Source organism: Anabrus simplex, chromosome X, assembly GCF_040414725.1.
Source record: "Anabrus simplex isolate iqAnaSimp1 chromosome X, ASM4041472v1, whole genome shotgun sequence".
Classification (NCBI taxonomy): Eukaryota; Metazoa; Arthropoda; class Insecta; order Orthoptera; family Tettigoniidae; genus Anabrus; species Anabrus simplex.
In genome coordinates this window covers 75,933,363-76,077,541 of record NC_090279.1, presented here as the reverse complement: position 1 = coordinate 76,077,541, position 144,179 = coordinate 75,933,363, and the positions used below count along the sequence as shown (strand labels likewise).

The following is a 144,179-nucleotide window of genomic DNA, read 5'->3' as shown; positions in this document are numbered from 1 at the left end:
AAAATACGCCCCTGTTCACCAACCTTCTGAATGCGTTCCTGGCAGGAATTTCTTAGTCAGAAATACCAATCTGCCTGAGATCTTTTTCGCATTCCTGGAACAATCTCGGCCTTATTATTATTATTATTATTATTATTATTATTATTATTATTATTATTATTATTATTATTATTATTATTATTATTATTATTATTATTATTATTATTCCGGAAATATCGTGGATCACAGAGGTGTAAGAAGGTGCTGGGCTGAATGAATGGGCAAGGAATTGACAAGAGCATAATTTAATGATATAAATTGTGATTTTTTTTCCGTTCTTTCTTGTTTCTCTTATTTAAAATTAGGTGCACAGGTGATCAGAATGAACAATAACAATATAATAATGAACTCTTTAGCTCCACCAACAACGACTTATAGTCCAAAATCAGCTACAAAAGTAGAGAGAATCATCAGCATGATAATATACGAGGGATGAGTATTATAGCTCTGAAACTGGTACACTATTTTATAAGAGCAGGTTTTCTCCATTAACTTCCATTGCCGAAGAGTCTGAGCTCCAAACTCTAATACAGTCCAGCTTCTCAGCATAAAGTTCTTATAGTGCACAAGGATATACAATGGCAATCTTGAAATGAGGTATTTACAGTCACTTCTGTTCAATTATTTTCAATTTCTTTTCCGGAAATATAAAGAGGGCAATGAGTGCCCATACCAAATGGACATAATGCAAAAAGGAAAAGGTTGATAAATTTCGGGGGAAAACAAAATGCAGGGAGGCGAAAATACAGCACTCCTTCTAGAAATCTCTTGAAACTTCAAGTGGGATTATGGCAAAAAGATACAGAGGCTAGGTCTATTCCGCGTTGGGGCGACTAAATGATAAACATTAAATACCAAAAAACTTTTAACAATTTTAGAGGATTAGAAACATTAGCCATCTCATACCGAGTTGAATGGTAGTCAACAGAGGGTAATCATTCTTGTCCCCTTACATTACGTATTTCCAAGTAGGAAACAGAGCCCCTAGACTGGCGAAAATCTTACATTTAAACCACCAGGTTTAGAAATGTACACGAAATAAAAGAGCTATGAAACGTTCCCCTCAAGCTATCTCCGGGAGCTATCACATGTTACCAAAATTCTACCATTACCTTGAGCTGATGGGCCTTCCGAACGCCCATCTGCGACCTCTGTCACTTTGGTATACGCCGCACACTATAAACTGGAGCCATTACAATGAGAATACGGCCGTAAAGTGTCCAGCGTTTATAGCATCTCGAGGGGAAATTCCAGAACTCTTTACAGGTAGGCTGGATGCTTGTACACACCCCAAATTTTATTTGGCTGGAGAAATTAATATTCACATAATTTCTAGTTGATAGTACAGGATATTGAGATGGGGGGCAGAATTGTTGACAACTTTGAAACAAGTACAAAACAATATTCAAAACTTAAGTTGGCCACCTCTGAAAGTTAGCTTTTTCTGTAGCAATAATTTCCTTTAATCCCGCCAGAGGTGGCAATTAGGCCAATGGTAGAGATATCTCAGTCCAAGTGTCCTGCATAAAATTATTTCAAGTTCAATTACATAGGTGGCCTCATAGAAGGCACGCAGTTTATTTTTATTTTATGATGTTAGCTTTACGTCGCACCGACACAGGTAGGGCTTATGGTGACGATGGGACCAGAAAGCCTAGGAATGGTAACGAAGCAGCCGTGGCCTTAAGTAAGGTACAGCCCAAGCATTTGCGTAGTGTGTAAATGGGAAACAACGGAAAACAATCTTCAGGGCTGGCAACAGTGGAGTTCGAATCCACTACCTCCCGGATGTGAGCTCACAGCTGCGCACCCCTAACCGCATGGCGAACTCACACGGTACACGCAGTTTAACTGGAAGATTAACCCCCGATACAGCCCGACACCCCGTAAGGTTTTAACACCGTATGAACAGCTTTGACATCTTCAATCTTGCAATACATAATTTTTGAGAAAACATTTATAAGTCGGAGTAACACTTTATAGAGAGTCCTTTCTTATTTATTTGTTCGACTAAGGTAGTTTAGATAGTGTTTGCGAAGTAGTAGAAGTTCGGGCTGTTGCGCCCAGACACGATGGCAAGAGCGGCCGCCGCTAACGATGTCAGTATGGGGACGCCCGCACCTAAAAGGTACCCTGAGATGCCATCCTCCCGTCCATTGTCGGGAGCCAACCAAGGCGATGGTCCCAAAGTACCAAGTAGCATTAATCGGGCCAAGGATACAGTGGGCGTCCAGCATCCAAGCCACTCCCAAGGATGATAGTCCCAAACGAGACAGTTTAGACCGATTCTCGGCCGTAACAAGGCGGGTCCCTACCCCGTCCCGGCATCTCTCGCTGGTAGACACGACGTGGCCTCAGGTGAATGTAGGGCACCGCAACATTGAACATTGGGGCAACAGTAACTTACTCACAGACAGTGTTACATGTGGTGCAGATAAGGTTGGCGACTTTGGAGGACAAGTGCACGGAGTTTCTTATACAGGTTTGGAGGCGGGGTCGTTAATGGCAGAATGGTAATGAAATCATTGAATGGAAGGTCTTCAAAAAAAGGATTTAAACGTAAAATGAAAGTTAACTTACGATATAACGCAATTACATAAAATATTGCACAACCCACAGGGGCAGATGGCCTCCTTATTCAAACTTGCTTATATAAAACTTAAACAAATAAGATGCTAAGGTAATAAATATAATTAAATCAGCCACAACATCACTTGGTGACAAAATGAAAAATTAAAGGCCTTCACAAAGGTTTTACTTGACACAGGTGTACCCCTGAAATCCTTTCATATCCAGGGTTACTCACCAAAAGGGTGACAGGAGTAAGGAAATCAAGGATAATGCACGGTCTATGAAATCTGGGGGCAAGCTTGTCCGCGGGAACAAATTTTTATACCAATACCTGATCTCCAAAATTTTAAAGTGGTGGGTCTTTGTCCAAGGTCATACCTCATTTTTAATCTCTGATGAGAGGCCTTAAGATTATTTCTAGCTTTTATCCATAAATCCCGGATATTCTCTGGATCTATTGTCTCTGGAAAAAGTTCTTTTGTCGACTACAAATTTGACAAAGGAGAATTTGGGAAAAACATAAACATAAGAGAAATTGGAGAAAACTTGTGGGACTCATGTGGGGCTAATAGTCACCAGTGTAAGGAAGTGTCCCAACGAGAGTGATCTTTACTATTATTATTATTATTATTATTATTATTATTATTATTATTATTATTATTATTATTATTATTATTATTATTATTATGCCTTTGCTGGCAGGACGTAGTGTTTACGGTGCACTATGTCTTCTGGTATGGCCTAGAGCAATTTTGTTACTTTCATTGATCTGTCTCAGCTTTATCTTTGGCTTTGACAAGATGAAAGTGACTGAGGTATGAGCGATGCTAGTAATGCCATTCCTTATGCAGCCAGTCCCTGCTATGAATGGTATGAAAATGTTACTCATAGGGTCAGTTGGTGCATACATTTCAGTGGGCTTGGGAGACTGATATGTAATAGCAACTTCTGGCTCGGTGAGGAAAGCAACGTGAAACTACCTCACTCCTCATTTCCCTAGTACGCCTCTTCAGTGATGCCTAGGCCATTTATGACAGCTGATGGCGGAGCTGTTGAGGATCCAACCAGCCTTCGGGCTGAGGACTAAACATACATACATACATACATACATACATACATACATACATACATACATACATACATACATACATACATACATACATACATACACACATACATACATACATACATACATACATACATACATACATTATTACTATTCAGATTAACCCGCTCAGCTGTGGCAGTGGATGTGGGTGGTACGCAGACGTCGTGACATGTGAAATAGAGAGATCGAAACAGAACTTAGGAAATAAATTAGAGGGGAACGCCTTAGCGTTATAAGAAACAATATACTGAGAGGGTCCAAAAGATGACAGAAGAGCATTGAGAAAAGAAATAGTGGACTGAACACTGGCAAGCCTACTCGGGAAAAGCCATGAGAACAGTGTGAAACCATTCACACACGCACGAATGAATTTATTCCCATTCCTTTCATTTTGAGGTAAGATTCGACGTAATCGATGTATACTCGCGCCATAGGGCGAGATGCTTGGTGTGAGGACAATAGCCCTAAATAGGTAGACAACGAGGGCTTGCTAATCAAACAAGACTTTCATGCTTTGACCAGTTCCCTGATCTCAACATCCATACTCTTCGAGATAAAACTTTCCCCTTATCTTCTACCTTGGTCTAGCTATAGATGCCTAGATGTCCCCCTAATTCGGTCTCTTGGTAATACTTGAAAATCATACGTACTAGCACTGCTGGAACGGAAATTTTCATCTCCTGATCGTGCATCGAAGGGCAACAGAGAACTCCATTCCTCAAAACAAAAGGGACCACATATTCCCCAGAAGAAAGGGTTTCCATAATAGGAGCATGCACCGGATCTTCAAGTTGATATTTGGCTATATCGTGAAATTACAAAGATGCATCAATAAAAATGACATTTATGCTAGGTGGTTTGAAAATAGAAGGTCAACAGAATTAGAATCGCTGGAAAACTTTCGCCTTAAGGCACCTGCGACTACATTCTCGGACCCCCGAACGAGTCGCACGTCAAACTGAAAAGCTGAAATCCTAGTTGCCCATCGGGCGATGCGCCCGGTACGACGGGGCCTATGCAAAACCCAATTCAGAGTCTGTTTGTTGATGTCGAAATCAAATTTAACGCCCTCAAGGTAAGGACGGATTTTTTCTAAGGCAAATAGTACGGCCAGTCGTTTTAACTCGTATATACAGTACTTGGCCTATTGAGGTGACAAGGTTCTAGACGCATAGGCAATTTGCTACCTTCTGAGTTGATATTCCTGAAGAAGAACCGCCGCGACCGGAGATGAGGAGGCGTCTGTCTGTAAAATTAAATTCTTGGGGAAATTTGGCACTGCCAAGCCCGGGGCGTTATACAGAGCTAATTTCCGATCCTTAAACGCAGCTTGCTGCAACGCCCGCAATTCAAACCTGACACCTTTACTGCGGGGAAGGTTTAGGGCTGCCGTCCAACTAGCGAAGGTTGGAAATTCACCTTGCTGATGAATCTGGCAACCCCTTTAGCATCTTCGGAAGGCTTGAAGTTACGGATTGCGTGAGTTCTGGAATGATCGACCGAAGCTCCATCCGGTGACACAGTATACGCCAAGAAGGACATAGATGGTTTAGCAAAATGTACCTTTGAAAACTTGACCGTCAATCCAGCTTTACAAAGGTGTTTGAGAGCTTTCTCTAGATGAGCGAAGTGTTCTTCAGAGGTCTCGGTAAATTTAATATCATCCAGATAATGGTACAGGTATCCAAATTTAATATCTGAGAAGACACTAACAAGCAGCCTATTAAGGACCGCCGCGTCCGTAGGGAGCCAGAAAGGCACCTAATTGTATTCATACTGGTTCCATTCGGTAGCGAAGGAAGTCAGATATTTCGATTCTTCCGCCAGAGGTATCTGGTTAAGTTCTAAGTTGGTGAAGAACATAGCCTTACGAAACAAAGAAAAACTTGAATGCAAGTCGAGAAGGGACATTCATTATAGAACTATCTTATGATTTAACGTCCTCTAATCAATTACTGGTCTGAAGCCGCCTTGAGGTTTCGGAACCAGAAAAATGGGTGAGGAATACGCTTACATGGAGGGTGGAATGATAACATCCCTCAGCATTTGGTCTATGATTTCCTTGAGGGCTTTCATTTTAGGTGCAGATAGCCTGTATTGAGGAAATCTTACAGGGACGGAATCCGGAAACTCGGTCTTGTATTCAGTTAAGGGGAGTACGTACCTCAATTTTTGCAAAAATTTGCGAATTTCATTTTAATGTATTTTAGTATTCTTTGGTATGTGTATAATAGAGCACCGTTTTTATTTCAGTGAAATCGCATTACAAGTGCCCATAATTTGGATATTCCAATGGCCCCTCCCATTTACAAATGCCACGCAATCATCTGACTGTAGGCTGGGTTTTACTTTTTGATAACTTTCTAGTTCTAGGAAATAAAAGTCCATTAGTGAACCACATAGACTATGTTGGAGCTTCTCATCAGTCGAAATCGTATGAAGAAAAGTTGCCCAAAGCAACGAATATCCAAAATAGCACAAACGGCATCAGTACCGAAACTTGCCCAAGATTAGACAGGAAAAGAGAACAAACTAACATGAAGTTTTCCAAGACATAATTATACCGTATGATGTACAGATAATATCTAGGATCTGAATACGTTTAATCCACCTTCACAATTTTTTACAGGTAATCTCTTTAATCCAGCTTCAAGTTATAGCAATATTAGGCTAGATTTTTCTTCAAGGTTTTTATGTTAGCTTATTATTTCGGGTTACTGAGTTGCTTGTCGTGGTTCTTGGTGCACGTATAATAAAGACAAGGAAACCTACAAACTCCATGGACTTCCAGGAGGAGTGATGCTTCTGATTAAGCCCATTTATAAGGATCTTGCCCATCCCGATTTATTGAAGAAATGTTTGCATGGGAAAACTCAAAATGTAAACGAGTATTTTAACAGTGTTATTTGGAGCCGTGTACCGGTACCTAAAATATTTTTGTTGGATATAAAACCTTAAAATTAGGAGTACATGATGCTGTTTTATCATTTAATATGGGAAATTCAGGCAGAATTAAAGTTCTAGAACAGCTGGGGATCCAACCAGTGTGGAATTCGCTCAGTGCGTTTCAAGCTTTTGATATTCGTTGGACCAAAATGGAGGATAAAAAGCTGTTTATAGTTGAAGCCAAGATAAGTAAGTCAATGAGAGCAATGAAAAGGAGTCTGGAGGACAAGTAGAATGAGGAATATTTAGCAGGGGGTTTCTAGACTACACCTCAAATGAAATTTATATAAGCTAAACTTTAAAGTTAATTTTCTCTGCTTTTCTTTTTTCCCTTATATAGGTACGCTCAGTCAAAAAACTATAAAAGGTAGAAATCTGAAATAATTATCAGTGATACTTCAACACCGTCTCTCTGTAAAGCTAGCAGGTTATTTTTGATATGTTAATATATGAGACCAGAAAAAAATATTTTTACTCAAATTTTTCATGAAAATGTTTTAAATTTGGAAAAAATTCCCAAAAATAACCATGCATCTAATCCTAAAACTAAAGACAGCACATTAAAGAACAAAGTTCATACAATAACACTATAAAGTTTCAAATCTGTAGGACAAAGGACCTTTTACCTGAGCGTACCTAAAAATGGAGAAATTAACATTGTCAGCATAGGCAGTACGTACTCCCCTTAAGTCAGTAACACCGAGATGTTCCGAAAAAGGTCAGAAAATGGCTGACATAATTTACGAATCCAATTAGCCCCATCCTCAGGTAGATGGCTGAGGTCTAATGGCATCTCATTCTGGGTAAGCGAAATCACAGAAGTTGATAGAGAATTGCATTTTAAAAGAGGTGTATGGAAATTACTCCTAAATTTGAATGTGCAGGATTTACTTTGATGATCGAGCACACTACCGGAATGTGATATGAAATCTACCCCTAATATCACAGGAAATGACATTGTTTAGCAACAAATAACCTAAACTTCCGTGCCAATTTAGAAATATGAATTTTCGCCTGAATAAATCCTAAAATTTCTAGTGGAGAAGACTTAGCCGAAACATATCTTGCAGAGTAAGAAACATATTCAGGAAGTTTACAACAAAACTTTAATTTTGAATACCATTCTTTTGAAATCATGGAGTTAACACTTCCGGAATTTAAGAGGGCAGTAACATGTTCAATGTTTGTTTCAATTTTATGGAATGGAATAAAATCTGAAGTATCAGAGGCAATCTTGAGGCACACTTTGGGACCTTCAAAGATGGTCTTTTGTCGTCTTCCCTCCTTAGAACGTATGATTCCAGACTTAAACTGGGCTGAGCTTTGAGATGCAGATAGTGTCGAGCAGCTTGCACCTTGTCATTTTCTATTGCTCCGGTTAGCAGAGGTGAAACCTGAAGTCGGACAAGGAGGAGTACTCTTTGATTATTTAAAGTAATTAGCCAGGTGTGTGAATGGCCCGCATTTGATACATCCTTCAGAATAAGACGCTCCAATTTTAGGTCCGTTAGTTTTTAATTATTTCTTAGATGGTCGACCGACCCACACGCATAACATTTACGGGGAGAGAAGTTTCTAAGAGGTGGTGGCTGAGAGATATTAGAAGTGGGTGATGGATCTCGAGCGACTCACAGAGTATCTGCATATTTAACTCCTTCCGCCGACACTGACATGGCCTCAAGTTCCCTAAACGTTTGCGGACGGGAATCGAAACACAAGTATGATCTATAAGATGGTGACATCCCTTCGAAGATAGTTTGTATAATTTGGCCTTCAGAACAGTGAAATGCAAAATGTATAGTAAAACCTTAATATCCTGTATAAAGTCCGCTAGGTTTTCACTAGCCTCTGGACTCGGAAGAAGTATTTATGTATTAGGGAGGACAAGGCACTTGCAGGGAAAAAGTTTGCAAACAAGTGGGCATGGAGGGTTTCAATGGAACTCCTTTCCGACATCGCCTTAACAATATTATCTAATAGAACCCCAGCAGTGTAAGGGTAAATGATCTGTGAGATTTGTGAATGTGAGAGGGCAAACACCAAGGCTTGATCCTGAAATTCCACTACAAATCTTAAGAATGCTATTACGTCATTATTTGAGTTAACTGAAAATCTAGAAAATCGAGTAAATGCCTAAAGGATGGGGTAAGCCGCTAACAGCCGTAGATATAATCGCAGGGTAGCCGGATTTTGAGGAGGGTCAAATCTGTATTACTAATGAAAAATGGCGGATGATTTTGTGGATTGCCAACGAATTTGTTCGGGTGGGGCAGAAGGTTGTTGTTGCTCGACTGATTCCTTACTGTCTAAGGATTCGTTCGGATCCTCTGCCATATGGGGAAGCATAGTCACTCCTTCCACTCGCAGACCCAGACAACAATTGACTAACTTTATTAGACAGCTCAGATATACGTTGAGCTTAGTAGTTTGGTACAATTGAGTGTTCATCACTGATTTTAAGAGACAATAGATGCCCTACTCTATTATAGAAATTAAAGAGTCTAGGCTGAAAACGTTTAAGTTTGTTACGAGAGCGCTCACGTCCTTAAAATAAACTCAAAACAGAATCGAGGTCTGTAATGTTAGTGGTGATCGTGGATAAAGTGTCAGCAAATTCCTTCTCTCCGTACAGAAATACTAATAGGTAAATCCAAAAAATCTTTGCCTCTGTGACAACCGTGCCACTTGACTTAAACTTTCTGCCATTTAGTTCATAAACAAGTTCTTCCTTGCGCAAACACCAACGAGCCATAACCTCTCTAGGACGAGCCATGATGAAACAATTTTGCCAAAATTTAGAAAAATTGGAAAACCGAAAAATGTCTAGTGTTCAGTTTTAAATTTTAAGTAATTCCGTCAGAAGGGGCTTTGTCCGGGCCCATTAAACTACGCTCTGCTACCACTTGTTCCGGAAATATCATGGATCACAGAGGTGTACGAAGGTGCTGGACTGAATGGGCGGACACGGAATTGACCAGAGCATTTTTTAATGCACTAAATTTTGAAATAGCATTCCTTCCTTTCCCTCTCATTCAAAATTTGGTAAGTAGAAGATCTGAATGAACAATAACAATATAATAATGAGCTCGTTAGCTCCAACAACAACGACTTAAAGTCCAAAATCAGGTACAAAAGTAGCGAGAATTGTCAGCATGATGATGTATAAGGGATGAGTATCATAGAAACAGGTACACTATTTTACAAGAGCATGTATGCTTCACTAAATTTCATAGCCTAGAAATCTGAGCTCCAAAATTTAATACAGTCCAGTTTCTCAGAGGCATGAATTGCTTATAGCGCACAAGGTTAGACAACGGCAATCTTCAAATAAGGTATTTATAGTCACTTCTGCTCAACAGTTTTTCATTTTCCTTTCCGGAAATATAAAGAGGGACATTTAGTGCCCATACTAATGACCATAATATAAAATGAAAAAGATTGATAATGATCGACCTAAAACAAAATGCAGGGAGGCGATAAACCTCCGCTTCTTCTGGAAAACTCTTAAAATCCTAAATGGGCTTATGGCCCGACGATACAGAGGCAAAACCTATTCCACTCCAGGGCGACCAAATGATAATCTCTAAATACAAAAAACAGAGTTAATAATTTTAGAGTCACCCCATACTGATTTGAATGGTAATCAACAGAGGGTAATCACTCTTGTCTCCTTACATTACATATTTCTCAGTAGTAATAAAACAGATTCCTTAGACTGGCCGAAAATTTTACATTTAAACCACCGGGTTTAGAAATGTACACGAAATAAATGAGATTTGAAACATTCCTCTCAATCTATCTGCCGAAGCTATCACATTCTAAGGAAATTCTGCCATTACCTTGAGTTGCTGGGCCTTCCTGTCGCCGATCTGCGACCCCTGCCACTTTAGTACACGCCGCACACAATAAACTGGAGCCATTACAATGGCAATACGGCCTTAAAGCGCCCAGCGTTTATAGTATCTCAAAGGGATGTTTCCAAAGCTCTTTACAGACAGGCAATTTTAATTGGTTAGAGAAAATTGGTTGATAGATACAGGTGATTGAGGGGGCAGAATTGGTGGCAATCTTGACACAAGAAAAAAACAATCTTCAAAACTAAGGTTATCCACATTATTTCAAGTTCAATTTCATAGATGGCGTTATAGAAGGCACGCAGTTTAACAGGATGGTACAATTTTTATTGTTATTGTGTGTGTGTGATTACCTCAGTGGTTTAGCTGATGGCTTCCCACCTGGAAAAGCTGAGGATCGAATCCCCAGCGATAGTGGGTTGTGATTTTCATCTAAAAACTCAAGCGCCATAGAGCCCTGAACCCCCGGCCTTAATGGCTTCAGCGGCCTCAGCTATATCCGAGTTAAGCTGAAGAAATTGCATATTGTCAGTAATGTTTAAGTCTGAATCATTTACTCAAAAGGACACTTTCTTCTCCTTCACTTCTTCTTCCCCTTCTTGTTTGCTGGCCATCTTTGTGCCCGTAACGGACATTTCCACGCTGGCACTTCTGATCCTCAGAGAGCAGGTCGGTAGGCAAAATGGAAGGAAAGATACGCGGGCAAATGTCTTAAGGTCAAGGACAGCGATGGCTAAGTGTTATCCTTAGGGAATGGGCCCAGGAACTGTTGGTTTGAGTCATTGCAGAAAGATGAGCAGAGGGAAGATGGTGATCAGGGAAGTGTTGACATGATTGGGCAGGGCAAGAGGAAAGGGAATCATAAAGTAGTGGATAGGAGGCAGGAGAGGGAGGAAGAAGTGACCGGGAGAGGAGGGGATCTAAATATTGCGAGGTTGAGGCTCTAGTCAGGCACGTGGAAGAAAGGGAAGAAGAGTGGAGTTTTAAGGCAGATGTTGAGGAAAATGGAATTGCGGGAGGGGATAAAAAGACGGTGGTAGTTTTTAACCTAAGGCAAACAGGATGTTTGTGGGATCTGGTTGCTGCAGAGCGGAAAAATGTTCAGGAAGCGGAGACATTTATCATTGGGATATTGTGCAGGAGGGATAATGAATGGAGTATGATTTGGGATATATATGAGACTGTGGAGATGGTACGCGGGGAATGGGACGAGAAGTTTGGAGATCCTAATGGGTAGGTATGAGATGGGGGATTTTCGCTGACATGGCCGTCACTTGAATAGGAATGGAAGACCTACGTATAAATTAGTAGGGTTTGTTCAGGAGAGATATAGGGGTGTGCATTTAGGGAAACCGGTGGACCAGGTAGCGGTGATCAGAGGCGGATCCAGGATTCCATGAAGGGGAGCGGAACATATCTTTGAAATATATACATCAGACAAATATGAGTTTACATCGTGCAGTAAAGCGCACTAACATTTACAATGTTCATGAATATTAAAATATTTAAGCTTATGATTGTTGTAAGACGATCAACATTCCACTCAGGATTTACTGTTAAATATGTTCATACCAAGGAAAACGCTTCCAACAATTAGCGAGTTATTATTATATTATATAATTGGATTACTTAAACAAGGAGGGTGTACTAAGCATACAAAATCATGCAAGCCACCACTAGCAACCATGTATTGCCATGTTTGGGTCATGTGTGCATTTTATTCTGAATTAATTACAATAATAATGATGGTGATGATAATAACAATTCCAAGTTTTTCCGTGATCCGGAGAGGGAAGTAAACGTGAGGGCTAAATGGCTGAAAAAATCAGGAACCAAAGTTTAAATTTTGATAAGGTATGTTTACCGTTTTTTCTTTTCTTTACTGATGAAAAATATGTCGAGAAAATAACAAGAAGAGCAGTGATAGAGATTTAACAAGAGATAACAAACGGACAAGTTTAGAAGCTTAGTTAATTCGCATCCAAGGGAGAAAGGAATCCCATTTCACACAAGACTTTCATTCGACCTTCATTCTTTGGCATAAATTGTGAGATAATAGGCATTAAAAATAAAACCCCCAACAGAGGGAATATAGAAACTTACTTTCTTCAAAAAGGAAGACGCAGAGGTTTCTAGAACAATGTTACCAACAGTGGAATCGAACACTCAGATTCAAAGTCATATATCAGATGAGTCCCGTACCCTGATCCACAATTCACAGTTAATATTTTACAGTGTCGCAGTGGACCCCGAATTCACATGAGGTTAATGATTTCACGTCAGAACACTTCTAGTTACATTTAGCAGATTTCTTCTCTTAAATGCTGGAGAACTAGAAAATCAGCAGCCACACGGCCAAAAAGAGCTGAGAACCAAAATGAAATGGAGGCACTCCTAGTACAAGGCCCGGTCACACTAAGAAAAGGAAATTACGAGTCCGAAAAGAAGGGAAGAACATTTAGGATTTGAAAACTCAGTCACCGGACAATGAACTGGATAAGGGAAACGAGGTCACGCACTCTTGCGACCCTTTTAGGAGTTTTACATTAAGTCCGTAGCAAACTTACATTTTAAGTTCCAACACGTAGGGGAGAAACCATACATTTAATCTTGAGAAAACGCAGGTCGACCTAACGTTTACATGCTGAAGGGGAACGCTAGAATCTCCATTTTGCCATAAGTAGATATAGTTCACATAACTTAGTTAGGTGACTGTTCTACTTTACCTTACGCCAGTTTTACGCGTTCGGCTTCCGAGGAGATCTCCTCAGTTAACGTAGCACTCTGAAATTTCCGGATGAAGACTGACACTTTGAGATTCAAACTCACAGCTATATAAAGGGGGTAGAAAATGACGTAGTTAAACAGTCTGGTTGGTGAACATGACGTCACAAGGCAGATAGCAGATTAGTTGATAAACTCAACAACATCTTAGGGTGATCATGTTTATTACCGTTCAATCCACTAGGTGGCAATTAGAATCGAGAGTGGTGACATCTTGTGAAGATACACTAAACTTTGTTAACGTGGCGAGGTTCAAACAGACTGCGTTAAACTTCCGACAGCTGATGAGCGGCAATTCAAACTCAGGAAAGTGTCGCACTACTGGCACAATAATAATAGTAAAACATTGGTATTCATGCATGACACCTGACCAACTTTATTAATTATTCTGCTCATCACTAACTAACCGCTTAGTGGTAATTGGAAAGTTATTTATTAGTGAACTTAGCCCCTGTTTAATACTTGTTTCCCTGCGATAATCTCAACATTATTTGAGACGGTTGAAATGTAAGCTATTTCATCTCGAATGCTACGATGCCTTGTCGGTATTCCATCATCTGCAGATCCTTTGTCTTTTTCAACAGTAATCATGCCTGCGCCACTTGAAGAAGCCTTATCTTCAGAATTTTGACATATTTTATCTTCTGATTCATGTTTTGGCTTTTTAAAATACTATGAAATTGAAACACTAAAACAATTACGTTTGCTGCTGATCGCAAATAAATTAGTAAACCTTCAGCTAATATTCCAAATATTACTTGTGAGATAAAGTTACTGTGAGTGTTAATGCACGCTCCTTGTAACTTGCTGTGGAGCACTGTACCCTTGCGGTCGCAGCCTGTCGTTGCCTATTGTTGACAACAGCTAGGACAGGTCCAGCAGTTACAATTCAAAGGATGTTTGCTCATCCCTAGTGAACTTTGGTGTCAGTCGTATTTAATGTAGAAATAAAACCGTTAGCATTGCGTCACATCAGTAGTAGGGTGTTGTACGTTCTAAAACAATGGGTGTTGTGTCAGAATGTACCCACGACGTTTCTGGCTCCTACTAGTACGGGTAGGGGTAATGACCCGAGGTCATTGACCCCTACTTGAGTACTAGGATTATGGTTTTTTCAAGGATTTTGCGTGCGAGGGCAAGCCTAAACTCACAGTCGCCATCCTGGAGAGGACTAACCTCACAGGGCCATCCCTTACGGTCAGACGCCCTTCCGTCCTCACAGTCGCCTTCCTGGAGTGGTATAACTTCAGAGGGCCTAGTTTTACGGTCAGACGGCCATCCCTCCTCCTTATCTGGCCTAGTTGTAGGGCTAGATTCCCTTCCCCCTTACAGATGCCAATTTGATCACAAGTCCCAGTTTTATGGATAGATGCCCTTCCCTCCTTCTAGAGAGCAAGCCTGACCTCACAGTCGCCATTCTGGAGGATCATGGCCCAGTTTTCCACTCAGATGCCTTTCCCTCCTCATGTGCAATAGTTTTAGGGCTAGATGCCCTTCCCCTTACAAAGGTCATTTTACTCACAGGGCCCAGTTTTACGGACAGATGCCCTTCCCTCCTCCTAGAGAGCAAGCCTAACCTCACAGTCTCGTTTTGGGGGACAGGGCCCAGTATTAGAGCCAGATGCCCTTCCCTCCTCATCGGACATAGTTTTAGGGCAAGATGCCCTTCCTACCTCAGTATTTGCGTACGAGAGCAAGCCTAACGTTATACTGGAGGGACAGGGCCCAGTATTAATGTCAGATGCCTTTCCCCCCTCACAGACGCGATTTTGAGGGGCCTATCCGGCCTCCTCATCTGTCGTACTTTTACTGCTAGATGCCTTTCCCTCCTTACAGACGCCATTTTGCTTACAGGACCCAGTTATTAGGTCAGATGCCCTTCCCCCTCACAGACGGCACTTTGGAGGGCCTGAACTCACTACTCCTCCTGATCTGGCCAAGTTATACGGTTAGATACCCTCTCTCCTCCCCTGACTTCAGGGGGCGTTGTCACCAAGCAAATCACTAAGCCTTTTGTCATTTTCGATGTTATATAAAAAGTTTCATGAAAGTCATCATTATCTATAGAACGAATTAATGATCATTCTAGTGCTGCATTGAGCTTAAGTGCGGAATGCTTAGATAGCAAAGAAGATACTTTACCATTAAACACATCATAGCATGATATTGAAAACGAATTTGGATCTAAAATATTCATTGAATTTTTTGTATTACCACTTGTTGTACGTCATGAAGAACATGTAGTAATAGTTTCCCAATCAGAAGCCGTGGCCAAAAACCTTTGTTATTCCATAAAATTTTAAAATATGTAATATTGTAATTAATAATCAAATCATGCTATGATGGGATGTAATTTACGTGTTATATTAAACAATTACATATCGTTAAAACTAACAATGCTTCTATTGTTTTCTATACCACGTCATTGAAATTGTTCGTTGGTTCATATTTTAAAGATCTGAATCGAAAAATGCATTAAATCTATTTCGTAAAATCACTTTAAAATTCTGATATGTACATAAAATTCTCTCTCCAATTCTTGTAGATATTCTTTGAATTGAAATAACACTTAAAGCTTGTTCAACGGGAAGTTCGGAAAGTCTGCACGTTGGTTTTCCTGCGAAACGACCGAGGTTGTTAATTGCCCCCATTCTGTAAGAACATTTACAATTTGTACCGCGAGGTACACCCGCCCCATTCATTCAAATGAAGCGCCTTGAAGAATGCCATCTTCAGTATAAACTTGCAACATCTGGCGCAAAATGTTCGGACTTTGTTCTACAGATGTCTCTACTAAGAAAAACTTACGAAATTCCCTCTAGTGTGAAGAGGAACGATTAAGACTACAAAGTAATTTGTTATTTTAAGGTTTCCCAAACTGAGTTGATTTGTCTCTTTTTACATCAGAGTTGTCAACACTTTAATCTCTTTCCGCCAACTTCAAAATTGACCAATATGAAATTTTCAATGTGTATTTTTCCACCAATAATGTCCATCTTCTACTTCATTATCCGATAAAAATGGGGTATGTGTCAAGCCGTAGCCCAGATCAATCTAAAACCTTCCTCTCGTGTATAAAAGCTGGTACTTTTCTAGCCACCTTGTCTTATTGATCGTCCGCTTTACTGACTGTGAGCTAATAGAGGAAGCGGGGGCGTCTCGCCTTTCAGCGAGATTTACTGTAGATTAAGTTATTGGCAGCTAATTAATATCTATGTGATAGCCTCTTAAATCTAGCTCGAGTGGAACGTTACCTATCTTTATTAATGTAACCTTAAATTTCCTATCTCCTAAGATGTAAATTTCTACTGTAAATTTCAAACAGCCTAGAAGCACTTAGCTAAAATTCGGGAACAGAGAGTGTGACACCCTCTCGATTTCCCTATCAAGATGACTTCGAGGTGAATGGTTTTGTAACCCTTTCCAGCCTGTAACTTGATTTTTCTCCATCTAGTCACCTCAGTAGAATAGGATTAGCCTCTGTAACGTCGGTCAATGAGCCCAACTAGGGTTTTAAATTTCTAAGTGTAAGTTTCAAGGAGTGGAAGAGTCCGCCTACGCATCATTCGGCCAGTTACGTGAACCTGTGTTTTTTCCACAAAGGCTCGGTAGAGTGAATATTCGATACTCCTGTAAAATTCTATCATTTTTGTTAAGTCGTTGCTGTTGATTGTTTAAGACAGTGAATACGGTTTGAACTGTAAAATGTACGTTGTGCCTCGAGAGGCCTGGAAAGTGTTAATTTTATTGAGCAAAGGTGCTCTGGTTGTAAATGTAAAAGTTGAAGTTTGCCTTGAGAAGGCAGTAAGGGTATAAGGTTCGGAGCGCAGCATCCTAGGTATATTCATAGAGCATACGTGCTCTTTCTATTCTTGTAGAGGTGTTAGTGTAAATATTGAATGGTGCCTTTTGGAAGGCGGTAACGTTGTCGAGCAAAAGGTCCTCTCGGAAGATTGTACGTTGTGAGTACTCTGTAAATGAAATTGGGAGACCTGCCATAGAAAATGTACATTTTTTCATCATTTATTTCTGTTACGGGGAGACCGTGGTGGATAGAGGGGAAGGAAGGTGCGCGCATGAATTGGTCTGTCTATGACAATCAAAAGGTTAATTAAAAGCTTTAAAATTAGAGTTATATTAATTTCTTGGCTGTTTTTACGCTAAGTTTTAACAAAACAAGTCGCTCAGCAACAGAACAAGATTTCAGGTACAGAAATAGCTCGTTAGCTTAGGTACAAGATAGGAGAAATCAGAAAATCAACCAAATTTGCTAATTAACAATACGAGCTTAAAGCTCCCAATTTTACAAATGTTACTTGAGCACTGTTGCTCCATCCACTCAGTGGTCAAGGAGACAGGTCTCCCAATTTCACTCAAAACAATCTAAGGAAGTATGATTTAAATGGAGGGGGGAAAATATGTAGCTGGTCTCATACTGAAGAATTTTATAATAAATATTCAACCATTGTTCCCAGACTAGGCCCAGCATTAATAAAACAATGTATTTCACTTCCCCCTTTTCACCAATGAGAGGGTGTTTAGCTGTTCGGACTGAGTCATTCTGTTGCTAGTGGCATAAAGGTGCATGTTCATGTTCAATTTGATTCACTACCATCCTCTGAAACTATTTGAGCTGATTTGATTGAAAAATGTGACATAATATTTGACATCTTGAATTCCTCAAAATGTAGTATGACAAGCCCTAAGCAGTATAGAAAATACCTTTGCAGTAATTCTAATCATTTAGAAATATTGATAGAATTGAAAATATCTAAGCCAGATCATTGTGTTAAACAGAGGTGGTAACAGTAAACTCAACCCAATATGTTTGGTAGATAATATCACTGCTCTTAAGACTTTGTGGTCATAATTGATGGAGCAATGGATTTTCAATTTCTATTCACTAGAAAACTGATACAAGATTGTCTGGAAAATTCATTGGCCTTTGTCAGAGGTAAAGAGGGCAATAACACAGCTCCAGATGCACCTAACATTCACAGTGCAGTAAGAACTGTTAGACAAATAACTTACTATCCCTATCACAAGAGAGCAATTGTGAGGCTGATGCTGCAGTATTCCTAAACAAATAAAGTTATTTGAAAATGAGTTACGCTGTGAATGAAAGATTAAATATTAATGATAAGAGACCTAATTTTAATGAAAAAATGAGATCATGGACTCTAATGTGCAAACTACACAGGCAAATGCAGACAATTATGTTATTGGTTGGGCAATAACAAGACTGCCACACAATGAGTGTAAAAATGTTTCGATGTCCCTGGACCTTAATTCCCATGACCCTGAAATCTTCCTCTTACTAGTGAAGAAATATGAATCAAGTAACATGATTCTCCCCAATGATTGTTCTCACATATTGTGTTCTAAAATGTACAGTCTTTTTTAGAATAATCTAAATTAATTCATATATGAAAGCACTCAAGATGTAATTAAATAACAAGTTAGCGAAGACCTTAATGAATGAATATGTTAGTGTAGAAGGTATGTGTGACAGTTGTTATTCCTCGTTGGCCCATAAATACTTTGCAGTCCTCAATAAAGCTTTTGTAAATAAAACAAATGGTTTCTACACATCTCAGCAGAAAAATAAAACGCCAAATTACAGAAAGTAACACATATGTAATTTCATGTTAAAGTGCACTCAGATATACATAATATAGTATATATAATTGTGGTATGTGCATGGTTGTCAGTACATATAGTTGCCTGGCCTGTAGTTGTATGCAAATTGTTACAGAAATTTGTCATGACTAAACTTCAATTTGGGGAAAATAGCATGTGTATAGTAGAAAAATATACTTTTGAATGTATATGACATATGTGAAAATTGTGGACAGTAGGCTATCGCATGAAAAATCCAGTATTTTTGGTCTAGTTGTAGCCCTAAAATTGATGTTACTTTTCATGCCTTATTTCGTGACTAATAAAATGTTATAACCGCAGATCAAACATTTTGCACTTGAAAAGCTGTTTCATAATTCGTCTAAAACTTACAACCAATACATTTTCGTGTAAGGTGAAATTTCTAGACGTCTGCTTCAGGTATTATGTCATAGTAGCCACAAGGAGCAGTCGACAGCGAGCCGCTAGATTGTGGTAGTGTTTGCACTTTGGAGAGTGTTTCTGCTATTATCTTTATAACCTACTTGGTGTGGCCATGTAATGTGTACAGAGGGCACTTGGCATCACACCATCTGAAAACAGGCCACGTGCTCGGTCCTAGAAATACTGGCTTGATCGCCTTCAAGAAGACATGAGGGATGTTCATCTTGTTTCAAATGATGCTCTTATAGAACCAAGTGAAGTTTGGCTTACAAGAGATAGCAGACCCTGCTCCATTGCAGGAAAAAGCTAACAGGTATTACTTGCCTATGAAGAGCTCTGTAACAATCAGGATGTAACAATACAGTAAGCTGTACTCTGGTCCGACATCAGTACCGTTAACACGTAGTAATACGAGCTTGTATCATGAGCACGAATATCTTACTTATAGAGTTGGCAAGTAATGGAATTACTTGTAACGACTACTGTCTTAGTAACTTTTACTCTAAGTTACTTCGAAAATAAAATTGTAATCGATACATTGTAGTAATCGATCTACATCGCATCGAGAGCTTGGTAACTTTGGAGCCTCAACACTGGTTCATTTAGCCACAATTTGTTCAGATTTAGTTAGTCGTGAGACGGTGGTGGTGGTTATTGTTCTAAGACGAAGTACAACTGGATAACCATCCTCTATTAACACTAATCAGAGGGAAAATGGAGGATAAGTGAAGGTATCGGCAAGAGAGAGGGAGAACGCTCAAACCGTGGAGGAGCCTCATATCAGACTCACCTAGCGGAACCGTGGTCACCAAACGACACTCCCCAGTTGACAGTCCTTGGTCTCACTGAAAGTCGCCTCATACAGCCCCCACGTCGTGGAGAACTGAGCCGGAATAAACACGTGACAGTGAACGGGTTAAGGCACTTCCACTCCCCTATTTGAATAAGTTACCCTGAAAACTCGTAAGTAACACTCTAATTTCTCTCGGGAACTATCATTTTGAATGTCTGTTTAGTCTAACGCAGTGCTGATAGCCACTGAATGTCCTTGTACTAAAAGGTACAAAACAGACAAATGAACTTCCTTCTGGCATACCCATGTAAAAAACTCAGTGGTTCTCTGAAGACTCGCGTTCTACGATTATTGTAGCTTTACTGATTACATTCAGAAATTAATTTCTGCTCGGGTAACTAATTGAGCCCATCACTTTTATTTTGCACTTTTCCCATCACAGCTTAGTTACAGCATAACTCAAATGTTTCCACAGAGCTAGTGACCACATAACTGTTGGGAGCAAGTGGGATCGAACCCCACCTCAGCAAATCTGAATATTGATTTCTGTGGTTTCCAAATTGCACACCAGGCTAACTGAGGCCAGTGTAACTTCCTTCCCTGTCTCCTTGTCACCGTAAGACCTGTGCACGTCGGTTTGAGAAAATGCTGGGGGAACATCTAATAGTGAACCTGCCTCCTGGTGACTGCCCTGAATGCAGATCAGTGGCGACAGACTGAAGGTTGCACCCTCCTTTTCCGATACCACAGTTATTCAGAAACGCATCAAGGAATCAAATGCGGCATTTCTTGGAGGAATATTCGCAAAGGATTTGTTGGAAGTAAGAGTTAAAATGTTTAGATTGAAATGCATAATATCGCATAGTGCAACTAGTGACCCACTCAAGCTTCCTATGGGATCAATAGTTTCTTTGTAGCGACAGGCCTCTTATGTCATTGACCGGTCACCCCCTGTGCATAGCTCAGTATGACAGCCGTCAGCTCCCTCCTTTCAACCTGTGTTATGTTCAAACCCATTCTGCCATTTCAATGAAACTACGGCAGCATAACATTTAGCTTGGGTTCGATTCCAGTTAAGTGGTTAAAAAGTTATATGCGGCTCCATTGGCGAGTGCACCCGAAATTAGCTGCACTAATTCAGGGTGAGGACGCGAGTTTACTGAGCCAACAGCTTTTCAAACCAAATATTCAATGCAAAATATATTTTTATCGTCATAAGTTAATTGAGATTATTCATTATTATTTTGATCAATACTATGTAATTAATATCAAAATATGGTCTCCAATTTCAAGCCTGATTTTATACCCTGGTAAAATCACATTTCACGCACTGGGATAAGTGGATCATTAGTCTGCCATATTCTCCGCTGACACAGCCACTTGCATCGATTCTCACTTTCACCCCTGTTTAAAAGGTAATTCAAATACTTCTGCAGGGATCAATCCAGGAACTACTGAAAACATAAATGTAGTGGTGAGGAGTGAAAACATGAAAATTATAAGATGACTAATGTGCTTGTCATTTGTGTGATGGGAAATTTACGTACATTACTTCAAGTTTCCCATCTGTGCCACATCTGAAGGCCACCTACCTAAGTGAGATCAAGCTACATATTTCATGCCAGCGTCTTCAACGGTAACGTTCCTCGAGGTCACATACCTGGATGATCTATGGTGCTGACTATCCACACTGTCCTCAGCCTGTAGAGCGGCTTCAACCACTTAATTCGACGATACTGGTTATTACTCTACTCAACTCCCAATTAGAGAGCGGCATATGGTCTGCACCCCTCGGGAACAAACGAGGCAGAGAGCTGCTAATTTAATCACAAGGAAGATGGGGCTGAGGCCAGCACTAACTCATATTTAACAGTTTTATTACCTTGAAACAATTTATTTACATTGGTACAAGCCTTAGCATAGAATACAATTCGCTTCCAGGCAACGACACAACACAGAGTTCTTTGTTACCGGCAGGATCCCTCACTGTTGTAGCACTGAACCTCCTGAGAGGAGGAAGGGCTCCTCCTCACCTCCAAGGCGCATGTAAGGATCGTACTACGGATAGAGGGAGACACACTATATTACTGTTGTGTGTCCAAGTAACTTACTTATTCAATGAGTACTGCTCTAGGAAGCGTACCACCTCATGGTGCCTTCCCCCCTCCGTTTGGCAAGGGTCAGAGCTGTGCAACTATTAGTCTTAACATTGAGACTAGTGGGGTCTAGTGTGGTGAGGTACCTCACTATATCGAGGTGACCCCACTGAGCAGCTTGTACAAGAGTAGTACCCAGCAACTCCCCAATAACACCTACCTCTTCCACCAGGTACATCACCACATCCACGTGGCCCTGTACGGCTGACAAGGAAAGTGCAGGCACTCCTTGTCTGTGGGTACCAATGCTCATATCAATGACACTCATTCCAAAGGACATTCCTCTCGACCACGATTTTCTCCTTTCCTACCAGTGCCTCCACAACATGCAGCCGTCCCCTTCTTCAGCATGGTTCAAATCGGTACGTTTCAAGTCCACACAGGGATTTCTTGCAAGAAGGAAATTCACCACATTGATATACCCCTGATCAGCGGACCAATATAGAATTTGCTGAAGGATTTTGTGACCTGGTTCGTACTGGAAGAGCAGTTCCCGCCAGCGTGGACCTTTCTCTCTTTTCCGCCAATCCTCTCTCCCTGTGGAGAGGAGGTTTCTCTCTCATCTCGCAAGCCAGCTCTCTCTTCTCAACAACCTTTTCTCTGTCCTTACATGCTCTTTCCTTTTCCTCCTCTCACTTCTTACATGCTCTCCCCAACTCCTCTTCTCTCTCCTTACGTGCTTTCTCCACATCCTTTTCTTTCTTCTCAAGTGCCTCCTCCATCTGTTCTATCACCATCTCCCTCTTTTTCAGCACATCTTCCCATGAACTCTCGCTGTTCTCTGTCTACTTAGGGGTTCTCCCCAATTCTTCCACCACTCTGGTGTCATCTTTCAGCTGCAATTCCCAAATATCCACATGTTCCGCAAGTGATCCGTAGAGTGCCGCACAGAGTTCGCACCGACTCTGGAACACACAATAACATCACAAATTAACAGATAGTCCTCCTTAGAGCCGGTTTACATGGGATCATGTTAATGAAACTGGCCACCATGAGAATTACCTGAAAGGAAATTTATTAAGTTACGAAGTGCTGCAGACATGGCAACCCTATTATAATGTTCTAGAAACTTACTTCGTCAGCTGAGTGGCACTGTAGTCAGGTTGCCAACAAAGAAAGAAAGAGAGAATAAATTGCACGCTAAAAGGATGATTTAAACATTGAATTTATTTGCAATGTAGAGCCCTCACCTGCCAAACGTTTTATATTGAACTACCTGTATTTCTCAATGTTCACGGTTGAATATTTACTTCTAGGATTGCTGCGACCTGTCAATTATCTATGATGTAAATTTTTGGAGATGTCTTTTCTGTGAGAGTAAATGATATTATTCACTTTTTAATTTTAGTTTTAAAGTTATAATATTTTTAATTTAAAAATTCGATTCTTCTGTGTTAGGTTTTTTGGCAGCTCAGTTTGTCTACGGAATAGTTCATCCTTTCAAAGTAATAGCAACCCTCGATTCCCTATTCAAAGAAAGTTAAACAACTATAATTAATGCCACACTCAGCTTGAAGTACTCTAGCCGCTATTACCACGCTCGGAAGCTAAGAGCTCATAACACCCCTTTTTAGTCGTTCCTTACAGCAGTATTCCATCACCCTCCTACCTATGTTACATCACTCCACCGAGAGTCGCAAGTTAGGAAGGGCATCCGGTTGGGATGATAGAACCTCGAATTGGGGTAATACGTGAAAAAAGCCCTAGCACGGCCTCCGCCGGGTTAGTGCAATAAGAGCCCATGTACACGCGTGCTTCTACTTACTTGTGTTAGGCCACTCACTCTTATCTATCCTATCCGACCTTCTACGGTTAACTCTGGTTCTTTTCCGAGCCCCCAGGCTATTAGGTTTACGAGGGCTAAGGAGTCTTTAATTTCCACGCCTTTCGTAGCTCTTGTCTTTCTTTGGCAGATACCTTGCGCGGTCGCTCAACTCTCTAAGACCTAAGGTCGCTTTTCAGCGTTAAGCCTCAATGAATAAAGCACATTGTGTATTAAGACATACACCATCTCCCTGGTACCGTGTCAAGTCCTAGGAGGTTAATGCGTGGCCAGCGCGACGTTAGGCCTGCAGGAGCATCGAACGTGAAGTGTAGGTAGGGATTTTATTCTAACTTATATTCGGGAATGCTGATAATACGCGAAATCCTGCAGAGCTAAATTCCGGCACTACATTAATTTTTACCTGTTATATTGGGTATTCAGTACAAAGATAGTTTAGGTCTTCCTGCGTGATTGTACCTAAGTTGCGAACTTGTAGAAAAAATGAACTTTCTATTCCATGTGTCAACAAATACATCCAAACCAGTCAAATTGCACAAGCAGTTATTATTTTGCTGATATGTGCATCCTAGGTTCATCGTTTCTAGAATTTCCAAGATGCTTCCCAATATTACGCCCCGTATGAATAAACATTCGTATTACACCATATCCCTAGTCCTATGTGTAGCCATCAGCTTCCACAAATCTCAGCATCAAAGTCGAATCTCAAACTTGAGACTGTAACGCCCTTGTAAAGTTAAGCCTGGCGTCAAACGCATGGGTTAACCTAGCACTTTTGACCATAATCACGTCAGCAATTACGTCTTGAGATGTTAACGCATGGGTGAGGCGGGCTGGTGTACTGGTCATTCTCCTCTGTTGTATCCCCCGACCCCCAGAGTCTGTAGCTCCAGGACACTGCCCTTGAGGCGTTGGGGGTAGGATCCCTTGGTAAGTCCAATGGAAAAACCGACCCTGGGGGTAAGCAGATAAAGAAGCAGAATAAGAATAAGTAGAAGAAGGAATTAAGGAATTTCCTCTATAAGGCTCGGGGTATGACTATTTACCCCTATGTCCTAGCAGAGCTCTCCCCTGAGTTAGCCCTCCCTATTAGTCACCCTTACGACTGGCAGTACACCATTGATGCAATTCTACCCCTCCACATCACCTCATAAAAATGAGAATCTGAGTGGATTGACGTCATCATATAAGCAAGAGCTGTAGTGACGTCACCGCGAACAAGCTTTAACCTGTAGCTGAAGACTCCAAGTTCTCTCAAGTCAGGTGTCTTCGGTCATAACACACTGTCGCATTCCTTTACAACGCCAGATAGGAAAAGTACAACTTAGCTCGCAAAGTCATTTTTTCTGCTGACATGTAGACGTCTCCACATTTACTGTAGTCAGTACATCTTCATCGTACACATATTTCAATTAGGGTGAGGATATTTGAAATGCACTTAAGCTCTTTTAGTTTTTGAGTTTATGTCAACTCAACGTTCGAATCCTTAGGAGTGGCACTTACTCTGCTCACCTAGGGCTTAAGTGCCCCCTACAAGAGTTAGCCAAGGAGGTTAGATAGACGACAGCTTAGCACGCAACATGCCTAGACTCAGATACAGACCCCCGCGCTTTCGCCAATGCAGACACAACAACAGCACAGGTTGCTCGGCTCCTACCTAAGGCAAGGGTGCACCTGGAGGAGCTTTACTCTTATAGAACCCCACCATATCAGAATGAAGTGTCCTACAAGAGTTGGCCCAGGAGGTTAGATAGACAACAGCTTAGCACACAACCTGTCTAGACTCAACTAAATACCACTAGTTCACCAATGCAGACACAACAACGGCACAGGTTACTCGGCTCTTACTAAAGGCAAGGATGCCCCTGGAGTAGCTTTACTCTTTTAGAACCCCACCACATCAGAATAATGTGCCCTACAAGAGTTGGCCAAGGGGGGTTAGATACACAACAACTTAGAATACATCATGCCTAGACTCAGCTAAAACCCCCAGTTCGCTAACCCATGCTCTCTCAAGTCAGGCATCTCTTTTAGTAGCCTCTTTCGACAGTATTCCATAAGATAACGGCATCCTATTGTCTGAAGGTGTCAGAGGACGTAACGCGTGTCTAGTACCATAATCTCCAGAAATCCCTTCTACAGCTGTAGTATTGTATCCAAGGGACGATCTAAACGTTGGTAAAAAAGACTCCTACTTTCAGCTGGAAATATATCACAGGCAACGTGCTTCAATGTGGTAGCAAACACTTGTACTGAATTGTGGATTTGTGACAATTAGGCCTATATTCTACAGCGTCCTTGCGGTTACCCCGATAAGTCTTAAACTTATTACCATATTATAAGTGCAATATTAATAGTTCATGGTGTAGGTTACTGTAGTCACGTACTTCAACAGATAAGTGGTCCTGAGTTCGGGATACAAGTTGCTACAAAATAGGTGTGGCCACCTCAAGTACATGCTGAGTTGTAGCCCTCCCTGTTAAAAGCCACTGCAGTGAGCTCAGAGTTTGATGAACGGCATTCTGTGAGAAAGAATTCCCAGACCACACTATATTTTCATCGGTCTGTTTTCACATCAACTTTGCTGCATGGGAGTGAAAGCTGGGTGGATGTGGGGGTACATTATTTATGATATATAAGTAACAGACCTGAAAGTAGTGAGAATGACTGCTGGTACAATCAGGTGGAAACAATGGCAGGAAGATATTCGGAATGAGGGTAGTTCAATCCCAATTCGTACAGTATAGCTGCTGATTTAATGCGGCTTAGGTGGTGGAGTCATGTTTGGCGAGTGGCGAAGAATAATGTACACTGCAATTGTACCCTGATGAGATAGGCCCTAGTTTCATGATTTGATTTTGATATGAGAAATACAGATATATTGGAATATTAAATAAATACAGTGTCAGTTTTGTGTGGACGGGAGAATTTCAACATGATCGCGACAGTCCGGCGCCACAGTAAGCTTGTCATTAAGGGGAAGAAGGTTTCCTGGTCAAAAGATAAGAGGATTAAATCTTGAGCTCACAACAACAGAATAATTACTACAAGGAAGTGAAAGAGTATATATTTCGGACCAAGGCCGAGCAGGTGTATCACCGATACCGAGAATGTGACGTGCCAAATTTTCCACGCCCGAGGCATTTGGTGTGGCCACGTTTCACAGGGAGAGATTTCAAACTAACCAAAGCGGTGCTGACCAATGAGAAAATTTATCGTAAGCCCGCAGATAAACCAACATAAGAAAAACTCAGAGTGAACTCCAGTTAGCTTCTCCGATAACAATAATTAAATTATTCCAACCACATGATTGAATAGAGGGGATTTTTGTGATATCATTCCCATGTTGATTAATTGTAATCGTAATAAATTAAAGTATTGAATTCGTGGAAATGACCCACGCTATCTCGCCATTGGTCGAGATGGGCACGCCATCAGGGACGCCGAGTTAGCGCGCGAAAGGTGGAGGACAGAAATTAAGTGATATTTCCATGATCACCGAACGATAGGAGTTCAGAATACGACACATGAATGTGTATCGCCAATGTATTAAGTAGGATAAAGCAAGAGATCCAAATCCACCTGCATATGCCGATTTAGGAAACCAACCCCCCTCTCCAGGAAGTGACCGCGGATGACCCCGGCGGGAAAACATATCGTCCATAAAAGTCCAGTAGCGAACCTCACATCACTCAGTTCTTACCAGTCACCAGTCGTTATCGGTCACCAGTCGTGTAAGTCGTAATGAAGTAGTTGAGACTCTGACACGTTGACTCTGTAAGTCAGTACCTCGGGACGCATTCGAAGTCAGTTAGAGCTGAAAGTACGTGAATTATTAGGAGAATGTATACGAACAGTGAAATTATCCATAGTACCGAGTGTGTATAATCAGTACAATAGTATGTTGAATTTAATGAAGGTCATGTGTTTAAATAATAAATAACTAACGGAACGCCGATAGTACCTTTGGAAGGCAGTGTGCGGAGCCTGAAGTAAACACCTCAAGATAGACGGTGAATAACTATCCGAGAAGGGAATTATAGGAGCTAGGCGATGATCAAGACGGCTTGAAAATAAACCAGGAAGTGCCGGTTGAAGAAGCGATACGCGCCGGTTCAAATGAACGACATTTCGTCGTAATGTGTCACGACGTGTGTTTCGGGCGTATATGAAGAGTATATTGTGCGAGTGTCAGGGGTCTAGGAGCACCTATAAGTGTTTTTTTGTTATTAGTTTTTTTGTGTAAAATAGTGTAATAAGGTATTAATCATGGGTAGTCACCCAGAAGTGTTTTATTGTGTAAAATTTGTATTGTGCGACATGATGAACGAGTAAATCACCATGGGGCCGTAAAGCCTATATCTCCTCCGCTACGAGACAATGGAATTCTACATAGGAATGAGTACACAATTTTGATATTTAGGGGATGTTATCGCGACTAAACGGGGTTCAGTGTAAATTAATTATGGTTACTTAACATGGCCCGCTTCCCGAGTCCATGATTTTATTTTTTTGTTAGACGGACGAACTAAGTTATATTAACGTAATAATGGGTTAGATTAATTAATTTGAGTATTTGTTTGTTGTGTATAATGTAAATATGGGATATATTTCTTTCAATTAATGCATGCTGTTTGTAATACTTTGAATTAAGTTCATTTCAAGTGTTAAATTCTTTTTTGTGCTAACCCATTTATTTGAATTTCATTCACTGCGGTGATCATTTGTATTTTAATTAGGAATAATTTCTATTAGACAGCCAGATTATGAAAGAGCCAGAGTATGGAAGATTTGTGTTGCGTACGGAAGGTCATTAAAATACTAATAATAATAATGTTTGTGAGTTGACAAAGGAAAGTAAAGTAATAATAATAATAATATTTATGCGTTTGCGAGTTAAAGTCTAATAATAATAATGACAGTGCTTCGTGAGTTAGCCAGTGCAAATATAATAATCAAAGTGGAGATGACATGTAGCGTTAAAGACTTTCATTCGCGTAGTCAGTTTGATTTTACGTAAATTTTTGATTTTACGTTTTTGGACTTTAATTTAACCATTAAAATTTTGTTTAAAAGCGATATAGGCACGTGAATTAGAATGGTCACGATATGTTAAAAGCCCAGAATGATTTGAGCCCATATTTAGAGTTGGAAGTCAGGAGGGACGAATATCCGGCGTGAAATAAATTGAGCCGTATTGTTTGTAATGATGAAATAGATGAATCTCAAGGCCTAAGATGATATAAATGCATATGCCGGTGTTATTAGTGGTAGAATCCACGCACCGAGGATTATTTTATGAATTAAATGTTTGAAGAGTTCCGATGAAAGGAAATGGACTTCAAAGTTGAAGGAATAGTTTAGCAATCGCCGGCATTGGAGGTATTTGCCCAGCCGCGATGTGCCATAGGTTGTGAGATGTGTCTTGGGAGGACAGGTGTCCCCATATAAAATTAACGGCAGTACGAAGTTGAAGGTACGATCCCGAATACCGTGTTGTCCCGGCCAATATAAAGCAGATCTTAGTGGTTCATAACGGGATTTAACATATGTGACTAAATTCTAAAGAGTGGATATTAAAATATCATATTTCCATTTTTAATAATAATAATAACAATAATCATACTCCAAGTGAATCTTGTCTTAAATCGAGTGCTTAGTGCCAAGATAAATCGAAATTGGAAAAGGGGTTATGCGTTAAACATATTAAGAGTGAACTACCGTGTAACAGGCGAATTTAAGTTTTTTTAAAAATAATAATAATAATGATAAAAACTAAGCTACTTTTTTTAAGAATATTTTTTTTATATTTTGGACATAATAATGTTGGGAGATGAAATGAAAGATTTGAGATTTTTAACTAATAATAATAATAAATAAAATATTTGAAGAAGGAGAAGAAGAATAACCAATGAAGCTACTTGTTTTATTCTTATTTTTTTTTGATGAAAATAATAAGAGCGAGAAGTTGAAGTATTATAGAAAGGATGATTACGGGTTACGATAATCACGATTTCCACTATTAATAATAATAATAATAATAATAATAATAATAATAATAATAATGAAAAGTTGAAGGAGCAGAAGATAAAGAACTTGCAATAGTAATTTGAGAATAATAATTATGATGAACGGAAATTAAGATATTTAATGGGCGATGATTCATTGTTACGAATATCATAATAATAATAATAATAATAATAATAATAATAATAAAAATATTTATGAGGAAGCTGATCATTATATTGTGCGGATAAATTAGGAGGAAGAACGACCCTTCGTTTGGAACGTCGGCAAGGGTTGGCATATAATCATCCCGGATGACAAATGATAATAATCAAATACCGGATTATAATCGAAATTAATGATAATAATAAAATTAATTGATGGTAGTCAAAGTATATGCTAATGATCAGATAAAGAATAGTAATGATATTATCTAATAATAATAATAGGAGGATATGCTAGGGACAGTCATCCTGTGTCGAACTGCTCTGAACCAGATGTTGGGTTTTCACGGGGAGATAGCGGTAGATACGTAAATAACCCACGGACGGCACATGTTTGCAGGGTCAGAGCAGAGTAATGAACCTTTCCGTACGTCTTGTCGTATTGGCAAGTGTAAATATTAAAGTAGCTTTTGATTTAATGAACTCTACCTGGTGTGTTTGTGAATCTGGAAATAATAGGCTAGAGTTTGTCCGTACTATAAATTCCCGTTTTTTCGAGGCGATAACATTTTCTACGGTGGGTGTCCGGCTCACCAGAATGTACATACCGGAAGTGTCTCATGTCCAAACGGAACGAGGAGACGACAGTAAAAAGTTACTGTCGTGCCTTCGTCTCCGAAAGAATATCTCCAGCGGTGAAACGTCAAATCATACGGATGTGAATTCGATCCCCAGTAACCAATTGGGACGAATTCACCAGATGTTTTACACTACCAGAGTAGTGAGGTAAAATCCAAATATTATGTCATTTATTTTTCAGGATTAAAAGTGTCCCAATGTAAATTTGTCATCATGTGTAGTATGCAAAATAAGTGAATAAATTGCTCCTCATTGCAATTTCAATAGGAAACAGCTTCCATATCTTTTCATTGTAGTTAGTCCAGTATGCCCATGGAATTTAAGTTGTCACTTCCCAGTCCTATTGTGGAGTCAGAATTTTGTATCCATGAATGAGTCGTCCCCCGTAACCTTAAATTTTCATGCCCCGTTCATCCCTGTGTTCATTTGATGCGCCGATATATATAATTTTTTTGATATAAATTTTTTTAATTCGTTTTCGAACTGATCACCCCTGAGATAAATGCTAGTCTGGGACTCAGGAGGTGGGCGGGTGCATAATGGCGCCCAACGTACAAGGGCCTATTGCATCATGTTTGAGCAACGGGTGACTTTATAATTTTTTACGCAAAAAAAATCTGAACTTTTTGTTGTATTAGCGACGATATCATTAGCGACCAGCTCAGTGCCCGATTGCATTATAGATAGGCCCAGATGTTTAACTTCAATGTAAACCCAATCGGGATATTTAATTAAATTTTGACCGCATCACGGTTAAGTTAAATAGTGGTTTTTGATATGTCAAGTAGTAATTCCTGTTAAAGTAAGGTTAGTTTCGAACGGGGCTAGACTTGATAATTATACAAGAGTAGTTTATTGCTATAAAGACTCATTAAATTAATAAATCCCTATTCTATGAAATTAAAATTTATTGTGATTTAGTGAGACTCCACATAAATGTAACTATCCATGGGCAGGAATTTTATATAGGCAAAATTTATTAGGAATACTGTATTTGGTAAAAATGTGACTGAGAACCAGATTCAAGTATTAATAAAAAGATAATGGAACTGTGTAAGTTAAATGTAGATTATTTCAAGACAGGTGACTTCAAGGTTTTCGTCATGGTATTATCGATTGTTGTTGTTGTTGTCATAGTCGGGAGTGACTAATGATATGAATTTCAGGCATAATAAGCACGTGATGGCAATTAATATGCAAATTTGAATTACGTTATATTAATTATTCGCTATGTGAAAGCGAAAAAAATATTGTTTTGGTTTTGAATTTGGAAAGTTAAAATTTTAGAAAATATTAATGAGGATATAACCGTATGATAGGGCCTAGACCCACAATTGTCGTAATCGTGTGCGATAGGATGAGAGGCTGATCGGCCCTCTTTTCTCATTTTATATAATGTCAGACGAAGGTGGGGAGCGTCCCCAAGGTGAACAGTTAGGACAGGGAGAGGTGAAAGCTCTCACTTTGGAAGACTTAATGCGAGTTATGGTTTTAAATAAACAAGAACTCACGGAACTGACATCGATAGCTCATGCCGATAGTGTTTCTACTAAACAGGAACTGACATCTATAGTTCAGGCCGCGAGCGTATCACTAGAGCGTAAAATTGAAGCTAATAGACAGGAACTGACGGAACAAATACATGCCGCTAATAATTCGTTAGAAATTAAAGTGGACAAGGTGCAGGCCGCTAGTGTTTCTTTGGAAAATAAAGTCGATATGGTACAGGCCGCGTGTGAATTTAATAAAATAAAACTCACAGAACAAATAGCTGAGGTTCATGCCGCCAGTATATCACTAGGACAGGAATTACGGGACCGAATGACCCAAGTCCAGGAGGCGTGTCATTTCGCTAAGGACGAATTGAAAGGGCATATCGACTCTTGTATTATTAGTGTCAATGAAAAGGTTGACCGATTCAGGGATGAGGCGTTACTAGAACGTAATGAAATTAAGGAGAAATTAAAGGCCAGTATTCAGGAGATTTCAGCTCAGAGGTTGGTCGACCGCGAAGATTTAAAGGCGCACATCGAAGAGGTGAGGGGTGAATGTCGCAAGGAAAACGATATCATCCGAAGCCACGTGGAAAATAAAGGTGCACATACTGCAAATACTTTGGACAGGCACGAAAAGGGAATCGATGAGTTACGAGGTGAAACTGTTCGTACCCTAGTACTAGTAGCCGGTCTCAGAAATGAAATTCAGGATATAAAGACGAATTCGGAAGATCGTAGCCGTAGACTCACACAGTGTGAGGCAAATATAGCATTGTTCAGAAAAACTGATGGGTTGGCGGCACAAAGCCAAACGATCGCTGACACAGAGGTCACAATAGTGGAAGAATTTAAGGTTCACACGGGGCAGAATTCAGTGGCCAAGCAAATGTCAGACAGTAATACCGAAAGGCTGGATGAGATTAGAAAGGATCTGGAACAGGTCAAGGCCAGGTTAGAACAGCCAGGGTCATTTCAGGACTTCCATCTCCAGTACCGAGAGTTCGAGACCCCAGACAATCAGGGCTTTCATAAAAAGGAAGGCATGTCACAAGCCGATACGACCGGACTTAAGTTTGAAGTAGGCGACGGATCGTCATCATCATCAAATGCCCTTCCGACATCTGTGGTCCACGTCATCAAAATGTCGGATGATAAAACTCCCAGGTTAGAAGCCCGAGGACACATAAACCCGACAGGCTTCATCCGGGAGATCTCAAAATTTATCCTTGAAAACAAAATTCCGGCAGTACAGGCGGAGATTCTGCTGCGCCAGATAGGGAAGCCTACGCATCATTATAACCAGAGACACCCCAGGCATAGAGGACAACAAACTAATATAGTCGAGACGGCGACGGAAGAGACGACGACATGTGGTAGGGGTCAAAGGTCTACTGCAGATCCAGAACCCAGGAAGATTTACGATCCAGGACGCAAGCCCAGGCAAAGGATTCGACAAGTAACGAAACAAAGCAGAGGATGCACGAAACGAGGCAGAGGACGACCAAGAAGAAGACGAGGACGAAGGAGAGGATGATGAAGAAGAAGACGGAAGAGAAGCAGCAGTCCAGCTGATCCATAGGCAAATAGAAGCAAGACCATGCCCAGAATGCGGAGAGCTCGACAGTGATGTCCAAGATTTGTTAACAGGATCCACCTGATTCAACGAGAGAATGAAGAATTGAGACTCAATAACCAGAATCTGCGGGACGAGATCAGTCACCATCGAAAAAGAACGAAAGCAGTAATCAAATCATGATGAAAGTATGATGCGGATATATATAAAAAAATCTCATGATTATCACAAGATTTTTTTTACCGAGCAACAGGAAAATGTACCCTGATGAGATAGGCCCTAGTTTCATGATTTGATTTTGATATGAGAAATACAGATATATTGGAATATTAAATAAATACAGTGTCAGTTTTGTGTGGACGGGAGAATTTCAACATGATCGCGACAGTCCGGCGCCACAGTAAGCTTGTCATTAAGGGGAAGAAGGTTTCCTGGTCAAAAGATAAGAGGATTAAATCTTGAGCTCACAACAACAGAATAATTACTACAAGGAAGTGAAAGAGTATATATTTCGGACCAAGGCCGAGCAGGTGTATCACCGATACCGAGAATGTGACGTGCCAAATTTTCCACGCCCGAGGCATTTGGTGTGGCCACGTTTCACAGGGAGAGATTTCAAACTAACCAAAGCGGTGCTGACCAATGAGAAAATTTATCGTAAGCCCGCAGATAAACCAACATAAGAAAAACTCAGAGTGAACTCCAGTTAGCTTCTCCGATAACAATAATTAAATTATTCCAACCACATGATTGAATAGAGGGGATTTTTGTGATATCATTCCCATGTTGATTAATTGTAATCGTAATAAATTAAAGTATTGAATTCGTGGAAATGACCCACGCTATCTCGCCATTGGTCGAGATGGGCACGCCATCAGGGACGCCGAGTTAGCGCGCGAAAGGTGGAGGACAGAAATTAAGTGATATTTCCATGATCACCGAACGATAGGAGTTCAGAATACGACACATGAATGTGTATCGCCAATGTATTAAGTAGGATAAAGCAAGAGATCCAAATCCACCTGCATATGCCGATTTAGGAAACCAACCCCCCTCTCCAGGAAGTGACCGCGGATGACCCCGGCGGGAAAACATATCGTCCATAAAAGTCCAGTAGCGAACCTCACATCACTCAGTTCTTACCAGTCACCAGTCGTTATCGGTCACCAGTCGTGTAAGTCGTAATGAAGTAGTTGAGACTCTGACACGTTGACTCTGTAAGTCAGTACCTCGGGACGCATTCGAAGTCAGTTAGAGCTGAAAGTACGTGAATTATTAGGAGAATGTATACGAACAGTGAAATTATCCATAGTACCGAGTGTGTATAATCAGTACAATAGTATGTTGAATTTAATGAAGGTCATGTGTTTAAATAATAAATAACTAACGGAACGCCGATAGTACCTTTGGAAGGCAGTGTGCGGAGCCTGAAGTAAACACCTCAAGATAGACGGTGAATAACTATCCGAGAAGGGAATTATAGGAGCTAGGCGATGATCAAGACGGCTTGAAAATAAACCAGGAAGTGCCGGTTGAAGAAGCGATACGCGCCGGTTCAAATGAACGACATTTCGTCGTAATGTGTCACGACGTGTGTTTCGGGCGTATATGAAGAGTATATTGTGCGAGTGTCAGGGGTCTAGGAGCACCTATAAGTGTTTTTTTGTTATTAGTTTTTTTTGTGTAAAATAGTGTAATAAGGTATTAATCATGGGTAGTCACCCAGAAGTGTTTTATTGTGTAAAATTTGTATTGTGCGACATGATGAACGAGTAAATCACCATGGGGCCGTAAAGCCTATATCTCCTCCGCTACGAGACAATGGAATTCTACATAGGAATGAGTACACAATTTTGATATTTAGGGGATGTTATCGCGACTAAACGGGGTTCAGTGTAAATTAATTATGGTTACTTAACATGGCCCGCTTCCCGAGTCCATGATTTTATTTTTTTGTTAGACGGACGAACTAAGTTATATTAACGTAATAATGGGTTAGATTAATTAATTTGAGTATTTGTTTGTTGTATATAATGTAAATATGGGATATATTTCTTTCAATTAATGCATGCTGTTTGTAATACTTTGAATTAAGTTCATTTCAAGTGTTAAATTCTTTTTTTGTGCTAACCCATTTATTTGAATTTCATTCACTGCGGTGATCATTTGTATTTTAATTAGGAATAATTTCTATTAGACAGCCAGATTATGAAAGAGCCAGAGTATGGAAGATTTGTGTTGCGTACGGAAGGTCATTAAAATACTAATAATAATAATGTTTGTGAGTTGACAAAGGAAAGTAAAGTAATAATAATAATAATATTTATGCGTTTGCGAGTTAAAGTCTAATAATAATAATGACAGTGCTTCGTGAGTTAGCCAGTGCAAATATAATAATCAAAGTGGAGATGACATGTAGCGTTAAAGACTTTCATTCGCGTAGTCAGTTTGATTTTACGTAAAGTTTTGATTTTACGTTTTTGGACTTTAATTTAACCATTAAAATTTTGTTTAAAAGCGATATAGGCACGTGAATTAGAATGGTCACGATATGTTAAAAGCCCAGAATGATTTGAGCCCATATTTAGAGTTGGAAGTCAGGAGGGACGAATATCCGGCGTGAAATAAATTGAGCCGTATTGTTTGTAATGATGAAATAGATGAATCTCAAGGCCTAAGATGATATAAATGCATATGCCGGTGTTATTAGTGGTAGAATCCACGCACCGAGGATTATTTTATGAATTAAATGTTTGAAGAGTTCCGATGAAAGGAAATGGACTTCAAAGTTGAAGGAATAGTTTAGCAATCGCCGGCATTGGAGGTATTTGCCCAGCCGCGATGTGCCATAGGTTGTGAGATGTGTCTTGGGAGGACAGGTGTCCCCATATAAAATTAACGGCAGTACGAAGTTGAAGGTACGATCCCGAATACCGTGTTGTCCCGGCCAATATAAAGCAGATCTTAGTGGTTCATAACGGGATTTAACATATGTGACTAAATTCTAAAGAGTGGATATTAAAATATCATATTTCCATTTTTAATAATAATAATAACAATAATCATACTCCAAGTGAATCTTGTCTTAAATCGAGTGCTTAGTGCCAAGATAAATCGAAATTGGAAAAGGGGTTATGCGTTAAACATATTAAGAGTGAACTACCGTGTAACAGGCGAATTTAAGTTTTTTTAAAAAATAATAATAATAATGATAAAAACTAAGCTACTTTTTTTTTAAGAATATTTTTTTTATATTTTGGACATAATAATGTTGGGAGATGAAATGAAAGATTTGAGATTTTTAACTAATAATAATAATAAATAAAATATTTGAAGAAGGAGAAGAAGAATAACCAATGAAGCTACTTGTTTTATTCTTATTTTTTTTTGATGAAAATAATAAGAGCGAGAAGTTGAAGTATTATAGAAAGGATGATTACGGGTTACGATAATCACGATTTCCACTATTAATAATAATAATAATAATAATAATAATAATAATAATAATAATAATGAAAAGTTGAAGGAGCAGAAGATAAAGAACTTGCAATAGTAATTTGAGAATAATAATTATGATGAACGGAAATTAAGATATTTAATGGGCGATGATTCATTGTTACGAATATCATAATAATAATAATAATAATAATAATAATAATAAAAATATTTATGAGGAAGCTGATCATTATATTGTGCGGATAAATTAGGAGGAAGAACGACCCTTCGTTTGGAACGTCGGCAAGGGTTGGCATATAATCATCCCGGATGACAAATGATAATAATCAAATACCGGATTATAATCGAAATTAATGATAATAATAAAATTAATTGATGGTAGTCAAAGTATATGCTAATGATCAGATAAAGAATAGTAATGATATTATCTAATAATAATAATAGGAGGATATGCTAGGGACAGTCATCCTGTGTCGAACTGCTCTGAACCAGATGTTGGGTTTTCACGGGGAGATAGCGGTAGATACGTAAATAACCCACGGACGGCACATGTTTGCAGGGTCAGAGCAGAGTAATGAACCTTTCCGTACGTCTTGTCGTATTGGCAAGTGTAAATATTAAAGTAGCTTTTGATTTAATGAACTCTACCTGGTGTGTTTGTGAATCTGGAAATAATAGGCTAGAGTTTGTCCGTACTATAAATTCCCGTTTTTTCGAGGCGATAACATTTTCTACGGTGGGTGTCCGGCTCACCAGAATGTACATACCGGAAGTGTCTCATGTCCAAACGGAACGAGGAGACGACAGTAAAAAGTTACTGTCGTGCCTTCGTCTCCGAAAGAATATCTCCAGCGGTGAAACGTCAAATCATACGGATGTGAATTCGATCCCCAGTAACCAATTGGGACGAATTCACCAGATGTTTTACACTACCAGAGTAGTGAGATAAAATCCAAATATTATGTCATTTATTTTTCAGGATTAAAAGTGTCCCAATGTAAATTTGTCATCATGTGTAGTATGCAAAATAAGTGAATAAATTGCTCCTCATTGCAATTTCAATAGGAAACAGCTTCCATATCTTTTCATTGTAGTTAGTCCAGTATGCCCATGGAATTTAAGTTGTCACTTCCCAGTCCTATTGTGGAGTCAGAATTTTGTATCCATGAATGAGTCGTCCCCCGTAACCTTAAATTTTCATGCCCCGTTCATCCCTGTGTTCATTTGATGCGCCGATATATATAATTTTTTTGATATAAATTTTTTTAATTCGTTTTCGAACTGATCACCCCTGAGAAAAATGCTAGTCTGGGACTCAGGAGGTGGGCGGGTGCACAATAGAGGGTAAGAGAAGTACAGGGAGGACCAATACGACGATCGTTAGACTCAGTTCTTAACGAGATAAAGATTAAAGCTATGAAACTAAATGAACCAGAGAGGGTTGCAGACTGAACGCAGAAGACGTGACAGTTGTAAATTAAGAAGTACTTATAAGACACACTTTGACAGTAATTTGTGTTTGTATCAAGCCTGTCCTTATTCCTCCTTCCAAGATGCGCAGGGATGAAACGACGCCAGCCTCCGCTAGCTGCAGGAAAAGATGGCCGATACACAGCTTGGTCACATGTCACAGCTTATCGCTTCTCTCAGAATACCTGATGTATTCAAACGTGTGGAAAAAACAACTTCAGGAGAAAAGAACAAGTAGATTTTGAGATGAAATAAACAACACTGAAATTACAAACAAGTTATAAACTTCAAAACTTGGCAGTATAACATGAAATGTGATCACAGCGTACAATTCCCCCAAAATACTCTCAAGATTGCACAAATTACCTTTACTTCGCCGCCTGCATTGCAGCTTGCTACTACACTACTGACTTTATACTGCCTCGCCGTACAGCTGCTACCTTCGCTGATTCTCCTCACTTCTGCAACCTGGGAACCTCTATGTTACTACAACATCAGCCGTCTGGAATCATCTCATGATAAATGTGTTTTTGAACTTTCTACACTCGCCCTATAAAAGATCAGCCCTCCACTTCTACAAATCAGTTCAATGCTGACAGCGGTGTGGTTCTGCTTTCGGCGTATTTAAGTTGACTTAACATCTTTGCTATCTGGACTCTTGTTCAGCACGGCATGGGTGAGAAAAGGCTTGACATTTATATTTTGTTGTGAGCATTAAGTCCTTCATTTCATCAGCTCCGTTAGCCAATCATCTACGAGTGTTTATTAAGCTATCTCGAAATTTATGAAGTTCCCAGAGAAGCACAGTGATTACAGGTGGTTAACGATCCTTTGCATTATTTTGGTTACGTAACTGCGTGTGGCCATGTGGAATATTTTTCTTTACTTATGCCATTTTCAACTACGCGGGACGGTTGCTTCGATTCATGTACCTTCCCCGAGTTCCCCTTTTCCTTTTTCCAATGATGGGGGTTCTTCCTTTTTAATGTTCGCCACTTCTTGTTATTGTTTATCTAAGATTTGGTGTCAGGATTATTTTCTAAAGGTAACTTTCACTGTTGTTATCTTTAAGGCATGTAGAGACAATTGCTCATGGATATCTGTGATCCAAAGTGCTCCCTCTGTTTTCCCATGTAAGCTGTCTTGTATATGGCAACTATTTCCAGGTATTGGGGAGACTCACTTCACTTCACAACAAGCCTAATCCCTTATTAAAATCTCTACAATTATCATTATGAAGGATGCACACTGGTACTAGTCATGCTTAAGGGAGAGTGTTTGCATATAAACCTGAACTTAAGGGTACATGTCTGTGAAGGACCATAATTTTAACTACAAATCACACACAAGATATCACCAGTAATATGTTTCATATACACCCGAAATTCGCTGTACAAGTGTAATTAACCTTTTAGAACCATAACACAACAAAGAAAAATTAGTTAGTCAAGTATTTTAATAATTAGCCTACTTTATCCTTTGTAAGTAATTTACTTTTTGGGAGTGTAGATAGTTTTTAGGTACCTTTATCTCTGAAACTTATAATGATATCCACCATTTTAACTGTATACAGAGAATGTGTGTGTGCATAAAGTAGACCACTACGGAGAACATACAGAAAGAAATGAATTAGAAGCGTTAACTAAAACTTGGTACATAAAAATACAGCAATTTTTTGTTGGGTGTAGCTGAAGTCAAGTCCTAATTTTTTAAGTCCATGATTGTAGTCTACTTTTCTTCAATTATCGTACTGATTCTATGCACAAAGTTTCAGCCTTCTAGATTGAGTAATTTTTGGTCTATTAAATTAAATATATCAGAAAACTAAACTTTCGGAAAATTGGACTTAAAGTTTAACTTTGCTTTTAATGAAAGTTGTGGCGTAACCTGATGTGTTTAACGCATTCCGGCCCCATACTCATCTCAGTTCAGAAGTTCTTCCTCCTTAAATTCCTTTTTCTGGTCCTTGCCTCCTTGGAAATCACCTTGAACATTCCCTCTGCCTCGGCAACTATTCTGTCAATAGCAGTGAGGAGGTAGAGGAATATCCATAATTGCACAGGAAGTTTGTGTTGCTTTATACCCTTTGCCTATACACCGTATACCACAGGCTAGTCTTGTGTTCATATTATAAAGCCTCTTGTTGTTTACCCCTAGGTATACACAGATTCCTCATGACCACAGATACTGTACAGGTGGCCATGGAGAATGTACACTGTCTGACAGAGCAAATGCAACACCAAGAAGGAGTGGTCAGAACTTTATGCCAATTGCAGGGTAGACTGACGTCACTGAGGTATGCTCATGATGTGAAATGCGCCGCTGTGCTGCGCACGTAGCGAACGATAAATGGGACACGGCGTTGGCGAATGGTCCACTTCGTACCGTGATTTCTCAGCCGACAGTCATTGTAGAACGTGTTGTCGTGTGCCACGGACACGTGTATAGCTAAGAATGCCAGGCCGCCGTCAACGGAGGCATTTCCAGCAGACAGACGACTTTACGAGGGGTATGGTGATCGGGCTGAGAAGGGCAGGTTGGTCGCTTCGTCAAATCGCAGCCGATACCCATAGGGATGTTTCCACGGTGCAGCGCCTGTGGCGAAGATGGTTGGCGCAGGGACATGTGGCACGTGCGAGGGGTCCAGGCGCAGCCCGAGTGACGTCAGCACGCGAGGATCGGCGCATCCGCCGCCAAGCGGTGGCAGCCCCGCACGCCACGTCAACCGACATTCTTCAGCATGTGCAAGACACCCTGGCTGTTCCAATATCGACCAGAACAATTTCCCGTCGATTGGTTGAAGGAGGCCTGCACTCCCGGCGTCCGCTCAGAAGACTACCTTTGACTCCACAGCATAGACGTGCACGCCTGGCATGGTGCCGGGCTAGAGCGACTTGGATGAGGGAATGGCGGAACGTCGTGTTCTCCGATGAGTCACGCTTCTGTTCTGTCAGTGATAGTCACAGCAGACGAGTGTGGCGTCGGCGTGGAGAAAGGTCAAATCCGGTAGTAACTGTGGAGCGCCCTACCGCTAGACAACGCGGCATCATGGTTTGGGGCGCTATTGCGTATGATTCCACGTCACCTCTAATGCGTATTCAAGGCACGTTAAATGCTCACCGCTACGTGCAGCATGTGCTGCGGCCGGTGGCACTCCCGTACCTTCAGGGGCTGCCCAATGCTCTGTTTCAGCAGGATAATGCCCGCCCATACACTGCTCGCATCTCCCAACAGGTTCTACGAGGTGTACAGATGCTTCCGTGGCCAGCGTACTCTCCGGATCTCTCACCAATCGAACACGTGCGGGATCTCATTGGACGCCGTTTGCAAACTCTGCCCCAGCCTCGTACCGACGACCAACTGAGGCAAATGGTTGACAGAGAATGGAGAACCATCCCTCAGGACACCATCCGCACTCTTATTGACTCTTTACCTCGACGTGTTTCTGCGTGCATCGCCGCTCGCGGTGGTCCTACATCCTACTGAGTCGATGCCGTGCGCATTGTGTAACCTGCATATCGGTTTGAAATAAACTTCAATTATTCGTCCGTGCCGTCTCTGTTTTTTTTTTCCAAATTTCATCCCTTTCGAACCACTCCTTCTTGGTGTTGCATTTGCTCTGTCAGTCAGTGTATTAGCCAAGGGCATTGCATGTGGTCTTTATAGGATTAATCTTTTAAGTTATGTATTTTTCAGCATAATAGGATTGTGATTGTGGTTATTTATATTGATTTTTATGCGATACTATGTTATCTGTGTTTTCCTCAGAATATTTTTTTATATAATCTTTTCAAATTGAATGTGCATACATCTTCAGTCCGGGAAGCCATATTTGTTTATTTACTTATAGTGCTTAGTTACCATAGCACTTGAATGATCAGCTGGTGATCACGTAAGTAAGGTTAACACATCATGCATTGACATGGATGATTCAAACAGAAGTAATGTTTCAGTTAATGACAAAAGTAATTCCTCTCAGCCTGTGTGTAACCATTGCGGGAAACTGTTGAAGTCCACTCGGGGGGTCAATATTCATATCCCAAAACCACATCCGAATGAACACCGAACACGGCTAGTGAATAGACAGATAGCTGGGGAATCGAACCGCCATGTAAGTACTGAAATAAATTCAGGAACATCTGCAGAACAAGGGCATGAATCTAGAAAAGAAATAAAACAACAAAACACACATAACTCGTACCACCAAGAGCAAATGGTGATATGGAGGGAAAGGCTACAAGGTAACATCAATGATTCTGAATTTTTCTTATTTGTAGAAGACTTTATAAAGTTTATGTCCACTGCAATTGATTTTTTGCCTGGGCCTAAACACCCAGCGAGGAAATTTTACGAGGCGCGTAAAAAGAAATCGTATGTTAATACGGGAAGATATAAACAAAGTTCAAATCCGCAAAGGTCCGCTAATAGGGATAGAGGAAAAAGACGAAGTAAATATTTATATCAGTTAACTCAATTTCAGTTCCACAATTAACGTAGGAAAGCAGTTAGAACTGTCCTTCATGAAAACAGTGAAAGATGTCTGATTAATTCTCAACATGTATATGGCTATTTTCGTGAAATATTAGGACATGAAAATAATTCAGTGAGAGAAAATTATCCCTCAAAAATGAGTGAAGCTACACAAACGGTTTACAATGATACGTTTAATGATGTTATATCCAAAGATGAAATACAGCTTGCAAAAAGTAGAATTGCGGTAGACACTTCACCTGGACCTGATTACGTCATCGTTAGAGCTATCAAAAGTGACATCGCTTCCGAGATAATTGCCACAATAGCCACTCGTATGCTTCAAACAAGACAGGTACCACCGTGTTTTAGAAAGGCAAGAACCGTTCTTATACACAAGGGAGGTGCCCCTGATGACATTGTAAACTGAAGACAATCACAATATTTTCTGTTGTTACGAGAGTAATTGAGCGAGCTCTTGATAAACGCCTGAGAGAATACGTTGTTTTTAATCCACAAAAACGGGGATTTATATCTTCAACTGGTACACATATCAATACTTCTACACTCGATTCGGTTTTAAATTCCGCGAAACTGAACAAAACTGACCTAACAGTGATTTTTCTAGACGTCAGAAAGGCGTTTGACAACATTGAGCACCTTCATTTACATGACACCTTGAGGACATTAGGAATACCTGAGAAATTAAAGGAACTAATAGTTAATCTCCAGACAGGAAACACTACAAAAATAGAAACTGGAACTGGAAAGACAGCCACCTTAAGCCTAAAAAGGGGTGTTATGCAGGGCTCACCTCTTTCTCCCTGTCTCTACAATCTAGCGACAGATCATATTTTAAACGAACTAACTGAAGACTCTCTCACAAGCCACTATGGATTTTCTTTAGTACCACATCTTCCACCTTTAACGATCATGGGTTTCGCTGATGACTTGGTTGTCATAGGAAATAGTCGAACAGCAGCACTTGAGCTCTCGAAAATAGTCACAAGGAGATTTCATGAAAGAGGGCTTTATATCAACCCAGTGAAATCTACGGCAATCTGCATCGAATGCGGAAAGTTAATCGAAGACCCAGCTGAATTTAAGAGCTATAATATATCGAGTTTGCAACGTGGGGAAACAATCCGCTATCTGGGAGTTAACTTTTCAAATGAAATAATTTTTCAACCTACACAGGAGCTTAAAAAAATCACAGAATAAAATGGAGAAATTGGTTTTTCTCCACTATTACAGGCTGACCAGAAATTTAAAGTAATAAACACAGTTATATGCCCATCTCTCATATACCCATTCCAAACTATCAAGCCAGAGAAGATTCCGAAAAAGTTCCTTGCTGATACAGACATACTAATTCGAAGTGCTCTTAAGGAAATTCTTCAAATACCTGCAGATATTCCTAATGGAATGGTCTACACTGAGAAAAAATATAAGGGGTTGGGACTCTTCTGCGCCACTGGGAAGCTCATCTTCAGCACATGAACATCTGTAAGGTACTATTAAGTTCAGGTGACGAATACATCCGTGCTACAAGAAATCTGAAAGAAGAAATAACTCTCTCACTACAATCCCCCAATGTCCCTCCATCCGACAATTTACTACACCCACGCCTAGAGATAACAGATGCCAGGAAAGTGAGAAGAGTACTGAGAGAAAGGGCATTCAGTGAGTGGTGCAACTTACAGCAGAAAGGAAGAGGTGTATGTTTGTACAATGAATACACTCCTGCCAACTCCTGGATTCGGGACCATCAAGGCTTATCATGTAGTGAATGGCGTGAAGCAATTAAGATGGCAGCAAACATTTCAGCAGTTAGATCGGTACCAGGAAGATCTCAGAACGATTCCCTTTATAGGCGCTGCCTCAATGAGATTGAAACTCTTGCGCATGTTTTGGGATCTTGTCCTTATGGTGAACTTTTAAGGAATACGCGTCATCATAACATCCGCTCGTTAATTGCGGCGACGCTAAAAGAGCATGGTTTCCAGGTATTTGAAGAGGTTCATGGCTTAACGAACAACGGAAGCCACAGAAGGATTGACATCATTGCTTTCAAGAATAAGAAGAGAGGTTACATCATCGACCCCACAATTCGCTTTGAAAGCCATAAGTCACAGCCCTCAGATGTTAACCTAGAGAAGGGGAATATATACTTACCAACAATTCCTTACTACAGGGAGAAATACCAGTTAGAGGAAATCGACATAGTAGGTCTGATGATTGGAGCAAGGGGAACGATTCCCGCTTTTGCCGCTAATTTCTGGAAACAGATGTCTCTGCCAGTTACAACGTTACGGGAGACTGCCATCATAGCCTTAAGGGGCTCACTGATAATTCTAAGAAATCACTGTTACAATTAGGTTACCTTCAACATTTCTCAAGTACAGAATATCTATTTCTCTTCTGAATATAAATGTAAACGTATACTTTGTCGCAAGGCAGCCTCTGCATGAGAGGAAGTATTTCATAAAGTAAAATTTATACCATCTTCAAGCAGTTCAATACTACTTTCACTTTCACAACATTTACACATTAGACATTTGTTCAGTAAACTGCACACAACACTCAGTTCAATTGTCACAGACCCAGCATTTATGTTTGGAATCTTTTCTTCACTAAAGTTACTGCTGTATGAATCGTCCAAATATTTCAGTTTATTTTTGAAGCACTTGATTGCACCTTAACCTCACTCTCACCAGAACCATTGCTGGTATTGCTTTGTGTTTCTTAATCCTTAGATGTAAATCTATTTTCGTAGAACTTGCACCTGCCGGCACCAAATTTCCTTGTCCTCGGCATATCTGTGGAAATATTTGATACTTATATTTTAAGAAAAACTGTTGTGATCAACACTATAGTTTTATTTATTACTGATGTGGAGAAAGACGAACATCGTGCAGGTTAGCCAACTTTTGAAATTTAAATTTACTGTTTTTGCACAGAAATTACCTTTACTGCCCCAAAGTGACTTGTTCAGGAAATACTATGAAGTTTAAATACATTTGACATGTAAAGGGGCGTGGCAGAGTTCTGCAGATATTTAAGATTAGGGTTGTAAACGTTCCTGAAACATTAATAATATGCACTTATTGTATATGGTTGGATTCAGGAAAGACTGGGGGATAGTATAAGAGCATTTTTTTTTCTAAAAAAAATTGCGTACATGTTCCCTTAAAATACTAACTATGATTAGAAGTAAATAATACATAACAATAGTACGATATAGACAAGGAGAATATTTCAGTGATATACAATCCCTGGCCAAATTAATATGACCACTTAAGGACACCTAGAAAAATAAACTTTAAATTGCCTTTATGTATTTCATTCATGTTTTATTTATCTTAATTGTGTGTGTTACCGTGGTTTGGTAGATTAGCAGAGGTGAAAGAAGGTGCCGGGTTGAATGGGTCTAACTACTTTGACAAGAAAGAATTAAAACTGAAATGGAAGGTTTTTTTCGAAAAGCAACAAGTTAACAAACTCTCACTTCGAGAGGTAACAATTACACAGCAAATTAAAAACAAGATTTAGAAAACAATTCAAGATTTTAAATCTTTAACATACTTCGGCTACAAGCCCTAAGTTTTACAATTTCTGAGTTCCTAGCTCAAAACCCAAACTTGTTTCAAGGGCAGAAATCCCCTAATAACATGGAGCAGTTGCTCCCACTTTGCAATGTCACGCCTCCCAGAGGCACAATTACAATACATGAAAAGAGCCGACACACTCTCAGTTTTTCAAGCCTACTCAAGGCAACACCAAGTGAACATTTAATAATTACTGGCCTTACCAGGCACTATTTACCAAAATAAAGCAGGGGTATCTCGTACCCAACCTACGGGGCCTTCGTGTAAAAGAAATTACAGTAAATAAATGGCCCGAATACAAGGTGAAAGGAGGCGAATACTTGCACTCCTTGATGTAACTTCTTAAAATTAACGGGCACTAGGCCGATGAAATAGGGGCTATTCCCAAACTATGGAGGTGACTCGTATAATGAATAAATTTGAAAACATTTAGGAAGAGACGAAAATCAGTTACCAAAACGTAGTCACATCAAACCAAAATGGAGGGGAGCTCGAGAGGGTAAAGCACTCTCTATCCCCGATTTTCAGTTAAAGACATTTACATAAGCCGGCAGAAAATTATATTACAGAAAGATAGGTTACATGGTAAAGGTTTCGAAACTTTTCCACGGGTTAAACTGATGAGCTAGCAAGAAATAAAGATGTTTAAACGGCCATTACCTTGCTGAAGACCTGCTGCCTGATGAAATAGGCGCTTCCCGCCTCTTGCTTTACTTCCACACACTTAGTTAGGCGTTGATTAAGTGACCAGGAGACGTGAAAATCAGCAGTTCTTATACCCTCGGGGAAAGTTCGAGACCTTTCATAAATAAAATAGCCACACCCACTTAATTTTATTGGGTCGCTTAAAGTTACACACCAAATCGAAGAAGAAACCTGTGATTGGTAGGAAATTAATTACAGAAATTCTGGATTGGCTAAATTCGAAACTGACGGAAAGAAAGAGAAATATTGCCAACCCGCAAATGAATGAACGAAATTTAGCAAAGAACAAACTTATGAATACAAAATTTCTTCAAATAAAGTTCCTTCACTTCGCACCAGGGTGCATGATCATAGTTTTTCGACAGTGACATCTATGAGAGAATGTCCAAACTTCTTGATAAATAGTAAACAAAAACAAGTCGAAATTCACACAGTGACATCTTCAGAGGAAAGGTTTAAGTAGGTCCAGTTTTAAATTCAGTGTTTCTCCAGTAGAGGAGTTCCAATTGGCGCAAGATTTAAACGTGCGGCGTAGAGGTGTACCTCCCGGTACAGTGTGAAATGTAACTAGAAATACATATACACAGAGAATAACACAACTAATCACAAAACTCAGATTTGAACCCTCATTTAACTGTCAACACTAGTATTTTGTCACTTCTCCTTTTGCTGCAATAACGGCCTGCACTCTGCGAGGCATGCTAAGTATGCATCGTAAGCTCATATCCTTCAATTACTGGTTGTGGTTCCAGTGGAATATGATCCGTTCAAGTAATGCATCCTCGTAGTGACACTGTCTTTTGCCACTTCCCTCTTTAACAGTTCCCATACATTTTCAATTGGGTTGAGGTCGGGAGAATTACCTGGCCAGTCCAACAGAAGAACTTCCTTTTCCTTCAGGAATCTTTTGACAGTCTTTGCAGTATGGCAGAGCGCACCATCTTGCATAAATATTTTCTTTTCATCTCCTTTGAACCAATCCCGGAGTTGTGGAAGAAGTCGAGTTTGCAGAACATTGATGTACAGCCTACCCATACCTCTGCCACTAATCACTGACCATATCACCACCGAAGTTGGATGTTTGATAGTCTTTATCACACAATCTTCTCTTAATAAACTGAGCCTTATTCATTAAAATCTGGAAGGTGCTTTCGTCACTAAAGCATACCTGCAACACAAAAGCACTTGGTGAAATTTTTAAAACTACGCATTTTTTCTAATCAAAATGTTGAATTGGAAAACATACTGGTCTCCAGTCTTCTACAGTGAAGTGTTTGTGCGCCTTAGCCCATTCCAACCGTTGCTTCGTCATCCTTGGATTAAATCTTGGCTAGCGAGCAGGTCTGCAGCTTTTGTAGCCCAAGTCTGCCAGTCTCCGCCAAACTGTTCTGGTAGACACTGGATTTCCTGCATCGTTTAATTTCCTCCTTATGTTGCTGTTCGTTGCTGCTCTATCTTCTATTATTGTTTTTCACAACATTCGTTCACCGCAAGGCGACATCACCTTTTTTCTGCCACATTTGCTCTTGCGATTCGATGCCATATGACTGATATTAGCCACTGAAGTTTTTAAAACTCTAACTTTTTTTGCTATTTCTCGCTGAAAAAGATTAGTTTCAGTCAACAGACCTTGAATTTGGTTGGTGACAGATCCTTTTCTAAGCCCATTTCTGAAAACAGAACGATTTGAGGTTAGAATTGGAAAATTTTGTTAATTTTCTCCGAAAGGAGCATAAACTTATCGTGAACAGGCGTGAAATATATGTACTTGCAAGCAGAAATCAAAATAATTGATTAGGTTTAACTTACCATTAGAATTTTACCTTTAAACAGCAACTTGTGTGCAGAGAAAATGAATACAAGAGCGACCGCATTTCCCTCCATAAGTATAAATTGGCGCCAACATGTAAACAGTGTAACCAATATACAATATTTTTCACAACTCACCCACTTAAATGTTTCCTTGATATATAAATGCACATACAGTCTTCCTACAGACACTTTCCAGTGTCGAAAATGGTTAAATGAATCCATAAAGAGAGAAAATATGAGGTGGTCATATTAATTTGGCCAGTGACTGTATGTAACATAAGTATTACATACTTTCGCGATTTTTCTTGGTTGTGGCAGTGAGTTTACAGACGAGGAGGTGACAAGAGTAAGCTAATAAACATAGGGCTACTGAATTATTTTATATTTTATACGAGTTTATTGAGTTGAGTTCTAAAAACTGACCACGTACGTCACAAAAATTTACTGTAAATTTATTTATACCTATTTCCTTATTTTAATTACATTTGTGATACTTCAGGAAAGGTGATATTTAGTAGTTACAGTAAATTAAGTGAAACCTATAATCAATTCATTACATGAATTAGAACAAAAGGTAAGTCATACTTCCTGCAGACTTTTACCTTAATTACTGTATCTTAATCTCCCTCATTGAGGCAACTGACAACAGCCCCACATTAACCCTTTGAGGCCGACCTCCATACGAGGTATAGACACCTGCAGGCCCAACATAATTTTGTTGTTGCTCTTAAAAGAATGAATGTTGTAGAGATGGACATGGTATACCATTGACAGTAAAGACCTCTACCTTCCTTGTATGTATGAATCATCCCAAATCAGTGTTTCTGTCTTTCGCTCTGAAGTGTTTGAAATAGTCTGATCCCTGTCCGCTTGAGAGCACGAAGTCGAATATAGCAGATGTACGTTTCATTACGGGGTGTTTCCTCACGTAGATTGATAGTAGAAATCGCAATTTCTTCACTGATATGAATGTTGACATCATCTGGTGAATTCATACACCGTAATTCTTCCAATGCCTTGAAATCTCCTACGACTCGTAATTACTTGAGAAGAAATACATATATAGATTAACCACCCAATGAATTACGAAGTCAATACGGCCAATATGAGCTGACTACTTATTATCATATTTAATTGACTCACTGTCAGTTTGAAATAACATTGCGATGCGCAGAAGGAAGGCAAGGTGCAATTTGAATGAAAGGGAAGTAATACAGGTTTAATAAATCAGACGATATCAGCACTACACCAGACTAAACTGAGCGAAGCCAGAATGGGCGTATTAACGAAAGAAATGGGAGTGCATGGTGCGCAGCAAAGTAACGGACGACGAAACACGCCAAAGTATACGCCCTCTTTCTCATGAACTATTCGACCCATTAACCTGGGATTGGTGCCAAATAAATCTTCGAACTATTGTTCTCAGATCTTCCACTCAGTTACTGAGACAAAGATTACCGAAGTTTTCACTGCATTGCGAAACATCCCAGGCAAATACAAGAACGTAACTTTCATTCTGTACAAATGCGGAAGGTCCCTTCTCTATTACTAAACTATCAAGGTAAATACAAAGTTAATGTGAACTACATTATTTTCAGTCTCTTCTGTAAACGTCTGAAAATAATCTGGATTAAACTGTATAAACTTCATGATCTGTATTGTCAGTGCTTGTGATGTGAAAATGGGTACTAATATTTACTGGACATAACTGAATTATAACATCAAAGCATCTAAGAGTATTTATTTATTCATCTGTCGTGTCGACTTGGGTATCGAGCCGTTATCAATATTATCGGCCATTGTTGGAACTGTTACCTAACTGTGGAGGTTACCAGACCAATTTAATTCAAGTTTCTTATCCATTATTGTCACGCATTTGACTGGACTATGTGATGCGCTGAATTATCATTTGTAACCTCTGCGCACCTTCGCGGTGCACGCGTTGAATTATGGGACTGGCTAGTCCCCCAGCTCAGTGTGCGAGCTCAGAGTCTGGTCGCCGCTACACTCCAAGATGGCTGTGTTGTGTGAAGCTCCCAAGTGGACGGCTTGGCAAGAAGGGAAAGCGATTGCAATGGAGCCTGACTCCGGTGGTTAAATGATGATGTTAGGGCTAGGCCCTGTTATTCTTTGAAAGTTATCCAGTGTGCTCCAACCTTAATATTTTCTTAATGTAACATGTAAACTTGGTGCTGTGAGTTAACCGTTATCGGTATGAAAAGTTTTAAGTGTCTTGTAAGTTGGATATCTTAACTCCAAGTAAGTACTGAAAATTATAATTTATTGAAGGGATTCCGTTCGTTCAGACACTAGAGTGAGTAATTTCATCGTGGACATGACCAACATCATAAACGCAACTTTTGGTATAGTGTAAGCTTGTAAGCAAAATTTGATATATATTTGAACTGAATCCGTTGGAAAAAGAAAATTAATGTAATGTAGGGAGATCGGGATCGCTAGTAATGCGTCTATGAGGTGGTATTTTGTGTAAGTGATTTTATCTTACGGTTTTGTCGGTGTGCATTATTGCCAACTGTTTTTCTTGATGTTCATAATGATGATTAATACTATTATTATTACTTTTATTCTTTTAGTAATTCATTTCGGGGCGTGTTTTCTCCCTTAATTTTTCCCTGGTTTGGTGGTATTTGCTGTCTGATTTTAGTCCTATTGCCTTCGTGGCTGATTATTTGTACGTGATTATTATTTCATTGTTATGGGCGTTAATTTATGACACCTCATATTCGCACCGTAGCGCAATCCAGGGCCCCCTCTGTTCTAAAGTATGTAAGCCGCAGGGGAATTGATTAACTAAAGCTAATGTAAACTGGTACTATCACCTCTTGGATAAATAATAATAATTATTATTATTTTTAATAATTTAAAATCTAAAAATTGAAATTTGCTGGTCGAAATTAAGTTTAATAATGGGGGTCTTCTTTCGTTGCCTTATAACATTTCTCCCATTGTTTGTGTTCCTTGCTTTTGTCTTTTGTTGCGTCATGTCATCCCTTCTTATCTAATCTGATGATACGTTATTTTTGTGGGTGGCTTTGATGATTATTATGGGATCTGGGCTTCGCGTCGGTAACTGGTAGCTCCTGTTGTGTGCTTCAGTGTTCTATTATTATTATAATTATGTGCGCACCGTTAATTGTAAATTTCCTCTAATATAGTTCATTTTGTTGGGGTTGCTGTGCGCTATTATTTTATTGTGTTTTCATCTAGCTCGTTTCTTTGGTGTAATGTTAATTCGCGGTTGGAGCCACTAATTTTTTTTCCTTTTTCGTGTGTCCTTGTGTGCGTCTTGTAATTTAGCATTTTAGTAGTGTAGCAAATTTCAATTTTAAGGAGATTTTATATCGCGGGCCCGCATATCGGTTGCAACCAATTTTTAAATAAATTTTAATCTTTCTGTATGTAAGGTACTGAGTTAGTAATGAATTTTCAAACATTAATTTTGCTGGAAGCCTATGTTAATGTGAGCTTCATTTCATCTTAATTTCAACTTTATTTTAAAATACTGTTTCTCTCAGTTAGTTTAATTGCATTTTTAAATTTTTGGAAAAAGATATATATATATTTATTGTTCTTGTTTTATACCATTTTCAAATTACATTTACTTGGTAAATTTTCTTCATTTGAAATTTATCTCGTGTGTCATTCAGTAGCTAGCAATATTTACCTGGCAACCTGTCAAAGTTATGTAAGACCCTGGCCTTTTTATTCTCGCCTTTGCCCTCCACGCTTCATATTTTATGCTACTGCCCTTCGGTAAGTATTGTGCTTGTTTTCTTCTTGATGTTTGTGCTTTTCATTTGGATGTTTTGTTTACTAATTGGTAAGGTTGCAGTGCTGAACTGTGCAAAGTATAAGTCTTTGTTTTTTTCCTCCTATTCAAAACCATATTCAACCTCCGGAGGGGGGTTACAAATTCATTTCAAGTTTACTTAAAAGAACAAGCATGTTTCGGTCATTCTTTATGGACATTTGAGGTACAGATTGTATTGTACTGAGTTTGAAATAATCTAGATATACGGTACGGTAGTATAAAAATTCACAATTATGGTACACTACACATAAACATTCACAAATTGTGGACCTATATTTTTTTGATAAAACAAAAATTGCGTTTGGATAACAATCGTCTGATGTTGCTAAACTAATTATATATTGAGTCTGATACCCATGAACAGATTACACACAACCTTAGCCATACAATAATAGTTTGCTTACAGGCGGAGTCATTATCATTGACAGTGCTCTATTAACTTTGATGAAACCTCCTCCATTATTCTGACGCTTTTAACAACAGGCAGCCATGAAATAGGTTCACAGATTCTACGGTCATTAGACAAGAATGGGAGAGAAAAGTGGGAAGCAACAGTGAAAGATATGGACTTTGCAAAATCTAGCAGAAAATCTTGGAGGGTCTTAAATCGACTTACTGGAAAGCATTATTCTAAAGAGCAGTGCACTAACTTGAGTCCAGATGCCATTGCAAATAGAATGGTTGAAGTCACCTGAGACAAGAGAGATAAATGCCATACGAAAACTGTGAAGTGTAAGCTCACCGAGCTCAAACATGGAACAAAGAAGAATGAGGAACTGTCTAGACCATTCTCTATTCAGGAAGTTGAAGCTGCTCTCAAAATGCTGAAAACCGGTAAGGCTGCTGGCCCTGATAATATCTTCAACGAATTCCTTCGAAATATGGGTCCACGTAGCATAAAATGGATCACTTCTCTTTTTACTTACATCCTTCAGATTAATAACCTGCCCAAGCAGTTCAAGCGGTCAAAGGTTATCGCCCTTCTTAAACCTGGAAAGTCAGAGGAGAGACCTGAAAACTACCGCCCAATAGTACTTCTCAGTTGCACTTATAAACTCTTGGAGCGAGTCCTCCTCACTAGGATAGCACCACTCATTGACGCTGTAATTCCCCCAGAGCAAGCTGGTTTCAGAAGAAATCGTAGCTGCACTGATCAAGTTTTGTCTCTTACCACTCACATCGAGGCACGCTTCCAAAAGAAGTTAAAATCAACAGCTATCATTATTGATCTGACAAGTGCATATGATACTGTCTGGCAGCATGGACTAATTCTTAAAGTGCTGGGAGTAATTCCCTGCTTCAAAATTGCAAACCTAATTCCCAACATGCTCTGTGAGACAGAGTTAATACTGTAGTATTCCTCGGTGATTCTAAAAGTCGCAAAAGAAAATTAAGTAACGGTCTGCCACAGGGATCAGTATTGGCCCCAGTCCTCTTCAACCTCTACACCCATGACTTGCCACCAACCACAGCTACTAAGTTCATCTATGCAGACTACATTGCACTGGTAGCTCAAAGCAGAAATTTTGAGGATGGAGAAGGCATTCTTTCAGCAGACTTGGTCAAAATGGCAACTTTCTTCAAGTCTTGGCGTTTGATCCCTAGTGCTTCTAAGACCGAGGTTTCATGTTTTCATCTCAGCAACCGACTCGCAAACTATGAGCCATCTGTCTTATTTCTTGGTGAAAAACTAAAGTACAACCCGTTCCCGAAATATCTAGGAGTCACACTGGACAGAACTCTGAGCTACAAAGAACATCTCACCAAGCTCTCTCACAAAATCGCTACAAGGAATAACATCCTACATAAGCTTTGTGCCTCGGCTGACTGCTTACGATTAACGGGTATCAGTCTTGTCTACTCTTCAGCGGAATACTGTGCCCCAGTGTGGTTGGAAAGTGCACATGTGCATAAAGTGGATACTAAGTTGAATGATACCATGCGCTGCATAACTGGTAGTGTAAAGTCAACACCTCGCCACTGTTTACCCGTACTTAGTCATATCCCTCCACCCCACCTGAGGAGAAAGGAAGCTCTGCTGAGAGAAGCAAAGAAGATCTGGTCATCTCCCTCATTACCAGTTCACCAGGAATTTTGTTACTCATCGCCACGACGACTTCGATCTAGGAGACCAGCAAGTATACTCGCTGGCAGACTCTTGAGGGATAATTTTAATCTAAACGAGAGCTGGCGGGATGAGTGGTCAATTTCAACATCTGGAACGCATGCTCATGACCTAAATCCAACCCTGAAAATGAAGGGATTCGACCTCCCAAGAAAACTATGGTGTCGCCTCGACAGACTGAGAACTGGGCATGGACGCTGCAATTTCTTACGCCATAAGTGGGGTTGGATGATTTCTCCAATTAGTGAATGCAATGAAGAGGAGCAGACCATGGCCCATGTCATCCCGCGCTGCCCTCTTCATGCCTACTCCGTAAGCCCCAGCTACCTGTTTCATCTTTCAGAAAGTGCTGTAGAGTGGCTGAAACACTTGGACCTGGACTTATACATTTGTAGTTATAATCACCATACGATTAAATAAATAAATAAACCTTCAGAACGAGCATCGACAATTATCTACAGGCACTCGAAATATTTTTATCAATAAAATCAAGTATACACGCAAGAGAAGAGAATACTTCTCCTCAAACAACCATTCTGAACAAACTGAATTTACTATGAGAATATACAACAATTTAATTAAATTTTGGCATGATGATCATATGATTTTAATATTTTAATGGGAACGGATACTCAGTATTTTAAAAACAACTTTTACTGAATTGTGAACTTGTGAAAATTAGGCCTACTTTCTACAGAGTCCTTGCAGTTATCCTACTAAGTCTTAAACCTGTTACCATGGTATAAAATTTATATTAATATTAATAGTTCGTGGTGTAGGTTACTGTAGTCAGTTTGTGAATCAGGGACAACAGATGAATGACCTGGTAAATAGAACTGAGACTCTGGATACCAGTTGCTACAGAATAGGAGTGGACATCTCGAGAAAACTGTGAGTCACGGCCCTGCTTGTGAAAAGTTACTGCAAGTAGCTCGCAGTTGTGAGACAGTATCACTACATCGGCCTGTTTTCAGAGGAACATTGCTGCAAGGGAGTAAAGTTGGTGGAAGTGGGATATCTTATTCATGGGTTTTAAGTAACGTACATGAAATGAGTGAGAATGATTGCTGGTACAAACAGGTGGGGACAATGGTAGAAGATTATTCAGAATGAAGGGAGATAAAGGCCAAGTTATGTATGAACTCATTCGATAAATGTGTAAACCTGGGTATTTTTGGGATCATGTAAGGCGAATGGAGGATGATGTGTTATCGAGGGGAATAATGGACTCAGCCATAGAGGGTAAGTGAAGTAGCAGACTAAGACGACGATGGTTAGACTGTTTCTAAGGAGGTAAACATTAAAGGTATGGAATTTAATGAGGCCACGAAGCCTTACAGACTTACCTTATCACTCCTTCCAAGTTATACGGAGAAGAGAGAGTGTGACAAGCTGCAGGAAGTGATGGCCGATACACAGCTAGGTCACGTGTTACAGAGCTAATTGCTTCTCTCGCAATAACTGTTACATTCACAAGTACGTAGAGTTGTGTAAAAAAACTCTATAAGATGAACGTGTGGATCAGTCTCAATCACTTGGTAGACAACTTCAGACATAAAAGAACAAACAAATACATTTTGAGATGAAAGAAACAAACAATGCTGAAATTACAAACAAGCTATGAACATCAATATTTGTCGTTGTAACATGAAAGGTGTCCACTGGGTCACATGTCTATGTGCCTTGGTAGAGCACGTGTTACCTCACACCTGTAGACACCTACATACAGGACGTGCTGAAAGAATTTGTTTACCAGTCAGACGACTCTATCTAGGAATGCACATGAATTACGAGAGAAGACTGTCTTCAGCGACCAGTGTTCGTACACATGTTCCACAATCTACAGGAATCTTAGGAAAAGGCGTGTTGCATTGCGCCACACATTTTGACGGAGTTGCACAGCGAAGTGTGTATCAGTCCGTGCCAATGTTCCAAAATAAAGTAACAGCTGTTCAGAGCCTATCCAAACATATGAGGAGGTGGAATGAGCGAAGGAGACTTTTTCGGATACATCAGCGGATGTCCAACGAACAGTTAAGGGTGTTTTTACACTTCTCTATAAGCCTTTATTGGAAAGCTCTCATAGACCAGGGTCACATCTCTACGTTGCTAATTAACATGTCTCTCAGCATTGCTGTCCATTTTGATACAGCAACAGCATCTGCGCTCAGACCAGCTACACCATGCCATGGAAACTCCGAGCTTTGTATGTTTCAATTTGTACCAATAAAATCATGTGATCGCTATCAGACGAGCAGACACAGAGAGACAAAAGCCCGCGGATATCTCTGATCCATCATGATCCTTCTGTTTATCAGTGTAAGCTGTCATGTATAGGAGAACTATTTCCAGCGGAGACCGGTTTCATTAAATAACGAGCTTCACCTCTTCTCTAAATCTCTATGAAGTATATATACTGACACGAATTTGCCGAAGGGAGAGTTTTTACTTATAAACATGTTAAGTATTTTTACAGGTAAATAACACATAATATTGGTATGATATGGAAAAGGAGGACAATTGAGTGATACATGTTACATAAATATTACATACCTTCATGATTTGTCTTGTTTGTGGCATGATTGATTGTATTTTACCATACGAGATTACTGAGTAGATTTCTAAAATCTCACAATGCGTGACATATCAATTTGATTTGTTTATACACATTTCTTTATTCCAAACACATTTTTGATACTGCGGGAAAGGTTGTATTCATTAATTAAACTAAGTTAACGTAAAAATTATAATCAATTCATTTTGAAAATTACAACAAAATTTGAATCACAACTAAGGTACCCACTACCTGCCGTCTTGTTTCCTAAAACAGGATAATTCACAGTTAACTTTCAGGATTCCAAGATAATAATATGGAGGAAATGCTATGGTAAGGAACCAAGCTCTGACAACCTATGAACAAATGAGCCCTTAAAGCAGCGCTATTCAGTACAACAAACGTAAATTATAAGCCGTGGTTCAGCTTCTTACTGTGTTGCAAACTTACTAAAGGACAACACTCATTCCGCGCCAACTACATATCATTCATACAAGAACTGAGATGATACGCCATCTGGAGAAACACAATTTATGAAGCAACTTGTGCTAAATTCAATACAGCCAATATTTACTGGTAGGCTGAATGGCATCCTCGATCAGTGTTGTGTGAAGAACACTTAAGGAGATCCCGATCATCTTCCTTCCGACGAAAGACACAGGATAATTTACAACAAGATGAATGGGTTTATTTTATACAGCCCAATGAATATATTAAGATGGTTATGTGTAAACACATCTCCATTTCCACCATTCGCGAACATGTACAATATGGCGCGGCTCGAACAGTGGCAACACAAGGCTGCCAACTTACGAATCTTTACAAGACCATTTGGCTGGATGGGTTAGGTCCGGCTGGTGAGAAAAGCTTAGGGATGACTGCTCACCAAGGCGGCATGGGGAAGGGGGAAAACAACAAATTTAAAGCCGCGAAGCTGACCCCATGATTCTAGTACACAATGTTACGTCACCACTGGTCTGCCTAGTGACAAGACCACTGGTCTGGATAGTGACAAGACCACTGGTCTGGATAGTTACGTGACCACTAGTCTGGCTAATGACAAGACCACTGGTCTGGATAGTGACAAGACCACTGGTCTGGATAGTGACAAGACCACTGGTCTGGATGGGTAGGGTCCGGGCAGTCACCAAACCATTGGGATGGAGTCCTCCATAATTTCTGAAAATTGTCACCTCTACTTTTCAACACATGTGCCGACAATTCTGCGATGTCCTTCTACATTTGTTGTTGTTTTTGTTTGAATCATCAGCCCATTGACTGGTTTGATGCAGCCCTCCGTGCCATCCTATTCTGCACCAACCTTTTAATTGTACATATCTGCTTCACCCTACTTCTGCTCTATTCTGCCTGTCATATTCTCACCTTAGCCTACCCCTACCGTTCTTACTGGCTACACACGCTGAACAAGTGCTGGGTGCTATCATTTTATCTCTCCCTCTCATCAAATTTAGCCAAATCGATCTCCTCTCACCAATTCGATTTAGGGTGATGATGTTAGTCTCTTACGTATCTTATTGCTTTTGGTGAAGGGAGTGATAACCTTGAGACCAACAGATTTATGTCGGTTTCAAACAACAGGTAGACGATTTTTCATTTCATAATTCTTACCATGCTCCACAGAGATTAACAGCTCGGAAATTTTGGTTAAGAACCCAATGACTATCGACCTCTAAAACCCATCCCGCTTACTTAGAAAGTGTGCATCGTCAAATTCCCTTCAAAAGTGAAGAAAATTGCTACAAAGCGAATCAAGATTGAGGCTCTCTATTACTCTACATTGCATTTGGAATAACAAATTGTGAAGCAAGTTCTCAACGAGTTATCAAAAAGGAATCATTCAGGGAGAGTCATTTCTCTTTGTGGAAAGACAAAGCTGAAATCCTTTCTTAACTTGTCAAAGCCCAATGTCACCTACAGGTGGCACCTAATATTAATCAAATTTCCTGCTTAAACTTCTCTGACTGTTGGAAGTACTCAAAGAAAGGTCTTGGAATTTGAAATGGACCAATTTTAATTCGCAGCCTGCACTGGACAGTCAGCTCACGCTCAAGTACAAGAGGAAACTGACTGGATTGAAATGGAGAAGTAACTGCGCGTTATTATGTCATGGAAAGCGTGTGATAAAAGGTAATTATATTTTGCAGTTCATGCATGTATATCGCTTAAAGGATCAGAAATGAATGTGATATATTCTTAAGCATAATATTATAATTTAAACATGTGTTATTGACATGAAGGGCATGATGTTACCTGTATGTGTCATTGGTCACATAAAGTAGGCTTTTTGTCCAGTTTCTGTTATGAAGAGTATCTGATATTCATTTCATGTTTTCTCTCCCTTTTCAGTCTCACATTGGATGAGGTACTAGAAAAGTTGGAAGATCTATATACCTATAGATTATATTACTGTGTTTCTACAAAATGACAGGTATTTTACAGATGAGAGAAGTTGCGATGAGGCAACTAATTCTGTCGATCTCAATCCCCTTCCCGGTAGAATGTTGAAGTTGACAGTGGAAATAAATATATCAGCAGATGATGGTACGCCGGTACCTCCTAATTAAATGAAGCAGGCGCCAGGTTTTTCTGGGGCAAATAAACGAGAACCTTCTAAGGAAAAATACAATAAGTTGTGGGCAGCTACGGAGGAGAATTTTATTTTCCGATTGGGTGAGGGACGGGCATGAGGAACCTTCAGAATATGATGGACCGCAACTGTATCCAGTTCAATGTTTTGAGTTACTGTTCATTGCAGAAGAATATCATTGTGAAAATGTCAAAATTTAACGTTGTGCACAGGAACCATATGTTAGACATAAATTCAGATGACATAAGGGTTTATATCACTGTACTATTTTTGACTGGCAAAACACATCTGGAAAACATAAGAATATTTTTGGAAATAAAATTAGATGTTTACAATAACTTACTTTCCAAAGCATGAGAAGAAATACACTTCCAAAAATTAATCAGTATTTGTATCCTTCAGAAAATATGAATCTTCCCCTCAATAACGAACTTAGCAAGGTACAAAAATACTCCAAATTTCTTAATCAAAACTCTGGGCAGTAATTTGAGGGAATCGGTTCACGTGATCTTGTAGTGGATGAAGCAATGGTTTCCTATTACAGCCGTCACAGCGCCAAGCAAGGGGAAACCTCTAAGGTTCGGCCTTAAACTGTGATCAATTCCTACGCGATTTGCTTACCCCGTAGCCTTTGAGCCTTAACAAGGATCTAAACCAGCGCAGCATCCGCGACAGTCCAATATGCGTTAAGAGCAATGGTTGTCTTCGGAATTGAAAGTAGGCTACCAGCAGGCTGCAAACTGTAACTATACTGATCAATGTAACCTACAGGTGGCACCCCTGTATTCTTTTTTTTGTGGAACACTTTCCCTCTAGTTTTTTAGTTTTGCTTTGTTTTTCGTAATGTAGCTAACATAATCTAAAATGAAATACATAGATCTATTTTGTACATTGTATTTGGGCTTTGACGGGTTAACATGGTGTGTGTGTGTGTGTGTGTGTGTGTGTGTGTGTGTGTGTGTGTGTGTGTGTGTGTGTGTGTGTGGTAACTATCGCAGACTCAACGAGTGTACTATACCTCACACTGATGACTTCAGTTACTTTCTTCAAGGTAAACCAGTGTTTCTTAAATTAGACACGTGACAAGCCTTCTGCCAGATATGCTTAGCAAATGAAGATAAAGAAAACTCAGCCCTAATCACCCCTTTTGGACTATTTCAGTTCAACTACATGCCGTATGGGTTTAAAAGAAATCACATTTATTGGAATGTTTTGAGAAGATTGAGATCGAAGATGGTTAGGATGATGTAACAATAAGGGAGTATTTTGGTTTTAAAAATTACTTAACAATTCAGAATTTTTGTTTTATTCTGGAATTCTTCTATGAGACGATGAAACATATTGATAATTTTTATAACACAATTCCAATGCAGTTGCCATATCCAATGCATTACACCGTTTTGAATGAGCTGTTTCTGAAATAAGAGAGAATAATGAAAGTTATCAGGTAGGAGAGGATAAATGTTCTACTCCAGCAACAAAAAGCTCTAAATAGAGTTCTGGTTTAAATCTCATTGTAGATGCCAAAGAAGTGTGGGATATAGTGATCAACCAAATGAAAGACCAATTCTAAGAGTCTCATATAATAAGTAGTTTCGAAATTTTGTTCCGAAAAGTTTGCTACGGTTAGATGAATTTTCCCAACGAATTTAGTCAATACTTTTTCATTAAGTTTCAGTCCATTTATCTAGCAAGATAAATTGAGAAATGAACTTTAAGTGATTTATCGCAATGATACTCTAAGGATATTTCCTTCTGCCTGCGATTTGTTCACATTCTTCATGAAGCATTGATCGGAAGAATCGTTCTCTGAGGAACACAAAATTCTACAATTGCACTAACTATGCCAGTTTCAACAGCGAAAGCAGAGCGAAGTTACAGCACATTAAAATGAGTCAATAATTATCTTTGAATAATATGGGTCAAAACACACTGAATTCACTCACTGTTTGTTCAATTCATAAGGAGGAAACTGGTGAAATGCCCAACTTCAACAGAGTCATTGACATGTTTGCCAGTCAGAAGAACAGGCGTACTCAACCGCTGTATAAGTAATGTGTCTTTGGAGTCTATGTGGTAGAGTATAGATACCATGTTTCAAAAATACCTGCCGCAATCCCATTTCCATGGCCAGAAACTCTATATCAGGCCCCACTGGCGGAATTGATCACGAGCCGCCACTGTATGCATTCAGGTCTGATAATATTGTAATTGGTCATGGTTCACGCTCGGGGACTGGGTGTTTGTGTTTGTCCCGGAATTCTCTCCTTCATGTTTACGCAATTCTGCCTGCTGTCATTTCTTGATGGATACAGTACTTTTGCATCCATCTCTTGGCGCAGGCCAGAGTAAAGTGTAGCTTCCACCGAAGTCCCAGTCAACATCCATGGCTGTGACAATATGGAAGTTGCTGGGGTATGGGTAGTGCTGAGTAATGACATTCAGAGCATGACTAGTGCATCTGAGTGTTATGAAAGGTGCTGCTTATAGGGTCAGTCGTGCTGCAATAGTATTTCCTGACCCAGTGAGGAAATCAATGGGAAACTACCTCACTCCTTATCTTGCCTAGTACGCCTCATTTTGGTGCTGCCATTGGTTTTTGTGGTTTCCGTATAACCGCATAATCTTTGGTGGCGCAATTTGAGGATCCAACCAACCTCTGGGCTGATGACCTAACAGACAGACATTTACGCAATACTACCAACATGCAATAGGGATTACATCCCATCACCTAGGTTTTGCGCCGGGAAAAGCATCAGATCGCAAAAAAAAGTCAAATACACATGTGCGACAAAACTCGCAACAACGTAACAGATCCACGCCATAGTTACCGTTCCAGAGGTATACCCGACCCGTGCATTTGAAAGTAGCGACTTGTAGAAGTCCATGAAGATCATGAAATCTGAAACCCAGTTTGGAAATAGTGTGAACGTTTCTCGACATATGTCACTACTATCGACTTTTGTTGTGCCCTCTGGGGTGAAGATGAACTATAGAAATTCAGCATAAATTTTGTGCGTTAAGGTTTCCTAAACTGGAATATTTAGTGTTGGTTTTAGATGTTCAAAGGTTATCAACACTGCTATCTCTTCCCACACGCTTAAAGCGTTGGCCACTGAAAAATGTTGTATATTTATTTATCGACCAATCAAAAATTTTCTGATATTTATTAAATTAACCAATAAGAATTTGGGTTGTGTCAGGGCCTTGGCCCAGAATTTTCTGGCTTTTCCTTTCCACTATAAAAGCCGAGGGCTGATGAGCCATGATGTCCTTTGTGACCGCTCCAGTCTAGAGCGTGTACGTAACGGAGGCTCCCTCGTCCATCTTCTGGAGGTCCACAAGCTCGAGATAATGGCAGTTTCGTCTTAACTATGTGATAGTTTTGAGAGCTAGCTTGAGAGGAAAGTTTCAAACGTCTAGTAATGTCACTTTTATTTTGTCACATGTATATTTCAAACTTTAAATATAAAATTCAAACAAGTCAAAAGAACTTAACCATAATCAGGGAATAGAGAATGAGTAACTCTCATGTATTCCCTCTCAAGTTGACATTGAGGTGACCATGATTTTGTAACCGTTAAAATCCATCTAGCATTTCTCTAATTAAATATTTTCACCATGTAGTCACCTCTCTAACGTCGGGCCATAAGCCCAAATAGGGTTTTAAGAATTTCATGTAAATATCAAGTAGTGAATGTGTTCGCCTCCTTACCACTTTGATTTTCGGCCAGTAACTTTAACCTATCGCTTTTACCAAAGGCAAGGTAGAATGGGTACTTGTTAGCTCTGTTACATTTAACATCATTAATTTCATTTTTAGGCAATTGGACTGTTGAGCAGTTAGGGCAGTGACTACTGTTAAATTTTGTTAATTGTAGGTTTGCCTGGATGGGCCAGGAAGTTGTAAATTTCGAGAATAGTCTATAGAAATGTGAATTTGTAGAACAAAAAGCTCTTCCCCTGATGTAGAAATTGGAAGATCCGTCTCCTTGACAATTGATTGAAAGGATCAGTAGCGCTGATTTAAAAATTGTAATCAGGGAGCTTCATGCTCATATTGTTAATTTATTGTTATCTAATTTTTCCAACATTGTACCCAAGCTAACAAGCCAGATCTGTACCTGAATCGTTATCTGTTTAGCAAAGTGTAAAATTTAATATTTGAAAAGAAACAATAGAAAGAAATATCTCTCCAATTTTAAAGCAGCTGTCATCCCTCCTCGGGACCCATCGTGTTGTGAGGTGATTGCCATATTATTTCTGTACTTATCTACGACGAAACACTTCGAGGTACAGTCATTCGCCTCGTGTTCCGAGCTATTAACGAGGTGGATATCTGCCAACACTCCTGCGTGACGGTACAAGCTACAGGGATGTATGAACATCTGCCATACACTCTGAATGTTCATAAGCGAAAAATTTCCATTTATTTTTCAGAGAAGATGCCTCTAGATTACCTTGCATTTATACCTTAGGCCCAGTAGGCTTCGAAACACTGTGCCGGCGCCATCAACACATCAAGGCTTCACTGTTTCGAAGCATTGAGATCACTTCGTGTGTCGTGTCGAGTGAACAGGAACCCACACACGTCAGTTACATCGATGCTTCGGAACAGCAGAGCTTTGAAACAGTGACGGTGCTTTGTTCATCTCCTCGCCACAATAGAAACACTCCGCGTGGCATTTCCCTGAAGATAAGCCGAGACTCTTTATATTCCGAATCGCGAGTCAAGTGCACTCCACAATATAAGGTCTTTCACACGGAAACATTATATTATTGTTCTCAAATCAGGGTCATATTATAAGAGAAAGTCGCTTCCAAGTGCAAATGTTTCTAAAGTTATTTTTTTAAACTTCAATTTGAAGTAAAATTTTAAACTGGAATAAACTAAGTCTGTTACTATACACATAATACCGATCTTGGGCTCTTCTGAGATTTAATTACTCATTTTATAATTATTCAAGTTGGTCCACTTACTTAGACTACTTTTGCAACTGAATTACGTATACATACAATAACTATTTTGAACTGTTTTTAAATTTCGTTAATCATTTTATAATTATTCACATTAGTTGCTGTTTAATGTGCATTTAACGGCTTTTAGTACCATTGTAAGGTCGTAATGAAGAAGGAAACGCTGTATATTACCGGTACTATATACTGCTACTACAATACTGTGCATCATATATTTATCGTACTTAAAGTTGTACATTTGCTCATTAAATACTCCATGATCCTCATATTTTATCTGTATTAGAACGTCGAAAAATTTACTCCGTGAATTAGACTTAGCTATGAAACGTGGTTCATGTTCCACCACGCCATCGCGAAGCACTGTTTCTCTTGGATTCCGAGACGGAAGTGCGCCGTGTGTCGCTGTGCCGTATGAAACATTCAGCAGTGACAGTTAGGCCATGTCTATTATTAAAACAGTATTTAAGCCACACGAGGCGAAATAATTCAGGCTTATTCCATTCTACGTTGTACAGATATATTCACAATATAAAACTAGCAATGATTCATCTTCTTGTTCTTCTTCTACAATATCCTTATCATATGTCGGCTGTCATCGGGGCGATCTGACCCTTGTCCTCAGCAAGTTGGGGTACCGAGTCCATACCATTCTCGTACAGTCCGTAGCCAAGATTTTCTCCTTCTTCTCCTACACCTCTTTCCTTAAAGTATATCTTTGATATAAACTGAAGGAGGTCATTTATTTATTTGTGTCAGTCGCATAATACAGTAAAAATTACAAGAGAGATTATACATATTACAGTGGTGCTGCCTAGTGCCAGATATGAGCACTAGTATCAGGTGGATGTTAGTTTTCACGTTGTCGCAATTCGCACTTTCTTTAAAGACTTCCACGTCGTCCAGGGCTCTCCGTAGTTACGGAGCAACTTCTATTCAAGTTTCGCAAGTTTCAGGCGAGCTGGATGAGCAGCCCTGCCTGATCATGTCAAAGCATCGTGAGAGAGGAATTTTGCCTCGGAGTTGGCGCAGTGATACCTGCAAAGTGTGGCCACAGGTACATAGGTGTATCACTGTGTTCCAGTAGCTCTCCCATCTACTTGACCTGCAAGTTTCAAGATGCTTCTTCATTCCTCACGTGAAAAGCATGGATCTGGGTTTTTGATGGATTTGGTTTTAACTTATAATTCTCTAAACGTATAAACTACTGCACTACCTCATAATTTCGAATGATATTGTACGTAACCTCCAGCTCGGAGTACTGTAGCCTCACATCTCAAAGGATGGTGTTCAGGCCTCAACAACATTAAGAAAGACAGGAGATACACAACACCGAAGTAAACATGGACGGAGAAAATGAAGTCCCTGTTACAGAGGATTTAAATAAATCTCTTGAAGGCAGTCCTTTGGACCCAGTTTCAACAGGGCTGCTCAAGCTGTGATCAAGTACGCAGGTGAGAGACCTAAAGTACTGGACTTGCTTTAGTGATGTGCCAGCTACTCTCAAGTTTATAGGTTGAATTACATGTTTTCTTACGATCATTAAGTTAGTATGTCTCGTGTTTAAACGCACAACTCTGTTTGACCATACAGCTCGCTAATATCTCTGGACTTTCAGCACTTATTGCAAACCGAAGGGTATCATCCGCATATGGCAGATTATTTATTACGATTCCTTTAACAATACTGATATCAGAAAAGCACCCTTTCATAGAAGTTATTGAAGAGGAGTGGAGTTATAACCGAGCCTTGATTTATTTCAATAGCACAGGCGTTGGTGTTATCAACCTTAAGAGATGCGAACTGATGTTAATACAGGTTGGCAACGTTTCGTATATCTTTTCCATCCAGACCAATATCATATAGTATAGTCAATTTACCATGTAACCAAAGAAGTCTCTGGACAACTGGGAATAAAGCAACACCAAGATGAATTAGTCTCTTCTGCAAGGAAACTTCCAGTCTTTCATGAACATATATACATTGATCATGACCGAGGGTTTCTAGTGTAATGTGGAATCCGAACCAGAGGAAGTCTTCATTTTACGAGGCACGTCCAGAAAGTAAGTTCCGTTTCAATTTATCTCCGCTGCAGCGCTGCGATCGCAGGTCCGCACATGCACGGTAGACGCTCTGTATCAAGGAGAAGAAGCGTGTGCCATTTTGAGATCGCTGTCAGCCACATACGCTTTGTTGTGCTTGTTTACAATGTCGGTGCTGATTGAACATCCCGCCGCTTGTGAAATCAGATCTGTGATTGGTTTTCTGAATGCTAGGAAAGTGAAACCAATTGAAATTTATCGGCAAATTTGCGACGTTTACGGACAAAATGCGATGAGTGATTCAATTGTGAGAAGCTGGGTCCGACAGTTCAATGAAGGACGTAGTGACGCGCACGATGAAGAACGAAGTGGGCGTCCATCTTTGGTTACAGAAGAACTGCTTCACAAGATCCGGGAAAACCACAGGTTTACAATTAGTGCTGTTTCCAACTGGTTGAAGACACCGGCGGCAAACTTCTAGGAAGAAGGTATACAAAAACGTGCGCCCCGCTATGACAAATGCCTGCAAAATTTCGGCAGTTATGGGGAAAAGTAGTTTAAGAGTTGTAGAGTTTTGTGCAATAAATAATTTTTCTGTATCTGTACTCAATTTAGTTTTATTACCAAACGGAACTTACTTTCTGTACGTACTTCGTATAACTCCCGAATTCCGTGGCCAGAACTCCAACCGCAGCCAGCTCAGCGAAAATGATAATAGGCTATCAAGCCCCCTGATCCTTATCGTTAAATTAAGTCACCAATACCCTTATGATAGGAACATCTGTCCTGGTTGAAATGGGCCTCTACTTTGTGTCAAATTTGGAAGTCTTCATTTAAGGTACCATTTCGATGGATTCCGTTTCCGGACCACGCCTGGCTGAGGGTCGGTTGCTAAAACTGAACGCGACATTGCGTTCGAAGGGTGGATGCGTCGCGGTTCGTGCGGCCACGGCCGCCGCCGCGTCTCCTGAAAAGAGCTTCACCCTGGGGGAGCTGGATCGGTCGACACCACCACTGAGAGTGTGTGAGACGGGGGGGTTGGTCCGCGCAGCGTCTTTGTGCCTACTGGCGCCGGTTCGCCGCCCTTGCCCCGCGACCAAGCTCGAAAGTGTGTGCTGTGTGTGCAGCGACCGAACATTTTGTGTGACACGCACAAACCAAACACGACCTCAGAGCAGGCGAGACTACCCGCTGAATTTAAGCATATTATTAAGCGGAGGAAAAGAAACTAACAAGGATTCCCTTAGTAGCGGAGAGCGAACAGGGAAGAGCCCAGCACCGTATCTCGCACGTTCACCCTGCCGGGAAATGTGGTGTTTGGGAGGGTCCACTTAACCGGGAACCTGCGGCGAGTTCAAGTCCTTCTTGAATGGGGCCACGCTCCGCAGAGGGTTCCAGGCCCGTAGAGACCGCTGTGGCTTCCGGGAGGATCTCTCCTCAGAGTGGGGTTGCTTGAGAAGGCAGCCCTAAGTGGGTGGTAAACTCCATCTAAGGCTAAATATGACCACGAGACCGATAGCGAACAAGTACCGTGAGGGAAAGCTGAAAAGAACATTGAAGAGAGAGTTCAAGAGTACGTGAAACCGTTCGGGGGTAAACGTGAGAAACCCGAAAATACCTCAACCGGGGAGATTCAAGCCTTACCCGCGCCTCTTCCCCTGCTTTGGCCAGATGGGTCTGTCCCCCTGCACGGAGCAATCCGGCGTCAGGGTGGTAACAGGTTTCTACTCGGCCGGGTAGTGGTGGGGAGGTCGGTGGGCCGCACTTCTCCCCTCGTTGGACGTCGCGACCCGTTGGGTGTCGGTCTAAGGCCTGGGTGTGAAGCCTGTTCGTCCGCGTCGCAAGGCGTGTTCGTCGGACAGACCCCCGGTGTTCCGGCCGACGGCTCGGCGGTATGTGTGCGCGGAGTTGATTCGCCGCCCTTCGGGGCAGGCGTCCTGCCCCTGACAAGCGAGGGCGCGTGGCATGGACGACGGACCTCCGGCCCCGCTCAGCTGTTGGTTTGGGGATGCCTCGGACAGAAAAATCTTGTAGACTCCCGGCAGCGAAGCAAAAGCTTCGGGTAATTTCACGACCCGTCTTGAAACACGGACCAAGGAGTCTAACATGTGCGCGAGTCATTGGGTTGACACTAAACCTAAAGGCGCAATGAAAGTGAAGGTCCCGCCTAGTGCGGACCGAGGGAAGATGGGCCGCGCTGCTGTGCGGCTCCGCATTTCCGGGGCGTCTCGTTCTCATTGCGAGTTGAGGCGCACCCAGAGCGTACACGTTGGGACCCGAAAGATGGTGAACTATGCCTGGCCAGGACACTAGCAAGGGAGATGTGGAGCTACAGGCAAGAAACCAAGAGAATTTAGAGTTATGTGTAAATATGTTGGAAGGAAGATATTTTAAGATGTCCTTGGTGAAGCGGGCAGTCACTTCACCACTGCCTGCTCCTTAGGCTCGAGAGCTTGCTGAACTCTCTGAGACTCTCGGTTTAGTTTTTCACGGCCGGTGTCTTCGCTGTATGCCGTGGTCGAATTGCGTTAGCAGTTGCCAATGTCCCACCGGAAACTGAGCGGGGCATTCCCAGGAATCCGGTCCGTATGAAGGTCAGTAGAGTACTGAAGGTGTGGCATCCAGTAAATGGAAGAGCAATCCGAAGCGGCAAGAAATTTATCTGAAAGGAAACATAAAACACTTTGTCGGTGTAGCTCTGAAGATGTAGCAAAATGAAACTGCCGTGAAAGTGGGAATCTGGCAACGCTTGTGGCCGTCGAGTGGAATGACGTGTTCCTACAAGCTGTGGCTCAGCTTACCTCGCCTTTCCGTTATGTATAATAGAGGAAGGACTGTTTACTACTCGGCCGTGTGTACATATTTCAATCTGTACTCAACATACAACGGCCACACCCAGAAATCTCCTGAGCTGTATAGTGATTACCTTCCTCATGACGGAACTGCAACGTGAGTAACAATTAGCCAAGTATACTCCATATCTTCGTTATGTGATGATGATTATTGTTTAAAGAGGCCTAGCATCTAGCTCCTTGGCCCCTAATGATACGAAATGTAAAAACAATTTAAAAGTCCAAATATTCAACCTCTGACCGGAATTAATATCTTGATTGTGAATAATGAATGGACTAATACGAAAACAAGATAATCAGCGGATCCAACTCGAATATTAAACATTAAGAAGAATTCCAATAATCAATCCTACGAATACAAATATAAACACGACGATGAACAATTATTATGAACTTAAAACAATCAGCGGATCCGCTCCGAAATGGCGCACCTATCCAGAAGCTAACTTGTAACAATGGTATATACTGACCAAGGAGCTGCTTCCAAAGCACATCCTTGAATCGATTATGCTTTGTGTCTAAAGAGGTCGAAAATCTAGGTGAATGGCCCCTCATAAAGGTACCTATCGCTAGTAAAGAAGAACCACGGTGTAATGGATTTAAAATTAATCTTCGCGATGATACGAAGCATATTGATTATGTGTCCATTTTCTTGTCTGGCCCACCGTGTATTCAAACTTCAGGATTCCATGGACTTTCTCTAATTGGTGATGGTGTGCTATCTAGCGGTCGACTTGGAATTTAAGCAGCGAGGTAGCTAAGTTGTGCTGCTATCTGGGCGCTAGAAGTGAAGCTTTCTCAGTCGTAGTCAGTCGACAATGCAGATAGCAGTTGTTCTGATTTTTGCTTCTTAACCTGAAGACGCTGGAACCTATTCTCTGCTGATTGTGCCTTAAGAAGGGTAGAAAATCATGATGCAAGAAGAGGAGATGGTCGCGAAATTAGACCCTTGATGATGGATTGTCCATCTAGGCGATAGGCCTGAACATTTGGTTATCCTTTTAGAATATTTAATATATCTTGTTTCCTTCGACCTCGTAAGTAAGTTGCATCCATCTTCTGTACTGAACTAAGCTACCAAGGAATGGATTAGTTAATAGTGTTAATACGCGGAGATATTTAACCTCAAAATTGAAATTCTGCATGTGGTTTTAAAAGAAATTGACTTCCTAAAACAGGACCTCATAATAATCTTGTAATATGGTAATATTTTCGGGCTTCAAGTTGTAATGGTCATTATGGCATTTGTTTATCTTCTTGACTTTAGTTAATTAAGGTTTTGTGCACAAAACAAGTTATGTTTATTATTATAATATTTTCAATCAAATGTCGTGCTACTAATAGAGAAACATTGTGCCTTTAATGTAGGGCTTCTAATGACTTCCTCGGTACTTCAAGTGTTTGTTTTGATTTCGGTGCTCGTCATCTGTTACACTCTGTGTAACAGAATGAAAACATACCGTGGCCATGCTGTGTTGAATTTGACATTTGAGTATCGAATTATTGTTGGTAACTTGATTTTCAGCTGATTTTTGGTGTGGATCTTCGTGCATATGGAAGGGTTTTCTGATGAGTTTGATTAACTCATTTGGTTTAAGCTACCGTACCTTGGAGAATATTAGGGTTATTTATCCTATTTATGGATTTATGTCCATGTTTCGAATGATTTCATGGTGTTAACTGAAGTTATGCTTTTTGGTGTATTTAATTTAATTTTAATGCAGCCCTGGAGTAACCGAGAAATTCATTAGGGAAATTTCAGCTTTCTTTCAGTAATAGTTGTCTTAAGATTTTAATCTTCTATTGATCTACGTTTGTTTATTGTTCAAAAAGATTTTCTGCCTCCTGGCAATTTGAGTTACTGTTAAAATAATTTATTTTCAATTGATATCCTTGATTAATTATTCTGAAAGGTGTTCACGTTCATTGTGCAGTGGTAATTGATTTAAAAAATTAGTTTTGATGTCGAAAATTCTTAAATTATTTACCTAATTAAATTATGTTTGATCAATTTAATTTGAGTTATTATTTCAGCCAATTTGTTAATTAAGCTTATTTTAGTTGATTCGCTAGGCCTCTTGTGTCCAGAGCTTCCTCAATCAGCGACGGCCTTCTGTTGGGATAATTCGTAAGTCGTCCTTTTGCTTATTTTATCCTTGGTCGTGCTAACACTCTTGACATTTACCTTATGTTGTGAGTACGGTATTTCTAGAAAATAACGTAAACATTCGGTGTTCCACACAAAAGGGCGCAACCCATAGGCAACTCAAACCCATAGTGTTCCCCACATAGTGGGTACTATTCACAGGGACCCGTTCTACCCCGCGGTATTCCTTGACATATTGAATAGTAATCACAGTGACCCGTACTATACCGTGGTGTTACCCACATAGTTGGTACTAATCACCGGGACCCGTATTATCCCGCGGTGTTCCTCACACTCTGGTACTAATGAGAGGTAAAACCCATACACGTGGTGTTCCTCACACAATGGGCATTAATGAGAAGTAAAACCCAGACCCGTAGTGTTCCTCGGAGGCAAACCCAAAATGTACCTCACACAGTTGTACAAATCTCAGGGAACAGTACTATCCGTCGTGTTGTTCACATAGTTGTACGAATGACAGGTAAACCCCAGACCCGTGGTGTTCCTCGAAACACAAACCCATTGTGTTCATCACATAGTGGTACTAATCACAGGACCCCGTACAATCCCGTTGTGTTCCTCATATAGTGGGTACTAATGACAGGTGACCCCCAGACCCATGGTGTTCCTGGGAACGCGAACCCACGGTGATCGTCACATAGTTGTACAAATCTCAGGGACTCGTACTATCGCGTAGTGTTCGTCACATAGTAGGTACTAATGCCAGGTAAATCCCAGACCCGTGATTCTCCATGGTGTTCCTCACATTGTGGTACTAATGACAGGTGAACACGAGACCCGTGGTTTTCCTAGGAACGCAAACCCATGGTATTCATCACATAGTTGTACAAATCTCAGTGACACGAACTATACAGGGGTGTTCCTCACAAAGTGGGTACTAATCACAGGGACCCGTTCTATCCCGGGGTTTTCCTCGGAATGAAAACCCATGGTGTTCCTCACATAGTCGTACAAATCTCAGTGACACGAACTATACAGGGGTGTTCCTCACAAAGTGGGTACTAATCACAGGTAAATCCTAGACCAGTGGTGTTCCATGCAACGCGGACCCATGATGTTCCTCACAAAACGTAACTAATCACAGGGACCCGTACTATCCCGTCGTGCTCCTCGGAACGAAGCACATGGTGTCCCTCACATAGTGGGTACTAATTTCAGGTAAATCCTAGACCAGTGGTGTTATATGCAACGCGGACCCATGGTGTTCCTCACATTGTGGTACTAATGACAGGTAAACGGCAGACCTGTGGTTTTCCTCAAAACGCAAACCCCTGGAATTCATCACATAGTGGTACTAATCACGTGGACCCGTATTATCCGGTGGTGTTCCTCACATAGTGGGTACTAATTTCTGGTGAATCCTAGACCAGTGGTGATCCATGAAACGCGGACCCATGATGTTCATCACATAGCGTAACTAATCACAGGAACCCGTACTATACCGTGGTGCTCCTCGGAACGAAGCACATGGTCTTCCTCACATAGTTGTTCAAATCTCAGGGACCCGTACTATCCCGTGGTGTTCCTCTCATAGTGGTACTAATCACAGGGACCCGTACTATACCCTGGTGTTCCTCATATAGCGGTACTAATAATAGGGAGCCGTATTATACCGCGGTGCTCCTCACACATTTGTACTATTCACAGGGATCCGTAGTATCCCGTAATGTTCATCACAGAGTGCGAACTAATTACGGGGACCCGTACCATACTATGGTATTCCTCACATTGTGTTACTAATCAGAGGGTCCCGTACTATCCCATGGTGTTCATCACATATTGGTACTAATCACAGGGACCTGTACTGGTGTTCCTCATATAGTGCGTACTAATGACAAGTAAAACACAGACCAGTGGTGATCCTGAGAACGCGAGCCCATGGTGTTCGTCACATAGTTGTACAAGTGTCAGGGACCCGTACTATCCCGTGGTGTTCCTCACAGAGTGGGAACTAATCACAGGGACCCGTCCTATCCCATGGTGTTCCTCACAGAGTGAGAACTTATCACAGGGAGCCGTACTATACTGTGGTGTTCCTGACAGTGCGTACTTATCACAGGTACATCCCAGACCCATGCTGTTCGTCACATAGTTTCAGAAGTCACAGGGACCCGTTCTATCCCGTGGTCTTCCCCACATAGTGGGTAAGAATGTCAGGAAAATCCCAGACCCGTGCTGTTCCTCGGAACGCAATCCCATGGTGTTTGTCACATAGTTGTGCAAATCTGAGGGACCCGTACATTCCCGTTGTTTTCCTCACATAGTGGGTACTAATGAGAGATAAAACCTAGACTTCAGATGTTCCTTGGAACGCAACCCATGGTGTTAGTCATATAGTTGTACACATCTCTGGGACTCGTACTATCCGGTGGAGTTCCTCGGAACGCACACCCATGTTTCCACAACCAGATGCTGAAACACCCGAGCGACGTTAGCTTCTTTTATCTCCCTGGGATCCTGTAACCGAATCTAGGCAAAGGGTTAGCCTCCGTCATAGTGATGGGTACTATAAATACACAGTGATCCTCTAACAGACCCATGGTATTCCTCAGTTTGTGGAACTAAGCACAAGTAATTTGGTTCAAAATTCAGCATCCCTTGGTCTCGTCTTCCACGCACAGAGATCTGTGTGTTTGGTCAGCGAGAGCTATATTATTTCGCTCACGTCGACTGGAAAGCCAGGTAAGAACCCCCTACACGCCACCTGGGACGCAGCACGTGGGAGTAACACCTCTCCCCATGCTACGGCAGCGTAGTAGGTTCGTGGATAATCTGCTGTTACTTGATGTCGTGTGTCCCCACTCTCTTATCGCTCTTACAACTGCCAATGGCTGCCATACAGAAAAGCCGCATAAGATGACTAGACTCTAATTCTTCTGAACGCAACATTTTGAAACCTGTTGGTGAGGTTTACCATTTTCCACGAGCTGGTGGGCAATCTGTTTAGCTGTAACATTCGCATGACCCTCTGTAACTGGTTGGTTACAACTCAGACGTTTAAGAAACCTCCAGCCTTTCTGGCTATTCTTCCTTAGATCAGTGTCCCCAATCGCTCCTGTTATTAGATATCGCTTTTAAGAAATCTTCCCCAGCTTGGACGGTATCGGATCTCAAATGATCGTTGTCAAAGAGATCACGATAGTTTCTCAATATTTCAATAGTTTTTGTATATAGTGTTCACCGTCAGCGAATTGAGATACGAGAAAAATTTCACGATATTTACATAATCATCACATTAAGGAAAATGCTCCATATTCAGAATGTTCTCGTGCAGTGAAATAATACATTTCCCCCAATCAGCCTTCTTAAAATGACATCATCTTCGAAAAGGAACTCAGATTCTAACGATTTAAAGGTAAGATGTACTGAACTAAGACGAGGCCAAAGAACTAGTTGCAAACAGAATTTTGTGGTGGCGTTTTGTAAATTCACAGAGAGTCGCAGACTGAACGATGAAAGGCATAAAAGTCTGTAATGAAGATGTATGTATGAAAAGGAACTGTCTGCGGTCAGATTGCAGCATATATCTGGCATAAAACAGGACGATGAGGGATTGTTTGCCCCACTGATTTCGCTGAAAACCGAGATATGTGTTTGCTTACGCAGATACTGTAATTTAATATCTGGATAATATCCATCCTCCATCTCGCACTGTTCAATGATACTGGAAGTTTGTTATCATGTTGTAGAAATAGATCGCACGAATCTGTCCATTCTACGCCAGCTTCTCCTCTTTCTTCGGTACCTGGATAGCCCCATGTTGTATTATGACTCTTGATGTCACCAACCACAAAATTCACATGTTGATGCTGGAAGGCTCCACAAATCTAAATACAGTACCTGGTGGCTTATTGATTGAGCTCTACTGTGAGAGCCTGAATGTCATCACGGGAGATGATCTGGATGTTGGATAGCACTGAGGGTGTTCAACCACTAAACGCATGACCTTGATTTTTGGACGGCGAAGATTCTAGTCTCGCCGACTTTCCTGAATGCATATTATTAGAGTGTCCAGTAAATTGCAAGGCTATATATTTTGCGTTGTCTTTCAGATTCTTAAAATTAAGTGAATAATAGAAATAAAATAATCAAAGTGCAAAATATTATTATGAAAACTTGCGTAACATAAACCAGTAAACCTGTACATACAGAGGACGAAGTTGAGCAGAAAATGGGAGCTGATAAGAGTTAAATATAGTCTGTGTATTTCAGTAAATTCTACAGTCCGACTCGTTGGCTGAATGGTCAGCGTACTGGCCTTCGGTTCAGAGGGCCCCGGGATCGATTCCCGGCCGGGTCGGGGATTTTAACCTTCATTGGTTAATTCCAATGGCCCGGGGTCTGGGTGTCTGTGCTGTCCCAAATATCCCTGCATCTCACACACCACACATAACACAATAACACGCAGTTCCCTACACGTGGCAGATGCCGCCCACACTCATCGGAGGGTCTGCCTTACAAGGGCTGCACTCGGCTAGAAATAGCCACACGAAATTATTTTTGCAGTAACTTCTACAACGTAGCATGGTGTATTTTGCTATGTGTAGGTCTGATTTGACCTTGTAATATTTTAGTGGAAGTTTATCACAGTTTCAGCTATTAATTTTTGTGCTGAAAAGATACAAGTAGAAATTTACGATGCTTGCGTATGGTAGAAGTGTCACTGTGTTATAACCGACATTTATTCATATTTTTTTAAGGATGGGACGTTAGATTGAGTGCATTTCTCATAAAATTTGTTCAGACGTAATGAGGAACATGTTTGCAGTATAGCAGTGAAATTGAGAGGAATTTTAAGTATGTTAATTTGTGAGATTTTATGTCCACAGACGTAGAATCAGTTGTGTATGCAAATTGGAAAGTTCTGGTCAACTTCTAATATGTACATGTCAGTAATTAAAATATTTATTTATTTATTTGGCGTGTGGCTACATCACTAAAACAAATAATATTTACGAATATTATCTCATACTAATAACAATAATTGATTTCATAACGCTAATAAGTTGAAGGCAGGGGAGAGTTCGATTTTAATCTATCTCAGCAGTATAACTAAGATATTTAGCACCGAGCTCGATAGCTGCAGTCGCTTAAGTGAGGCCAGTATCCAGTATTCGGGAGATAGTAGGTTCGAACCCCACTGTCGGCAGGCCTGAAAATGGTTTTCCGTGGTTTCCCATTTTCACACCAGGCAAATGCTGGGGCTGTACCTTAATTAAGGCCACGGCCGCTTCCTTCCCACTCCTAGCCCTTCCCTGTCCCACCGTCGCCGTAAGACCTGTCTGTGTCGGTGCGACGTAAAACAACTATCAAAAAAAAAAAAAAGATATTTAGCATCTGAGGTTGCCTCAAGACACTTTCAGTGAAGCTAGTTAATCATGAAATTCATATCAAATGTTCGGCCTTCACAAAAGGTCTATTATCTTATCCAACAATAGGCTGGAACGAATTCAGTCCATGGAAAAGTTCGTGCCTTTGCATCTAAAACGAATCTAAAACTCATATAAGAAAACCCAATACATGGGAGGATCTACTCGATAATTACACAAACAAAATCTGGTAACTCAGTTTCGCAAAATTACTCAGGTAAATAATTTCAAATACTTGGGGAAATCATCCAACAATCTGCATTCAATCATGAGGAAAACAGAGAGAGATTTCTATATTACAAGTAGGCCATAGAATCACATGGAAAAGTACAACAAAATATCAGTATCAAGCAACGCTATATTAAAGCATTATAACACCGTAATTAAGTCTCAAACATTACACACGTCAGAAACCTTGATCAGTCGAGAAAGATCATTATCTAAAATGATCGAAAAACAAGATTGGGAAGTCCTCAGGGAACCATGGCCAAGTATGCATAGGAGTGTGGATGAATAGGAGGTCTCCGGAATTATATCAACATATTGAGAAAATATCAGATACAATCTTTGGAAAAGGTGATTGAAGTTTGATTGCCATATTCAAAGAATAGATGATGAAAGACTCACTAAAAATTTAATAATGCCTTCTCGCTAAAAGTCAGAATAACTGGATAATCGAAATTGAAAAGGACCTTCAAGAAATCAACATACCAGATGAAATTATATGGGACATGCCTAGCTTTAGAACGTTGGTGAACAAACATCATTTTGCTGAGAACCCAAGATGAGTACACAGTTACACAGAAGGAAGAACAGATGATAAACACAAAGAGGGAAGAAACTCTGGCAGGAGAAGAAAGCACAACCATCTGCAAAATAAGTACAATCGCGCTCCTTAGTGAGGCAAAATATTTTGAAATAATAATAAAAAATAGTAATAATAATAATAATAATAATAATAATAATAATAATAATAATAATAATAATAATAATAATAATAATAATAAGTAATGGAATGAGTAATAGTGACCATCCATGTGGTATGCTTTTTTGTGAAGTGTCAGTCTGCGATAAATTTGTCAGGAGGTGATAGCTCGGGGTTCGGTGTATTGAGGTTTGGGGTCTATGTTGTAGTCAGTGTCATATGCGTCTGGACTATTGTATTTCCAAGTGAAGTGAGAAACTTCGTAACTGTCAATAACTGTCGGTGGTAGATAAGTTCTATTTGTCCATGTAGTTATGAAACCATGCTACTCAGTTTGTGAGACATGCTCCTAGTAGATACTCCAGAGGTAATGGTGTAGATAATGCCAAGGTTTCTTTGTAAAAATGCTCGAGGGAAAAAATCAGGGCAGAGTGTTTTGAAATATGGTAAGGTCCATGGTTTGAACACAGAACAGGTTCTTATATCCAGAGGGATTCTTTGTTCATCCAATTACTCCATTAGTACCAGTGAAATGCATATCAAATTCTACAGATCCCATTGGACTTGAAATAATTCGTGATGGCAATAATGTTGACCGATATATTGTGATAATACAAGGATTTGGACGAAGATTTGTGCTGTAGTAAAAGGCAATCCGTGGCGTGATCTGTTTGCTCACTTGTAAGCCAGTGGAGAGCGGCAGGTATAAACCTGTTTGACGAGATAACAGGTGTTCACATTTATATGAGGCAGAACCTCTTAGGAAATAGAGGCCCGTGTTACAACATTATTGATGTTACAATAAATGGGGAGTAATATGAATTTCAATTCTACTGCATAGGCAAATGACAAGAGTGGATTCTCAGTAACATTCCCGAACACTTGACTATGTATTCCAGTTTTGATGTTTCCATAACACAGTCATAGTTCGTACTGCCACTGAGCGTTTAAATAATTACTTTGGTGTCAGAATGTTGTCCTTAGATATTAAGATTTACTTTTCTTGATATATTCATAGTGCAGCTAGGTATTATGACTGCCGATGGCGTCTCCTTCAGTGGAAAGCAGAATGGTGGTTGAAGTGCATGGAAGGGATTCTTGGGATTGCTCGCCCATGCTAGGATCGTGAAATTACGTAGCTAGCCAACTGCTCCTAGATTCTTGTTTGACACAAAGTCAGTACCACATAGTATTCCATAGGATGTAGTAGCACCCTGCCATTAGTCCATGGGATACCCATGATTTTTTGCCATGTTGTTCATAAAGGAGTTGCAATATTTTGTGTGTTTATATTTTAGCAGGACTATAAGTGGATGCAGTTGAACTCCGTGACCTAAAATATGTAAGGGTTACACATGAGTCGAGTTTATTTTGGGGTTTGACTGAAGGTTATAACTAAATGTTAACAGAATTTCTTTTCACAGGTTTTCATGAATTTATTCCAATCACTGACTTCAACCTGTTGTTTCGGTTCATGAAACATCATGCAATCAATACAAATAACACTATTTTATGTTGTATAATTTTACGCTATTATTCACTGGCACTTGAAGTCCACTTGTTTTGGAGGGTCACTGTGGTCATCACGCACATTCAATTAACTTCAACGAGAGGTCACTTTGGTCCTCAACCTTAAACATTAATATAGTGGGTGAACATTATAGCTCAGTGATGTACATTTCGACGTTTCTCAGATTCCATTGAGGGTCCAGGTGTCTCGTCCTATGCTGATGGACAGTCAGTGGATGGCCTAAATTAAAAAGGTATCGAAAACACTTCCTGATATTTAGACGATCGAGAAATCGGATGCATAACGCACAGTTGTTTATGGAGCTGAGCAGATTGAATGTCATGTTGTTTTCTAGTTAACCATAAACTGGTTTTCTGTGATAGCCCTTCAGACTTTTTTGTGGGGGATATTAATTTCAACTCGAAATCGTGCAGCCGCAGCGTTATATTAATATCACTGACCGCAGAACACTGTTTATGGCCATATTTGTTAACACACCTGCCATCATTTTCATTGTCTTTTATTGAAAAAAATAGTTAGATGATGTAGGCTTTTAATTTATGTAGGCCTTCCTTGATACCCCAATAGTCATGTCTGGAAGTGACGAAGAGCCATTAACACCCCCTGAGACACAAGAGTTAACAATTCATGCTGAAGACCTGCAACAGGCAAACACCAGTTTGACATGACGAAAAGGGTTCATTACTCACTATGTCTCTTCAACATTTGCAACGTTGAGATATAAGAGATACTTAGTAACTTCCTTGTGGCCCCGTTAGAGAAAAGAGAGAGGCCAATTAACTGCCCCCAGGTAAACTAAAACGGAGAAAAGTATACTGCAGCTGTCAACATACGAATCCCTACTTAAAGACGCCCCTCGAGAATTACGTGACATTCATGAATAGCTACGGGCACTGAAGTAGAACTTTCAATTTGCAGTCAGAACCGGCTAACAGACACAATATTATCGTACAAGTGCCGAGGGAGCATGTACAGTTTTGAGCTACTGGCCTACTCATAATTAAAAGAAAACACGACATGTAGGAAACGGGAGCACAAATGTGCTCAGGTTTCAGCAACAATTTCTTCAATTGCGTCGTATTATGACTTGATTCGGCACTTGCTAATTCCCTTGAATTGTTTATTCAAAAGTCTGAATACTTCTTTCCTTCGCTTCTAGTCTTTTACCAGTTTTCTTTGTCATAGGATTCTTCTGTGTTCATCCGAATTAATTCTTATCCTCGCCCTGGACGGCTCTCAAACGATTGTTGATGAGCACACTTCTACTTTGGTCCGAAAACATAAAAAGGGTAGTCCATGGTTGAGAACAAGCGGTTGTATATATCTGTGGTTGATGAGGAGATAATTCATGAAATGACCTTTGCTCTTTTCGTACACGGACCTAGCATTATGTTACCCGAAGATTTTCTCTCAGAGAAAATGGCACAAAAGGATGTTATGAGGTCTGCATAAAAGGTGCCGTTCTAGCTAAAGAGCTTACTACTTCTCTGCTGTGTGCGATCACATGTGCCTTGCTACATCTCCGGAATTGGAGGTCTTGTGGATCTCCGGACACTTGTGTAGTAGTTAGTGGGACGTTAAGCAAAATAACATTATTATTAAATCACGTGCGGCTTAATCACGACGTGACGTAACGCTCGTGCGCCGTATCGCCCGTGTGAACCGACAGCGTGGTGCTGCGTGCGAACGATTTGCCAAGAAACACGGTGGAGTGCGGCATCTCTCCAGTGTGGTTTACATGTGCGTGGTTAACTTACATGATTCTCTTAACATTTTATCGCACAACAGAGCACTCGTGTGTGTTCTGATCTGAAATGTTAAAGGGACCTTCTTGGCTGTATATTTGTCACAGGCATAACACCAGTATAGCTCCTGGCCTGTGTGAACTGGTAGGTCGCTTTTCTGGATGAGGGATTTGCAACAGATATTGCGGCAGTGCGCCTTAAACCCCTGTGAGTCCGCATACGACGTGCTAGGCGGGATCTCCTGCTGAATACCCTGATTCAAACATTGCATGAGATTGGCTTCTTGCCTGTGCCAGTCAGCATATGAACTACTAGGCTGAATTTGATGCCGAAGAATATGCCACAGATATTGCAGCAATATGGCTTCTCGCCTAAGTGTGTCCGCATGTGATCTCCTAACTCGCGTTTCAGGATGAATGATTTGCGGAACACATTGCAGCTGTGTGGTATATCGCCTGTGAGGGTACGTATCTGACATGTATAGATGGACTTCCTGGCTGAAGGAAATCCCACAGACGTTGCAGGAGTATGCCTTCTCATCTGTGTGTGTCCGTCTGCGACTTACTTGGACGGATTTACTGCTGAATTACTTGCCACAGACATTGCAGCATTATTGCTTCTCATCTATGTGTGTCCGTACGAGAATAGCATGGACGGATTTACAGCCGAATAACTTGCCACAGACAAAGCAAGTGAGAAAACATGCGAATACCATGGTTGTCTTCCCTGCTGAAGGATTTGCCACAGAAATTACAGCCGTAAGGCTTCTCGTCTGTATGGATCCACATATGATGATATACAGTGTCTTTCCGGCTGAATGATTTGCCACAGACGTTGCAACAGCATGACTTCCCGTCTGTGTGTGTCCGCATATGAACAGTTAGTGTGTTGTTCAGGATGAATGATTTGCCACAAACATTGGCAAACCCATCGCCTGTATGGGTCCGCATATGATCGGTCAGACTGCCTTTCTTTATGTATGATTTGCCACAGATATTGCCAGTCTATGGCTTTTCGCCTGTATGGGTCCGCATATGATCGGTCAGACTGCCTCTCTTTATGAATGATTTGCCACAGACATTGCACCTGTATGGCTTAACGCTTGTATGAGACCGCATATGATCGATTAATTTGCTTCTCCTTATGAACGATTTGCCACAAACATTGCAAGCGTATGGCTTCTCACCTGTATGGGTCCGCATATGTTCGGTCAGACTGCCTTTCTGTATGAATGATTTGCTACAGACATTGCAGCTGTATGGCTTCTCACCTGTATGGGTCCGCATATGAAAGGTTAGTTTGCCTCTCCTTATGAATGATTTACCACAGACATTACAATTGTATGGTTTCACGCCTGTATGGATCCGCATATGTTCGGTTAGATTGTCTTTCCGTGTGAATGAATTGCTACAGACATTGCATCTGTATGGCTTCTCGCCTGTATGGGTCCGCATATGAACTGTTAGTTTTCCTCTCTTTATGAATGATTTGCCACAGACACCACAAGTGAATGGCGTCACACCTCTATGGGTCCGCATGTGTTCGGTCAGACTGCCTTTCTGTATGAATGAATTGCCACAGACATTGCATCTGTATGGCTTCTCGCCTGTATGGGTCCGCATATGAACGGACAGACTAACTTTCTGTATGAATGATTTGCTACAGACATTGCAACTGTATGGCTTCTCACCTGTATGGGTCCGCATATGTTCGGTCAGACTGCTTTTCTGTATGAATGATTTGCTACAGACATTGCAGCTGTATGGCTTCACACCTGTATGGGTCCATATATGTTTGGTCAGACTGCCTTTCCGTATGAATGATTTGCTACAGACATTGCAGCTGTATGGCTTCTCGCCTGTATGGGTCCGCATATGATGGGTCAGAATGCCTTTCTGTATGAATGACTTGCCACAGACATTGCAGCTGTATGGCTTCTCGCCTGTATGGGTCCGCATATGAACGGTTAGTTTGCCTCTCTTTGAGAATGATTTGCCACAGACACCGCAGCTGTATGGCTTCTCCCTTGTACTGGTCCGCATAAGTTTGGTTAGATTGACTCTCTGCGTGAATGTTTTGCTACAGACATTACAACGGAACGGCTTCCCTCCTGTGTGAATACCCATGTGACCTGCTCGTTTTTTCCGGCTGAAGGATTTTCCACAGACGTTGCAGCAGTATCGGTTCTCGCCCGTGTGAGACCCCATATCGTCCGGCCTTTTCCTAACATTTTTATGAGATACTGAGCATTCGTTAATAATCACACCTGTATGCAATCGCGTGTCCCATGTCAGCATTTTCATCTTTGTAAAGAATTTATCAGAAAATACGCACACATGGAGCGGGTGGGTCCTGAGGTGTTTTGACAAGCTGCTTCGGCTACCTAACACATTTCCGCAGTGATCGCACTTGAAGGGTCGTTCTTCCTTGTGTCTCTTCAGATGTCGCAAGAGGTCCAACTTCCCAGCCAGGACGTCACTGCGCACACTACACGTAAAACTAGCTGATCCGCTGTCCGGAGGTTGATGATCTCTATAGCTCACCTCGGGTCTCGATCTACAGTGACAAATTAAAACCATGTGACCAATAGTTCAACAGCCAACTCCAATACAACTCTCACACAGGGGATTTGCTACTGGACATTCCAATCACTCATATCCAGTGCAGAGAGCTCGTTACTCATAAACATTACATTCCTGAGAGTAAACATCATCTGAAGTTAAATTTCAAAAGCTCTCACTTGTAACGAGAATGTGTTGCGTCTTTTCTTAATCACGATATCACGCGCAAGAAACTTGTCACGGTTTAGAAATGTACGAGTTAATAGACCTCATTTGAAGAAAGCATGAGAAGTGGTCCAGACTAAAAGGGTAAATATTCATACAAGCTCTTTAATCCAGCACATATTATTCTACCGAAATCTGTAGTCTGTTCTCCTACATAAAGAACGGCATATGCTTTGGAGTTTTGATCTTGTTGAACCACTCTGCGCTTTGTCGCAGGCAAGTAATAATTTTTTAAACGACCTTGTTCTTGAGGTTGTTTGAGAGAATGTCTGTGTTGTAGATATTAATAAAGTTGAGAACGTTTGCCGACATTCAGCAAGATCTGTTGAAACATGGCTAATCTTTTATGAATGTTATTTTGTCACACAAATATACATATTGTATTTGTACATTGTTATCATATCACTATAGCATTTTATTATGTCACTGTGTCGCTTTTCCGAAATATGTATCTTTGATGTGCAATCAAACATAGCCAACCTATATATAGGACGGTAGGTTTATACAAGGACGTTCATACTTACTACCATGTACTACATCAATCTACGTCTTAATTGCTGTATTTAACACGGAAACCACTAATCCTGATGAAATCCTGGAAAAGCTGAAATGTAACAAGTATACGACGACTCTATCCCTAGCATTGATACTGTCTTTTCTCCTCAAGACACTGCTGTTATAGACATTATGAAGGCAACACAGAACATGGCTTTGGAGGTAGCGTTTTATTACAATGTTCTAATATCCTGATTTTGAAACCAAACACAACCTATCATGCCCTTGAATATTCTTACAAGTATTACTTTAACAATAAGGATAGGAGGAGCATGAAAATCAAGGCATGAGCCAAAATTCGAGATGACAAGACGTTGAATTGCACTGTAGTGGATATTGCTGCTATGTAAAGGAAGGTCACGGGCAACGCGATTATTTTTAGTGGATTGATAACATAGTTGGATAGCATCAAATTCCGTGCCTGTCTCCCCACCACAGAGTAGTTCTACATATTCTACGGAAGAACGGTTAAAGGTGAGATCCGCTTACAACTGCCACATGGGAAAATCGATCACGCAAGCTAAAATATATCGTAACATGAACTGGTACTTTCCAGTTCATGCTGTATGAAATGAATTCACATGGCCCAGTCGAATGCATGACTGGCTCACAAGCAAAGTAATGGGAGGCTCGACCATGTATTGTTACTGCACTCTTTGGAGAAAATAAGTGGACAAATGAATGGGGGACATTGATTCCAGATATGACAGACTAAACCTCTTGATCATCAAACAAGATATTGATGTTAACACCACTAGACAACAGGGGGCAGAAAATATGACACTGGATTGCATGTCATGCGTTCTGTGGCATATCACGCCAAGCAAAGGTGCAAACGTCTCCAACCCTTCTTCTTTACGTGAATACGTGACTCTTATGACAAGTAATTTACCAGGTTCACAAATAGTTTTCAGTAAAATAATGTTTCATTTTGCATTGATAAATATTCTACACGAACCAGCTATATCGCTGTAACACGTGGCGCGTCCCAAGTGACGGATACGGGTTCCCCGCTGGCCTGCCGATGAACTTGAGCAAAATATAAAAGCTCTCGCGTACCGAACATGTACAAAGTCTTTAATGGCAACTTTGGCGGAGATGGAGACGTCCAGTAGGGACCAGGTGGCGGAAGAGGTACACTAAATTTCTGGAAGTTAATGCAGAAAAGAGGGTAGCGTTTATTCTCTAGAGGAGTGGCTGCAAAAGGCATCTGTTCTCCATGTCCGAAGCTGCGTTACTCCCTTCTGTCATGAGCTCTAAAATGCTTCAAGACAAGCCGGTAGTAAAATAATACAGTTACATCATTACAGAAATAGTTCTCATGGTATCGGAGCCAGGGTTAGTGCAGCCCCTGGAAGGGACGCGCATTGGCAGGGCCCAGTCAGCATGAAAAGTATGCTAGGGTTACCGTCGCACGGGCTCTGACGGCTAACCATGCTAGTACCCCCATTTTGTATCCCATCATTGAATTATGCCTGGATGAAGTAGCGAATAAGCCACTGCACTTGAGAGAAGGCTTGTAGGCATCTGAGAGGTGCGGGAAAAAAGATGGAATGGAAAAAAGTCATGTGAAAAGAGGTGTGGTTACTAACTGGTGTACAACAGAAACCGAAGGACAGCTCGTGGTGTTGACATTGTCATATCAGCTAAATTTGACGGTTCAGTCTCCGAGGTGCAAAAGTTTGACAATCGCTTGATGTAACTCGTCCGCACTGGGGAAAGAAGGAAATTCCAATTTTTCACAGCAACGCTCCGCAAACTGACACGCGCTTGGAAACCAAAGATGCGTTCTGGGCACTGCCTGACAAGAAGACCGCTGACTATCTTATCGCTGCCGCTGATCTGAATGGACGTGTCGGACCGAGGAAAGAAGAACAAACAGTCCATGGCGTTCATGGACATGGAGAAAAGAACGACGATGCCCAACAAATTCGCGATTATGCAGAAACTGATCATCGCAAACACACGGTTCAAAAAGAGTGATATTCATCTACTCAGTACTACAGTGGCTCCCATCCAATTCGCATTGACTACATCCTTGTGAGAGGGTGATATCTCGAAGATGTTCTAGAGATAACAGTTGTCCCTTATTAAATCCTTGCCATGCAACAAAGACAAGTCATCTAAGCTGCGGATAAAGTCACCAAGAGCCCAATACTTCACAGGAAATAGACAAATTGGGATCAAATGGTTGCCCCTGAAGAAGGAGACTAACGTCGTTGCAAAAGTTACAGAGTCACAAATCACCATAGTTGAAGTGAGCCGGACTAAACTGAAAGACGCCTTTCGCTCTATTCCTGGAACAATTAAGTCAGGGCTACGACAACGAAGGATTGAACATGACATATGGCTAAGGAATGAAGATGTTAAATATGCAGTACGGTTGAAGAAGCAGCTGTACCACAAGTTTCTTGCTCGTTGGAATGCCTACGAGGCTGCCACTCGTAAAATGAAGGAGGTATTTGCCGTAACAAAATCAAACCGGTAGGCAGGTCTATATGTGAAACATGACATGCGCGAATTCGTTCGGAATTTTTAACGGCTAGTCCAATCGAGCCAACGCAAAACATCAGAAGTCCAACGTTTTTACGGCATCAATGAGGAAACAGACGATTTGCTACTGGACTGGCGGGAAGCGCGAGTACACTGGCGGAACTATTTTAACTAAATTTCAATCATGGAATTTCCGTATCTACCAATCCTAATCACCTCCGCTGTTGAAGGTCCAACGTACGAAAATGACGTCACTGAAGTCCAGGCTATGCTGAAGGAAATGAAATCAGGGAACGCCATCTGTCCCGATTATCTTCCAGCAGAGTTTTGTTTCTCTCAATGGGGGATGCAGCAGTGTGGCTATAGCAAGCTTTTCAACCATATCATCAAAGAAGGTAAAAAAAAAAACAGACCGGCGACGGAGTATCAATTCAGAAATAAGGGAAGCCTTGGCGATTTTTCTAATCACGGCCCGAACATACTTCTGAGCGTCGCAACGAGAGACTTAGAACAAATCTTCGACAAAAGGATTAGCGGTTTAGCCAAACATACAACAAGCCAAGCTGGATTTGTGTAAAATTGTGGCGCAATAGGAGAAACCCATGCTGCCGGACTGTTACTTGAGAAACACTGTGAAAAGAATAAGAGGCTTCATCACAAATTTCTGGACCCTTAGAAGCCCTTCCATCGGGTAATTCATGACCTTATCAGTCAGCCCTACAAGTACATGGCATTCCAGAGCACCTTGCTGAGAGGGTATAATTGCTCTACAAAGAACAAATGAGTTGTGTTCAAGCTGCCGCAGGAGCGTCTGATGACTTCCGCATAACTGTAGGAGTTCATCAAGGCCCCGGCTTATCACCACTGCAGCTCATTCTTGTGATGGACACAATTACCACAAACCTGCGCAGTTCAATACCATGGACACTTCTCTAAGCAAATGATATCATTTGCCTGAAGAGAATAAGCTAGACCTGCAGCGTCAAACAGAAGACTGGAACAATCGACTAGCGCAATAAGCCCCGCGCCTCAACAAGAACAAGACAGAATACATTGCATTACATCGTCCAGAAGTTGGAATCATGCATGTTGACGTTGAAGTTATAGCACGAGTAGAGATATTTAAGTATATTGGCTCCACAATCTATGATTATGGCCGACTTACTGATGAAGTCAACTTAAGGATATACAAAGCCTGACTGAAGTGGAGAATGACAACAGGCGCCCTTCCGAACTTTGGACGAAGGACCATCTCTAAACTAAGTTCTACCAAACTGATATCTGTCCTATCGATATCCATCGTGTCGTTTTCTACGGCAACGAATGCTGCCCAGCTCTAGAGGTAGAACGCCAAATAAGCATCATGGATACGAAGTTGCTTAGGTGGAAGGCTGGTAAACTAGACTAGATCACATTTCAAATGATGTTATTAGAAAACGTTTTGGCATTGCAGCGATCCAGAAGAAAATTGGGGAAAGGCGTGTGCGCTGGTTTGGGCAAGTGTTGCGTGTAGAGGATGATACATTGGGAAAGTCAGAGTATTACACAGAAAGTCGGTGAAAAGAGGCGCTAAGGACAAACCAGACAGCATAGACTGATAAAGTGCACAACGGCCTGAAAGTTGGAAGACTACATGCAGACATGGCCCGAGACCGAACTAACTGGAGTCAATGAACCTCAACACCGGACCCTGCCACCAGATGCAGACTGATGAATATTATGTTACAAAAATGGAATGCAAAGGATATGTTACACATCCTAACATTCAAATTAGTTTATTGTATGTTCAAATTTTCTCCCCTAAAGCCTATGTCCGATATCTATAAAAACTTATTTTCACAAAATAGTGTTTGAATGGCTGAACGCTTCTGGATTTCGTGTTTAAGAGACTCCTATAAATGCATTGTGAAGAAAAACTTATAACTAAAAAAAAATGGGTATATCTGTGTTAAATGGGAAGGACAGTTTGAATATCCGGTGAAATTCTATGAGTACCTACAAGAGGAGAGTCCGTCAGTGTATTCTAGCCTGAATAGAAATTTGCAATTCATATTTCTGCTCACATACGTCATAGACAGCAGACGATCATATTAATCAGTTTGTTATTTTCACTCCGATCACGCCTATAAATATGAAGACCATGGAGGAGTGGCACAAAGTGGTCAGTTCAGGGCCATGTGACACTCAACGCTCTAAAGCTGGAAGGAAGCCACATAACTAAGTGGTTAGTTCAGGACCATGTGTCTCTACACAAACGGAAGTAAGCCTCATCACTATTTAGCTCAGGACGATGTGTCTCTCCAGAAATGGAAGGTAATCTCATCACTAATTGGTAATCTCAGAAATACGTGTATTTCCACAAGTCAACAAGTAGGAAATTTTATGAACCTAAAAATCATTTCTTATGTAATTCAGTACCAAACTGGCATGGCAAATATTTTAGACATTTTAAAGGAAGTCATTTAAGTTGCGGCACGATATTTGTAGACTGCTGAAATGAGAGTGAGGAAACAATAACGCCTGAGGTGAGATATAAAACAAAGTGGGAAGTAGCAGATAAGATCCGGTCGACTGAATCCTTCAGAAGCATCTAAAATCTATGATGTAAAGTGGACTAAGCTACGTAGACAATGGACTGTCCTCTGACATATATGCCAAGAAAAAAGAAGACAAACAAAATGCATGTCGCTTTGCTGGTCTCTGCACAAAATATGTTTAGAAAGTAGAAAGCTAATATAGACTCCATCAAAAATAGAAATATGATTTTGTGTGTGAAAAGGATTCATAAGCAACATTTTTACTGGTGGTCATAATACAAGATTGTTCTCTAATGTAGCCTATTGTGTCCTGTTACACATGAATTACAAAGAAACAGAGTGTGTGCTGGTACTGGGTAGTTCTGAGGACCAACATGAATATTTCTTGCCACTAGTTGTGAAAGTACAGTAGGAACAAGTCAGTGCATCACATAAGAACCGAGAAGACTCTAACCACTCACAAAATCAAAGAAACCATTCAGAATTCGTAGTTTCCATCACAAATCTTATTTGAAGTCAAACCATAGGCTACGACTAGCCATAGCATGACCTGCTGATACAAGGGCTTGGTTAAGAGCACCAATCCGAGACTATACAATCATTTCCCAGGGATAATCAAAGATAATTTCACACAGTAACCAACAAAGGTGTGACAGCAAAAAATTAGTTAGCAATGTCACAACTACAGTTCAAAAACACTACTGCATTAAATGTTTTAAAACAGGACATACACTTGTGGTACTTTGTAAGGTCAGTGACAATAATTACAATTTTGAAAGAATATTATATCACTACGTTATTTACCTATTATTATTATTATTATTATTATAGGGCAACAAGTTAGATACATATATACAAATTATATAGTATTTACAAATATACACAGACAAGAAACATGTTTTATAGCAGAATGTCCAGTTGAGTGATCCACTGTATGGCTTCCTCTGTTGGTTCCAAATAGTCACTCGGGCTACCTGTGTAGGAACGTCGTGTACGTTCACTTACAATATGGGGATCATCTGTCGAGATGCACCACAGTCGCACTCTGGTGAAGAGATATATTTCCACTTATAAAGGGCATCCCTGCGTCGTCCATGATTTGTTCTCACCCGATTCAGAGTGGTCCAAATCTTACGCGGTAGATGATGTTCACCAGGAAAGATGTGTAAGGAACTGTCTGTGGCAACTTTCCAACGACTTCTCCATTCTTCTAAAGGGTGAAAATTCCCATCAGCCAATGCGACAGCATCATGCAAAGATGGATGTCGTGACTCGAACCTCGTTACCTTGAGAACAGGAATATCATCCAAAACAGGCAGTTGAGGGTTCATTTCTATCTTCTTGAACTCTCGGATGGTAGCATTTCATCTTTTTAAAACAGGTGGCATTCTACCTGACAGAATTGGAGCCAATAAAGGGATGTGGACTGGATAGTACCAGATATTAACCGCAAGCTAGCATTCAGTTGAGTATCAATTAGTCTTGTATATGGGCTATCCAGCCAAACTGGTGCACAGTACTCAGCACACGAGAAAACCAGTCCCTAAGCAGAAGATCATGAAGTCTTTGCTGATGAACCCCAACTTGAGCCATACAATTCCTGAAGGATAATATTATGTGTTTTGAGCTTTCTGGACAGATTCATAAGATGTTGTTTGTAAGATAGTGTGCGATCAAGTGTAATCCCCAAATATTTGGGATAGCTACTATGCCGAAGTTCTTGGTGACAAAAACGTATGTGAAGTTTAATGCCAGCTTGGCGATTATTCAGGTGAAAACATGACACTTCTGTTTTGTTAGAGTTAGGACACAGTTGCCATTTCTTGAAGTACGTTTCAAGTGAAATCAGGTCTCTTTGTAGCACTTCTTCTGTCACACTAAGGTATTGATTTTGAGTGGCTAGTGTTATGATATCAGCATAACAAAATGTTTGTGATGATGTTTCTGGGAGATCGGAGATAAACAAATTAAACAGTAGGGGAGACAGTACCGATCCTTGGGGTAATCCATTTTTGAGCTTCCTTTCTCTACTCATACTATTTCCCACACACACTCGAAATCTTCTGTCATTGAGCATATTGCTTATAACCTGCATGATGGTCCTACAGGGTACAATTCAGAGAAGCTTGTAAATTAATCCTTCCCTCCAGACTGCGTCAAATGCTGCTGTAAGATTAATGAATACAGCTGAGTTCTTGAGTTGTTTCTGGAAACCTGCTTCCTTGTGGAATGTCAGTGAAAGCACTTGATCGCGGCAGCTGCGATTTGGCCTGAATCCAGCTTGATCAACTGTAATACGCTGAAAAATAGTTGCGCTGATTCTGTTGTGGAATAGCCTCTCAAAAAGAAGGGCAACTGGTCTATAACTGCTTGGGTCATTGGCAGGCTTACCTGGTTTCAAGATGGAAATCACTTTCGTTCGTTTGAATTCTGCCGGGAGTTGTCTGTTCTGTAGAAGGTCGGTAAAAAACCTTACCAGCCAACTTCTTGCATTCTTCCCTAAATGAATGCCAAATTCTGGATGAATGTCGTCAAAATCTGGAGCAGTACTTGGTTTGAAGTCTTTGAGAGCAGTATTGATGTCTTGCACCGTAAGCGGTTGTGAATACCTTGATGTGCGTGGTGTTCTTGATTCCAGAGTTTGGAGCTGGCGCCGTATGTATTTGGTATGTTTCTTATCTGATGGAGTTTGGGAAGTTGTGACGATGTGAGATGCTACTTCATCCGGAGTAACTCCAGGGTGTTCCTTCACCAAATGTGTCCTTGCTCCAAGTTTTCTGCGGTGCCCCCAAGATCTTCTACTGGAATGAGTTAGGTCGATATTTTCCACTGTTTCAATCCACCGTTCTCTCCGGGTAGTATCCATGCTGGAAAGAAGTTCATCAGCTATGTCTTCATCACCAGTATGCAGATATTCGTTATAGAGTGCATCAGTCTCTGCATTCCAACCAGGGATGTATTCTTTTCTATGGCATACTCTTCTTAGCCTCCATCATAACTGCATCTACGAAATGATTGTAATTGTGCTTGGGAGCAATCCACCGAACACATTTATCCAGTTCAGTGGTGAATGTTGACAAATTTGCTTTTCTGAAGTTCCTCCGAGCATGTGGTATTGACCGTACAACAGGAATTTTGATGCCAATGTCCACTACAATGGGGCCATGTTGACTGTGGGGAAAATGTCTTAACACTTTACGACTGGTATGTAAGGGCTGTCCTGCCTCATTGCAGCTAACAAATACAAGTCAGGATTGAAATCCCTATTTCATGCAGCTCATTGGAAAGTACGAAGATCTTTTGGGTAAAAAATCAGATGGAGATTGTTCATTTCTGTCCATTCTACGAGTTTCTTTCCACATTCATCGTTATTCGAGCACTTCCATAGTTCGTGATGGCTGTTGAAGTCGCCTATATAAACTGCAGGGTGTTGAGCAGTCGGGAGTACGGTACCTGACCACTGTGCGTTTGGGGGTTTATAATTGTTAAAAATAGTAACATGTGCCACTCGCACAGCAACACAATGGATGTCTTCGTCTTCGTTTTGAAAGAGCAGTGAGGCATCTTGGATATTATTACGAACATAAGTAGCTATACCATGTGCACTGTGATATGTTGCACCAAGAGCTGTGAAACCATCAATGAGGCCCCTTTTCCAAAACTCTTCTTCATTGGCTGTATGGATTTCATGTATAACCACAACATCTATAATGTTATTCAGGATAACTTTGGATAGGTAGTCACATTTTGCTCTGCTGATGCTTTCTACGTTAAGCTCGAAAACATGGATGAAAGGTCCGATGTTTCTTGTCTGGTAGCTCTGAGAATAGCCATTTCCATGAAATACTTCTGCCATTGTTGGAGGATCTTTAAAAAGATAGGTCCAGCAGCCACAGTTATTGCTTTCTTAGCACCACCCGGGGGTCACGTGTAGGGCACTTTGAGGGTAAACCTACAGACGTAGAGCAATAATGTACCGCCTATTTATCTACTTTTATGAGAGAATAAATTCACTTAATGGAAGAATTCTGAATTTTTTTAGGCAACCTGAACAAATTTAAAATTCCACTTGTACCTGTCCATTTTATTAGTTAATACCAATTGTGTAAGTATGTTTGCAATCAACACACCAGAAGCACCTGACTGACAATGAACACTAAAACGAATCAGAAAGTGTGACCACATCACTGGAATGAACACAAATTCAATAGCACAATTTTTTATGCTTACAACAATGCACAAGTTTTATTTGAAAACTATGATACCGAAGATGTAGCATAACTGACCTCAAAGTTTCATTTCTACAACACATTATCTGCTTTGGCGTCCAAAAATGGAGGAATCTGACTTAACACACAAGAGAACAGAAATGATCAGAAGAAAGGAATCTAACCAAATAATTTCAAAATGACATTCTTCGAGTTATCACATTATTGAACTCAGCCATCATTATATTGATTAATGAAACTGATTATGTTAGTTAGAAATATTTATTGTTTACAATGTACATAAAACTTAACAATTTCGAATTAGTAGATCTAATTTTTAATCTACAAATATCGCTTTTTCTGTGTGTCACAGTTGGCATGAACGTATAAAAATATTACTCAGAATATCTGGAAGCAATAGTTTCATATAGCATTTCAGATGATACGAATGTGATGAACAAATGATGCAGAGAAAGTGAAAGAAAGAACACTTTTTCATGGTTGCTTAAAGGTATTGTAAACAAATACACTTCAAAAATATCTAGCTTTACCAGACATTCTTTTTGTAGATATATATTCAATAAAACTACATGACGGTATATTAAATATGATCTTAAAATTCCTGAATAGTTTATATAGTTTTAACCAATAGAATTTTAAGATATTTGCGTTTAAATGTAACCTTGTAAAGAAAGGATTAAACTAATGAAAATGGGCACTTTTGGAGATAAACCAAACACTACTGAACACGACTGTGAATAGGTACAACATATTCCATATTGTATAGGACTTGTAGTGTACGTACTTTGTTTCTTCTTTGATGTATGGCAACAGCTGATCATCAGTTTGTTCCTCTATGCATATTTCCTCCTTAGTATCTTCGGAAGGCTGTCAGTAAGAAATAAGAAAAGTAGAATAAAGAAGTAAGGAATAAAAATATATAGGCCTAAAATAGAAACAGCTGAGAAAATAAATTTCATAGTGGCACAAGAAGAGTATAATTAATTTATCTCCCATTTAAAAAATATATAATTGAAAGGAACAATCAAATGAAATTCCCATTAAATGCAAGAGAGGTGTCTACCGTGGTGGCAAATGGTACACAAAAATACATTATTATCAAGCACTAAATTTTAAAAGAACAGAGAAGAAGACAATTTCCTAAAAACAGTAATCTACAATTTTTGCTATTTTTTTCTATACTCATAATGTTTTCTGTTTTACAAACATAATCAACACACATACCACTTGTGCAACTACTTCAAATAATACTATACAAATTCTATTAGGTTAAAATTTACATTGCATTTACTTATTTAATTTTTTACCCTTCTTGGAACCTAACTTGCACAATGACCTGCTGTGTTTTAACCTGAGTCCCTTTTGCCACTGCTTTTCAAACAACTGATGAGATATAAGAACATGAAAAAGAAACCCACTGTTGGACAGCAGTAGACACAGTAGCATAGAAAGGGAGGAACATTGCAAATTTGTAAATTTAAAATCACCTACATATTTGTGAATATTCAGCAGAGTATATGTATACATACATGTATGTGAACATGTACAATTTTAGGAAAATAAATAATAATAATTGTTACCGTGTTTTAGCGGTAGTTATGCGTAAAAGAAGGTGCGGGTGTGAATGGGTTTCAAGCTACGAAATTATAGTGCAATGTAAAATTAATTTAAATTTAACAAGGTTATATTTTCTTTTCAAAACAAAACAATAACAAACATGGCAGGTACAAAGTAGCAAAAAGTGTAGTTACAATATTTACAGGTTTTGGGCTTCGCGCCCTGACTTCCGCAATCAGCTCAGTTTTACCCCAAACACAAGTTGTAACAGAGGGGCAGAAAACCCCATTCATACCTAAGAGCCCCTGGCTCCAAATTACACTGAAAAGCCTCCACGAGGCCTATGACACTCGATTTTCAAAAGAGCCACACGCTCTCAAAATTTAAGCCTCTCAAAGGCTACACCAAACTCTACCTTCAAACCGTCCTCTAGGAATATATATATATATATACAGGGGTAAAATACCCAACCTACTGAGGTCTGTTAAATGAAAAGAAGGTTGATTACATGACCTCTAAGATAACAATTTGCGAGGAGGTGAACTTGCACTCCTAATGCACTTGATTAAGACCTATTTGGCGCTAGGCCGTTAATACAAGGGCTAATCCCATACTAAAGAGGTGACTTAAGAAGAGAACAATTTGTTTTACATTAACGAAGAATAGGTTGAGAAAAATAAGTTCACCTCGAAACAATATGAGTGGGAGCTTGAGAGGGTTAGCACTCTCTATCCCAGAATGTAGCTTTACAAGAGAATAGATGAAAGGAGTAGTTACATCTTAGGAAAAGGTTACATAGTGGAACGCTTCGAACCCGCCCCGAAAGTTAAACTGCTGAGCTAGCAAAGAAAGAATTTATTAATCGGCCATTACCTTGGTGTTGACCGCTGCCGGAGAAAGAGGCGCTTCCCGCCTCCTGCTATGTACTTAATACACTGAAAGATGGAACAGAAGTGGCCCGGAGACCCTAAAATCAGCAGTTTAAATACTCTCACAAAGTTCTGGGCGTTAGGGGAAAGAAAACACCCTCCTACAAAGATTTTATTGGCTAGGGTACAGAAACATATCCAAGTTGGGGGGAGATACATCGGATAGGTCGGAAATTACTCAAAGAAATTCGGGATTGGATAAATCTAAAACAAGGGGAAAAAGAGGGGTATACAGCCAACTTAAACAATAACTGAAAGAAATTTAGCAGAGAACAAACATTTGAAATAAAAATTTCTCCAACAAAATAGTTCTTTGACTCCGCACTAGGTCGCACTATTGTTGATCTTCAGTAGTGTCCTCTAGAAGAGAAAGTTCACACTTCTTACTTCAAGCGAAACAAAAACACATCAAAAATGACACAGTTCAAAAAACTCAAAGTTTTCCACGTGGTGACATCTTCTGAGAAAGTAGGAAATTAATAGTGTAAATAAAGTTCAGACTTCCTCCAGCAGAGGAGTTTCAATTGGCGCACATTTTAAATAAGCGGCGTGGAGGTGTACCGCCCGGTACAGACCTCCCCCCCCCAAAAGTTCCTCCAAGGGGTAACACAGAAGAACATAAACTTTTGTTTGAAAATAAGGTCCAAGTTTTGATGTTGATATTAAGATAAATTGCAGAAGTATTTATGAGATTTTCTTCATTTGGTTTGTTTCAGTTTCCAAATTTGTTGTTGCAGGTGAAGTAAAGTCTTTATGTTTGTAGAAGTTGAATTTCTGAAGATAAACTTTTAATACTTAAAAGTGATGAAAAATTTTGCAATGTCCACCAAATATTGCTGTTGAATTCCCAAGTGTAGTTATTGCTTATAGTGACTGTCCATGTAGTTGATGTAGATTAAGTTGGATGGCCAGACCGGCCGTTGCAGCTTGCGTCCAAAGGAGGCCGCTCGGACCCCTCAAGTACCCTGAGATACCGCTCGCCCGCACTATGAGGGGAGCCGTGGTGTTGAAACACGCTGCGCCCGCGGTGAACATATACAGGCTGCGGGCAAGTAGCAGGTCGTGCGCCGCACATCAGCCTTGGCCGGGAGGAGAGCTCCGGCTCGCCGGGCACATGTCGTCTTCGCTGGAGAGGAGGGGGCCCATCCCCCTCCCCAGTTGCTGCACGGCGCTGCGCGGCTGCGGGGGCACTGAAACATTTAAGCTAGGCGGCAGAATTGTGTTGGACCATCATGTTTCTTTTGAGGGCACAGGCATGTAGAGAGATTGAGGGGCCAGCGGCGTGCAGATATCCATGGCATTTCATCTTAGCCAGCCACTGTGTAGAGTTGAGCAGGAGACGGGAGCGTGGTAATGGCCGTGGCAAGGACAGAATGGCAGTTTAACTGTGCGGGGGAGGTTTACAAAAAACTTACATATGAAACAAAATATTATAGAAGGGGCAGAATGCCTTAAAAGTAAGACTCAATAAAAAAATATAACCTTTATATTCCTTTCAAAATAATATGAAGCAAGTTAACACAGAAATTACACCGGTTTCACCTGGGACAGGTGAACCCTAAATATCCTCTCGGTGGCTGGATTGCTTACTAACAACGTAACCGGCGTAAGGAAATCGAGAATAACACAAGGCCCATGAAATCTGGGGGCAAGCTTGCCCGCGGGAACAAAATTTTTGACCATAACCTGGTCACCTACCTTCAAAGGGGTGGGTCTCCGTCCACGATCATACCTTTCCCTAACCTTTTCATGAGACACTTTAAGATTGGCTTTAGCCTTCTTCCAAAGATCTTTAATGTTATCCGGATCTATTGTCTCGGGTAGAATGTCATTCAGAGACCAGAGGTTAGAGAGCGGCGAGTTGGGAACAAACTTGAACATCAAAGAAGCTGGAGTAAACTTGTGAGATTGATGAACCGCCGAATTCAAAGCAAAAGCTATCCAATGCAGGGACGTGTCCCACCTGGAATGATCTTCATGATGATAGGCAATAAGTGCGGACCTGAGATTACGGTTAACCCGTTCAGCCAGAGATGGTTGAGGGTAATAAGCAGAAGTAGTTACATGAGATATGGACAAGTCAAAACAGAATTTACGAAACAAATTTGATGTGAACGCCTTAGCATTATCAGATACAATATATTGGCACGGACCAAAAGAAGCAAAAATAGAATTTAAGCAAGTAATGGTGGACTGAGCGGTAGCCAGCTTAGTCGGAAATAACCAGGAAAATCTGGTAAAACCATCTACACACACAAGGATGAACTTGTTAGCATTACCCTTTGACTGGGGGAAGGGTCCTACATAATAAATATACAGGCGTTCCATGGGGCGCGACGCTTGATGAGAAGACAAAAGGCCTACCTTGGTGGACAGGGTTGGTTTACTAAGCAAACAAGATTTACAAGCTTTTACAAGTTCACGAATTTCACCGTCCATACCTTTCCAGATGAACATTTCACGAATCTTTTCACGGGTTTTAAAGATTCCCAGATGCCCCCCCAAAGGGGTCTCAGGATAGTATTTGAAGATCATAGGCACAAGAACAGCTGGAACGACAACCTTCATCATCTTGTCATGCCTCGAAGGGCAACATAAAACACCATTCCTCAGGACATAAGGGACGACATGTTCCCCAGAAGAAAGGGTTTCCATTATCGGAGCCAGCGTCGGATCTTCACGTTGGTATTTCTCGATATCCCTAAAGAGCATGGGAGCATCTGTTAGGATGGCATTAACCACAGATAGTATGGACTCGGAAGGTGATGAACTATCGACCGGTTCATGGGTCTCGACGTCGTTTGAAAACATACGGCTGAGTCCATCAGCCACAACATTTTCGGTGCCTCGGATATGCCGGACATCGAATTGGAAGGCAGAGATACGGATGGCCCAACGGGCTATACGACCAGTACGACGCGGCCTACCTAAGACCCAGCTTAAGGCTTGATTATCGGTCTCCAGGTCGAATTTGACATGTTCCAGATAGAGACGGAACTTTTCTAAGGCAAATAAGACTGCTAACCCTTCGAGCTCATAGATGGAATACTTGGCTTCTTGAGCCGATAATGTCCTAGACGCATAGGCGATGGGTCGCCTCCCTAGTTCAGTCTCTTGAAGAAGGACTGCCGCTACTGCCGACGACGACGCGTCGGTTTGGACGATGAATTTCTTCGAGAAATCAGGCATAGCAAGTACAGGGGCATTACAGAGAGCTAATTTAAGGTCTTCAAAAGCGGCTTGTTGAGAAGGTCCCCACTCGAATTAGATGCCTTTCCTACGGAGAAGGTTTAAGGGCGCCGCTCTATTAGCAAAGTTAGGAATGAACTTTCTGAAGAAATTCACCATGCCAATGAACCTGGCGATACCTTTGATGTCCTTAGGAGGTTTAAAATCACGGATGGCCTGCGTTCTAGAATGATCAACTGCTACACCATCAGGTGACACAATATGCCCTAGGAATGACATAGAGGGCTTAGCAAAGGCAACCTTGGACAACTTAACAGTTAACCCAGCCTTACGAAGGCGATCGAGAACTTCTCGCAGATGATCTAGATGTTCTTCAAAAGTTTCGGAAAATACGACGACATCATCCAAGTAGTGATATAAGTACTCAAATTTGATGTCGGAGAAGACCCTATCTAGTAGCCTAGTGAGTACAGCTGCTCCCGTGGGGAGCCCGAAAGGCACGCGGTTGTATTCGTATAAGTTCCAGTCCGTGGCAAACGCTGTAAGGTGTTTAGACTCTTCGGCAAGGGGAATTTGATTATAGGCCTGATTCAAGTCCAAGATAGTAAAGAACTTGGCCTTACGAAACCACGAAAAACAAGAATGAAGGTCAGGAAGGGGCACAGATTGCAACACCACCTTCCGATTGAGAGCCCTGTAATCAATGACAGGCCTGAAGCCTCCTTGGGGTTTCGGGACTAGAAAAATAGGCGAAGAATACGCCGACTTAGAGGGCCTAATAATACCATCCTTCAACATCTGATCGATAATTTCTTTCAGAGCCTTCATTTTAGGTGGAGATAGCCTATACGGTGGAAAACGGACAGGAATCGAATCCGTGACCTCAATTTTGTATTCAATAAGGTCAGTAACAACAAGAGTATCAGAGAACACCTCGGGAAACGACTGACACAGTTTGCGAATACTATCAGCCTGCTCCTCAGGTAGATGTCTAAGGTCTAACAACATCTCATCCTGGGTAGGCGAAATAGAAGAACATGATGCAGAATTACACTTTAACAAGGGAATTTTACAATTGGACGCAAATTTGAATGTGCACGACTTACTCTGAAGATCGAGCACGAGACCAGTGTGAGAAATGAAGTCCGCTCCCAGTATGATGGGGCAAGACAAGTGCTTAGCCACAAACAGTTTGATTTTCCATGTAAACTTAAAAATACGAATTTTGACATGTAAGGAACCTAGAATTTCTAATGGAGATGTATTAGCCGAAACATATTTAACAGGAGAAGAGTCATAGACAGGTAGTTTACAAACAGATTTCAATTTCGAGTACCATTCAGCCGAAATAATGGAACAAACACTGCCTGAATCTAATAGAGCTGTTATAGGTTCGTTATTTACCTCAATCTTAAGAAAAGGGACAGGTGCGGGGGTATCCGCCGCAATCCTAAGACACTCTTTGGGGCATTCAAAGGACGGATTGGCAGAATGAAATTTCCCTGATTTTTCGCTCTGCTTACCAGGGGCTGAGCCTCGGGAAGATGGAACAGTTGACTCAGCCGAAGCCAGTAGTCACTTTTGGTTGTTGTTGGAAATTACCCCAGAAGTTGAGCAGGAGGGGGTGCTATTCGAATTGGGACAATTCTTAGCGATATGTGAGAAAGCCCCACATTTAAAACAGCCTTGTGATGACCCGGCTCCATTCCTTGTCCCACTTGACTTGATCAGTGGACACTTGTTGCGCAGATGGTCAGGCGACCCACAAGCATAACATTTACGGGGATTGACTGGTCGGCGAGGTGGAGGCCGAGTGTTACTAAAGGAAGGCGGGGGTTCTTTCGCGACCCGCAAAGAATCGGCGTATCTAACTCCTTCCGCTGAGACGGCCAATGCTTCAAGTTCCGAGAAGGTTTGCGGGCACGCCGCGAAACACAAATATGACCGGTAGGGTGGTGAGATCCCTTCGACAATAGCTTGCACGATCTGATCCTCAGGAAAGTGGAGAGCAAACACCCTAGTATAAAACTTAATATCTTGGATGAAGTCTGCCAGGTTTTCATCCAAGCGCTGTACCCGATAATAGTACTTCTGAATCAGAGATGACCTCGCGCGGGCAGGAATAAAATTTGCAAGCAAATGTGCATGGAAATCTTCGATAGATGACTGTTCAGCTATGGCTCTTACTATTTTATCAGAGAGAATACCAATAGCATACGGATAAATAATTTGCAAGATTTGACATGGCGAAAGAGAAAAAACAAGGGCATGATCCTGAAATTCCACTAGAAATCTTAAAAATGAAATTACGTCACTGGTGGTATTAACGGAAAACTTAGATATACCTCTGAGCAACATTGCCAATGGATGAGGCAAGCTACTAAACCCAGGTGACATAGTAGGTAAAGGTTTCAATGGCAAGGAAGTCAATTCAGAACGGATGTTACTCAATGATGCACGGCGTTCAGACTCGCTGTCCAATGGGGCAGAGATAGTTTGAGCAGCAGCGGTATTCCTATTGACTTCTCCCTTAGCAGATTCTTCCTCACTACTTACGTTCACCGTGGCGGGTTGATCAGTTTTGGGAGGAACTTCCCCAGTTAACAATTGAGTGACTTTACTAGACAATTCAGAAATAGTTTCAAGGAGCGTATTAGCGTCCTTCCTCTGAACGTCATTCACCTTTAGAGACAAGAGATCATTAACTCTATTTGAAAAGTGATATAGTCTGCCTTGCACACGCTTAATTTGATTAGGGGACGGATCATTTTCATCAAAAAACTAACTACAGATGCTAGCCCAGTAATATTCTCGACGATCGTGGAAAGAGAGTCATCAATTTCTTTCTCTCCCAAATTAGGGATGGAAATGGGCAAATCAAGGGACTCTCTAAGCTTGTTAGTGTCGATAGCAACCGTGCCTCCAGATTGCACGTTTCTAATAGTTAATTCGTAGATCAACTCCTCTTTGCGCAAATAGTTAAGGAGGAGAACATCGCGAGGGCCAGGCATGATGACAGAAAAATTTTGAAAAACCCCCCAAAAAAAATTCCAGCAACTGAGAAAATTGTTAGAGTTCGGACGAAAGCAATGTTTAGCCGTCAAAAGGGGCTAAATTGAGACCCATTCAACCACGCTCTGCTACCACTTGTTACCGTGTTTTAGCGGTAGTTATGCGTAAAAGAAGGTGCGGGTGTGAATGGGTTTCAAGCTACGAAATTATAGTGCAATGTAAAATTAATTTAAATTTAACAAGGTTATATTTTCTTTTCAAAACAAAACAATAACAAACATGGCAGGTACAAAGTAGCAAAAAGTGTAGTTACAATATTTACAGGTTTTGGGCTTCGCGCCCTGACTCCCGCAATCAGCTCAGTTTTACCCCAAACACAAGTTGTAACAGAGGGGCAGAAAACCCCATTCATACCTAAGAGCCCCTGGCTCCAAATTACAGAAAAGCCTCCACGAGGCCTATGACACTCGATTTTCAAAAGAGCCACACGCTCTCAAAATTTAAGCCTCTCAAAGGCTACACCAAACTCTACCTTCAAACCGTCCTCTAGGAATATATATATATATACAGGGGTAAAATACCCAACCTACTGAGGTCTGTTAAATGAAAAGAAGGTTGATTACATGACCTCTAAGATAACAATTTGCGAGGAGGCGAATTTGCACTCCTAATGCACTTGATTAAGACCTATTTGGCGCTAGGCCGTTAATACAAGGGCTAATCCCATACTAAAGAGGTGACTTAAGAAGAGAACAATTTGTTTTACATTAACGAAGAATAGGTTGAGAAAAATAAGTTCATCTCGAAACAATATGAGTGGGAGCTTGAGAGGGTTAGCACTCTCTATCCCAGAATGTAGCTTTACAAGAGAATAGATGAAAGGAGTAGTTACATCTTAGGAAAAGGTTACATAGTGGAACGCTTCGAACCCGCCCCGAAAGTTAAACTGCTGAGCTAGCAAAGAAAGAATTTATTAATCGGCCATTACCTTGGTGTTGACCGCTGCCGGAGAAAGAGGCGCTTCCCGCCTCCTGCTATGTACTTAATACACTGAAAGATGGAACAGAAGTGGCCCGCAGACCCTAAAATCAGCAGTTTAAATACTCTCGCAGAAAGTTCTGGGCGTTAGGGGAAAGAAAACACCCTCCTACAAAGATTTTATTGGCTAGGGTACAGCAACATATCCAAGTTGGGGGGAGATACATCGGATAGGTCGGAATTTACTCAAAGAAATTCGGGATTGGATAAATCTAAAACAAGGGGAAAAAGAGGGGTATACAGCCAACTTAAACAATAACTGAAAGAAATTTAGCAGAGAACAAACATTTGAAATAAAAATTTCTCCAACAAAATAGTTCTTTGACTCCGCACTAGGTCGCACTATTGTTGATCTTCAGTAGTGTCCTCTAGAAGAGAAAGTTCACACTTCTTACTTCAAGCGAAACAAAAACACATCAAAAATGACACAGTTCAAAAAACTCAAAGTTTTCCACGTGGTGACATCTTCTGAGAAAGTAGGAAATTAATAGTGTAAATAAAGTTCAGACTTCCTCCAGCAGAGGAGTTTCAATTGGCGCACATTTTAAATAAGCGGCGTGGAGGTGTACCGCCCGGTACAATAATAATAAGCAGTATCTCCGAATCATTACCCAATACCATTCCTTGCTTCTATTTCTCTTTCTGTTGATCCCTAATTTCACAATGACTAGCGATTTTCTTCATCCTCTTATATTCATATTCCCCTGTTCCCATCTTCCTACATATGACTTAACTTGTCACCTCTTTGTTCATTTCCATGTTCCTGTATACTTTCTTTCCAAAAACACTTCACTGTAATATCAAATAATCCCACAGTACTCCCACCACTTTCCCAACAAGTGGACAATGCTTAAATCATAAGCATAGAAATATCCATCATCCGCCCTCTGTACATCACATTAAGACCAAAAGCATAAATCAGTTAATGTCCCAATCAATGAATCAATCAAACCACAGCAATTAGGGCTGTTGGTTGTTTATATAGAAAAAAGATTGTGGAAATATATGAAACATATTATTTCAATTACTAAATCATTTTCCTATAAGTGAACATTTGCCAAAATTTGTCCCCTTGAATTCAAACTTATCTTCATGTTGTGACCTTTCCTACACTTAAAGAACATGACTTAAATGTATTCATGAACTAATGTCATTCCAAGCCATCTCTCCAATGACATCTCAGAATATACTGCTTAATCAAACAACTTGTCTCCTTTCTCCAAGTCTTCCCAGCTGAAACTTTGCAACATCTCTGTAACACAACTCTTTTGTTAGGAATCACCCGCAAGAAATGGAGCTATTTCTGTGGATTATTTCCTATTCTCTACTCAAGTAATACTGGTGATGGTCTCACACTCTCATTGTGGCTTTGCTGGAGATTTATATGCCCTCTCCTTTACAACCCCTAAATAACCTCATAATCTGTAAATCTGTAATCTGTAAATTTTATTTTCAATATGTTTAAATGATTACAATAATGAAGCTATATCCTTATTATGAATAGCTAGGTACTTATTGAGATCCCCATGAAGAAATTTCACCCATCAATACAATAATAAAACCGGAGAGGACACTTTCTATTTGTGAAACAAAGAAACTGACTTTTCACCACGTTTACAAATATAGCATTGCCCAATGTCCATCTTACAATATTGTCAAAGTCTTTATCAGTTACTCATAATCCTGAAACTTATTTATTACAAAGAGCCTCATCACTTATTGCAGTTCATTATTCATATTGTTTATATATCAGAAAATAAAGGTCTCATAATACTGCCCTGTGGGTCCCAATCCCATAATTGTTACAGGATCAAATAAAGCTTCACCTACTCTTATGCTCTGAGTCCTATTTTGTAGAAATACACCAGACGTGGCCAAATTTTAATGGCAAATGGTACATTTCTATCTTTATGTAAAATATCGACCTTTATAGCCTAATCTTTGAACTTGTTTGGAGGCAAAGTTTCCACTTGGGATATCCTGGTCCACACTATTGTATTTTTTCATACAGTGGCTACAGTGAGAACCACAATGTAATTTCATTATTCACATGGTTTTGTGTCATTTTTGTTAGTGAGCATGTTCTGTTGTTTATCTTTATTACCTGCATATTGTTGCTGTTTGGAAGTAAATAATTTGACCTATTGTTAAGACTGTGCATTCTGTAAATTACATGTATTATTGATACTATTCAGGAGTTCAGTTGTATTTCTTAAGAGTGGTTCTAGAGAACTGTCAAATTTTGAGGTTATGGGGAGACGAAGAGACCTTTCGCCAAGAAAGGCACTGTCAAAGAGCTACTTCTTGAGAAACGTCATTCACAACAAGAAATAGATTCTAGATTGCAAATACCACAGCAATACGTAAGTAGAATTTTAAAATGTGAAGATAACGGGAAGGCAAAATGTGATGATGATGATGATGATGCTTGTTGTTTTAAGGGGCCTAACATCGAAGGTCATCGGCCCAAGACAAATTGTCAACAACATGTTGGAAACTGTGGGCAGAAGAAGAAACCAACCACAAGGAGGAAGCAAAACTGATTAATTTGTCAGTAAACAACCGCAAGGTTACTAGTTTGGATTTACGTAAGAAATTAGAAGAGTATGGGTCATTTGTATTAGCCAGGACTCTGAGGCGAGAGCTGTTTAATGCTGGAATGAAAGCAAGATGACCTCAAGGCAAAGCGAAGTTTACTCCTGCTATGGCTGCAAAGAGGTTCCAGTGTGCCAAGACTCTGCAGAATTGGTCATCTGATGAATGGAAACAGGCAAGTCCATTACAATTACTGTATTTCCTAAATTATCATTCATTATTCCATTATAACCCAATCTAAGTGATGTAAACGTACAGCACAGTAAATGTATGAAATTCTTCTTTTAAAACATACAGCTTATTGCATTTAATGCTAGGCTTATTTGTTTTATTTATTTCAGGTTTGCTTTAGTGACGAATCGGTATTTCCTGTCGAAGAAGAGACAAGTCAATATGTCAGAAGATAAGGAGAAGCATTCCATCCAGATTGAGTGAAGCATCCAACTTCAGTGATGGTCTGGAGTGTATTTTCTTGGTATGGCTGTGGACGATTATATATTGTAGAAGGAACTATGAGACGTGAACAGTATAGTATAAAGAACCCGTTTGGTAGCTCAGGTGCAAGAGTAGTTTGGCGAAAGTGAATTTATTTTTATGCAAGATAAGATTTTTATGCAAGAACAAAGCCTAGAAACAGTCCAGACATGAACCCCATAGAATATCCTTAGAAAATAGCAAAGAAAAGTCCAAAAAATTATAATGACAAAAATTAGCTTGATTGAGAAGCTCGGTCAGATCTGGTGTCATGATAACGATTTAAAGAGTCAGTGTAAAATACTGTTTGAGGGTATGCCCAGTCTAATCAAGTCGCTCATGAAAGCTAAGGGGGTGCATACCAAGTACTAATGTCATCAACTTAAAAATTGGTAACATCTTATATGTTCAATGCTCGAATTTTTAATGTTTAATAATTTGGCCATATCATTATAGTCACCCATTTAGCCACTGTTTTATCTATCCCGAACGCACTAATTTTTTGTCAGTAGTTTCCCGAGATCTACCCTAAGAAAATCCTTGGATATGTCAATCGTGATACATTTGACTTCCTGAATCTAATATATTTGCTATATCCTGCTGGAATCCACAAGACGGGCTTCAGTGGAATAATGTTTCCTAAATCTGAACTACCTTCTATCGAGCCTGTTGGTAATTCCTTAAATGTGTATAACATAATCAGAAAGAATGCATTCCAAGAGCTTCCATGCAACACTAGTCAAGACGACTATTGTGTAATTACTAGCTTTAAGTTTAGCACATTTTCTCTATACACAGATTGCCACTACACTAATTATTCATTCATCTGGTATAGCTGTTTCATACATACTCTAATCAATATCTCAAAGAACTGACTTTCGTATATGCCCTGAAATTTTACCCATCCCAGCAGCATTTCTAGTTTTAAATTTTTGTATATTACATTCAATTTTCCTTATAGTGGATATTGTAAAGTAATTTCAAAGGATTAGGTGGAATTGTCAACTGCGTCAGGTACTGCAAAAGGACATGACCAAACCATTGGTGACATATCCTATGCGTCACGTGTGACGGCTGCGATGCCCATCGACTAATGGAGTATACACATTCTCATGCTGTGTAATTGCTACTTCATACCTTTCTAAATCTGTCAACATTCAACACCGTACACAGCAACAAGCCGTAGTAACACGGCTGAAAGTAATTCCAGTATCAAGGAAGACAATGTACACTGCCGGCTGGTGCTCTCAGTGCTTTTCAATTAGCATTCTGGCAGTGAAAATTGCATGAGTTGTTCCAACACCCTTAATGAAGATGCATTGGATAGCAATAATGCCGGCGATTTCACCCAGTCAATAATGAAGGATACTCTAAAAGATCTTCTCATGTACAATTGGGTGCAATTTGGATGGTAATTTGCATATTCTGTTGAATCGTCATTTTGCTAAAAAATAGGCACAAGGATGTTTACAGCCCAATGACTGGGAACAGAGCCAGAGTCAACTCTGGCACTGAATAAGCTTGTCAGCTAGTTGATAATGAGTTTTTTAAACTGCCTCATCTTCCAGAAATTTGCTGGATGGTCATCCGGTCCTGGCGCTTTTTGGTCCTTCATACTCCTAATGGCACCCTCCACTTCCTTTGATGTGATGCATAAGATGGGACTTACCATCAGGAATAGGGTGATGTGGTAATTCAATGCAGGAAATATCTACAAATGTTGTTGCCAATGATTGAGGATTTCTTGTTTGTCCTCTAATCACTGGTCATCTTTGTCTCTAATGCAGACAGTGTGCTCAATACTTGGGTCAATTTTCATCAGATGGAAAACAGTTCTCTTCTTCTTTCCTTGGGCTCAGTGGTGTACAGTGTTTATCAGAATTACACCGACAAAAATTCAAGAATGCTCTTCGTATTATGTTAAGAATAATGGTTCAATCAGACTGGCGGGGAAAATTATATTTTTGAGAAAATGAGGTTAAATTGTTACTTCCTGGTGCGTGATTGAAATTGAAGAGCTGCTTCCGCCGTTCAGGGAAGATAAGGGTAGGGAGGTGTTGTGGAGTGTATGAGCAGACAGAGATAATGCTTCCTCATACGACTTCGAAAGGATTGTCTCTAACAGGCAATATCCACAGTCCATTTATCTAATAGCCGTAACTGCACACACAGTTAAATAACACATTGTATTTAAGACACGCATGTTAGTCAAGGAAAGCACCAGATTGTTTCTCCTCTCGTCTGTTTGTCGCAGTAATATTCTATATTAATTAACATGCTGGAAGATTGTGTATTCCTTCCCTCATAATATTGTAAACTCAATGAAATACTGAACGAAGGAATCAACACGCCCAATGGTTTGATTACAGTGTATGTTCAATAAGGCCCCCTCATACTTTGGTGTATAGTTCACTATGGCGAAGTAGTGAGTGACTATGGACTATGTCCAGGATGTGTAGTGTGTGGCGAACGGTTTGGAAAGCTGCCTGTATTCTTGTTACAAGATGTCTTCTCTTTCTATAGGGTTCACATAGTAGTCAATTCGTGTAGAACAAACTGTACCGTGCCTACAGGAGTTTGGAAGCGACTATGTGAAAAGAACGAGAAACTGGTGAATTCACATAGAGAATTACCTATTTCTCCAAATTTCACTTCCCCTCCCTTCTCTTTTCTGATGCACAGCGGCTGATTCTCTGACATAGCAAATAAAGCAAGTTCATCAATCTGAACTGCATGACCGGAAGTAACAAGGTCACTTTCATTTCCTCAAAAGGAAACATTTCCCCGAGAATCTGACTGCACCATCATTCTCAACATTACACGAAGAGCATCCCTGATTTCTCTGTCAGTATAGTTCTGATACACCTTGTACACAGGTCATTACAGTGAGTGCGTCTCGATTCAGCGACAGATTTCTTAGCCACAGGTTCCTCAATGAAAATTCTTTCCATGTGTTCTGGAGTCTTTTGTGTAAGCCAATTTATATACAGTATGCCTTCGTCTTATCCTACAACTCTTCTTGGACTGCAATCATCCATAGGAACGTTAGATATTGAATACAAGAGGAACTAGGTTATATCGTACCCAAGTTTACTGTGACGGTTGCAGTGAAAGATCTGTAGAATGTGTCTACATGTTGTCAAATGCATTAAGATCAACAAGAGGAAAATTTATGTTGTTGCTAGGGTCTCCTTCTAGTCTTTAAGCTTCCACCACTTGATGTTCTCAGGGGCATACAGGTCCTTAAATCCGCTATGCCTACCTTATGCAGAGGTGGAATACAGTCAGATGATATGACATTCACATCCTTTCTTCGTTGTAGATCACGGTGCTGAACAACGATAAGGTCAATTTGCTTGCTGCAGTCACCACAAGTGAAACCTCAAATATGAGCTCCATCATCATATCAGGTACCGAAAGTATTACCACCAGGGCAGCTATAAAAATTCTTAGTGACCATCATGCGCATTAAGGTCATCACAGAGAAGTGGAAACTCATCTTCAGGATACGCTGCAACATGACCTCGTAGTTCCTGCCAATGCTCTTCCTTATCCAGGTCGTCACAGCCAGATTGTGACATAGAAAACACAAGTTCGAGAGGATGCAACGTCAAATGTAATTCATATAAGGCTGTCGGAATAGCGCTGAACCTCAGCAACTCAATCTTGCATGCTTGCACACACAATGAAATCAACACCATTCCTGCTGGATGTAACCTGGCAGATAAGTTCACAGACATCTTTGATGTCATGAGATTTCTGGCCTTTCCAAAGCGAGCAATTTAAAATCTAATTACATAGCTACACTTCAATTCTAAACCGGACTTACATTATCCAAATTGCAACAGGTTAATAGGAACAATAGAATGAAAAGATTAAGTAATTATAAAGCAAGAATGATATTTACTAATAAAATAACTATTCTACAATAATTCTAAGCCACATTTAGATGTATCCTAACTACAATAGTTTAACTGAAGCAACAAATATTCCTAAAGTATGAATTTATGGAACTTATGAGAATGTAAATATTCCTTGAACACCTACATAAAATTTAGTTTCCTTGATTTATCAAAGAGACAAAAAGGTGAATAGTTTGAATGTAATTATCAATCAAAGAACAGTCGCCAGTTATAATCATAAATTTAAGCCATATTAATGAAAGTCAACTGAACATAACCTACGGCATATTGTTTATTTGATGGTTTCTACCATTTCTCTTTCACACCGACACAGATAGGTCATATGGCGATGATGAGCTAAAAATGGCTAGGAATGAGAAGGAAACAATTGTGGCCTTAATTAAGGTACATTCGCACCATTTGTTTGCTGTGAAAATGTGAAACAGGCACGTCAGGGCTGTCGACAGTGGGTTCGAGCCCAGCATCTTATAAATGCAGACCTAGAGCTACATGGCCAGTTATTCAGTACAACAAGGAAGCAATTACTTGTATTCCTTCTCTTCCAATACTTATTGTGAGAGTATCTTAATATGTAATTTCAAACAATACGTTAAAAAGTAAGTTTTTATTTTAAAAATTCAGCTTTCACAGTTCCCCAGATGTACATGCACATTTGGACATAAGTTTTCATATACATGTCCAAAATTTTACGATACATGGGGTTACTTTGGAAAAGTAAAGAGTAAAGTAGAATCCCAAAATTCTATGCACAGCATGCCTTCCTCCCTTGAAGTCAAGATGGGCTGCCTACGTACGCTCTTCGGATCTAGGATCGAGGTGGCCCTTACTTCTTCGCAGCTTCTCTGTATGCCCTTCACCAAGAATCCCTTTAAGAGACTTATCAAGCTTATCGGCATTGTAATTACGATAGACAATGCTTCCAAATTTATGCTTATATTCTTGCAACACATTCCGAAGTAACCCCATGAAAGATCCCCTGCTCAGAAGAACAGCCAAAGACAGGATTCTTGAGGTGATCAAGCTAATGCAAGTTGAACCTAACAGAACTTCAGTTAGAGTAGAACAATTCACTTCAACTAACATTTCTTGACAATGAGAACATTTGATACCACACGATACAACAAACAAAGTCTCTCACTGAGGGACAAAGGAAAAGAGACAACAATCAAGAAAAAGGTTTATCACAATAGTTCTATGAACTTTGACTCTCCTACATCAACACAGATCTATCCATATTAAGAAACCAAGTACAAATTTATGTGAAGATAAACCAACATCCAGAATTATCGCATGGAATATTTGGTAGCTAATACTCAGAGAAGTGTACGAAAATACTAGCAAATTGCAGGGTATATGCCGTAAACGGGAATCATGCATCAAAGGTATCTGGGCATAGAGAAATACTCACGGGTCAATTTATCTCCAAAATGAGGAGACTGGGTTGGATCAAACACATTTCAATGACACATGGGTGAAATATCAATTAAGAAATAGTAAATGTAATGATTATCATTATTTTACTGTAAAACCAATTATAGTATTAACATTAAGAGCTAAATGATAGCTGGGTATCTCAGATAAGTTAACTGTTAATAATGTAATATGACACTGCGTAAGCACTATACAAGTCTACAGATAATTTCACCTTAAAGTTCTACACAACAATTTATACTGAAAATGAGATTTTCACACCATACACAAGATTTCTGCAAACCAATTTTACTACTTCAACAAGGCATCAATAAATCAAAATAATGCACTTTTAATACTTCTGTATAATTAATACAGCAGTATATACTGTGGAAATAAATCTTTCATCTACAACACACTGCACCCGAAAATAGCATGATTGGAGTTAAAATTGAGATTGCCGCAAAAGCTTAATTTAATTCGGTCAATGGGTCATTTATAACAGCTCTGGTGAAGGCCAGGATCTGATTACCTTGGAGAAATTCGCCTTTAAGCTCATAGCTGCATGGTCGTGTGGCGACCCATCCCTATTTTCTTATTGGTCAGGAGGTTAGCATGCGACAGATATGAACAGTTAAAATTTTCAAGGCTAACACCGCCCGGCAAGTTTTCAGAATTCTTCACAAGACCAGTTTTGAACCATGATACTATAAGAAGACATGAAGAAATGTATGATTCGTTTCCTACTAATCAAACCTTCTAGACTGAGGACTGATAAAATCAGTGTGTAATCGACGCTCAACTTACTCAGATTTTACTCTACTGTTTTCATACTGCTCTACTTTAAAGCACAACTTCACTTCGCTTTCCCACTATAATTCGACAAGGTATTCAATGCCAAACGTCATTTATTAGCCGTGATGTCTTACAAAAGGAACACATTATTTTGTCTTCTGCGCGGCATAACCACTACAATATTAATTCCAGAACACGTGTGGTGTGCAAATCATCTGAACCCGCAAGTTACGTGTCGACTGGCATTTAAATAGGCATGGTTGGAACACATATTTATGTGCCATTTTAGTTTCAGTATGTGTCAGTATGTGTGTATGTGTGTGAGTGGAAGCCTACTGTTACAAGAAGCCTGCAAGACAATGAACAAGGGGAATCATCATGCTGCTTGCAAGAGGAATCTCTACATTCATCATGGTGCACATTGCAAGGGATATTCTTTCCGGAATGTGCCACTAAAAGGGGAGATCCCACAACACCCTAAAGGGTGCTAAAGGGACCAATCGTGAGACGTTGCCAGCCAGGACTTAATCAACTTCCATCATAAAAGGTAGAGGTAGAGAACCTTTTTAAATATTAATTTCCTTTTCACAAGGACTTCATTCTTGAAATAATACCTTCTATTATTTTGTGTTGTTACAGATTCTTACCTAACTAGACAAGATGAGACATGGTGCATGGGCTTTAGGAGCTGAGCTTCGTAGTGCATGGCGGCCATTCACATTATTTTAATAAGACAAGGGAGATGGTGTAAAGCTTAATACATGTGTTTTATTCATGGGGGCATATCGCGGAAATGTGACATCACGTAATGGAGCTGAGTGACTGCAAAGGGCTACAAACTAAAGGGCAAAAGGGAATGAGGTATGGTCTAGGGCTCAGATCTGAATGTGGAACAAGATGATGGTATGGGACTGTGGAGATGGTGAAAGGTTTAACACATGTGCACTATTCATACGGACATACCTCTATAAAGCTATTTCAAGGTCCTCAAGCTGAGCGGCTGCAGAGTCACAGATGTTGTTGCGTAATGTACTGCTGGTTTTTAGTGTTTGGAACTCTAAATGTTTATTGTAACAATTCGAGCTCAGAAATTTGAATTTTAGAATTATTCTACAAGATTCAAAGGAATAATCACCAGAAATACTACGATTTGAAAATGGAGCACGCTTGGACCCAAAGCTGAAGTGCTATTCAAATATCTAACTCCAAAAATCCAAACTTCTAATTCTGAGCAAAGAAAACAATCGCTGATTTGGGTTCTGAAACCTGGAGCTAACTTCGACTCAGAACGAAAGGTCTTAAGTTCATAAGAAGAAAAAATTTTGAAAGTCCTCAACCTGACCCGGAGTCGATGACAAGCGTTTCTTTCACTGAAGACTAAGTGTGAACGATTGGCACAAACTATGTTAACTGAATGTGGAAAGAGAATGCAACAAATTTTGTATTAAGTAAGGTCGTGACACATGTACGTCTCAGCAAAAATGAAATTGATTGTAGGAACATTCTGATTAGACTTGGAAATATTTGCTGTGACATGAAATACAAAGTTCATTGTTTTTTGCAATTAGCCTAGTATGCACATCTTAGAAAAAGAACATTGGCGGTACGAGCAATTTGACCAGACTTGGAAGTAACTTAATTGCTAAGACAGGGAATACAAAGTTTATTGTTCACGCATCGAACTGTGGGCTGCAGATTTGAAACCTGGAGATGTGTAATTTCCTGCTGAAATGTTTACATCACATGGTACCTAACATTAGAGCAGGGAGCAATTAAAAAAACCCCAGGCCACCTGGTAATCAAATTCAGCACACTTTCCCTTGGACTCTTGACTATCATAATAGCTAAAGGATTCAATACACACAACCATCGAGCAAAAATCAATTAAAAATCACCGACCAGACTAGGAATCGAACCAGTGGCTTCTTTACATTGGCAAGAAACAAGAATGCTAACTAAATGACTGTACATTAAAAGCTTGCTTGTTAATTGAAACACATCAAATTCGAGTTCCTTTCACGGGGGGGGGGGGGGGGGGGGCAATAATAATAATAATCTTTTTTCGTCTTAATAACTACACTCAAAATTTTGAAAAGTTTGCAATAATAATTTTGAAGAACAAAACTGCTTTCATGCTGAATAGTCAACGTTCACGCACAATAAGAAACATAAGGCCAGCACTTTAACCGCTTGAGCTACTCAGCTCCGCAATGAATTTGCTAAGTGCAGAAATTTCATTCCCCGCTTCAAACAATTTTTTAAGATGCCAATGTGCCAGAATTCAGTCCTGCAAGCTTTCTTTCATGTGCCAGCTAATCTAACGAAACAAGGCAGATGTATTTGAACACTTTCAAATACAATTGGGCTGAGCTAGAATAAAATATGCAAAGTTGGGGTTAGAAGGCTAGCGCCTTAACCGTCTGAGCTACTCAGCTCGGCTATTCAACTATTAAATACCATAAAAACACACACTAATAATGATGATAATAATAATAATTTGGAGAATCCAACCCACTAACAAATGTAACAGTTTTCGTGTTTTTATTGTTGGCGAAAAACATTTCAAAATGGTGATCGTGATAAGGTTAACTATGCAGGGAGCCACAGCTGAGTACTCTCTAACACTACTGATGAATGATATAAGGAGAAGAAGAAGAGGAGGAGGAAAGGCCAGGATGAGGAGAAGAAGGTGAATAAGAAGAAATCTGTCGCACTACAAGCTCGTTTCATAGAGATATTTTGAGCATACACTTTTAAATCTTCCTCGGTTTGATATCCCTCTGACCAACTGCAGAAGGAATTTCCATTCACGGCTGGCCACAACAGTGAAGGAATTATTGTAGGTAAATGTTTTTTGCTTAGGAATAGCGAGCAATGTCAAGCTCAGCGATCTGGTGTTTTTATCATGGTGTTCAGAAAGGCTATGAAATTGTTCATACAAGTAAGATGGGGATTGTAAGGTAAGGATTTGATGCAATGAAGTTAGGGTATGCAGCTTGCGTATGTCTTCAAGGCGTAGCCATCCGAGGTCGACGTAAGACAGGGTAAAATGATCTGAAAATTTCAGATTAAATATAAATCTTACACAGGCATTCTGTGCACATCGTAGTTTATCCCGAAGCTCGATTTTCGCGCCTTTGTAAACTATGTCAAAATAATCGAATATTGGACGAACGAGAGTTTCAACTAGTTTCTTCTTTGAACTGAATGGGGAAAGTAAATTTGAAATTGTTCAATATGTGCAGCATCGCAAAAAATCGTCTACTCACAGATACTGTCTGATCCATCCACGAGAAGTGCTGGTCAATGATCACTCCGAGACTTTTTAGAGTAAAGCTTGCTTTTGAAGTCATACATCAGGAGTGGACATGCAGTAATTAGTGGTAATAAGTCTTGAGTGGGCAACTGCTATGGTTTGGGATTTTTTGGGTGTTTAAAGTAAGTTCATGCTGGGAAGACCATTTGCTTATGGCCTCTAGATCCATGTTAATTTACTCGATTGCTTTCGAAACGTCTGTTGGTTTTGCATGGATGTATAATTGTACGTCGTCAGCAAAAATGTGACATTTACAATGTGTCAGTTGTTTAGCTAAGTCATTGATATAGACAGAAAATGGCAAGGGAGCTAGGGTTGATCCTTATGGGACACCTTTTCTTCACATTTTGCCACGAAGAAAAGGTACCCTGATTGACGACACATTGGTGACGTTCGCGTAAATAGACTCCCATCCATTTCAGAGTACTGTAGGAGAACCCTAGGCGATAAAGTTTGGGTAGGAGCAACTCATGGTCTACAGAGTCAAATGCTTTGCTGAAGTCCAACAATACTAGAATTGTCAGCTTTTGCTCATCAATAGCCTGCCTTATAACCACATTCACGCTTAGTAAGGTAGTACATGTAGTGTGATTTCGTCGGAAAGCTGACAGGTGTGGGTCTAGTATGTCGTGATCGTTGAAATAGTTCGTGATTTGATTTTGCACAATGTGTTCGAGTCCTTTGGCTATTATAGACAGTATATTAATAGGTCTGTAGTCACTGTTTAGTCTAGGAGATTTTGTTTTTTGTAAAGGATGTACCAGGGACATTTTACAGACAGTTGGAAATACACTGTTTTGAAGGAAGAAGTTATATATGACTGTCAATACTGGAATAATGGTGTCAATAATTTTCTTTAGCATTATAATGTATATGTTGTCCACCCCTGTGGATTTAGTTTTAATTTGCAAGAAAACTGCTTTCACTTGCAGAGGTGAGACATAACTACAATAAAATTTGTCTCTGCCTATGGGTAGTGGGTTGTAATTTGCACTCAAAAGATGTTCTTTTGCTTCTTCGTTTAATTGGACATGGGAAGACATTAAGTGATTATTGAATTCATCAACAGAAAACTCCAAACCGTCTACCTTGTACGGTTTATTTAGTCCAAATTGTCGGAATCACTTCCATAAGGTACTAGGTCTTACGTGAGGTTTTATAGGGTCATGGGCGTAAGAGAGTTGAGCGTTTCTTACTGCTTGAGCCGTTTTATTATATAGTCACTTGTAATAAAGTTTTCCTCTGCTGGGTAATGTTTATATTTCCTATGAGCTGTATCCCGCTTGGCCATCATTACTTCTAATATATTTTGTCCATGGAGGAGTCTTTTAAAGTTGCGTGCTGTTCATAGAGGGGCGCTTTTGTCAAAAATATGTAGTATCATGATATTGAAAGGGTTGACCAAGTCATCAATGTTAGTTTTATGAGTTATCTCCTGCCACAGCATCGAAATAGCGTCTTCCAATAATTTTTCTATGTCAATACGGCTATAGCCTCTGTATGTCACATATTTAGGTTTAAGTTTGGGGCATTGCAGTGTGTAAGACATAAAGATAATGTCATGGGCTGACAGTCCGGGAGGAGATGTCTGGCCGTGATGTAATACTCTGTCAGGGTTGTTCGTTACTATTAGGTTCAGTAGTGTGTGTGAAGTTTTAGTGTAGTGAGTGGGAGAAAGTAGGAGGATCGCCATACCGCATGCCAGAAACATATTCAATAGATGGGTGGCTTTGGAAGAATGTGAATATAGAAGGTTTGTATTGAAGTCTCCCATCATTATAACATGTTTGTACATAGGTTCTGTTAAGATGTGTCTCTAAGTCATTCACACGGCGAGCTTTAGGCGGCTTGTATACAGCACCTACTAAGCATTTCACAATAGAGACCTGTATCTCTATGAACATGTACTCAGGTTTTCGCTCATACTGTTGAGGCGACTGACAGATAATTTGAGGTTTCAAGCACGAAGAGACAAAGCACAGACCCCACCTCCCCCTTTGCCAAGTCTCTCATTCCTCAGAAGGCAGTAGCCAGGTAATTCGAGATTCTTAGCCTGATGTTTGACTTTGAACCATCTTTCACTGCATAAGATTATATCAAAGGACAGTAGTATGAAAAATCGCTTTTAGTTCATGTATACGAGCTTGAGAAACTAAACTCTGGGCATTAAGGTGACATATGTAAAGTGCGCTTTTATGTCTATTTAGGGCTGACTGGAGAATGTGTGTTGCAGCTTCAAGGAGTGGGGATTGGGTCAATGGACTAGCAGGTAGACAGGTTGAAGGGATGGGTTGGGAAGGGGAAGTGTGACAAGGGAAAGTATTGCTATGGTCATATGGAATACGGCTGTTTGTGGTACGCATTGCCAATTACTAAATTGAAATTAACTAGAACACAGCATGCGACTACATCCTATGAATGGTCAGCAATTAACGTATTTTAGATAGTGAAATTGTCCGTAGTAGTAATAATAATAATAATAATAATAATAATAATAATAATAATGTGCAACAGCAGATTAGACATACAGAATACACAAGTAGGAGCTTCTTGTATGTAGTATTGATGTGAGATCTATGGGGACGTAATACGGAGGCCTGACGTAAGTTAGAACCAGTTATGAATATTAATAAAAAGGGTAAGTAGATGGACAGGTGGTAGGATCAGAAGGGAGATAAGCAAATAGATATTTAGATAAATAAATATAGTAAATGGATAGATAGGTAGATAGCTAGATACATAGATAAAGCTACTTGAAAAAAACTAGGTTCTCAGCTGTGACTTACGATAAACGATAGGAGTGGACTCACATTGCCAAGTGATAAGGCAGCACTGCAACAGAAGCTTATGCCATAGGAAGTTCCTTTAACTGGCACACTCTTAATTTCATCTCGTCGGCATTTTTGATTCCGATGTCTCCTGAGTAAGTTGAAGTGTTTGTACGACCAAAATGCTGGATTGCCATCTTCAAGATGGACATTCTGATAGCCATTAGATCTTCATGGATTTTTGCGGATGAGCCTTTCAATTTCCTTTTCCTAGTGAAGATATCCTGACATGAGCGATAAGACAAAAATTTCACTACGATAGGTCTTGTTTTCCCTGGTGATCGAAGTCCTACTCCGTGACACCTATCAATACCATTAAGTCTAAAATCTGCACCTACTGCTTTGCACACATTCAGCACTGGTTCATCACAGCTTTCGCTCGAACATTCAGGGATGCCGAAAATTCTTACATTACTTCTCCTGCTGTATTGCTCCAATGAATCACACTTGGCATCCATACCCTCCTTCCGTTTGCGGATTTCTGCCTCCTTCTTATAAAGTTTTTTTAGGTAACTCTGAAAATGTTCTGATATTAAATTTTAAACTTTTTTCAAGTTTTTTTATGACCACTTCTGTTATGGAGGTCAAAATGGCCTGCACAATTTTTTCAAGGAAGCTGTCCGAATTAATGAAGTCATCCAGAACGCACTTTACAAGGTGGCGTATGTTGGCAACACTGGTAGTGGCTGGGCTTCCAACTCCGATTTTTCGGTAGGCCATTTTCTTTACAATGAAAATTTGGAAGAAAAAGAAGATCAATAGCGACAAAACGTGTGGGTATATACAAATGTAACACTTATGCAACTTTTTATCACTTCCACTGCTGTATAACACCTTCAAATCACTTGATTAATGTGGAGCCTCATTCACTCAGGTCTGTCACCAAACGTTTCAACAGACAGGTTAGAAACTCGCGGCCCGAACGGTGTCCCGATGCATTATACATTTACACAAGGTTTACCTATATCAGTACGTTTAATAATTTTAATAATTATTTATTTATTATCGTTCCGGCCATCTATGGACCACGTTTTACAGTCTTTACGTTACTTTTCACCAGTCCTGACTTCACATTCTGCCAGTACTTCTTCATCCTTGCACTGACTTCTTTCTTCTGCTCTTCTGTGTAGGTTATCTTCTTCTTCTTCACAAGTTCTTCCCCAGTCTCCTGGAAACTCTTGAACTCCTTCACTTTTTGTCTAAATTTGTTTCTGTCCAGTACGTCCTCTTTTTCTACTCCTATCCTGGCCAGGTCGGTCCTTACTTCCCGAAACCATTTTGGTTCCATTTTCCTTAGGCTGAAGAAGCTGAAAATTATTTTTGTCAGTCGGTTGGTGTCCATTCTCTGTAGATGTCCATAAAATTGAAGCCTTCACTTTTTCATCAATACGAAGACTTCCTCTGTCTTCTGGTATAGTTCTTTGTTGGGTCTAAATCTCCTCTCCCCACTTTTCATTTTCGGGCCCAAGATCTTCCGGAGCATTTTCCTCTCTTTCTTTCTGATGTTCTCTAGATCTCCCTTTCCAATCATGTCCAATGTTTCTGCTGCATTTAAGCATTCAGGTCTGATGACTGTGTCCAGATGAATTGTAATAATAATAATAATAATAATAATAATAATAATAATAATAATAATAATAATAATAATAATAATAATAATATTAATAATAATGAGCACTCAAATGAGTATTAAGTTTCAGCAAATTTCACACTTTCCTGCATTCAGTCAGTGTTTTTTGTCGGTATATACATTTTACGAGGTAGTAACTATCGCACATGTCATTTCAAAGTAAACAACAGTCATCCGTTGGGTTGTGCATTTTGTCTATACGCAAATTTTGTTGTGGAAGCAATATATTTAAGTGATTAGAAAATTGAGAACGCAAGATAGGCCTAGCCATTCCCCAACAACACAGAATATACAATAGTAAGCAGATCAAAACATCGAAAATTCGATTAATCAATCGATCAATTATAGTCGCTACTGCTTGCTATAGCCTATCCATATAGCTACTGATGCTATTGGTTACTTCACATTCAAGATCACACTTGTTTTCTTTAATGTTTATTCAGATTAACTTACGATTTATTCCTGGCATAAAAGACATGCCCATGATTAATGTTATAAAAATTGAAACATAAGCTTCTATTAACGGATAAATATGGTATGACCATTTCATCTGGCAGAAGAACAAATTTTGAGATTTTTTCTGAATTCCCTGTTATTTCCTGGATTTCTTGCTATTTATCGAATTTCCTGACATTCCCTGGTTTCTCGTATGGGCGACACTCTGTTAAACCCGTATTTGGATGGTGAGGCCGGAGTCTTCTTTTTTTTGTAGAAGTCAAAAGATGTTCACGACTGTGTGTTGCCGTGTATGTCTTTACTAGCTGATGTGATAACCTCCTCCTGTCTTATTAGTCAAATGGGGACGCTCGTGCTTGAAGTTGGCTACAGCTTCAATGTTGAAATCTACTATTGAGGGATGTGTGGTAAAGAATCCGTAACGAGATGAGGGTAGAAAGATATTCAAGATTAGGAAATAAGGGTTAAATTTGACGAAAATTGCTGTGTATACATTTATTTACCCCCTTGACCTTTCCGGTGCGAACTAGTTGCCTTTGCAGCATCAGAACAAATTACACTTGCACATCTTGTATTGTATCTGTGTGGCATATAGGGAAGGGGGTGTGGCGGAGGAGAGGAGATGGGCGGAGCATTGAGCTTGTGCACTGTTGGCTGTAGGCTGAACATTTACACCAATAATGGCACAAACATCTTCGGAGCAGCTAAAAATATCAAGGCCTTCCTGCAAAACAACCCTCAGGAAACCAACTCTTCACACAACTGCAGGCATGAGACTGACATGGCATTTCATCCCTCCTGCAGTAACACACTTTGGTGGAATCTGGGAAGCAGCTGTCAAGAGTCTGATATATCACCTCAGAAGAGTGATGGATTCTTATCGCTTCACCAACAAAGAATGGACCACTCTCATAACACATACTCACATCCTTTCACCAAACATCTTTTAGATGTGCCTTAATTGTGTAAATTGGAATTTATGAATTTAGACATGTCTTAATTGTGCAAATTGTCATTTGTGAACATACAACAAGTCTCCTCATATTTATAACACACGTTCCTCTATGTAACACTTTGACTAGAGTAATCAGGATCGTGATTTTTATCCCTTAGGAATGAGATCACGGCTGATGATGCCAATGCAATGGGCAAAACATGTCCCCTTAAATTAGTATGACAAGATCAAAATCTTAATATTAAGAACCCAATGTGTACTGAATACATGGATTTCAATAATCTTTTGTAACATTGTTGAATTAATGTACATTTTAATACGGACCAGTCATGAGATTTGTAACATATAATTATCTGAGATTGTTGTAAACAACCTACGGAGTGAAATTAAAGTCCACTGTTTGTATTGGAGATGAACCCTGTATACAAATGTTAGACTAATATTGTGTAGGAAACTATCAACTCATATAAAGACTATACATCCAATCATACATCAAGAAAGCCATCTTCTTGTTGGTGGAAGACTGCACAATACACCAATACTAGTGGAGGGGAAGCATTAGAAACACTGCTTCATCTCACAAATATAATTATGATGGCAGAACACCTTCAACTACTTCATACTGGCACTCAACACTCTGAAAGACAAGTTTAGGATCTCATCAGCAAGGGGGACTGAAAGAAGCCACACTCATACACATCTCAAGTGTTCTAAGTTGAATGCAGATAACTCAGAACAATTAATGCAAAATACACAAATGGTGCCTCTAACCCTGACAAACCCATTTGTTAATACTAGCATACACTATGCTTGCCCAATTCTAGTAAAAAATCGTGTGATATCGAACAAGACCAGACAGCCTAGCTACCAAGGCTGTCTACAAAGACATGATACCTGATCTCATCACAACAACATTTCTCTCCGCACTTTATCGACTTAGTTCTCATACAGGTCAACTCCTGAATATTTACAGCAATAACGGAAAAAACTTCTTTGAAGGAGCTACAAAAATCAAGGCCTTTCTACAAAACAACCCTCAGAAAACCTACTTTTCACACAACTGCAGGCATTGGACTCATGTGGCATTTCATCCCTTCTGCAGCACCACACTTTGGTGGAATCTGGGAAGCAGCTGTCAAGAGTCTGATATATCAGCTCAGACGAATGATGGATTCTTATCGCTTCACCAACAAAGAAGGGACCATTATTACAACATATACTCACATCCCTTCACCAAAGGTAAATGATGACCCTTTTGACACTTCTTACCTAACAACATCCCATTTCCTTATAGGAGAGCCAATTACTACTCTCTCTGATCATGATTATACTTCCTCTCCCATCACAACCTTGCCCACAAGGCTATATTTTCAGCAGCTAACCCAGAACTCCCGGAAGAGGTGGTGAAATGAACATCTCAATAAATGGGCAATGAAATATCCCATAGCAACATAGTCAAACTGAAGGAAGATGACACACATGCCATGAAGAAGGTGATGACAGTGATCAAATGTGTATCCTGGTAATGATGAATTAATTCACGTAACAAAAGTTCCGGTGAGTAACGGTGAACTTACTAGCCCTATTCACAAACACTATCCCTTACAAAGTATGAAACAGAAGGGCAAGATAACTCTTGAATCGCTTATCTATTCATTGCATGCTGAAGTAATATTGTTCCGGGATTATCTGTGGAACGCAGAGAGGTGAAAAAAGGTGTCGGCTTGAATGGGTCTATCTATGATATCAAAGATTAATTTAAACATTAAATAAAGGTTATATTTCTTTTCAGATTTCAAACTTAACAAAAAATTTCACTAGGTGAAGGAACAAAATGTCAGATACAAAACAGCAAACAAAAATAGAAAGCCAAGGGTTGGAAATTACAAGTTTTGAGCTTCTAGCTCCAATTTACAAGTTTACAACGTCACAAATGTTGTGCTTGTTTAGATAACGAGAGATATCTCCCAAGACACAGTTCAAGAGCACCTTGCTCCAAAGGTTACACGTACAGCATTCCGAAGGCCCCACTCAATATTACACCAATATCACGAAATAGTTTACATGCTCTTTAAATTCAACCAAGGAGGCTGTGCTCCCAATTCCCTACAGACTACTCAAGGCAACATTACACAAATCTTACAATTTCTTGCCTCTCTATGCACAACCTACAATTTACAATTCCTTTACACAGGGGTATCTATTACCCATACTACTGGGCCTTTGTGGAAAAGAAGAAAAGGATAAAATACTGGCCCAACCTCAAAATGTATGGAGGCGTACACTTGCGCTCCTTTAAAACCAAGATTTAAAACCCTACTTGGGCTTGTGGCCCGATGATGCTGAGGCTAGGGAATCCCACACTAATGACGTGACTCGAAAGAGAAGTTAACGAGTGATTTAAAGGAGAAAGAAAAGTTACAAAATCGTAGTCGAGACGGTAAAGAACTCTCTATTCACTGATTTACAGTTTAAGTCTATGAAATTTTACATTAGCAGAAAGAAAGTTTACGTTATAGAAAACACATGGTTACATAGTTAAATATAAGAACCCACCCCTCGGATACAGAGATAGAAAACTGGTGGCATTTACCTGGGCTGATGTACTTCCTGCCAAACAATTAGGAACACCGCCTCCTCTATTAACACACACGCTCAGAAATTTGACGAGTTTAGATGAGGTAACTAGAAAAAGCCACGACTTTTATACCCGAGGGGAGGGTTCGAGAAGGCATCGGACTAAATCCGACCACACCCTCTCAATTTATTGGATACTCAAGAAGATGCAAGAAACTTATGATTGGCTGAAAAGTAAATACAGAAAATTTGTGATTGGCCAGACTCCAAAGCTGGCAGGATGAGAAGGAAGTGTTGAAAACCATGAACTATCAAAATACATGCAAGTCAATTTAGTTGAGAAAACTTCTAAACACAAGACTTCTTTAAATCATTAATTATTACACCTTGCACCAGGGTGCATGACCTAAGTTTTTTGCAGGGACATCTATGGAGAAAAGTTCAATCTTCTTGATGTACACAAAAACAAAACAAAGAAATCCAGTCAGTTTAGGTAACTTTAAAATAAAATATTACTCAGTTATTCAGTAGTGATATCTTCTGATCAATGTCCCAACTTTATGCATTAGCGGTTTCAAGTTTTGTTCGATAGATAGTGTTCCTTAAGGCACTTCTATTAAATGTGCGGGGTTGAGGTGTACCTCCTGGTCAAAATGGACTAGTAACACCACAGACCACATTAGGAAGAATAAGAATATTTTTCACTTCCCAAGAGATGGCTGCAATGTGAGTAGTATACAAGCGAATGCTCACAGTAAACAAGCATATCACCTGCAACTTGTATGAACAAATTACTGTACTATCTAGAAATCAATAATTAATATAATTAATAAGATAACAAAGGTGTTTCTTTTGGAAACAACTAGTAAAATATCCTGTAACAGTAACAAAACAATGTATCTTTTAGCTGCTTTGTGTTCAAAACTATTTACGAATTCAAAAGTATTAGTAGGAAGGATACCAGATCCCAAATAACATAGAATAAAATAGAGGTCTTTGGAATAATCCTAACTGCTGCACAAATCATAACGCAAGATTGTGGAACAACTTGAAGGAAAAGTGAAAACTAGTCAGTAAACAGTCAATCTCATAAAAAAGTATATTTTCTGTAAGACTATCAATAATGTGCCCTGAAATGAAGGATCAAACCCTGGTATCTGTTGAGCAATTTTCGACCCATTTCCATTTACTGATGATGGCTTATCAAATTATGTACATTACCTCAAGAGAGTTTTCCTGCGATGACCCTGGCTCTGTTAACTCCGATTTAACTTCTTCTTTCAGAGCTATCACTTCTGATAGGTGTTCAAAATTTTCCTGTGGAAAATAAGATATTAGGTATGCTCATAACACAAATCTACAAATACAGTCACTAACAAATGAGAATGTTATTAATTGATTTCTAGTATTACAGTTACTTTCAGATTTTCACTAATGTTTATGAAAGATTTCCACCAGCAGAGAACTGTTATAACCAAAGGCTGTACTGAGAATTGTGTTAGTATTCTTGTCCACTCCTTATGTCAGAGAAAGGATGAGACTGAGAACAAAATATAAAATGTAAAATATTTTCTAGCCATATCAGAAGCTATAATACCAGGGATGGAATTGGGGCCATCTCACACAGAATTTGGAAGGAAGCAGCCATAGGCATAAACACTAAATTGCATGAACTGTTTTCTTATGTCAATCATATCAATCAAATCTTAAAAGTTGTGTGAACCAATTAGAAACGTTACAACTGTTCTAAATAACTTTTTGTTCTCAGCATAGAGTTTGATTATAGACAGATTAAAATAACTTGAAATAATGGAATCATATTCTCTACTCTGGTTTTGCTGAGATCACAGGGGCTACATAAACCATTAAGGCAATTCTGTTTCAAACGGCATATTTCAATGCTTCCAAGTGTAAAATGAAAAAAACATAAACACGAAAGAAGCAGACTTATCACAGTCATATAACAGTGAAAGATTAGATGTAGCCCAAAGTAAAAGCAACTAGAAATGAAATATTTTACTACTACAAGCATGTCATCTAGTGTTCTGTGAAGAACTGTGGAGATGAGAACACTGTCAGTGCAGAGTCAGCAGTGTTGGAGTGTACATCTTCAGTTTCAGAAGTTCCTTTATGATCTACGACAAAACATTTAAATTTTTCACTTGGATTCATAAAACCTTGTCAGCATTAAAGGGGGGAAGGTACTGTGAATAAAAGCTCATTTTAATATAAGTTAACCTACTACTAAAAGTGAATTAAAGTATCAAGTTCTAAAATATACCAACTTAATGCATTCAATATAGAAGAGAACAGTAGCTGAACTAAGGAATGGATGAAAAGGATGCTCAAAAAGGACAGGGAAATAATGAAAAAGAGGAAAGAAAAACTCTGTTTAATGTGCCTTAAGTGCCTTAAGAAATTATTCTCAGAAATCCTGCATTCTAGAGCCCTTAGACATGGTTCTCTATATAGCATAGGCTGACCTGCATTTGAGGAATAAAATGAGCTAATCACTACTCTGCCTTTCTAAACGAATTCAACGCCTGCGCAAAATACTTAATTTGAGATAATGTATATTCAGATTTTGAGCTATTTTATCCCTCACATGTCATAGGCAAATCTGCTCTTTCTTCAACACACATAATATCTTCCAGCACATTGTGGATGTGAGGGTACGCCAGAATAATCACACCTGTGTTGATATTTGGTTTAGCAGACTGGCATATCTCAAAAACACTAACAAATGATTTGTGATTTAACTTCTTCCGCACTAATTATGGTAGGAGTAATAATTTTTAACACGTGGTATTAATGGTGGTGCGGTAGTGTTGGAGAATATTAGTTTTAAAATCAGTACAATGGGCCAACCATCCTCTATTATAATCGGTGGGGGAAAATAGAAGAGGTGCATTCCCTACAGGAAAGTTATTTAGATACTGACAGTAAAAAGTACACACTAATCCAACCCCAACCTTAAGTTCCTAAGAGTTGGCAGCTTTGTGCAGCACATTGTGGTGTATTCACAGACAAAGAAACAAAACAGAGTCTTACTATGCTTAGATGCTCATGCAGCAAATGGTGACTGCTGGTGTTAATATCGGGGAAGCACATAGTAATTTATGCCCCTGCCAAACTTATTGAACTGCTAAGGGTAAAATTCTGATCCCTATAATGTTATCTGGAATGAGACTTACAAGTTTTGGAATGAGACTTACAAGTGATGGATTTGTTGTTCCTTCAAGCCCGGGAGGTTCCTCTTTGATCTTTCCTTCCAGGTTCATTTTGTACTACAACTGAAGTAGTTAGAAGGTACTGGGATCGTTGATTAGTTCCAATGACCTTAAACTGAAACATAAGCCAGAAAAATATATTAAATTATTGATGTCATTGCTACTTATGTTGTTTGTCAATAGACTAAGCAACAAACTTGTAATTTTACATGACCATCAATAGTATGATCATACTGAACTCAAAATTTGACATGACTGTTGATATTGTGATCATAGCTAAGGACATCAAGTTTTCTATGACTGATACTTCGATCATAGCTAAGGATGTCTAGTTTTATGTGACTTTTAAAACAGTGACCACTTCCATAGGAAATATAAGTGAACATATCTGTCAATATCAGGTTCATAGTCAAAGGACCCCTAGTATTATATGACACTATATATCGTATCAATAGGTATATAACATACAGTTTTATATGGAACTGAAACCGCAACAAGATGACCTTTCTTATTAAAAATCCAACGTGCATCGCTTGTGATCGAAATGCACAAAACTTCTTGCAAATTCAGTGACTATTCCGTTTGCATATCACTCTGATCACCTGGGTCCATATCTAGGAATCTTCCTACAATTTATGAAAACCTATAACCTCTTTTCCAGTCATTGACCGGGTCAGGGATGGAATGAATGAAGAAGATATAGGCTATTAGTGTGATGGGGTCGCCACTCCCAAAGTGATTTATTAATGACTGATAGATGCTATGAAATGAGAATGGAGAGTGTTTCTGGAATGATGACAGGGAAGACCGAAGTACCCGGAGGAAAACCTGTCACACCACTGCTTTGTCCGGCACAAATCTCACATGGAGTGACCGGGATATGAACCACGGTATCCAGTGGTGAGAGGCAGTCGCGCTGCCGTCTGAGCCACGGAGACTCCCTTCCTACAATTTATATCCTTTGCAATTAGCTTCAAAACTAACTGAACAAGATGACAACTCTTTGAGATTTGTTCTATCAAAATTTTCATTCTCAGGATCAAATTCTCTCAAAACATTCTCCTCTCATCTAGCTGATTCACTATCTCTTTATTTGAGACATGTTCTATAAATCTGATCATCAAGAACTTCTGATATCATGGCCATTCAAAGGCTTCAACTCTGTTTTTCCGGCACCAGTTATTACCTATGTTTCACTTCCATACGGCGTCGTACTCCATACTCAGTGTAAACATAATTTTTAAATTTTTCAATCTGTGAACCTAAACAATGTGATGGAGAACAGATGGGAATTTAGGCTGGATTCAGTGATGATATTTACCAATATTTGGAAGGCATATGTCAGTATACCATGGCAAGTGGTCTCGGATGCTTTGATAAAAAAGAAGGCAGGGAGAGGAGAGAACCAATTATAAAAGCCATGAATGATAAGTGAGTAAGTATTATGAATACTACGATGGAACAATCTAACTGGTTGAAAGTAGAAACAGGACTTCAGAAATATGTTTTTTATCCCCTCCAATCTTCATTTCAGTCATGGATGAAATCCACAAAAGTACACAAAAATGGGAACTAAGAAGGCATCTTTGCAGATGACACAATAATATGCAGAGAAGATGAAATGGAAGCACAAGAACAAGATTCTGTATGGAATCAGGAGATAGAGGAATATGAAATGAAAATAAGTGTGGAAAAGTGTATGATAGTAGTGGTGTCGAGAGGTAATAGAGAAGGAAGTGGAAATATTGAAGTAAATGGAAGACCATTAGAAGTTGTGGAAAAAGCTTCAAGTATTTGGGGAGAATAATTGCAGAAGATGGAAAAATAAACTAAGAAATTAGAAAGAGAATTGAACAAGCCAACGAGTTTTACTAATGTGTGAGATGTATAGTCTGTAACTGGGACGTCCGAAAGGTATGTCAGAAAATTCTACACCCAATGTATTATACAACAATTTTGACATATGCGTCAGGCACATGGACAACAATAAAACATGACGAAAGCAGAATGCAAGAGGCCAAGATGAAATTACTTAAGAGAAATAATAGGGTGGGCATGAAGGGATAAATTCAGAAACATAGACATCAGGCAGAGGATTGGATTCCCTGAACTGAAAGGCAAGATAGAGTCCCGTAAGCTAAAACGGTATGGACACATGATGAGAATGGAAGAGGATAGAGTACCAAATTAAGTATTTACAGAGAAAGTCATAGGAGAAAGACATCAGGGAATGCCCAGAAAGGGGTGAATGGATATAGTAAGGAGAGTACAGAGAAGAATGGAGTAAATGTAGAAAAAATATTCGAGGAAGGGAGTGGTGGAGAAAAACTGAGGAGGTACTTGATTCACATTTCAATGCAAAAGACTGGAAATGGAACATGAAGAAAATTCTACTGATATGAAGACGAAAATTTATACAATTGTCCTATCAGCTCATTGCATTGAGCAATGCCATCAACAATTACTTAAGTGTCCATGACACGTCTAATGACACAACCGAGTGGTGTTTACCAGAGCGCCCTTGTAGGGAGTTCCATGACAAACAATTCGTTTAAATGTTTAGCAGTTTCAATCAATCAATACTGATCCGCATTTAGGGCAGTCGCCCAGGTGGCAGATTCCCTATCTGTTGTTTTACTAATATTTTCTTAAATGATTTCAAAGAAACTGGAAATGTATTGAACATCTCCCTTGGTAACTTCTACCAATCCAAAACTCCCCTTCCTAGAAATGAATATTTGCCCCAGTTTGTCCTCTTTTCCAACTTTATCTTCACATTGTGATCTTTCATACCTTTAAAGACGCCACTCAAACGTATTCGTCTACTAATGTCCTTTCACGCCATCTCTCCGCTATCAGCTCGGAACATACCACTTGTTACAAACCATCACTCTCATTTTTGTTCGATATTGAAAACACTTAGTTTACAAAAGGAGTATATTTATCACCCCACCTATTCAATACAATTAATACCACGTTATGTGGTTAAATAAACATAGAAGTTCTAAATTTTAAGGGGACACGTCCTGCCCTTCTTTTATTGGGCATCATCAGCCTTATTTAATCTTAAAACAAACATTATTTAGAGGACATTGATATTTATGATTTACAAAAATTGAACTGTGATGTCTTAAGGTTAAAAACACTGAGGAATAGTAGGTATAAATATGATGTTGAAATATGACATGGGGCCGATGACCTTCGATGTTTGGCCCTTCAAAACAGCAAGCATCATCATCATCATAACAAGACATGACATAAACAACACATGTTAAAATCATTGTACACAATTTTAAAATCTTTGTCAAAAAGGAAATTTGTGTCATATAAAATTCTAAAAACAACTCTGGAACTGAAGTGGATCTTCTTCGTAAGAAAATTCGAGCATATGTTAGCTTGAGGCAATTGTCAATACAAGTCTTCAATAAACTAGATTGGTTGAAACGATGAGGTTGGATTTTGTTTATTTTTTTAAAGACGAGCTAAAGAATATTGGCCATGAGAAAACGCGAATGTTTTGAATTATATTATTAAGTTGGTTGATCCATAAATTATCGTAATATATCGTAATATAACCCATGAAAATAAAGATATTGATGTGCTGGTTGAAGCTGCTTTTGAGACGAGTATATCTGGTATTTGACAGGTGTGTTTGACTGTCTCGTGAAAGTGTAGTCCCTCTAGAAAATGTAGAGCATCGTGGAAAAGGATGTGGTTATACAGTAATGAAACAAAAAAAGAAAGGCGTGTATCACGGTGTGTGTTTAACCTTCCCCTCAATCTTCCTCTCCTCCTCTACCGCATCAATACAACACGAGGAGTAGGAATTCCAGACAGAACAACGCTGCTAATACATTAAGATATACATAGTTACGGCAAATGAGTAAGTACCCGTTTTACATAATACATAACTCATGGATATTAACATACGATTTAAACACTCTTGTTTTTTCTTGTTTCATTACAGTATAACCGCATCCTTTTCCACGATGCTCTACATCTTCTAGAGGGACTACACTTTCACGAGACAGTCAAACATACCTGTCAAATAACAGATATAATCGTCTCAAAAGCAGCATCAACCAGCATATCAACATATTTTTTGCATTGGTTATATGACGATAATTTATGGATCAACCAAATTAATAAGGTAATTTAAAACATTAGCCTTCTCTCCTGGCCAATATTCTTTACCTCCTGTTCGCAAAAATAAACAAAATCCAACCTCAACGTTTCAACCAATCTAGTTTATTGAAGACTTGTATTGACCACTGCCTCAAGCTAACATATGCTCGAATTTTCTTACGAAGAAGATCCACTTCAGTTCCAGACAAAAGTTGGTTTTAGAATTTTATATGACATTCTTTTGGCCAAAGATTTTAAAATTGTTTACAATGATCTTAGCATGTGTTGTATATGTCATGTCTCAACATCATACTATTCCTTAGTCTTTTTAAACTTAGGAAATCACAGTTCAATTTTTATAAATCATAAATGTCAATGTCCTTTAAATAATGTTTGTTTTAAGATTAAATAAGGCTGATGATGCCCAATAAAGGAAGGGGTGAAACGTGTCCCCTTAAAATTTAGAATTTCTATGTTTATTTAACTGCAAAGCGTGGTATTAATTGTATTGAATAGATGGGGTAATAAATAGACTCCTTTTGTAAACTAAGTGACATACCACTTAGTAGAAGAGCTTGTCTTCATTCTCCCAATTCTCCCCAGCCCAAACTTTGCAACACTTTTGTAACGGTAATCTATTGTCGGAAATCACCCAGAACAAATTGAGCTGCTTTTCCTTCGATTTTTTGCAGCTCTTGAATCAGGTAATCCTGGCGAGGGTCCCATACACATGAACCATACTCTAGTTAGGGTCTTAAAAGAGATTTATATGCCCTCTCCTTTACATCCTTACCACAACCCCTAAACACCCTCATAACCATGTGCAGAAATCTGTACCCTTTATTTACAATCCCTTTTATGTGATTACCCCAATTAAGATCTTTCCTTATATTAACACCCAGATACTTACAATGATGCCCAAAAGGAACTTTCACCCCATCAATGCAGTAATTAAAACTCAGAGGACTTTTCTTATTTGTGAAACTCGCAACCTGACTTTCAACCCCGTTTATCAGCCTGCTGTCCATCTCACAACATTATCGAGGTCACGTTGCAGTTGCTCACAATCTTGTAACTTATTTATTACTCTATACAGAATAGGATCATCCGCAAAAAGCCTTACCTATGATTCCACTTGTTTACTCTTATCATTTATATATATATAAGAAAACATAAAGGTCCAATAATACTGAATTGAGGAATTCCCCTCTGAGTTATTACAGGGTCAGATAAAGCTTTGCCTGCTCTAATTCTCTGAGATCTATTTACTAGAAATATAGCAACCAATTCAGTCACTGTTTTGTCTAGTTGAACTCCACTCTTTTTTGCTAGTAGTCTCCCATGATCCACCCTATCAAATGCTTTAGACAGGTCAATCACGATACAGTCCATCTGACCTTCTGAATCCAAGATATCTGCTATATGTTGCTGGAATCCTACAAGTTGAGCTTCAGTGGAATAATCTTACCTAAAACCGAACTGCCTTCTATCGAACCAGTTATTAATTTCGCAAACTTATCTAATATAATCAGAAAGAATGCCTTTCATAGCTTACAAACAATGCATGTGAAAATTATTGGCCTGTAATTTTCAGCTTTATGTCTACAACCCTTTCCTTTATACCCAGGGGCTACTATAGCAACTCTGCATTCATTTGGTATAGCTCCTTCAACTGAACAATAATCAAATAAGTACTTCAGATATGGTACTAATCCCAATCCATAGTCTTTAGTATATCCCCAGAAATATTATCAATTCCAGCCGCTTTTCTAGTTTTCAACTTTGTATCTTATTGTAAATGTCATTGTTTTCATATGTAAATTTTAATACTTATTTGGCATTAGTCTCCTCCCCTATCTGGACATTATCCTTGAAACCAACAACGGTTTATTATTCCCCACATGGTACGAAAATTGTCTATGATGAATACCTCGAGTAGTGCCTCAGAGAATTCATTTCACCCGATAGCAGTGTAGCTGTGGGATAATGATGTGATACAGAAGAATCTCCATAACAACACCTAGGCTATATAACAAGATACAGATATCCTAAATGGAAACCTCTGAAGATTTCGAACCCTAATACCACTTGTCGCAGCATACAGTGTAAAGAACAATTCAACATTCACAGCGTCACTATAAAATTGCAAACAGAGGTAAATAACACAGCAAAACAATAATTAAAATTACACACTATATATTGTAATTTCTTTCGAAACTACCATCTGCATTTCTTCATCTGCGTAGCTCTTCAGAAAAAAATCCTCATTTCACTAAATGTAGATATATGCTGCTGCTACTACACACCCCTTGCGGGCACTTGCAACGCACAGGCTGGCAGTTTTCAAAAGGCAAGCTAGTTATATTCGTACTCATTTTTAATGCTTAATTTAAATAAAATTTAATGAAATTAATAACATTAAATAGTAAAAATTAGTAGAATGCTGGAACTGAGAAAGATTATTATTAACTTATAATATTCTCAATTGAAATCTATATATTTAGCAAAAGTAAATGATTGAACTTGAACATCACCGACAGTACGTTAGAGGTTGTGGACACAGTGTAAAATGATAGAAATAACAATTCCTCAATGAAGAAAATCCGTAAATCACTGAACGGTATAAGCTGGTGAATAGCCTATTACGCGCCTTGTATAACAACATTCCAACTACTTCGAAACAGAACCGGGTGATTGAATGTAGGTTAATCACTTGAAACAAACCTTTGAAGAATAAATTTGATTTGCAACAGTCAGTAGATCAGGCTGAATTTAGGAAAGGATGTATTACTATTGACAACTAAAGAGTATGCGACACTTGCTTGCTGATGCTTATGGGCTGTGTCTACGACATTTCACCCAGTCAATACTCGCTTACTCATGTACACACACTAGTATAAATGAAAAACTTCAGTTCAGTAATTGATGCTTGAGCTTGCGAGTAGAAAAAACAAAACACTGATCTTCACTATATCACATAATAACCCTAGTTTGCTAGAGCAGACTGTTCTCATACGGGAAACTTCCAATCTTGCAATCACACTTCTTCTAAAGCAGTATGCGACACTTCTCCTGCTTCTGCTTGAAATGTGAATGGGCTTGTTATATCACCCAGTTCCAATACTTGTAATACATCACACTGTAACACTCATACCAAAATAAACAACTGTGGGGAGAGTTGTAGTTTAACATATCCGTAATGTCTACAGTTGTAGTATGCGACACTGGCTGCAATGTCCCAATGGCTCAAAGAGAATGTATAAGAGAGAAGGAACCTCTCCGGGTGAAAAAAAGAATATGAAAGCAGGTCCATAAATCTTAACGTATGTGGACAGCCATGGAAGGAGGGATCAACTGACTGAACTTGACGATCCAATTCTTCGTACACTAAGGGAAATAAAATCGTACGATTTTTTATACATATATACATGCATTACCATTATAGTCCGTTATGCCCTTCAGTGATCAGTGTGCAAGCCTCTGTGAAAATACCAAAACGGCACGTCGTGACAATCGTCTATTTGCAACTAGTGAGGTGGCCTCATTTAATTCCATACGCCTTATCCTTAAGTTGTTACAAAATGAGTCAAAATATTATCATCTTGTTCTCCCTCAACTCCTCTTACCCTCCGTTATAGAGACTATTCTTCTCCTAGGTGACCTATCCTCGCACATGCCCCACCACCAAAGACGGTTTACTCGTACAGCTTCGTCCATCGAGTTCATTCCTAAATTAGCCTTTATCTGCTTGTCCGTGAACTCTCCTGCCATTGTTCCCATCGGTTTGTAAAAGCAATAATTCTCGCTACTTTCATGTATTTTACTTCTAATGAATACGATATCCCGAGTCCACCAAGCTTTCGCTCTCGTAAAGCAAAGATGGTCTGGAAACACACCGATGTATAGACAGATTCGTCCGGTAGCTGACTTCCTTATCACAGAACACCGTTGATCGCAACTGCCAGCACACTGCATTAGCTTTACTACACCTTGACTCAATCTCACTTACCTATTATATTACCATCCTGAGGGAGCACACAACAAAAATACATAAAATTACCTACCCCTTCCAGCTTTGTATCACCAATCTGACATTCAATTCTGTTGAGTTTCTTACCTACTGACATCAATTTAGGTTTGGAGACGCTAATTGTCATACCATACTCGTTGCACCTATTTTCAAGTTCCAACACTTTAGACTGCAGGCTTTTGGCACAATCTGCCGTTAAGACGAAGACGACAGCAGAGGCCAGACTGTTTTCTAGATTTCCACCTGCCTGAATCACTCCCTGCCAATGTATACCTTTCAGCAGATGATCCACGTAAATTACGAAGAGCAAATGAAGAAGTATACAGCCTCGTCTAACCCCTGTAAGTATCCTGAACTCATTCTACCATCAGTTCTCACTGCAGACCAATTGTAATCATAAATGCCTTTGATTGATTTTAATAATCTACCCTTCACTCCATAGCCCCTCAGTATGGTGAGTATCTTTTCCCTCGTTACCCTGTCATATGCTTTCTCTAAATCTACGAAACGTAAGCACAACTGTCTATTCATCTCGTAATATTTTTCAATTACCAGGCGCATACTGAAAGTCGGATCCTGACAGCCCCTCTGTGGTCTGAAACCACACTGGTTTTCATCCAACTTCCTCTCAACCAATGAACGCACCCTCCTTTCCAAGATGCCAGTGAATAGTTTGCCTAGTATAGTAATCAACGGGATACCTCGATAGTTGTTGTAATCCTTCCTGTTCCCTTGCTTATAGATAGGTGCAATTACTGCTATTCTCCAATCTGAAGGTACCTCACCAACACTCCGTTCTAATCTTACTATTCTATGAAGCAATTTCATCCCTGCATTGCCACTATACTTCACTATATCAGGTCTAATTTCACCTATCCCTGCTGCTTTATGACAATGAAGTTTATTTACCATCCTTTCCACTTCCTCAAGCGTAATTTCACCAACATCATTTTCTTCCTCCCCATGAGCTTGGTTGTTCACGACACCACCAGGAAGATTTCCTTTTACGTTGAAACGATTTTCAGAATATTCCCTCCACCTGTCCAGTGGTTCCCTGGCATCTAATATGAGTTCACCTGAATTAACCAAAACAGCTCATTTCCTTTTTCCTTCCTTTCCTAAGATTATTTATTACTGCCCAGAAAGGTTTCCCTAATGCTTTAAATAGCCTTTCAAGGTTATTACCAAGATCTTCCCACGACTTCTCTTTGGTTTCAACAACAATTTCTTTCGTTCTGTTTCATTCTTTTACGTACTTTTCAATGTCTGCGTCGGCCCTTGCTTGAAGCTATTTCTGATAAGCCTTCTTTTTACGTTTAGAAGCTGCTGTCACTTCATCATTCCACCAAGATGTTCGCTTTTGTCCATCTTTACACACAGTTGTTCCTAGTCGTTCCCTTGCTGTTACTACTACAACATCCCTGTATACCACCTATTCTCATTCTACATCCTGAACCTGCTCACAGTCCACTGTTCGAAACTTCTCACTAATAATATCCATGTACTTCTGTCTAATTTCCTCGTCCTGGAGATTTTCTACTCTTATTAGTTTACAGACAGATTTCACTTTCTCTGTCCTAGAACCTTGAGATACTCCTACTTACTTCACTAGAGGTCAGATAGTGGTCTGTATCACCCACAAATCCCCGAAGAACTCGTACATTCCTAACATACTTCCAGTCTACTTTATGAATTTGGTACCCCTAGCCTCCCACGTGTAGCGGTTAATAGTCTTATGCTTGAAGAATGTATTCGTAACTGCCAAACACATACTAGCACAGAAGTCCAGCAAACGCTTGCCTTTCCCATTAGCGTCCATGTCTTCTCCACATTTAGCAATCACCCTTTCGAATACTTCAGTTCTCTTTCCAACTCTCGCATTGGTATCGCCCGTTAGCACTATCCTATCTTTGCTGCTGACCCTGACTGCGATGTCACTCAATGTTTCAAAAAACGTGTCAACTTCATCCTCATATGCACCCTCACATGGTGAAAACCGTCTGGCAATTCTCATCCTTATTCCTCCAACTGCCAAATCTACCCACATCGTTTGCTCATTTACGTGCCTAACATAAACTATATTGCGTACAATAGTATTCCTGATAAACAGTCCTACCCTATACTCTGCCTTTCCCTTTTTAACACAAATCAAGTACGCTTTATAATCTCCTGTCTCTTAATCGTTATTTCTTCTTACCCGAATATAACTTACCCCTAGTACATCCAGATGCATCCTCTTTTCTGACTCAGCGTGTTCTACTATCTTTCTTCCATAGGCCCCGTAAATATTGATAGCTCCCCATAGAATTCCATTTCGGTTTCGTCAAGTTGTTTGCAAGGAGAACCTCGCCTGTCAAATGAGAGTGAGGCTCCATTACTCCTATCGGTCCGAGGCTTGCTTAAAACGTACCGAACTTGGTAAATCCATGAAGTAGAATGTTACCCTACTTACACATGGTCCAAGTGAGGATATTTCCTCTAACGGGTTAGGGACCACCGGTGGATTGTGTAGTCCTAGCCGCATGAGCGCAAGAAGGGCCATTACACAGAATATGTCTGAGGATCCACACCTGTTCCATCCCAACTGGTATCCCGACACTCAGGACCACTTACTAGGCCACTCAGCTGTTGCCCATGCTTCACGAACAAGGACTTGACTGCAGTAACCTACATCATGAACCATCAAATATTATTATTCCGGAAATACCGTGCATCACAGAGGTGTAGGAAGGTGTTGGGCTGAATGGATGGACAAGGAATTGACAAGAGCACAATATAATGCCCTAAATTTTGAAACTGTATTCCTTCCTTCTTGTTCTCTTATTTAACATGTGAGAAAAACTATAACAATACAAAAATGAACTCGTTAGTTCCAAACAACAACGACATAAAGTCCAAAATCAGGTACAAAAGTAGAGAGAATTATCAGGATGATAATATAAGAGGGATGAGAATTATAAGCTCTGAAACAGTTACACTATTTTATAAGAGCAGGTTTGATCCATTCACTTCCATAACCTAAGAGTATGAGCTCCAAACTCAGAGGCATAACTTTCTTATGGCGCAGAAGGTTATACAATGGCAATCTTCAAATGAGGTATTTACAGTCACTTCTGCTCAATTATTTTCATTTGTTTCCGGAAACATAAACAGGGGCAACGAGTGTCCATAGTAAAGGCTATGATGTAAAAAGGAAAAGGTTGATAACGATCGGGGAAAAACAAAGTCCATGGAGGCGAAAAACCTGCGCTCCTTGTAGAAAACTCTTAAAACCCTAAGTGGGCTTATGACCCCAACATACGGAGGCTAAGCCGGGGAGAATAAATGATAAACATTAAATACCGAAATCTGTTAATATTTTTAGGGGATAAGAAACTTTATTCACCTCATACCGAGTTGAGTGGTAGTCAACCTCATACCGAGTTGAGTGGTAGTCAACAGAGGGTAATCACGCTTGTCCCATTACATGATATATTTCCCAGTAGCGAATAAAACAGATTCCTAGACTTGCGAACATTTTATATTTAAAAAGCCAGGTTAGTAAATGTACATGAAATAAGAGAGTTTTGAATCCTTTCATATGTTAAGAAAATTCTGCAATTACCTTGAGTTGCTGGGCCTTCTGAACGTCGATTTGCGACATCTGCCACTTTAGTATAGGCCGCACACAATGAACTGGAACCATGACAATGACAGTATGGCCTTATAGCGCTCAGCTTTCAAAGTATCTGGAGGGGAAGTTCCAGGACTCTTTACAGATAGGCTGGATGCTTGTACAAACCCCAGAACAAAATTTATTTGGCTAGAGAAAATATACAAAAATTATCTTTAATCCCGGCAGGGAGGATACTTAGGCCGATGGTAGAGAAATCTAATAGTTGAAAATCCAAGTGTATTGCATAACATTAATTCAAGTTCAATTACAGAGATGTCCTTATAGAAGGCACGCAGTCTGACTGGACGGAGAAGGTGCACCCCCGGTACCCCGAAGGTTTTGCCACGGTATGAACAGCTTCGAAATTTTGAATCTTGCCGTACATAATTTTTGATAAAAGTATAATTTGGAGTATTACTTGATAGAGAGGCCTTTCATGTTTAGTTGTTGAACTAAAGTAGTTTAGATCTTGTTTGCGAAGTAGTAGAAGGTCGGAGTGTTGCGTCCAGAGTCGATGGCAAGAACGGCCGCCGGTGACGATGTCAGGATGCGGTCCTACGGACCCCAAAAGTACCCTGAGATATCATCCTCCTGTATATTTAGAGGAGCAAACAAGGCGATGGTCATAAAGTACCAAGTACCGAACGGCCAAGGATAGAGTGGGCGGTTGGAATCCAGCATCCAAGCCACTCCAAAGGATGATACTCCCAAAGGAGTCAGTTTAGACGGACTCTCGGCCGAAACGAGGCGGGCCCATACCCCGCGCCGGCATCTCTCGCTCATTGATACGACGTGGCCTCAGGTGGAAGTATGGCACTGTAATATTTATTTTTGGGGCAACTGTAACTTACTCACAGACAGTGTTACATGTGGTGCAGGTACGGTTGGCAACTTTGGAGGGATAGTGCACGGAGTTTCGACACAGGTTTGGAGGCAGGGTCCTTAATGGCAGAATGGTAATGAAATCATTGAAGGGAAGGTTTTCAAAAAAGGATTTAAACAAAAAAATGAAATTTAAGTTAGGATGTAACTTAAATTCATACAATATTGCACAGCCAACAGGGGCAGAAGGTCTCCTTATTCTAACTTGATTATATCAATCCTAAACTAATAAGATGCTAAGGAAAGAAATATATTTAAATCAGCAACATCATCACTTGGTGGCATATACTAAAGAAGCAAATGCCTTCACACAGGTATTACCTGACACAGGTGTAGCCCTCAAATCCTATCATTTCCGGCGTTACTCCCGAAAAGGTTGACAGGAGTAAGGAAATCAAGGCTAATGCAGGGTCAATGAAATCTGGGGGCAAGCTTGTCCGCGGGAACAAAGTTTTTAACTATTACCTGATCTCCAATTACTTTAAATGGTGTGATTTTGTCCATGGTCATACCTCATTTTTACTCTCTAGTGAGAGGACTTAAGATTATTTCTAGCTTTTCTCCATAAACCCGGATATTATCTGGATGTATTGCCTGTGGCAAAAGCTCGTTGATCGACTACGAATTTGACAAATGAGTATTTGGGACAAACATAAACATAAGAGAAATTGGAGAAACTTGTGCGACTAATGAACGGCCGAGTTAAATGCTAATGATAACCAGTGTAAGGAAGTGTCCCTTGGGAATGATCTTCGTGGTGGAAAGTAATAAGGGCAGGTCGAGGATTATGATTAACCCACTCAGCTAGAGATGGTTGCGGGTGGTACGCAGACGTCGTGCAATGCGAGATAGAGAGATCGAAATTAATTAGAGGGGAACGGCTTAGCGTTATCAGGAACAATATAGCGACCGGGCCCAAAAGATGACAAAACAGCATTGAGACAAGAAATAGTGGACCGAGTAGTGGCAATCCTAGTCGAAAACAACCATGAGAACCGTGTGAAACCATCCACAAACACAACAATGAATTAATTCCCACTCCCTTTATATTGAGGGAATTAATCGACGTAATCCATGTACAATCGCTCCATAGGGCGAGATGCTTGGTGTGAGTACAATAGTCCTTAACTGGTAGACAACGTGGGATTGCTAATCATACATGACTTACCGTACATGCTTTAACCAGTTCCCTACTATCGCCATTCATACTCTTCCAGATAAACGTCCCTCTTATCTTCTCTCCGCTTCTGTAGATGCCTAGATTTCCCCCTAATGCGGTTTCATGGTAATACTTGAAAATCATATGTACTAGCACAGCTGAAACGAAAATTTTCGTCTCCTGATCGTGGCTCGAATGGGCACACAGAACTCCATTCCTCGAAACATAAGGGACGATATGTTCCCCAGAAGAAAGGGTTTCCATAAGAGGAGCGTGCACCGGATCTCTACGTTGGTATTTGGCTATATCGTGAAATAACAAAGAGGCATCAGTCGACATTGCACTTATGCCAGGTGGTTTGAAAATAGTAAAATACTGCTAAAATGTACAATAATTTAGTAAAATAGTGCTAAAAGTACAAATATTTAGTAAAATACTGCAAAAACCTGCAATAATTTAGTAAAATAGTGCTAAAAGTAAAATAATTTTGCCTCCGGATAAACAGAATTAGAATCGCCGGAAAATATTCGGCTTGAGCCACCTGCGACTACGTCCTCGGACCCTCAAATGTGTCGCACGTTAAACTGAAAAGCTGAAATCCCAGTTGACCATTGGGTGATGCATCCGGTACAACAGGGCCCAGACAAAACCCAACTCAGAGCCTGATTTTCGGTCTCCAATTAAAATATAACGTGCTCAAAGTAAAAATGGAATTTTTCGAAGCCAAATAGGCGGCCAGTCATTTTAACTCGTGTATACAGTACTTGGCCTCTTGAGGTGACAAGGTTCTAGACGCATAGGCAATTGTCCACCTTTCGATTTCATATTGCTCATTAAGAACCGCCGCAACCGCAGTTGAAGGGGCGTCTGTTTGTAAAATGAACTTCTTGGAGAAATCTAGCATTGCCAAAACCGGGACGTTACCCAGAGCTAATTTCAGATCCTCAAACGCAGCTTGCTGCAACGGACCCAATTCCAACTGTACAACTTTCCTGCGGAAAAGGTTTAGGGGTGCCATCCTACTAGGGACGTTTGGGAATTCACCACGCTTATGAATCTGGCAACCCATTTAGCATTTTTAGGGGGCTCGAAGTTACGGATTGCGTGAGTTCTGGAATGATCGACCGAAACTCCAAAAGGTGACACAGTATGGCCCATGAAGGACATGATGTCACCGTTCACAACGTCACCTATGGTATGTCATGATATCCAGGAGATGAAATATGCCGTTTTCCGCGTCATTCTGGGATAAAAACTGCCCAAGTTAGAATTTTTCTGCCCGCTCCAGGACTCGATCCGCAGTATCCAGAGTCGCGCGACCCAGCTCTAGTTGCTGATAATTAGCAGCAAGGCGGTGCAAGAGCGCTTGTACTCGAAGTTTTCTCACTCCAACCGCGAGCGAGATGAAAAGAGACGCGTTATCACGTGACAGAGAATCTAGGTCACTAGCTGAGCCCAGAGAGTATATCCAACGTGAAAACTAACATTATACACTGTTTTCCTCGCTCATTCACCACTGCCAACTTATCGCATTCAGCTGTTTTATTTCTGTTAATTTTTATAAATCGCAAAATACCTAATGGATAATTAAGCG

General features: G+C 40.0%; 1 protein-coding gene across 1 annotated transcript; it reads right to left on the bottom strand.

Annotated features, from left to right (window-relative positions):
* Nucleotides 1-23,099: 23,099 nt before the first annotated feature.
* On the bottom strand, nt 23,100-135,530 carry LOC137503291 (zinc finger protein 3 homolog). The gene is made up of 7 exons (XM_068230836.1): nt 135,394-135,530; nt 128,720-128,849; nt 126,726-126,821; nt 95,605-95,687; nt 84,551-84,776; nt 48,742-48,852; nt 23,100-23,219 (listed from the first exon to the last, which is right to left on the bottom strand). Exons 2-7 carry the CDS (start codon nt 128,783-128,785, stop codon nt 23,100-23,102), a joined length of 702 nt encoding a protein of 233 aa, XP_068086937.1. The 5' UTR covers nt 128,786-128,849; nt 135,394-135,530.
* Nucleotides 135,531-144,179: the final 8,649 nt, after the last annotated feature.

What these genes read in the sequence shown, in the direction of transcription:
- LOC137503291 (XM_068230836.1), bottom strand. Translation starts at nt 128,785, where the DNA reads ATGAACCTGGAAGGAAAGATCAAAGAGGAACCTCCCGGGCTTGAAGGA. An exon ending in TACATCAAAGAAGAAACAAA is followed by an intron (nt 84,777 to 95,604) that starts GTACGTACACTA and finishes TTGTCACTGTAG; the next exon opens with ATCGAGACCCGAGGTGAGCT. An exon ending in CCCACCCGCTCCATGTGTGC is followed by an intron (nt 48,853 to 84,550) that starts GTATTTTCTGAT and finishes TTTGTGTTGCAG; the next exon opens with GTATGCTTTAGTGACGAAAG.